This window comes from Acinonyx jubatus, chromosome D1 (genome assembly GCF_027475565.1).
Source record: "Acinonyx jubatus isolate Ajub_Pintada_27869175 chromosome D1, VMU_Ajub_asm_v1.0, whole genome shotgun sequence".
Lineage (NCBI taxonomy): Eukaryota > Metazoa > Chordata > Mammalia > Carnivora > Felidae > Acinonyx > Acinonyx jubatus.
This window is the reverse complement of record NC_069390.1, coordinates 101,818,825-101,961,710: the sequence shown is the minus strand read 5'-3', so window position 1 is coordinate 101,961,710 and position 142,886 is coordinate 101,818,825. Positions and strand designations below refer to the sequence as shown.

General features: G+C 49.8%; 2 protein-coding genes across 3 annotated transcripts; one reads left to right on the top strand and one right to left on the bottom strand.

Annotated features, from left to right (window-relative positions):
- Positions 1 to 2,007: 2,007 nt before the first annotated feature.
- Positions 2,008 to 18,224, top strand: ANKK1 (ankyrin repeat and kinase domain containing 1). 2 transcript variants are annotated; one of them, XM_015078628.3, is made up of 8 exons: positions 2,008 to 2,767; positions 8,086 to 8,380; positions 9,547 to 9,698; positions 9,915 to 9,964; positions 10,576 to 10,731; positions 11,423 to 11,541; positions 12,102 to 12,138; positions 13,302 to 18,224. In XM_015078628.3, exons 1-8 carry the CDS (start codon positions 2,586 to 2,588, stop codon positions 14,603 to 14,605), a joined length of 2,295 nt encoding a protein of 764 aa, XP_014934114.2. In that variant the 5' UTR covers positions 2,008 to 2,585; the 3' UTR covers positions 14,606 to 18,224. The 2 variants fall into 2 exon arrangements, with proteins under 2 accessions (XP_014934114.2, XP_026892332.1); XM_027036531.2 differs by lacking the exon at positions 10,576 to 10,731.
- A 3,732-nt stretch (positions 18,225 to 21,956) lies between these two features.
- Positions 21,957 to 108,368, bottom strand: DRD2 (dopamine receptor D2). Its single transcript, XM_053204096.1, has 8 exons — positions 107,716 to 108,368; positions 34,728 to 35,043; positions 30,452 to 30,561; positions 29,325 to 29,461; positions 27,920 to 28,110; positions 26,920 to 27,006; positions 25,051 to 25,378; positions 21,957 to 23,259 (listed from the first exon to the last, which is right to left on the bottom strand). Exons 1-8 carry the CDS (start codon positions 107,874 to 107,876, stop codon positions 23,066 to 23,068), a joined length of 1,524 nt encoding a protein of 507 aa, XP_053060071.1. The 5' UTR covers positions 107,877 to 108,368; the 3' UTR covers positions 21,957 to 23,065.
- Positions 108,369 to 142,886: the final 34,518 nt, after the last annotated feature.

Genomic DNA, 142,886 nt, shown 5'->3' with positions numbered 1-142,886 from the left:
CCCAGGGATTTCTGCACTCAGACCTCTAGAAAGAAAGAAGCAGCTTCCAGATCTCCTTTGCCCCTTTCCAACTCCCTAAGCATCAACCCACTTAATGAGGGATCTAGTTCTTTGCTTCTATGACCTTAGTCTCAGGAAAGTCCTCTCCCCTTATGACTTTGTGTTGGGCTTTCGTCCCGGCCCTTGTGAGCAAGATAAAGGGAGAGGCACAAGCCAGTCTAATGACTCCAGTTGCTATGAGTAGGTGCATATATTTATTTTGCCAGATTCTTCAGAAGTCTCAGGGTTGCTTGAACCCACAGCTTGGCAGCTTCTGGTTTCTTGCTCTCCCTGGGCCAGGGGGAATTTCCCTGACTGGTTCAGGCCATTTGACCCTGGTACTTCCTCCGGTGGCCTCAGCAGATGGTGTTGAAGGGCAGAAATGTGGGGCCGAGTCGACCTTTCTCAAGGCCAGCGGGCTTTTCACCCTCCCAATCTCCATTCTCATCCACCCAGAAGATCTCCCGACCTCCCTGACAATAATGTCCTCCATCACCCTCCAAGCTTCCCCGTGGGACATTCCTTCTTGTCATTCTTGTCAGGGGCACGCAGAGCTGCCCAAGAGGCAGTAAGTTCAGTTGTGCCCTGCCCTGCTCCAGCCAAAGCAAGTCACAAGCCTTCCTGTGACATCTTTGGGGTCCATGTCCTAATCAGGATGCAGATTCCATCCCATGCACACTCTTCCAGACCACAATTATATTCCCCAATGTCCCCCTGTATTCTTAAAGGGCTACCCTCCTACTCCTCCTGTGCCCACTGCTTCTCCTAGCCGACCTGGCTCTGAATGTCAACTTCCACTTAGTAGCTACATGGCCATTGACTACTTACTGTCTTCAAGCATAGTTTCTCCATCTGTAAGCAGGAAGACATTGCTCTCATAACCTTGTGGGTTATGTGGATTATCCTCTCCAAACGTTGTGGGCTCAAACAAGATCATACCTATGAAGTATGGACAGTAGGCAAAATTGATGCTGATCCTGGAACAAAGTTAATGCTCAATAGTGGCTATCATTGGTCTGTTTGACAGCTGTCCCTGGGCCCATCTCCTGTCCTTACCCTGCTTGCCAGAACTCAGTGTGGGTTTGCACAGAAACTGTTAATGCAAAGCTTCCTCTAGTGTCTCTACTCACCCATCACATCCCCACTGTTCCCTGGGAGTCTCATAGTGGTCGTGGGTGAGAGGCTTTACAGGTTTGGGCCAGAAGGAAAGCATTTCCTCCGTGGTAGGTGGGTTCCTTGAACTTGAGGTTGGTCACTCAGGGGGTTCCCTGTGGCCCAGCTGCAGGGGAGAAGTGACCTACCCTGCGATGTCCCATGACAGTTCCCCCAGAAGCACCTGCCCTGAGATGCCCCTGGAATGCACCTGCTTGTCTGTTCAAGCACTTATAATGTTCCCTGCTCTGTGGGTCTCTCAAGTGAGGGGACAACTCCATGGACAGAGGACTCAGAGGAACCGCCAGGCTCAGTCCCGGGAAGCTGTCCTGCCTCTTCGCTTGTATCCCCTAAACACGGACCAAGGTAACTCTGCCTACAGGGAAAGCGCCCCATCTTCCCAGCCAGCCAGGTTTGCCTCTGCGGGTGTATCTTCTCCCCTCCTTCCTCTGGTCTCTGCACTGAGCCCTGGGGCCAGATTTCTCCACAGCCCTGACACCACTCTGAGCTGGTCCCACCTCAGGGATGGGGCCGGGGTCATGCTCCAGCTGTTCCCTGAGCCTCACCCCTGGTCCCTGGCAACAAGCCACCCCAGTAGCTCGGCCAACGCATCCACCTCCCCATGGTCAACCCTAAATCAAATGCCAATCCCTCTGAAGGCGGGTGCGGAATACAGTGCCAGGAAGGGGAGCTCCCTGCAGACAGACACCCGCCCTCTCACCCCACTGTTCCTGCTGACCCCTCTTTGGTGACGTTTAGCACACCGTGACTGGTTGACAGACAAAACAAAAGAAAACAAAACCCAACAATAAAGGCTGCATGAAGCCAGTCAAGCCGAAAGACTCAGACCAGAAAAATCCCCACTACGACTTTTTTTCTCCATTCTTGCTGTGGAGGGGTGGGTTCCAGGTCCCCACACCCATCCGCAGAGACCCCTGGCACAGTTTTCAACCCTTCATAAATCCTTGGCACGGGTGAGCGAGAGTAAGTAAATCACCTCCCACTTAGGGCTGGGTAGAAATCAAGTGGGGCCCTCTTCCCTGGCTTCCCCAACACCTTCCTCCCCCGGCACCTCCCCCCAGCCCGATGAGGGAGCTGGGGTCCAAACGGAAGGCTGAGGCTGAGGAACGGTGCTGGGGTGGGGAGGGGCTGGCGGGGGGCGGGGTGTCCCCGGGGAGGGACCCTCTTCCCAGGCCCAGGCCCGTCGCCGCCTGGGGCCTCAGGGCTCGGCTTCGGGTGTCCCCGCCCTCGCAGGGCCGGACCGGCCCCTCCTGGCGCCGGCACCTCCCCATCCGTTCCCACCCCCGGGCCGGGCCGAGCGGCGGGAGGCCGGGCGCTGAGCCTCCTCGGTGCGGAGAGCGCGCGGCCTGGGGGGCCCGGCGGCCGCAGACCCCATGGCCGCGGGCGTGGAGCAGCGTCTGGGCAGCCTCGCCGTCTTCACCCGCGACGACTTCGAGGGCGACTGGCGCCGGGTGGCCAGCGGCGGCTTCGGCCAGGTGTTCCGGGTGCGGCACAGGCGCTGGAGGACGGAGTTTGCCGTCAAGTGTGCCCCCTGCCTCCAGCCCGAGGCCTCCAGGTACCTGCCGGCCCCGCCCCTCTTCTTAAAGGGGGTCAACGGAGGCCCCGCGGGCTCCCCAGGGAGGGGTGGTGGGGCTTGGGGCTGAGGCTCGCCGCCCTCTGCGTTTCTAAACTCTGCCCAGTGGCCTGAGCCACCCAGGCACAGCCACTTTGTTTCCATACCTGAACCGCGCCTGGACGGCCAAACCCATCTGTGGAATCCACAGAGGTCAAAGGTGAGCCACAACTGCCCTCCAAAGACACCTTTGTCCCCTCAGACCTCCCAAACTGGTGGGCCTCCTTCCTCCTGGGTGTCAGGGTGGGGATGACAACTCTTGATGGCCCTCTGCCATGCGTGGATCTACCCCCGAATTCTCCCAGCAGGCAGGGCTGGGCCTGCTGACAGTCAGTCCGTGGCACTTGGCCCAGGGATCGATGCTCAGTGACCCGTGGAGATGCACGCTCTCCCTTCCCCTGGCCGTCAGTGTGGCCTCTGCCCAGCCAGTGCAGGCAAGGAGGCGTGGGGACTGGACACGGCCCAGCCTTCTGGCCTGAGAGCCTGTCCAGGCCACTTGTTGGCGAGTCAGGCAGGGAAGGCGGCCGTCTCTGACCTTGCTTTTGTTTCTGGCTTCTCCTTGACTCATTGTGTGCACTGTGGCCACACCTGCACATGCCTCCTTTTTCTCCTTACTCCCTCTTTCTCCCTGCTTCCACCCCTCCCAGTCTCCTGCCCACCACATTTGCTTGGACTGGCTGTGTGCTGGTCCCCTGTGCAGCCATGAAGGAGATGCTTAGGATGTGAGGTCTGAGTGTGAGAATCCTGTTGTCCTCCCAAGGCTCCTGGGCCACCAGTTAGAAGGCCTGGGGAGGGGCATCTCCTAATTTGGATGTTGTGTTCTCTGTGGTCACCAGGCAAGCCCCCAAGACACATCCTCAGGTTGCACCCACTCAAGCCAGCCCCTTCTCTAATTCCTGGGCTTTCCACCTGCTTCGCGAATGTGGGCAAAGTGAGACAGCCCACAACTCGACCCTCTTCCTCCTTCAACACCCTCTTGCTGGCTTTGGAGCACAGTCAGATTTTTCTAGGGTGTGTCCACATCATCTACGGGCTTTGAAGTGAAGGGCAAAAGGAGAGAGATGGCATTCCTAAGACTGCGTTGTTAGGCATGGTCAATAACTTTCCCTTTCCAAGTTCTGGGAACTCTCTGGGGGAAAGGGCTAAGGGATTTAATGACGATTCATGCCTGCTGTGTGTGGAGTACTGTCCTAGGAGATTCATGTGGAGTCACTGGATACTTTTTACACCACTTCATTCATTCCTTCCCTTGACAAATGCTTCTTGCTCTCCTACTATGTGTCAGGCACTGTGCCAGACCCTGAGATAAAATGATGAGTGCAACAGATAGGGCCTTGTTCTCCTGGAGCTTAGAGCCTGGGGGGACAGAGACATTAACCAAATAACTCTATAGGTAGATGTAAGTGTGCTGTTGTGAGAAAAGCAACAAAGATTTATTCTTCTGTGAGAGCTTATTAGAAGAGTTTGGGATCAGAAAAGGCTTCCCTGAGGAAATTACAGTTGAATGAAAGAGTGAGGGATGAGTGTGAGTTAAGTAGTTGAAGAGGAAAAATCTTTCCAGGAAGAGGCAGCAGAATGTGCACAGGGCCTGTGGCAGGAGGGGCATAGCAAGTGAAGGTGGGGGGAAGGGCTGTTGTGGCTAGAGTTGAGAGAGAGGGAGCAGTGGAAAGCCACTGAAGGGTTTGCCGCCAGGTCGGGGGTGTGTGACAGAAAGGACCTAATAAAATTTGCAGTATGGAGAATGGATTGGAGGAGTAGAGTGGATGCTGGTCCAGTTAGTTGTCACCATTCAGGCAAGAGGCGACTGGAGACCAGCCCTGTGCATAGTGACAGAGGGAAAGACAGGCGTGGATTATGCAGTATTTAGGTAGTAAACATCCACTTGACTTGGTGCTGGGTTGTGTATGGGAGGCAGGATGGGGAAGAGGAATGTCAAGGCTAATCTGATGTCTGGCTTGCCCAGAGGAACAAAAGGTCCAGTAGATGTCTGGTCCCTGAGAGCTGAGTCTGTGTCTGCTCACTGCTCTATCCCCAGAGCCTGGTACGTGGCTGGTGTCTGTTGAATGAGGTTGACAATTAATAAAAGGAACATGAAAAGAGGCCCAGGTTTGCAGAAAAAATTCGTGAGTTCAGTTTTGTACAGGTTGAGTTTAAGGTGCCTTTAAACAGCCAAAAAGAATTGTCAAGTGGACTTCAGAGTGAAGGGCTGACCTAACAATATGAAAATTTGTGCGTCCTTCATTATGATAGGTTGTAACTGAAGCTGGGGCATGAATGATATTCATTCGCTCTAAGCACTAAGTGAGCAAAACAAAGTCCCTGCCCTCATGGAGTTTATAAACTAAGGAAGAAAGGAAACTAGGGGAAGATGGAAAATAAGTAAGTAAATAATACATAAACAAATAATTTTTTTCTATAGCACTTACAACCTCCTGATATTTTCTTGATTAAAATGCCTAAAGAGACTTGACTAATCTGAGCTCCCAAGAAAATATTTGATCTAAAAATATGAATTTGTGGGCTGTGTATGGAAGTGGAGGCATGAGGATTGCCGGAGTTGGAGTAGTATTGCTATTAGTTAATTACTTAATTAATTAATTCTTATTTATTTATTTTGAGAGAGAGAGAGAGAGAGCGCGCGCGCAAGCAGGGGAGGGGCAGAGTGAGAGAGAGAGGGAGAGAGAGAATCCCAAACAGGCTCCATGCCAATGCAGAGCTGGTCGCGGGGCTTGAACTCACAGACTGTGAGACCATGCCCTGAGCTGAAACCAGGAGTCAGTTGCTTATCTGAGTGGGCCCACCCAGGCGCCCGTGGATTGCTATTTAATATAGACTTGAAATCCTTATTCATTAGGTATCATTTGAGTAGAGATTTGAAGCAAAGAAGTAGCAAGCCATGTGGCTGTCTTAGAGCAGAGGGAATAGGAAGTGCAAAGGTCCTGAGGTGGGAACACACTTACATGGTGGAGGAGGAGCAAGAGGCCCTGATGGCAGAAACAGAAGTGGGGAGAGTCAGCAAGCTATGCCCGGGGGAGATCTTGCAAAACTTCCTAGGCCTTTGTGAGAACTTTGGCTTTCCTGTGAATGAGAAGAAAGCCAATGGAGGGTCTTGAGCATAGAGGTGACATGCTCTGACTGACATTTTATGAGTATTGCTCTGGCTTCTGGGTTGAGAGTGGCTGACAGAGGAAAAGAAAGAAGCAGGGAGGCCAATTAGGAGGCTTGGGCCAAGATGTCACTGGGTAGAGGTGGTGAGAAGGAGTCAGAATGTTGCTCTGTTTTGAGGGTAGAGCTGACAGGATGTGCTGAGGGGCTGGTCGTGGGAAGGGATGAAGAGGGGTAGAGGAGGAGGTCGGATCTCTGAGGGTGGGAGGCTGGAGGCCCCGTTCACTGAGGGGAAGGCAGAGGGAGCAGTGGGTGGCCCCGGGAGAACCAGGGTTCTGCTTCAGACACCCTGTGTCCTCTACCACAGGAGATCCCGAGGCTGGGAGACACAGTGTGGAGTGAGAAGTGAAGGTCGGAGACCGGATGGGGGAAGGGGGAGGGATCTGGGACAATGCTGGCACACGGCCAAGGAAGTGAATACTTCGAGAAAAAAAGAGGGAGAGACCTGGCTGGTAAACCGAGACCCGGAAACTCTGCACAGGCTGTAGCACTGGGCAGAGGTTGGGCTCAGACACCTTGGCATCAGCTGCTCAGAGAAGTATCAAGACCTGGGTCGCCTGGGTGACTCTGCTGGTTAAGCATCCGACTCTCGTTCTCAGCTCAGGTCTTGATCCCAGGGTTGTGAGTTCAAGCCCTGCTTCAAAAAAGAAGAATCGAGACCAGACGCCCAGCGACAGGGGCTGGTGGGGGATGAACCGCACACACAGCACACGTGGACTGTGTGTCTGGGCTGTCGGGGCAATTGTGCAAGCTGTTGTTCCCATTCCATAGTTAAGAAACTGAGGCCCAGAGAGTTTACTCGCTCAGGGTCATGCAGAGAATAAGCAGTAAAGCTGGGAGTTGAAACCAGTGCAGCGAGATCCCCGGATCCCTTGCTTGCTCCTTTCCACGACCAGTATCTCAGTTTCTGGGAACTCAAAAGGACAAGAGGAGACAGATGATAAGTACAGCAGAGGTGGAGGGGAGGTCTCTGGAACAGAGCAGAGGTGGAGGCGAGAACAGAGGAAACCTGGACCAGCCACCCTGTCCAGATGTGAGGAGGAGCAGGTAGGTTTCCTGGAGGGCAGCAGTCTCTGGCTGGCTTCCCGGGGCCGCCCTGCACGCACATTCCCAGCAGCCTCCGCCTGCAGTGCCCACGCGGCTTTGCAAATACTGGGCTTTTAAAAATGTCATTTCTCCCTAAGCCTCATCCCTGCAATCCCCAGACAATCCCCAACAATTTGCATAGTTACCACTCTGTGGGCGAAAGGAGGGAGAGGGTCCGGCAAATGCTTATTTTGTAAGGCCTTTCCCTTAAGTCTTGACTACCAGTTCGACAAAGACGTATTGTGCTTTGCGTGGCAATGTGCTGTGGGGGGGGAAGCAAGATGAATAATTGCAGTTCACCCATTAGCCGGAGTCCAGAGCAGCCAGTGCAGACCGCGCTTCAGGAGAATGGCTATGGGAGGAGGCACTGTGCGTGCATGCTAGCTGGAAAAGTGGATCACAAAGCACCCCACATGGTGTGATGGAGAGGCGGACAGGGCAGGGGGGGGAAGGGGCGAAAGGGAGGGAGAAAAGGAGAGAGACACCTTGAACATGTATATGTTAAAATATGAACAGAGGCCAACTCTGCAAGCTTGGATTACTGATGATTTAATTTTCTTCTTCCTAGTTCTCTGTATTCCCTTGATTTCCTGCGAGGATAAATATTATTTTCATAATCAAAATGGCAGCAAATGATATTTTGAAACAGAAGCATGAGGCGTGATGTTGTCCCTCCAGGGGCTTGTGACCTCCCGGGGGAGACAAACATCTAGACAAGTGGCAGAGTGACCGGCCGGCTTTTTGTGGCCGCCCCTGTAGAACGGACTTGCCCCTAAGCTTTCAGACTCCTTCGCTTTCCTGCCCCGTTGCGGCCGGCCATCTGGACCCCACTCTGTGCATCTCGCTAGGCATCCTTCTAGAACTCACCTTCCTCCTGCACTACCTTGCAAACTCCCGAGGCTTTTCCGGGTCTCCAGAGCCTGGCACTAAGCCTAGTTTGTTGCTCTGCTCGTTGCTCTTGGAATTAACGGGTCATCTCCTTGCATCCCTCACGCCCCGCGTGTCCGCAGCCACGATGTGGACTGCCTCGTTGAAGAAGCAGCCAAAATGGAGAAGATCAAGTTTCAGCATATCGTGTCCATCTACGGGGTATGCAGGCAGCCCCTGGGCATCGTGATGGAGTTCATGGCCAACGGCTCCCTGGAGAAGATGGTGCCCACACACAGCCTCTCCTGGCTGCTCAAGTTCCGCATCATCCATGAGACCAGTCTGGCCATGAACTTTCTCCACAGCCTTAAGCCACCTCTGCTCCACCTGGACCTCAAACCAGGCAACATCCTCCTGGACAGCAACATGCATGTCAAGGTAAAGGCCCCAGTCAACTTCCCTGCCCCCTTTTCGCTCCAGAGTCTCCCGCAGGTGAGCAAGATTATCTACCAGCTTGACCAGCCTGCCGAGAGTTTCAAGTGGCTCCATTCATGCACAAATACTGAAGGCAGGGATGACACCTAAAACGACGGATGAGCAGTAGAGTTTGGTGCATGGATCTGGGTATCAGGATGCCTGCAATAACCCTCTTTGGACCTCAGTCTTCTGTTTCTACTGTGGGTAGAATATTCCCTGTCCCTCCCATTCTTTGCTTTGGGTGGGGATGTATATAAATGAGATGATTCCCAAGAAAGGTTATGATGGCCTTCACTTCCTAAAATGTGCCACCCTCTTCTGCCCCAGGACCTTTGCACATTCTGTCCCTATTGCCAGGACCAGTGTTCCCCTCCTCCCTTCTTTATTTAGCAGGCCGTGCTCATCTTTCAGCCTTCTGCTTAAACATTACCTCCTCAAGTTTTCCCTGATGGATCCCAACAGGCCCCTGTTACTATATACCCTCATGGTACCTCTGTCTCTTCATAGTGCTAACCCCAATGGTACGTATATAGTCATTTGTGAAACTGTTTCATTAGTGACTATACCTCCCTATTTGAGTAAGGACTTAGAGGAGTAATAGGCGTGGGGGTCTCAGCTTTCTTATCTGCTGCCTGATCCTTAGTTCGCAGGCTGAGTGGTCAGTGAGTGGTCAGTTGGCATACGAATGGACCAGTGGATAGAATCCATGCTGGGGATAAATATACGTGGTGTATATACTTCCGGGCCCTTGGAAGTGGACGAACGGAAGCTTACCAAAGACGGCAGCTTTGTCCACAGTCCGTCTGGATCACAGCCACACCTACTAAGTACTTGCTGTGTGCCAGATACTGTCCTAAGTGATCTTGGCACAATTCTCCATCTAATGTTTGTCAGAGCACTGTCACTTAAGTGTCCTTGCCATTTCCAGTTCATAGATGAGGAAACTGAGGCTCTGAGAAGGTAAGGAACTTGTCTGAGGCCATCCAGGTCATACGTGGGAGAGGTGCCCAGGCTCTTGACCACTGCCCCGTCCTGGAAAGGGCAGGCTGCAGGAGGGGGAGAGATCAAGGCAGTTTTCTGGAGGCGAGGCTGTGGCTCCGTTATCCCTGCCTGTGGTTCGCCCCCAGATTTCGGACTTCGGCCTATCCAAGTGGATGGAACAGTCAACCCGGATGCAGTACATCGAGAGGTCAGCTCTGCGGGGCACCCTCAGCTACATCCCCCCTGAGATGTTCTTGGAAAGTAACAAGGCCCCAGGGCCCAAGTACGATGTGTACAGGTGAGAGGGGGCTGGGCTCACTCTGGGGGTGGGGGGTGGCTAACTGCTTATCACCACCCTGCCTGACCCATCCCCCCAGTCCCAAGGGCAGAATGACAGGGCAAGGGGGAGGAAGGATGGAGGGGCACTCTGGATGGGAGCATGTGGGACCCACCATGTAGGGCGACCACGGGTGTCTGAGAAAGTCACTGAGGGCACGCTTTGCCCTGTCTGCAGCTTCGGGATTGTTGTCTGGGAGCTCCTCACTCAGAAGAAGCCGTATTCAGGTAGCAGGCGGTGCCGGCACCCTCGGGTGGGGTCCTGGAAGGGGCTGGGAGAGGCCGAGGGCTCACAGGGGAGGGCAGGTGGCAGCTTGGTGTTGGGGAACCACGTGCTCTTTACAGATTCTCGCTCTTACCCTCCTACCTTCCTGCCCTACTTTCCAGAGCTCACGTAACAGTACAAAGAGGGCATACGTCAGCCCAGACCACGCTTCTGGCTCTAATTCCTTTGCTTCCAAAGTATTCTTTCCTGTCTCTCCTGCCCCCACAGCTGCCACCTAATGCCAGGTACATAGACTGTCAGGAAACCCAAGCAAACTCACAGAATGAAAAGCCAAAGCCTGTAACCAGGCCTCTGGACATCAGAGGCCTCTGGACATCAGAGGCCTGTCCCGTCTTGGCCTGGGAGGTGGCCACAGCTGGACCGGAGACCCAATAGCTCAAACTGGAACCTCAAGTTGGCCTGCAACCTAGCTGTTGACTCACAGTACATTTATGTTGCCCTTGCTGTGTGCACTACTCTGTGGGGATCCTGGGAGCCCCCCTGCCCCTGTACCCTGCCCAGCCACTCCAGGCCCACCTCCCGACCTGCACACAGCCTGGGCTTCCTCTCACAGGCTTCCACATGGTGACCATTGTCGTCCAAGTGGCCGCAGGCATGCGGCCCTCCCTGCAGTCTGTCTCTGATACATGGCCGAGCGAGGCCCAGCAGATGGTGAACCTGATGAGGCGCTGTTGGGATCAGGACCCCAAGAAGAGGCCCTCCTTTCCAGGTTCTTGTCCAGCCCAAACTGCTCGAGGGACTAGGGAACCGGGCAGGGCTGGAGCTTGAGGGGGCCAGGGCTGAGGCTGGAGGGGGCAGGAGAAGAGATGGCTGGAGCCTGGGCCACTCCTGAGGGCTGTGCTTGGCCCTAGGGCACAGTCTTTCTCACAGAGCCGGGAAGGAGGAGGGCAGCTGAGGATGGCGGCCCCGAGTCTCAGGGTGACCGTGCACCCCATGGGAGGTAGACTAGAAAACCCATGCTGGAGGGTCTGGGCCTCACTGTGCTGCTTCTGAGTTTCCCGGTTAGCCTGGTCCTTCCAGGGTACAGCATCCCCATTTGTAAAATGTTCCAGACCGTGAGATCACGGGCCTGGATGACCTGTGAGGATACCCAGCCCTTTAGCGACTGTGCAAACACACGCGTGTGTAACTGTGAACACCTTAGACATCACCGAGTCCTGCCCTCTTGTTTTATGGAAAAGGACAGCCCCTCAGAGGGTCAGTGACGTGACGTGCTAAATGTGGCCCCACGGAGCCTCCGCCGGGACCCAGCTTTCCTGCCTCCCGGTGCGCATGTGTGAATTTGCATGAGTCCAGGAATGGATGGCGGGGTGGGCACTGGGAATGTTAGGGTGTCTAAAATGGAGAAGGGACGGCTGGCCAGCCCATTGCTTTTTTTGTCTCTCTCCTTCATGGAGCAGAAATCACAGTTGAGACAGACATGCTGCTGTTCCTGCTGCAGAGTTCCGTGGCAGACCCGGAGAGTGAGGCCCTGGCCAGGAAGGTGTCGGGCAAGCTGTCTCTGCACCGGCCTGGGGACGTGAGTGCTGGGCGTGTCTCTGGCAGGTCCTGGGATGCGTGCGTGGGAGCAAATGGGGACTGAGACGCAGCCCACACTGCTGGCCACACCAGGCAGCCCACTTGGGGACAGATTTTCCTACTTTGCACAGTGGTGGCTGTAGCTCCGAGCCCCTGAGAAGGACATACGGTCTCTCGCGTGTGTGGGTTCATCCGAGCCCTGCCCGGACAGCCTCAGTGTCCTCACTCTGTTCTCCTGTGCCTTCCCTACCATGGGGACCAGCCAGGAGCTAGCAGGGAGCTCCTGGCCGAACCACGGGGCCAGCCACCCTGCACTCCATGTGGCCCAAGAGGAAGTCAAGACCCTGGACCAGGGTCTTTCTGGCAGGGTCTCCCCTGCTCAGGATGTTCATCAGGCTGTTGGTAGGAATGGCATAGGGGGGATTCCTAGGACAGAGTGGGATGGGAGTCCCCACGGGTGCTGGAGAGGGTCAGAGAGAGGGGAGGGGTGGAGGAGGGTACAGACCAGCACCACCCCACTCATCTCGTCTGCCCCCCTGTCTTCTGATTCCCTGTCTCCAGGTCAGCAAAGAGGTCAGCCAGGAGCTAACGGACAACGGTGAGTCCAGAGTACCACACTGGACCCAGAGAATTCACAGCGGAGAGGAAAGTGGAATCTCACTACAACCTATCCCCACCCCGCCTGCCCCCGCCCCTCCACCCCGATTGTCACAAATCAGGAGTTGGTGTGTCCCTTTCTTGGCACCCGGCTCCGTGTTCCAGAAATGCACTTGCCCCCAGGGCTTAGGCTATGCTTCCCTTCAGGTCTGTGTTCTTACAAAGCCAGACTCCTCCCTTCCTGGCTTGGAGGTAGAACATCGGTTTTCACTCCTGACTGCGTGTTAGAATTAGCTGGGGCAGGAAACCCTGATGCCTGGGCCACCTAGACTGATTAAATCAGAACTTCAGGTGTGGGGGCCGTGGGAAAGGATTTTTGTTACTGTTATTGTTGTTTGCTTGTTTGGGAAATTGTTGCTTTTCTAAAAGTTTTTTCTTTCTTTATTTTGAGAGAGAGAGAGAGAGACAGGGGCAGAGAGAGGGAGAGAGAGAGAATAAGAGGGGAGGGGTAGGGAGAGAGGGAGAGAGAATCCCAAGCAGGCTCTGCACTGTCAGCACGCAGCCCCACTCGGGGCTCAGTCCCTTGAACCGTGAGATCATGACCTAAGTTGAAATCAGGAGTCGGATGCTTAACCATCTGAGCCACCCGGGTGCCCCCAAAATTGTTGCTTTTAATCCTAACACATTCTGGGTGGAGCAGGAGGAAGCCTTAGTGGCTTCAGGAGGAGACCAGATCATAGAGCCTGTTTTCAACTTGCATTGACTTACTTTGTGCCAAGCCCTCCTCTGAAGGTTCTTACCCACGCATGTTGTCCCCACAATGGTAGTTTGTGTCCCCTTTACGGATCCGGATCTGGAGGCCCGAGGTGGCAGGGAATTGGCAAAAGTCAGGCGGTGCTAAGGGTGGTTTGCCCCCAGGCCTCCATGCCCTTCATGGAGAGGTTTGCCCCCAGGCCTCCCTCTGCCCCGTCCTCACAGGAAGGCCAGCCAGGGTCTGTTCGCTGGGATGAGGACGTCGCGTAGAGATCTGTGATAGCAGGAAAGACTGCCCTCCCTCCCGGAGTCTCTGTGCCTGGATGGCACTTCCAGGAGGTAGGGGGCTGCATGAGATGACCTCTGGACAGGTCAGAGGCCCATTTTTCAACCCTATCTTCCTCCCGGCAGACTGGGGAAACTACCTGAAGCGGGTCCTGTGGCTCTCGGACGGTGAGAACCCCGTCCCAAGCGGTGAGGAGCTGTGCACATATGAGAACAAAGTCTCCCCCCTCCACTTCCTGGTGGTGCAGGGCAGCGTGGAGCAGGTGAGGCTGCTGCTGGCCCACGAGGTCGACGTGGACTGCCAGACGGCCTGCGGCTACACGCCCCTCCTCATCGCCACCCAGGACCAGCAGCCCGAACTCTGCACCCTGCTCCTGGAGCACGGGGCCGATGCCAACCTGGCGGATGAAGACGGCTGGGCCCCCCTGCACTTCGCAGCCCAGAATGGAGACGACCGCACCGCCCGCCTGCTCCTGGACCACGGGGCCCACGTGGACGCCCAGGAGCACGAGGGCTGGACCCCGCTCCACCTGGCCGCACAGAACAACTTTGAAAATGTGGCACGGCTTCTGGTCTCCCGTCAGGCCGACCCCAACCTGCATGAGGCCGAGGGCAAGACCCCTCTCCACGTGGCCGCCTACTTTGGCCACGTCAGCCTGGTCAAGCTGCTGGCAGGCCAGGGGGCTGAGCTGGATGCTCAGCAGAGAAACCTGAGGACGCCGCTACACCTGGCGGTGGAGCGAGGCAAAGTGAGGGCCATCCAGCACCTGCTGAAGAGCGGGGCGGCTCCCGATGCCCTTGACCGGAGTGGCTACAGCCCACTGCACATGGCGGCCGCCAGGGGGAAGTACCTTATCTGCAAGATGCTGCTCAGGTACGGGGCCAGCCTCCAGCTGCCCACCCAGCAGGGCTGGACGCCCCTCCATCTAGCAGCCTACAAGGGCCACTTGGAGGTCATCCACCTGCTGGCTGAGAGCCATGCAGATCTGGGGGCTCCTGGGGGCATGAAGTGGACGCCCCTGCACCTGGCCGCCCGCCACGGGGAGGAGGGGGTGGTGTTAGCACTGCTGCAGTGCGGGGCTGACCCCAATGCCCCCGAGCAGTCGGGCTGGACACCCCTCCACCTGGCTGTCCAGCGGGGCTCCTTCCTGAGCGTCGTCAACCTCCTGGAGCACAACGCCAATGTCCATGCCCGCAACGAGGTGGGCTGGACTCCCGCCCACCTGGCCGCCCTCAAGGGCAATGTGGCCATCCTCAAAGTACTGGTGAAAGCCGGCGCCCAGCTGGACGTCCAGGACGGGGTGGGCTGCACGCCCCTGCAGCTGGCCCTCCGGAACCAAAAGCAGAACATCGCTGCCTTCCTGGAGGTCAAGGAGCCCTCACTGGCCGTCCTGGGCGGTGCTGAGCCTGGAGCCCAGTCAGAAATGTAGACAACGCGGGGCCTCCTTACCCGTGAGGAAGAAGGGTTGGTGGAGGTGAAGCTGGGCTTCTGGCATGGCCCCTTCCCTGTCCTTGCCACCTGCCCCTGGGGCCTTGAGAGGAAACAGGAGGCTGGTCTCCTCCCGGAGGGAAGGGAAGTACACTGGGGTCGTAGCTGGGAGTTGGCCCTGGCCACCTCTTCCTCCTCCCGAACCTGAACTCAAGCCCCCAAAGTGAATTCCCTCTTCCTTCCCCAGACTCCTGCCATCTTTTGCCACTTGCCCCTGAGCTCCCAGGGGCCCCTGCATCCTGGGAACCCTCTCTGACAGTGAAGGGACGCAAGAGAAGAGGGGCGTGCTCCCTCCTCGATAGTATCTGTGTACTTGGCCCCTGTCTCTGGCAAGACCAGGAGAGCCAGGCACGTGCTTCTCCAAAGAGGCTGTAGCTAAAAGCCGGGAGGAAATCTCTGCCTGCCCTTTACAGCCCCAGCCAGCCCCCTGTTGCCACACAGACCACACCTTCCTGGTGGCCCTGCTTCTGGCTCCTGGGTCTCCCACGTGGTCTCGGGGATGAAGAAGGGCAGCTCCAGCTGCCCAGGAGTGTGATACTCTGTGGGTCCCTGGCCTCCCCTACCTCCCCTTTGCCCTGTCTAGTTATATGGCCAGATTGCAAACCCTGAAGTCGATAGAGCTGGGGATCTGAGTCTCCCCTTTGGAGACGGGCTGACCCGTGGGGCCAGTAGCGTGCGTATGGGACGTGGTGTGTGTATAAGCTCACCCAGTGGGAGGAGGGAGGGGCCAGAAGTGTGGAGTTGGAGGAGGTGGTGATGGTGAGGGGTGGGTTATTGGGGCAGGGACTTCCCTCCCAGCCACAGCAGCTCAGATAACTGTCCCCTGTGACCATACCCTGGCCGCCCATGTGCTGGCCTGGCCTGCCCTACACATTGTGGGGCAGGTTTCGGGGCAGAGCGGGGGCTGCTCACACTACCCTTGTGTTGACTGGGCCCAGCCTCTGCTTCCTCTCTGGCTCTGCCGGGAATGGCCGGTCTCAGAAAGGTGGGGGGACTTGAGTGGGTAAGAATGGGTGCCCTAAAGTCCTATCCCACTCCTCTCCACCTCTCCGCACTGCTGGAGCAGTCCCTCCAATTTTGATTTAAGGATGTTTTGTAATTGTCAGAGAAAAGGAATCTTCTGCCCCAGCCACTGGCCAGCTCCAACCCCCAGCCCCTGGGCAGGCTCACCTCTGTGCGGGGCTGGGTGCATGCGGGGCCATCAGTCAGCAGCCTGCTGTCAGCGTAGGGTGAGAGGCAGAGCAGAGGAGACCTCTTGCCCCACATACCTGCTGGCAGTGTTGTGTCTCTGGGCTGTGGCGCCCACCTCCTGGGCCCTAGATGCTTCACCCCATCACGTCACAGCCCGTGGCCGCCACGGAGAGCCCTGAGAGTAGCACCGAGCTGGGATGTGCCCCAGAACAGTAGCTATAAATCAAACCTACGCATTAGAACCTCCTGGGTGAGGTGTGTGGGGGTAGAAGAGCTATTTAAACACTGGCCCTACCCGGTTAAACAAGAATCTCCTGGGTTAAGCTGGAGAGCAGCCAGGGCTGAGAACAAACACCAGGGGGTGTCTCATTTCTCCCTGTGCCCTCTCCTTAGCACCACCATGATGACAGTAATCCGCCGGCAGCCCCCTGGTGGTGGGCTTTTCTGGGCTAGTTGGAGGAGTGGGGACTCCTGAGGACTACCGTAGGCATCACTCGAATGTTCATCTTTCTCCTCCCTGCTCAGCCACCTGGTCCATTCTCCTTGTTCTTCCTGAGGTTGGGCCTTAGGCAAGACTTGTAGCTGAAAATGCCCCCTGGGAGTTCTGTCTTTCCAGAACATGCTAGAGCAGGAAGGGGGAAGGGGAGAGGACTCTATGCTGTTTGCCTTCCCTGTGCACTGAGGTCTGTCTGGCTCCCATGCTAGGATTCTGCATGAACCAGAGAAGGGTGGGGGGGCTACCTGTTCAAAGCCAGGTGAGCTCAGATCAATCCCTGGGAATGTCCAGGAGTGAGGCACAGAGGGACAGCAGTGTTGGGACTCTCCTGTTGGAAAGAACTTGAAAGATCCTGAAGAAAGAGAACAGATAATTGATGCCTTTGCATCTGCTGTCCTATAATGGCAGGGATTCCGTGGACATGCGGTCAGGACTACCCCTGGGAGTCACTGCATCTCACCAACCTGATGGTCCCGGGGTCCAGGCTGAGATTCTCAGACCCCTGCTTGGTCTACAACCTGCCTCCAGGAGATAACAGACGTAGCGGGTTCAGGCCACCTCTGGCCCACAGCCCTCGCATTGCCTACCGGCACCTGCTTGCTTTTCAAGTCAACCCAAGCCAGACACATCACACAGTGTCTATGGTGAGTCCCACTGCCACACAGCTGCCTTCTAGAGGTTTTCGTGGGATGTTTAGAATTGGATCTTAGTGAGGCCCTTGAAATTTCCGAGGAGAGAGTCTCCAGCTGGATTTCAAATCCTGTTTGGGGGAGTTTGGGGGGTGGCCAAGGATAGGAACTCCCTAGTTTCCTACTGGGCATCTCTACTTGGACGTCCTAGAGACCCCTTCAAGTCCCAAACTGGGACGTTCCCTCCTCTCCACGAGTCCGTTCTTCACTCTCTTCCCATGTCAGTTTTTGCCTGAACTTTTAACCTGGGAGTCCTTCTAGACTGGTGCTGTCCAGCAGCACGCCCTGGGAGGTGGGAAACCCGCATCTGCAACCGGTTGTTAGGATAGGTCTTTCCCCTCTGTGCTATTGAGCGCTTGAAATGTGGCCAGTGCAGCCGAGGGACCAAACGTTTGAGTTCAATAAACTTAAGTAGCTCCACATGTGCCTAATAGACAACACAGTCAATAATTTGGCCCCGTCCCTCATCCAGTCAGTTACCAAGCCAAGTGGGTCAATCAGGGAGGACTTTCCAGAAGACACATATGTGGGAGGACACAGCAGAGACGGGGCAGTGCCTAGATGAGGTGGTAGGAGCCGGGGCACCAGAGGCTGGGGAATGTGAACGAGCAAACAAGCTAGGGGTGCAGACAGCCCAAGAGCAGATGGGGTGGTGAGACCCTGACGCCCACCCTGATTCCGGAGCTTGGACCTTGGGGCAGCTGGGAGATGCTCTCCCTTTCTGAGCAGAAGAATAAAATCACAATGAACTGTGCATTCCAAAGACCCTTTGGCCGTGCATAGGGTTGGGGAAGGGACACTCTGGTGGGGGAAAACTGCTCTCATGGGACCAAGAGGACAGGCCTGCTCAGGAAAATCTGGGAGGTGTGCATGCGCTTTGCTCCTGCAAAGTCCCCCACCCCTCCCCATGCCCAGAGTGGTCCACCTCCCTCATTGCCTGACCTCTATCCTTCATTCACCTGCAGCATCTGACTTCCACTGCGCATCCAAGGCAGCAGGGAGGCTCTGGGTCTCAGGACAGAAGTCAGGGGTGGAGGCAAGGAAGCCACAAGCAAGTGCAGTGGCCGTGTGGCACTTCCTGTGGATCTGGAGCTGCCATAGCTCCAACCAGGAGTGAAAGGCCTCTCCAGATGCCTCCACATGGGGATTCCCCCCAGCAGCCCTGCTTTATTTGGCAAGTAGCAGAGCTGGGGTGGGAGAGGGGGTGGGAAGCTGTCCTTACCAGGTACCTCTTCTCCCTGCACCGCATAAACCCACAAAGCCAGGGTGGAAGCCACCTCTTCCGGAGATGGTCTGCTCTGTCCCCGCCAGCTTCCCACTCCCCTGGACTCTCCAGACCCAGGGCCAGGGGCACTGGGTTGGCAGCAGAGGACCCTCAGGGACATGCATGACAAGACTCTGACCTGCAGCCCCCCTAAAAACTACTTCCCTGGGGTGCCTGGGTGGTTCAGTCCATTACGTGGTTAAGCATCTGACTCTTGATTTCACCTCAGGTCATTATCTCACTGTCATGAGATTGAGCCCCACATTGGGTTCTGGGTTAAGTGTGGAGCTCGCATGGGATTCTCTTCCTCCCTCAAAATAAATAAATAAACATTAAAAAAAATAAAGATTTTAAGAAATAAATTAAATAGAAACTACTCCCCTGCCCTGCACATACACACACCTCCCACCCCCGCCCCACTTATTAGCTCTGCAGCCCAAAAGGCTACCAGGCTGTTCACAGGCACCGGAGGGCAACCTCCTAAAAGACAGGGGCCCAGATGCTTTTTCTTTCCCTCTCTCCCTACCTTTTTAAAAATCATCTCGGGGCGCCTGGGTGGCTTAGTAGGTTGAGCGTCCGACTTCGGCTCAGGTCATGATCTCGCAGCTCGTGGGTTCGAGCCCCGCATCGGGCTCTGTGCTGACAGCTCAGAGCCTGGAGCCTGCTTCCAATTCTGTGTCTCCCTCTCTCTCTGCCCACCCCCCCCCCCAACTCACACTCTGTCTCTCTCTCCTTCAGAAATAAATAAACATTAAAAAAAATTTTTTTTAATCATCCCACCACACTAGCTTCCTCCAGGTTTGCTCAGGGCTGGTCAGGAAACAGGCAGAATGGGCAGTGTCAGACATAAATTTGGAACCCTGAATTCAAAGGTCAGCCTGTCATCAAGGCAACGAGTCTCCTTAAGAGAGGCGGCCTAACAGGGGATCCCATGGATGGGGGCCCAGGGTTAGGAAGACAGGAGCACGTGGGGCAAAGCCCACACGGCCCCTGCATAGGATGGGGGCTAATGGCCACAAACATAGCCTGGGTCCTGGGGCCCAGGAGGGCAGGGAGGCAGTGGGGCACAGGGCTAGGCCAGGGAAGGGATCCCGGGCAGGTGGACATACTGCCCCCAAAGCGGGCTGGTCGTCAGTGTCCCTGATTGCAGATGACTGACTGCCCGTGTTCTGAGCCCACCAGGGAAGCAGGACAGACGGTCACTTCTTTCGAGGGCCTCTTGCCCCACCATTCAGGCAGTGCTCTATGCCCTCAGCCCTCCTACTCTCACCAGGGCTGCTGCACCCCACATCATTGCCATCTATGGGACCTGTGCCTCCACACCCAGCCAGGGCTCTGTCATGGGTGACACACAGCTTTAACAGCTGTTGTGTGATTGTGGGCCACAGACTCTGCAAGAACAGGGGTCACATCCACCTTTTTCCTGTTGCACACCTAGCACCTTGCTCAGGGCCTGGAGCACAATGGTTGCTCGAGAAAGATCCACGGAGGAAGTCACCGGCTGGGTGGATGGATGGATGGATGGATGGATGAAATGCAGTTTCTCTTGCACTACTGGTCTTCCCAGTTTCCATCTCCCCGGCCAGGGGCCACCTGGGACTCCTCCGGAACCCACTAGGGGAAGAGGAAGGGGAGAGGGCCCGAAACTTTGAAAACTTGCAGCCACACGGGGACATCTGAGGGAACATACATGCAAAGTGCCCGGCTGTGCCTGACCCGGTGCTGGGTTTTGGGGGTAGGGGGGCGGTCAGACTCCACCTGCTGTAAAGGCAGATAAATGACCCCTTGGTTGAAAGTCATGCTTCGGAGAAAGACAGTCATAGAGACAGAAGCCCAGGGAAGGCGGAGGAGAGAAATCAGAGCACTGCAGCAGTAGTCAGGGCCTCCTGGGAGAGGAGCAGAGCCTGGGCCGCCCCCTTCCACCTCACAGTTCTCTCGGGTCCCCACGCCCATTCCTCTGTCCCCGAAGAGTTGAGGGGGGAGGGGGCGGAGCCGGCCCTCCCCCTGCCCACTCCAGCTGTCAATCTGCTGTCTGGAAGAAAGACTTGAAGCTTCATGACAACTGTGGGCAACTTTCCTCTGCCCCGCCTCCCGCCCCTGCCTGCCCTCTTGCCCTCTCCTCCCATCAGCGCCCTTTCCAGACTGCTGGGAGCCTGGCTCCCCTCCCTCTCTAGCTACCTGCTGTCCCCTTTTCCTCCCTTCCTCCCTCCCTCCCTCCCTCCCTTCCTTCCTTCCTTCCTTCCTTCCTTCCTTCCTTCCTTCCTTCCTTCCTTCCTTCCCTTCTGCTCCCCTCCCTCCCTCCCTCCTTCCTTTCTTTCCTTCCTTCCTCCCTCCATCCCTCCCTGCCTTCCTTCCTTCTTTCCTTCCTTCCCTGTCTCCCTCCTTCCACCCTCTTTTACTCTCTCCTCTGTCATCTCTTCCAATTCCCACAGCTGAGAAACCTGTGTGACCTTATAGTTTCTAATGATGCAATGAGATTTGAAGCTTCCGTCCAGGGCAAGATCTTTCATAGGCTGAGTGTGCACTGTGTCTGTGTGCACACCTGTGTGTGCATCGGCAGCAGAGAAGTCTCTAGGGTCTCTAACCCCACTGAGGGTCTGACGCCTTCCCCAGGAGGTGGTCACTGGGTTACTGACACCCTCTGAGCTGGACTAGGGGCCCATTTTGCCAGCTTCTGGGACCTGGGTGCTCCCGGGTACAGGAGCCTCCCCTGGGGCTTAGCAGGTTCAGGGAAAAGATCAAAGTCCATAATTAAATGTTCGTTCAGGGCAAGTTAAGTGCTCCAAAGTTTGGTGCTAAAAATATTGTATTTAGCATGCAAATTATGCCCTGACAGCTCCCCGGAGCCTGAGCCCGTGGGAGCCGGCACCTTGTTTGTCATCATCGCTGTTATTCTCAAGGTAGTAAGAATATTCCTCCTTTGCCAGGTTGATTTATATTTCATTTCTTAAAGCCAAATTTCTGTTTTCAGGGCAATGCCAATTTGTGGCCCCAGAGACTTGGAGCTGTGACTGATCTGGAGGCCAAGAGGAGGGGGACCACCTAGGTCATGTCACACAGGCCCTCCCTGCCTCCCCAACCTGCTGCAGAGGAAGGGAGTCCTGATGTGAGCCAGAAGTCAGGGCAAGGGGCTGACACAGACACGGACACAGCTGGCAGCTCAAAGGGCACCTTTTCCATGGAGCCTTCTCTGTGTGGTGGGTCATAAGAGCTGAGGTCCTTCAGAGGTGCCAGGACCTGGAGAGGAGGAGGTGGGAAGTGGGGACAGCCTGGCCTTCCTACAGGAGGGATCAGGGGAGCCCTGGGTGTGCTCTGGGATTCCCACTGGGAACTTTGTCCCATCCCATCTTGGTTGACAGTTGAGGCTCAGGGCCAGCCAGCAGCAGGGCTGAGAGCATTCAGGTCTCCTGGGCTCAAGGGACGGGGAAGGGGAAAACACAGGCGCACATATCCTCTCCCCAGTCCTCCTGGAGCACCTCCTTTCCCCCCCACACCCCCCCCCCCTCCGGCGTCCACCCTGGTGGCTGTGGCCAGGGTCATCCCTTTGTGGGAGGGGGCTGCAGAAGGCTCCCCCAACTCTGATCCCAGCACAGACACCTGCTGCGGAGGACAAAGTTCAGTACCGGTTCCCTTCCACCCGAGGGGCCTCGCATATGACTCTTGTCAAAGTTTTATTAGTTTGGAGCATGTGTAGTGATGTTACAGAGTCTGGGACCCAGGGCCCCGCCCACAAACTGCAACCTCCCTCCTCCCTCAGGGCAGGGCCAGCCCAGGCTAAGTGGTATTCAGCAGCCCCCTCACCACGGGCTCCTCTAACGTGGAGAAAGTGGAAGGGGAAGGGGGCAGGAGAGAGGAGAGGCAAAAGGCAAAGGAGAGTGGTTTTGCGGCAGAGTGTGGCAGGAGGCAGTCCCCCAGAGAACCAACATCCACCCCGGACCCCGGATGCGGCCACAAGCCCACCTTCCCTGCCCTCTCACAGGTTGGCCCAACAGTTGCTAGAGAAGGGATGCACCGAGTCAGTTAGGAGGCAGCAGCATGGGCTTGGGGGACGTTCCGCTCCCCGCAGACCTTCCTGGGGCCTTTCAAGCCCAGGGTTCCTGCCCTCAGCAGGTGTGGAAATGACATGGGTTGCTGGAGGCACAGTGGGGTGGGTGGGGTGGGGTGGGAGCCACTGCTGTGGAAACAGAGGCTCCCATCGGGCAGGAAAGGGAGTGAATGAAGATTTTTGGCTTGGGCTTCTCTGGGGCTCACCCTGTGGTCTGGTATTTACATGGGTCTCCCAGGACTGAGTTTCCTGGGGCCTTGGCAAGAGCTCTGGCTTCCCAGGCATGGGCCTCGTGGGGTGGGAACCGTCCATCCCTCCACACTGCCCGCTCCAGCACAGGCCTACGAAGACCAGGCCAAACCCCACAGAAAGCACAGCCTCTGAGCCTTGCGCCTGTTCCTGGTGACCCCAGAAGCCCAGAGAAAGGTCAGAGAGGGCGGCTGTGTCTTTGGTGCCAAGGGGAGAGGGCCTAGAGGTGGGAGGGGGGGGGCTCTATGAGCCGCCCCTGAGCCAGGGGTCCAGCCCTTGGGCTGGCACCGTGCCTGGCTCCCCAGCACTACCCTGGCGGAGTGAGGGTGTGCGAGCTCTGAGGGGCGTGGAGTCAAGCTAGAGCCTGCCGGGGACAAAGAGAAGGCCGAGTCCGCCCTGCACCACCCCCATCCACGGCTCCCAGGAACGGAGACCCGGCTGGCCTGGGCAGGGAGGCAGGAAGCGGGTCAGCAATGCAGGATCTTCATGAAGGCCTTGCGGAACTCAATGTTGAAGGTCGTGTAGATGATGGGGTTCACGGCACTGTTGACATAGCCCAGCCACGTGAAGGCGCTGTACAGGACGGGCGGGATGTTGCAATCACAGTGTATATTCAGGATGTGGGTGATGAAGAAGGGCAGCCAGCAGATGATGAACACGCCTGGGGGAGAGGGCGGCAGTCAGGCAGGGAGAGGCTGGGCTGGGAAGGCCCGCACAAAGACAGACCCCGGCCCAGGAGCCCTGCAGGGGAGGCAGGAGGAGGGGGCAGGGGAGGCAGGGGAGTCAGGGGAGGCAGGAGGAGTCTCAGCCTCGGATTCTAGAGCTGTCTCTGACACCCGTTTGCAATGAAGGCCACTTTCCTTCCCTCGGCCTCATTTTCCTCACCTGTCAAATGGGTATAATAACACCTACCCCACAGGGAAGGATAGTGGGCTTGAAGACAAATCCACGAGGTTAACATTCTGACACAAGTCAGTAGAGACGGAGTCAGTACTCTACTTTCTGGTCATCTCTGAGAAACACATCTTCCTCAGCGACCGGAAGTGGAACATTTGGTCACTGCAGGTTGGGGATGCACCGTTTGGGCCCGAGGGACAAAAGGGAGAGCTAGATACCCATCTCACTTAGGCTCCTGGCATCCCTGTGAGGTGGACGGGAAACTGAGGCTCCCACAGACCCTGTGATGTACACAAGGCCACCCCGTTCATGAGGGATGAAGTCAAGACCCGCTGAGTTCCAGTCTATTGAGGTCTGTCCCACCAGTGGCCAGGCTCTCCCTATGCCTTCCCCCAGCCCTTGGGGGGTACCTCTTCCTAATTGCTGCTTTGGGACGCTCTGACCTAGACTAACCTCCCTCCCGCCTGCTTTGTCCATCTGACTCAGGACCTCGTGCTCTGGCAGGACTCTCGGCATGGTGGCATCATGAGCCCAGAATGCCCCACAAGCACCCCGGGAGTCCCCAGGACTGAAGAGAGACCCCACGGACCAGAGCAGAGGGCACAGCTACAACCCTCCTCTGTCACCCCCAGCCGCATGATCAAGGCTCTGTCCCTTAACCTGCGGTGACCCTGTGCGTACGTTCATAAAAGCAGGGTAGTAACTCTGGTCCCGCTCATGCCACAGGACTGGCCGGAGGTCAGAGGGGATGGTGGGTCTGGAAGGGTGCCCCGTGATAGCCTGGGTGCTGCAGGGAAGGCACAGTCACATTGGCCCCTCCTGTTCCCAACCAGCCACATCACATCACGTCCAGTCTTGTGTTTTGACTCGCCATCTGGGGTTTTCTAGGAAACTTTTATTTGAAAGCCTTGCCTGGCTGACAGAGCCATGCCCTCATTCAGATGGCTCCCCCCTCCAGCCCCCTTTCCTTGTTCACAGCTCTGGTCCCACAGGGTCTTGGTTGAGTTGAAGTGAATTGAATTTCCAGTTCCTCAACAATAGCAACATTACCCAAACCATACTGATAACACATCCCTGTGTATACTGCTTTGCACTTTACAAAATGCTTTCACCTTTGTGTACCATCTGGCCACCACAACAGCCCCGAGAAGCAATCTCCTGCTGAGGGGACTCCAGAGAGAGATGGTGACTGGCCCAGGACCATGATGCTCTGGAGGTCACCATGGTTGACTGGCCAAGCTCACTGACTCTGAAGTCAGACTCCCTGAGTTTAAATCATAGGTCTTCCTTGGGCATGTTATATACCCACTCCAGACCTCAGTTTCCCCATGAGTAAAAGGAGCATAATTATAGAATCTACCTAATGGGGTACATCAGTGGGAGTGGCCTGCACCTGAGAAAGTGCTGGTCCCCTGGCCCGCCAGCCATGGTTAGGAAGGGGATGGCAGGTAACAGGACCCATCCTGGTGGGCGGACCCATGGTGATGGTGATGGGTCCTTTCCTCGGTGATGGCTGGACAGAGCCGGGCTGCGGCCGTCGGCCAGCCTGACTCACCGAGAACAATGGCGAGCATCTGGGTGGCTTTCTTCTCCTTCTGCTGGGAGAGCTTCCTGCGGCTCATGGTCTTGAGAGAGGTCCGGGTTTTGCCATTGGGCATGGACTGGATCTCAAAGATCTTGGCAATCTTGGGGTGGTCTTTGGCATGCCCATTCTTCTCTGGTTTGGCAGGGCTGTCAGCCGTGCTGTGGAGGCCGTGGTGGGATGGGTCGGGGAGGGTCAGCTGGTGGTGGCTGGGCGGTATGGGGCTGTACCGGGTCCTCTCGGGGGGGCTGGTGCTGGACAGCATCTCCATCTCTAGTTCCTGGGCTCGGCGGGCAGCCTCCTGCACAGGGGCAGAGAACTCTGGGTAAAGCCAGGCCAGTTCACAGGCATTAGCCACGCAGCCTCACCTGGCCCCACCCGGCCCTGCCCTCTCCTCCTTTAGAGACTCCCGCAAACACCACAGGGTCACTCTGCCGAACACGGGGAGGTCGGGACGGTCTGGGCCCCAGGGCAGTCCCTGCCTGCGGGGTCATCCCCAGCACTTGGCCCCGAGCAATACTTATGCAGCCTCAATAACCCCACAACCATCTGTGAGGGCTTATTACCCCCAGCATTTCTCTCTTATTGACTGAGCAACACTTACTGAGTACCAGTGAGCGCCAGGCACCGAGCTGGCTGCTGGGAATACATTACTGGTTTGGCATCCAGTGCCTGCCTGCAGGAGCTCATGTTCTAACTGCATAGAGGGTACCCCTGTTCTTCCTGCTGGGCTGAATTGAGGGGCCACCAGGCAGACCCGAGATACCCCACCACATTCTCCTTGTAGACTGATCCCCGTGCCAAAGGGCTAATCCCAGGGCTCCCCCCAGTCTTTCCTGCCAAGCTGACCTGGCGGCCTTGGTGGGGATCCACTTATGGCCTCCCAGGTTCCCCAGACCGTGGAGTGTCAGCTTGAACTTCTCAAATACAGCCTTGCTCTGCACCCAGTGGTGGGGGGGGGGCGGGGGTGGTGGTGGTGATATAACTCAGCTGCTGCCCCCGTCCCAGTCCTGAATGCCCGTTTGGCACCCATCTCATAAAGGGAGTCCTACCCTTGCCGTGCAAGTGAACAGTGGGGACCCCGCTTCCTGTGCACACCTGACCTGAACTTCGTGTGCAGCTCTGGGTGGGTTCCCTGGCCCAGCTGGGGCTGCGGCACCTGCTGCTGGGACCCTGCTGCTACTTCCTCTGGGCAGAGCCTGGGGTCTGCTGTGCTTCCACGTCTCCAGGCTCTACTTTCGGGCTGCACTGCCCCACCAGCCCCAAGGCTGCTCTGCTCGCTCCCCTACTCACCCCCTCCACGCCCAGCCTCCAGCCCCAGAACCTGCCTGTAGTAAGGAAGCACATGCAAGAGGGAAGAGCAGCAGAGGCGTGGACTTCGGAGTCATGTGGGTTTGGGCTCAAATATGCGCTATCTCACTGTTTCGCCACGGGTGAGTTACCTACCCTCTCTGAGCCTCTGTTTCCTCTTTCATAAAGTTAAAATCAATAAGCTCAATAAGACTTACCTCTCAGGGTCGCTGTGAGGATTTGATGAGACAGTAGGAACACGGTGGGTGTTCAGTGAATGGTAACAGCCACTCTTCTTATTTGAATTATGTTATTACGGCCAAGTCCTCTCTCCCAACCATTTTCTTGCGCTAGGGGTGCCTATCTGTGCCTTGCAGAATCGAGCCGTCTTGCTGCATGCCTGCTTGTGAGGTGTGCATGGTGAGTCTGGCCTCAGAGGCAAAGTGGGGGAGCCTGGGATGTGCGCTGCCGGTGGGGTTTCTGAGAATCACGGCAGCTGGGTTTCCCTAGGGGTGGAAGGACCTGGCTCTGGTCCCTGACCTGAGCACTTACCACTCTCCTCCTGTTCACTGGGAAACTCCCATTGGACTTGATGATAACGGTGCAGAGTTTCATATCCTCGGGGTGAGTGCAGGTGCCCTGTGGAGTGAGCCAGTACACTGGTCATGACGGGCAGGCAGCTGGGGACAGACACCCGATGTGGGGTGGTCAGGCTGGGCACCGGGGCTCAGAGAAGGGCAGAGGAGGAATTGGTCCTGTGAGGGGAAAAGGTGGGCAGGACAAGGGACAAACGGGCCCTGACTTTAATGGGGTACCTGTTAAGGGTCTGGCACATGCTAGACATATTCATATCCCTCTCACATTGAATCCTCAAGACCACGCTGAGAGGCTGGCATTATGATTCCCATTTAACAGATGAGGAAACCGAGGCTCAGAGAAGTTAAGCAACCTGCCCAAGGTCACTCAGCAAAAAAGGTGGCAGTGCCAGGCCTTGAACCTGATGTGTCTAACTCCAAGATCCTTGTTCCTTCCAGGCCCACATACTGTCTTCCCATACAGGGAGGGCTGAGCAGAGGGGAGAATTCACAAGACATAAGGGGGAGGCAATGGAAGCAAGGTGGAGGAGAGGAGGAGGAAAGAGCGGGGAGGAAGGAGGAGGTGCACACAGAGGGGAGCACAGGGAGCATGGAAGGTAAAGGGGAGGGAGGGAAGCACAGAGGGAGGAAAGGCAGAGAGAGGGGCCACAGCAAGGAAGGACAAGTGATGGGAAAGGAAGGAGAGGAGAGGGTGCACTCAGACAAGGATCTCCAAGCAAAGACTTCTCCCAGATGGTGTCCACCACCTGCCCTGCCTCCATCCGGCTCCTGGAAATTCGGTCATCCCACGGAGGTCCATGCCTTCAGACTGTGCCCTGCCCAGGTCCAGGTCCGTGGAGCCCCCTCCAGCCTAAGCCCCGCCCCACTGCACTGCCCTGGGCCTCCACCTGCGCCTGGGCAAGCTCCCTTGATAATGGTGAGGTGTGGGCGTTGGAGGGGGTGGGGGATCTGGGGACCTTGAGCGGGGCCTTCAGGTTGGCCCTAAAAGCCCGGCTGCTGCGCTTCGTGTTGACCCGTTTGCGGCGCCTGCGGAGGACGATGTAGATCTTGATGTAGACCAGCAGGGTGACGATGAAGGGCACGTAGAAGGAGACGATGGAGGAGTACACCACGAACGCGGGGTTGGCGATTATGCACTCGTTCTGGTCTGGGGGGGGAAGGAGAGCCCAGAGGGGACGTCAGCATCCCACGGGGCCACAGCGCCACAAGAGACCTTTCCCTCCTCCGCCAGACTCCAGCAGCGAGGTCACAGAGAGTACGCCTAGGTGTCTAAGGCCACCCGGAAATGCTAGATGTAAATGAACGTGCACCGTAAACCAGAGATTTCAAATCACAACTGTGGGCAAAAAGCTAAGCTCTCATGGACTACTTCTGAGTTTTCCCATTAACATTCCCTCCTTATTTCATTATTAGTTTTATTGCCCGTGAACACATGAGTGGGGCCAGTGTGCTTGGAAAAAATAACAGAAGGAAATTATTGTCAAAGAGTAAACCCTTATTTTAACCCTTGCTGTATACATGGGGGTGGTCTACCACCTTTCAATTTTAGGGACAAGGTGACTTGGTCCTATTTGCTCAACCCTGTGTTCTGATGTGTTTCCAAGTTCCCTTCCTGGTCTAGAAGATGTCTGACTTCTATCTCAGGGCCTTTCCAGATTGATCTGAGCATATGCTCAGGGAATAAGCCTATTCCCCACGTCTTGGAATTCCTACAAGAGGTACTTTGCAAGGCTTCTTGGTGTCCTGCCCTGTAAGGGTCTCCAGAGGTGCACCTGCCTCACTGGAGCCTGCCTGATGAGAGAAAGCTCTCTGCCCACGCCGGCAGGCAGGCAGGCCAACACCTATTTCCTCTACGTCAGACACACAGGACAGGTGCAGAGGGCTAGCTTCTATTATTTCTACCTCTCCTGCTCCAGAGGACTCAGGTCTGTGCAGAGCTGGGCCAGCTTGGACTGCAGCCTCATTACCACAAACAGCATCACCGTGGGGTGGGGATGGCACCCCGTAGTCACCCCTTATGTGTGCACATGCACGCGCACACACACACACGCAAACACATGCAGTTGGTGGGGCTGTCTGGCCTGTTTCGGTTAAATAAACAAAGTTGAAAATGGCCAGACATCCTCCTGAATCATTACCCCCACTCCTCACGCAACCCCATTATGCCTCAAGCTACTGTTCCTCTCTGGCCCATCCAGGCACAACTGAGAGTCAGGCTTGGCCGGGGAGACCCAGCCTGGTCTCAGCCTAGGCTGGCAAACAGGTCATCCCCCTGAGTCTGCGCCAGGGGCTCAGTTCTCTCGGGGTCCCGTGCAGCGAAGGGGGGCAGCGGAACCCCAGGCAGACAGAGATAGGACTCACCTGTGTTGTTGAGTCCGAAGAGCAGTGGGCAGGAGATAGTAAAGGACAGGACCCAGACGATGGCGATCATGACAGTGACTCGGCGCTTGGAGCTGTAGCGGGTGTTGTAGAGCATGGGCATGGCCACGGCTGTGTACCTGCAAGGTCACGGGGCAGGGGACCCTGAGTCTGGGGTGCAGGCCCAGGAACTCATTCCACAGCAGGCACACACCAGAGACACCCCACACCTTGGGGAGTTCCAGTTGTCTGAAATTCTCTGAAGGCTGCCTGTCGACCCTAAATCACTCCTTTCTCCTGCCCCAGCTCAGACAGCAAGGGTAGTTGGTGATACTTTGGTGACTGACCGGCCACCATGTAATCCTGGGCCATATCTATAACTCCAGTGTCCCTACTTGGATTTTAAGGTTCTTGAGGGACCAGGGTCTGGGTCTTTGCACCTTTGAAACTGCACCCATGCTGTGCTCACAGAAAGTGGAAGCGTTTGTTGACGGATTGGTAGCCAGGCTCCTCGGAGAAAGAATTCAGCCCCATTCAGCAGAAAATAATAACGGTGGAAATCATTCGCCTCCTTGACCCAGCATTTCTCATATAGTAGCTCATTTCATCTTCCAAGAATCCTGCCAGGGGAGCCCAGCCAGGGGAGCCCACGTGGCCTGCGTGTGCAAATCAGTGAAAGGCTCCAAGGGTATAGTTTAACAAAGTGAGCACAACCCGGACCCCCTTGGCCGTGTGCCTGCCCTGTGCTGGACAGGAAATGCACAACCGGACATTGTGGCCCCCCCTGGACAGGGGTCATCATCCTTGATTTCTAGACGAGGTAGGGTTCTGAGAATGTGCACATTCTGCCCAAGGTCACTTAAGTAGGAAGCGATAGACCTAGGGCTGCCGTCAACATTGGGAACTTTCTCCTCTTTACCAGTCTCTGCTGGGTATCCTTGGTAGCATCTCCACCTGTACCATGGCCTCTCATGAGGTGGTCTGGACTCTCCCAGCCAGATCCACGTGCACCTATATGCATGTGCATGTACACATGTGCACACACACATGGACTCACAGGCACACAGCCTGCCTCTTCAGCCCGAAAGGCCAATGGCTTGGGTCCCTTCTCCCACCTTGGCTGGGCTCACCTGTCGATGCTGATGGCACATAGGTTCAGGATGCTTGCTGTGCACATCATGACGTCCAGAGTGACAAAGATGTCACAGTGAATCCTGCTGAATTTCCACTCGCCCACCACCTGGGGACAAAGCACCATAAGGGGGGACGGAAGAGGGACGATGAGCTCAGGCCGCATAGTTTGGCTCTCCTGGGGCAGACTGGGCCACAGGCCCAGAGGGCAGCTGTGGGGGTCTTGCGGGTCTCCAGTTGGGGCCCGGGAGAGAAGTGGGGCAGCAAAGGGAAGCCATGCCCCTGGCTGTCTGAGGCACTTGTCCCTGCTCCCCTCCCCTGCTAGACACATAGGGCCATTTTGTGCCAAAAACCGGACAGGAAGAATGATGACCAATTTACACCTAGTGCCTCAACTTTGAGCCTTCATCTATAAAACATCCGTGTGATCTACTTGCATCCCATTCTGCCAATGGAGAAATTGAGCCTCAGAAATGGGCAGTGACTTGCCCAAGGCCATTCCGCTCAGCTTCTGATCCTGCCCTGATCCCAGGTTTCTGGGGGAGCCAGGCAGCTCCTTCGGGACCAGCATGGTGTGTGGCCCAGTCGGGGCCCAGCGAGTGTCCGTTAAGGACAACGGTGAGGACCATGGCTCTGAGACAAAGAAGACAGTTCTGCTCTTTGTCGCACCTGGAGAATTCAGGACGGAAAACCTGGACTCAAGCTCTGGAAACACAAGAAGGGGGTGGGGAGGGGCGGCTGTACCCATACATCCTTGTATGATGGAACTGAGGAGGCCCGCTCCTGCAACCCTCTCCCCCTTACACACACAGACACACACGCACACACGCTCACTTTCCCGTACGCCCATGCACATCCATACCACCCATTTAAACGCACAGGCACACACACTCACGCAGCGAGCTGGCCCAGGCAAATTTGGAAGTGTGGAACACACTGACCCTGACCCTGAGACACATCCTAGGCCTCTACCAATAGGAGAAAAAGGAGCAGGAAAGCCCCTCTCCCAGGGCCTGGGGCAGGGCAGTTCCCATCCTTCTGTCATAGCACTGTCAGTCGTCAGGCTCATTGGAACATGCTCATTCCCAGTGCTGCCTCTTTTTTCTGCTCTCAGGCGTGAAACCAAATGCTGGCACCTAAGCTCGGTGACAGGAACTATAGCCACTGATGTTGGACGTGAAGAAACAGCAGCTGGTCCCAGAAGACAGGAAGGAAGCTGCCTTCTCTAGGCTCACGTGAGCCCACATCACAGCACAGGACTCCCCAAGTTGGCAGGTCAGGTCTGGATTGGGGGGTGAGGAGCTCCGGGTATAAATAGAGTCTACCTGTAGGGCACTGCTAGGAGGGTGCCAGACCCACCTGGTCCACCCTCCACCTTGAGGCCCGCCCTCCCCCCCCCCCCGCAGACAGGTACTTCAGAGCTGTTTCTATGTCCCTAGGGATCCGGGTCTGAGCTGCCAGGGCCCTCTTCCTCTCCCTCCTTCCCTCTCCCCTGCCTTCCATCTTTCCTACAGACACTTATGAGCAACTTACTATGGGCCAGACTCTGTCCTAGACTCTGGGGTACAGTGGTAAACAGTATTGGCATAGTCCTTGCCTTTAGGGAGCTCTCAATCCCTACCCCTAAAGGCCTGTCTGGAGCACAGAAGAAGGGAGGGCTTTCCTCCACAGGCCTGGGGGCAGCTGACTCAAAGACTCAAGAGAAATTTTTGGCAGCCATGTACATTGACGGGGGGTGCCTGGGTGGCTCAGTTGGTTGGGCGTCCGACTTCAGCTCAGGTCATGATCTCACAGCTCGTGAGTTCGAGCCCCATGTGGAGCTCTGTGCTGACAGCTCAGAGCCTGGAGCCTGCTTCTGCTTCTGCTTCTGTGTCTCTCTCTTTCTCTGCCCCTAACCCACTAGGATTCTGTCTCTGTCTCTCTCAAAAATAAATAAACATTAAAAAAATTTAAAAAAAAAAAAGAGTAAAGCACATCCAATCCAATCTAGCACGCTAGACACGTGCTGACATGGCAGGCTATGAGAGGCACTAGTATTGCTGGGAAGGGAACAGGGTGGAAAATTCTGGACAACAAGAGCATCTCTTAGAAAGGATAGAGTATATGGGTTGCAAGAACACTCTGACAGGATGTTGGGATAGGCTGAGACTCCCCTCGGGACAGTCTCTAAGAACAAAAAATGGCTGGGACAATAACCTGCAAGTTGAGCTCACTGTCCAGCTCTTGTTTTAAAGGGAAATAATGAGAAAGTTAGAGCACTACCCTCCATGATACTTTCTCCACCCTGCCCCCCAAACCACTGCGCTTCCCCCTTAAAATAATGGTGAACTGGTTATGTTGAAAGTATCTGTTCACAGGACTTACAGATTCTCAGAAACCCCCAGTACAGGCTGTGTACAGATGTGGCTCTATCCTAGAGTGTCGGGGGAGAGGCTGCAGATCTGGAAGCCCAAAAGCCTTGCGTGGAGCCGCGGGCAGAGCATGCTTCACTGTGGGTAGAGGGCGCCTTGCTGCCTGGGCATGGGGAGGGCCCTCGCTATGAGGACAGGTGCTGGATGGCTACCACCGTCACGTTCGTCTTCAGCGCCACTGTCACAGCTGATTTCTACATCTTGCTCACTACAGTGTGTGGTACCATTCTGAGCCCTTTGCATATATTAACTAACTCATTAGATGCTAAAGCAATGCCACGAGGTAGATACTGTGATTATCTCCTTTATATGGATAAAGAAAGTGAGGCACAGAGAGGTTCTTTGCTCTACCACTCGCCCCTCATTCTCCCCTGATGGTCTGAGGCCTGGGACCCTCCTTTGAGAGGGAGCAGGAAGGGAAGAGGCCTTAGGATTGAGAAGGGTTCCTCAGGGAGAGGCCCTCAGACAAGACGTGCTTGGACAGACTCACGGACGTGGGAGTCGTGGAGGAAGTGGACCCCTGGCCTGTGGCACCTGTAGATTTCATGTTATTTTGCTTGTTTCCTTCGGGGTTTTTCCTTCACATTCATTTTGGACGTCCCAGCCTGTTGGGGCTGTGCTACAGAAAACCAGGGGTGTGTGATCCTGTGAGCATGATGAGAAAGCCCAGGGAGCCCCCGGGTGCGGAGACCAGGAGAGGGGCCACGCTGGGCCAGCCTCCTCTCCCCCACCTCAGCTCCCTCTTCTGGGTGTCGCCTCGGCTCAAGCCTACAAAATGGCATGTTTTCCTTTAAAAGTGGAAGCCCTACCCTCCCAGCCAGGGACTTGCCTCCATAGCACAGGTGTATCCCCCCTATCTTGCCCAGGACGGGAAGGTAAGTGCCCAATGATCGCAGTGACCTTAGTGTTGGCTCTTTCCTGACTGGCTGGTCACTTCCCAGACTCCACCCCAGAATCTTAGGCCGAGAGAGGGGCAGGATCCAGGACGCAAGACCCTAGACCCTCCCACATCTGCCTGTTGGAAGTGGCTCCCCGGTTACTCCCCTTGCTGTGCGATCTGAGGACAGACAGCTTCTCAAACCTTCTGTTTCCTCTTCTGTAAACTGAGAAGAAAAGTATCAACTCCCAGGATTAGCATGACTGTTTGCTGAGTCTGTGTCTGCGAAATGCCTGGCGAGGTGCCTGGACCACGGCAGGGGCCGCCCACTCTCTATTCGGAAGTGCAGAGCTGGGCCCCATCCTGGGCCGAGCCCTGGGTGACCATGTGGTCCTTCCCGAGCCAAGGGGCTGTGGCCCAGCCCACAGAGGACCCTGCCTGGAGGTCCCAGACATTGGTGCTAGACCGAACTGGGAAGAGGGGAGGCATAAGGAGCACACAGAGTAGCAGCTCCCACTTTCGAAGTGACAAGAAAGAATGGGAAGCTTCGGGTCTGGATGCATGAACATCTCCCTTCCTTGAGGATCTTCCTCCATCACTCCCATTTGCAGCATGATCTAACCAACCAACCTGGGGCCAAGCCGAGTTCCAGCTGGGACCTGCCAGCTGCATGATGCTGGAGAAGTCACCGAATTTCTCTGACCACCTGGCTCACCATCTGTGAGATGGTGGTAGTCGTGGGGTGACCTCGCAGGGCTGGCCTGAGGGCTACACGGGAAAACGCCAGGGATAGAGGACTCGACCCTTAGTGAGCACTCTCCAACTGGCAGTTGGGACTGTGAAAGAGGCATTAAGCCCATTTCATAAGGGGAAAAACTGAGCCCGGAGTGGAAGGAGAGGCCAGGCCTGCTGAGAAGGCACCAGGCAATTCGTCAGGAAGTGCCTGGACTCCAGGCTCCCCTGCAGCGGAGGGGAGGGCAGACCTACCTCCAGGTAGACAACCCAGGGCATGACGAGCGTGGCCACCAGGAGGTCGGCCACGGCGAGGCTGACGATCAGGTAGTTGGTGGTGGTCTGCAGCGCCTTCTCGCGGGACACGGCCATGCAGACCAGCACGTTGCCGAAGACGATGACGAAGATGAGCAAGGTGAGAAGCGTGGCGTAGTAGTTGTAGTGAGGCTTTCCGGTCCTTCCTTCGGACCCGTTGAAGGGCCGGCTCCAGTTCTGGCTCTCCAGATCATCATCGTACCAGGACAGGTTCAGTGGATCCATCGGGGCAACGGGGCCACTGGGTGGCCAGGCTCTGGCCAGGAAAAACGGACACGGCGGGTGAGCAGGAGGACCTCCCAGAGCGTGCTGCCTCCCACGGAAAGCTCCGGAGCTACAGCCAACCACTGGCAGTTAGTAGAATTCTCCAGCCTCGGGGTTTCCAGTTCTGTATTTTAACGATTTTCTTAAAACGCTGGGGCCTGCTGCCACTCTTCTGCTTGCAAGTTCTTGCAGATGGCAAGACAAATGAGCAATTATAATTTTTTTAAAGAAAGTATAATAAAATAAATGAACTTGAAAAGAGCTGATCATTCGTTCATCTATTTATTCAACAAACACTTAGTAAGCACATCCCATGCACCACCTCCTGGAGACAAGTTAGTGAGGAGTTCCAGCTTCTAGGGGCACGAACAGGAATACACATTCATTCCTTCTTGATTCTATAAATATTTATTGAGCATTGTTCTATGTGGTGCTAGAAATATGGGCTGGAACGAAATATACATGGTTCTCCAGCTCACATTCTAAATTAAAAAAAATTTAATATTTGTTTTTGAGAGAGAGAGAGAGTCAGAGCATGAGTCGGGGAGCAGCAGAGAGAGAAAGGGAGACACAGAACCTAAAGCCCTTGCTCCAGGCTCCGGGCTGTCAGTACAAAGCCCGACACAGGGCTCGAACTCAAGAACCATGAGATCATAACCTGAGCCGAAGTCAGAAGCTTAACCGACTGAGCCACCCGGGCGCCCTTACCCAGCTCACATTCTAAAAGAAACAACAGCCCATGAATCAAGCACTTAAATCTATAAGCAGTGGGCACTAGGAAATGGAATGCAGGAGGACCACAAAAGCTAGTTTAAGCATTGAAATAAGACTTTCCAGAGGAAGTGGCTTTTGACAGACAACCCTAAGTCATTAGGTGAAGAGCTGCGAGCCCAGGGAAGTGTCTAGACAGAAGAAACAGCATAAGCAAATGACAGAGCGAGACAGCAGACACCCGGTGGAGGGCTGGAAGAGATTCATTCGGGGCAGCTGAAGCCCGTGAGCTGAACTGGGGAGGGTGCCAGAGCAAGATCCTAGAAGGCCTTCCAAGTCACGCTACATTTGAGCCTACGGGCAGTGGGAACCACGTGATCAGAGGCGCCTTCCGGCGAGAAGGTTCCAACCGCTGTTCAGAGGATGGAAGTGTGTGGCCAAGCAGGTGGCGGCACACCAGCTGGGAGGCTGTAGGAACCCGAGGAAGAGATGAGGAGTTTCTGCATTCCTGCCCTGAGAGCCTGAGAACTTCCTGAAGGAGGTGTCATCTGAGATGCGATCAAAGGAGGAACTAGCCAGGCCACAGAGTTTGGGAGACCCTGCAGCTAGAGAGAACACAACACGGTGCCAGACAACAAACAGTTCGGTTTGGCTAAAAATGTAGGGTGTGAAGCGGGGACAAAAGAAACCGGGGGGCCAGTCATGGGCCAGATTCTGTGTCATAAGACTGGGAGGCCCTGAGGGGTTGGGTGCAGAGGAAGGACCACGGGGTTTTTCGTAAAGTGGCTGCTGCAGCATAGGGAGGCCTTGGAGGAGGCCAGGCTCTGGCTGTCATTTGGGGAAGGGAGGGTGGTTGTCTGAATGAAGGTGGCAGGGATGAGGAAAGAAGTGTTCAGAATCAGCGGCTGACCTGTGCATCGGTATCCAGTGGATAGATGTGGGATGGGAGAGGGGCCGGGGCAAGCAGAGAGAGTAGGGGTAGAGGGAACAGCATTTCTGCCTTGGGCTTGGGGAGGCTGAGGAGCTGCTCACTGAGAGCAGGAAGCAGCGAGCCTGAGAGGCAGACTTGAGACGCATCAGGCATTGACGAGCTTGACAGCCTGTGTTTTGGTTGTGATTAGAACATAATGCACATATAATATAGCTGACTCTCCTGCTAACAAAAGTGTTCCTATTTTACACGATGGAATCAGGCTTATCAGTACCTCAAAGCACTCTGCCCCAGGTGCCACGACATCCAGTTGCTGGGCTACCCAAAGGGATTTGAAGCCTACTAGTTTATGCCACTTGGGATGGTGGTACCATGTCCAGATCAGGGAGGAGGACACGCCAGCCACAACAGGTCAGAAGGGACTTCAGAGAAGGGTCTGCCCCCCTCTACCCCCTCAACCTTATCTGACACATTTGCTCTGCCGGCCCCCAGCAGAGGAGTGTGGATGATGTCGCCACCACCCACCCCCCCCTCCCCACCCCAGCACCACCACACCAGCCTGGAGTCTCTGGGGAAGCCAAAATACCTAACTCCATGTAGGGTGACATGACATGACACCAGTGCAAAAATCTTCCAACTCAGAGGCGCCGAGGCCCTGTGTCACACTGACGCTGCCCTCTGCAAAGGCATCGGCCCCTCTTCCCATTTGGAGCACACCCCGGGACAGCTATATGCACATATCCATCAGGAACGGCAGCTGCTCCTGCCTCTTGTTTTCACACAAGATTGGGAGTCTGTTGAGCTTGTCAGGCATAAAGCAATGTGCCAAGCACTTTCGGGGGCCTGGAGATGTGGAGATCCACTCACTTCCCCCAGGGCTCCTGAAGGTTCTCTCTGCCCCACCTCTTACTTCCCTGGTCCCTCTCTGTAGGGCCAGTGGCCTCTGATGGAGACTGTACGGCTTCCCTTCTACCCCACCCCACCCCTTCTCTATACCCAACCAGACTTCTGTTTCTGTACAATCCTGTGCCTGCCTGTGATGTGGCTTCATATGCTTGTAGAGGATTTGATAGTTTTGTTTGATAGTTTTGTCCTCAAAACAACCTCCGAGGCCTGCAACTATTATCCCTCCTCGACAAATGAGAAAAGTCTTTGGAAAACTTCCCTTCCCCTCCCGCTGCTTGCCCAGACCTGACACGGCCTCCAAAGAAAGGCTAGCTCAGAATCTTCCTGCTTCCTGCTCTCTGCTGGACCGCTTTCCCTTGGGGGTTCCACAGCATCATTCCTGAGTTCTATTCTGGAACGCACCCTCTCTGTGTATCTGTTCCCACCCAACACCCCCAACTGGAGTGTAAGCATCTTAAGCATTGCACCACATCTTGGTCATGCCTCATCTTCGTGGAATAAACAAATAAAAGAGCATAGTCTCTTGTTCTCTGGGATCTGCAGGTCGTACGTTGGGTTGCTGAACTCAATCAAAGGCTCTGTGAGTCCAGCCGGGAAGAAAAGCCCTCCACCCTTGAGATATAGCTACAAAGAGAGGCCATCACATTAACAAGTGACAAAAGAGAGAGGCAACCCAAGAGGACCACGGGTGTTGCATGTTGGATCCCTAGAAATAAGACCCTGAGGAAGACACTGGCGTGCAGGGAATTTACCGGGGAATGTTCTCAGAATGGAGGCTTGCAGAGAAGGGAGGAGGCAGGGCTGAACTGGGGAGAAGCTGGGCTGCCTGGCAGTCACATCAAAGGTCTCAGGTGACCTCAGAGAGCCCTCAGGGAGCCTGCAGAGCTGTCTCTCTCATAATGTCCTAGGGCGTGGACTGTCCCAGGGAGAAGGTGTGACCTGGAGAGAGACATCTCTCTTCAAGTGAGCATCTGCTAAGAGGGTGGACCCAGATGGAACTGTCCATTGTCAGCAGGCCCAGTAGTTGGGGGAGTGAGTTGGTCGTGCACAGGTGCTGGGGCCCACTCTACCACCAGGCGCTGCAGTGGATGCTCAGAAATCACAGAGGATATGTACATGGGCCTGGCTGGGGTGCTCCTGGAGGGTTTCCTGGAGGGGGAAGACTTTCATTCAGGACTTAAAATCATGAGGACAAGTAAGATGGCAAACATGAGCATTTCCACTCAAGGCAGGGTCGGAGGTGAGCACTCATTCCTCTGTGTGCTGGTTACTCTGCAGGACAGGAGTGAGTCCCTTCACCTACAGCTGGGAAGGCTTCATGCATTTAATTTTCTAATCAAGCATTTATTCTATATCTTGTTTTTTTTGCTGAAACAAATGCATTACAGAAAGAATGGGAAAGCCTGGAAAATGCCTAGATGCCTGTAGACCCTATTAATATCTTGGAGCAGGATTTTCTTCCAACCCCCAGAGCCAGTTCCATCCCTGCCGTGTCCTCAGCACCCTTCCTGCCTGGGACCGACATCTCTCACAAGCAGGGGCTGTCTGAATCACTCTCACACCACACCAAGCAGAGCAGAAATTCAGACATCAGCAAATCTAGCCCTTTTGATGACGCACTCTACCATGAGAGATACTAGTAGAAGATAGGGCTGAGGACCAAAACACCTGGGTTCAAATCCCAACTCCACCTTTATTTGCTCCAAGGTCTCGGCCAGATTACGTGGCTTTCCTGAGCCTCAGTTTTCCCATCTGCAAACTGGGGATTAGCAATTACTGTTGTGAGGATTAAGTACAATGATACATGAGTGGCCTGCACAGGTAAACTCTCAAGGAATGTGAGCTTTAAAAATCAAACCAAGAGCAATCCCTATCAGAATAACACCAACATTCTTCACAGAGCTAGAACAAACAATCCTAAAATTGTATGGAACCAGAAAAGACCCCAAATAGCCAAAGCAGTCTTGAAAAAGAAAACTAAGCTGGAGGCATCACAATCCTGGACTTCAAGACATATTACAAAGCTGTAATCATCAAACAGTATGGTACTGGCACAAAAACACTCAGATCAATGGTACAGGATAGAGAACGCAATAATGGACCCACAAATATATGGCCAACTAATCTTTGACAAAAGCTGGAAAGAATATCCGATGGAATAAAGACAGTGTCTTCAGCAAGTGGTGCTGGGAAAACTCAACAACGACGTGCAGAAGAATGAACCTGGACCACTTTCTTACACCATTCACAAAAGTAGACTCAAAATGGATGAAAGACCTAAATGTGAGACAGGAAGCCATCAAAATCCTCAAGGAGAAAGCAGGAAAAAGCTCTTTGACCTTGGCCACAGCAACTTCTTATTCAACACATCTCCGGAGGCAAGGGAAACAAAAGCAAAATGAACTATTAGGACATCATCAAAATAAAAAGCTTCTGCACAGTGAAGGAAACAATGAGCAAAACTAAAAGGCAACCAACAGAGTGGGAGAAGATATTTGCAAATGACATATCAGATAAAGGGTTAGTATCCAAAATCTATAAAGAATTTATCAAACTCAACACCCAAAAAACAAATAATCCAGTGAAGAAATGGGCAAAAAGACACGAATAGACACTTCTCCAAAGAAGACATCCAGATGGCCAAACGACACATGAAAAAATGCTCCCATCATCAGGGAAGTACAAATCAAAACCACAATGAGATACCACCTCAAACCTGTCAGAATGGCTAACATTAACAACTCAGGCAACAACAAATGTTGGCGGGGATGTAGAGAGAGGATCTCTCTGGCACCGCTGGTGGAAATGCAAACTGGTACAGCCTCTCTGGAAAACAGTATGGAGGTTCCTCAAAAAATTGAAAATAGAACTACCCTATGACCCAGCAATTGCACTACTAGGTATTTATCCAAGGGATACAGGTATGCTGTTTTTAAGGGGCTTGTGCACCCCCATGTTTATAGCAGCACTATAGACAATAGCCAAAGTATGGAAAGAGCCCAAATGTCCATTGATGGATGAATGGATAAAGAAGATATGGTGTGTATACACACACACACACACACACACACACACACACACACACACACAATGGAGTATTACTTGACAATCAAAAAGAATGAAATCTTGCCATTTGAACTACGTGGATGGAACTGGAGGGTCTTTTGCTAAGTGAGATTCGTCAGTCAGAGAAAGACAAATATCATATGACTTGAATCATATGAGAAATTTAAGATGCAAAACAGATGAACACAAGGGAAGGGAAGCAAAAATAATATGAAAACAGGGAGGAGGACAAAATACAAGAGACTCTTAAATATAGAGAACAAACTGAGGGTTGCTGGAGGGGTCGTGGGAGGAGGGATGGGCTAAACGGGTAAGGGGCATTAAGGAATCTACTCCTGAAATCATTGCTGCACTATATGCTAACTAACTTGGATGTAAATTAAAAACAAATAAATTAAAAATTAACAATAATTAAAAATAAATCAAACCAACCAAAGGAATTAAAAGAAACAAGCACTCAGACAACGAGCCTGAGGCTCCTGGGGGTGAAGCAACCGTACTGTCCAAATGCAGCCCATTAGGGTCAGGGGATGCCCTGGGCTCCAGCTGTTACACAGTGCTGCCTCCTATGGCTCCTCCTTGCAAAGTGGGGGGTCTAGATGAAGGGAGAGGGGTTCCAAGGTGCAGCAAACAACCCCTGGAAGGGAGCAAAGGAAAATAAAGTCAAAGTATTCCTGAGCCACGGTTGCAGGACAAATCTGAGCAAGCCTTGGGATGACATAGCAGCTGGCCAGGAAGATCCAGGTCTCCCAGCCCACCTGCTATCGCCCATGATTCCAACTGCCATATTTCCTAGGCTCTAAGATAGAATTGAATGTAACATGCGCCATTGTTTTACGTACCACTAGGAAAGAAAAAAAATGCCACCAAACTGAAATACAGCTCTAAGACAGGGCCAACTGCAAAGTGCATGCTGAGATCAGAAACATTAAAATGTGTGTAAGCGAAGGTGGGAGGTGTGCATCTTAGCAAGGTTAAAATACAGGGTCCTCCTGGCATTTCTCTGCTGGCACATTCTCAGGATGCCTGCAGAAACCCGTCAGTCCCCAGGCAGCCTGCCTGCAGCAGCGCCAGCCCCATCCCTTCCCTTCTCCTTTTCCTTCTGCCAGGGCTCCAAGTGGTGTCCCAGAGGAAGGCACAAAGGGCCAGACTGTGGTCTTTCTCACTCCAGGGGCCCCCAGGGGGCACCTCAAATGCCTGCCCTTGCCCTGTGCTCAAGCCTCTCCATCCAAGTCAGAGTTTTTGCTTTTGTGGGGAGAAGAGGCTCCAGGTATTCTGGCCTGGTCCTGGCTCCAGAGAAGCCAGGTGAGGTCAGTGCCCACTCTGTGGCTCCCGGAGGTGGGAAATGCCAAGCTCAATATCAATTGGCACCTAGGATTTTCCAGGGTGGTCCAAATTTCTTGTTCTTCTTTAAAAAGGGGATGGGGATGCCTGGGTGGCTTAGTCCATTGAATGTCCAACTCTTACAGATATATATATATATATATATATATATAATTTTTTTAATATCTATTTATTTTTGAGAGAGAGAGAGAGAGAGAATGTGTGTGAGCGGGTGAGGGGCAGAGAGACAGGGAGACACAGAATCTGAAGCAGGTTCCAGGCTCCGAGCTGTCAGCATGGAGCCCGATGCAGAGCTCAAAATCACACACTGTGAGATCATGACCTGAGTGAAGTCAGGTGCTTAACCTACTGAGCCATCCAGGTGCCCCAAGTGTCCAACTCTTAATTTCGGCTCAGGTCATGATCCTGGGGTTGTAAGATCAAGCCCTATGCATTAGCTCTGCACTGAATGTGCTTAAGATTCTCTTTTTCTCTCTCTCTCTCTCTTTGCCCTTCTCCCCCATTCATGCTCTCTCTCTCTCAAAATTAAAATAAATAAAATAAAATAAAATAAAATAAATAAAAATAAAATAGGAGTGCCTGGGTGGCTCAGTCGGTTGAACATAGGACTTCAGCTCAGGTCATGATCTCACAGTTTGTGAGTTTGAGCCCCATGTTGGGCTCTGTCCTGACAGCTCACAGCCTGGAGCCTGCTTTGGATTCTGTGTGTGTGTGTGTGTGTGTGTGTGTGTGTGTCTGCCCCTCCCCAACTTGTGTTCTGTCTCTCTCTCTCAAAAGTAAATAAACAAGAAAAAACTTTTAATAAAAAAATAAATAAAACAAAATAAAATAATAAAAAGGGGATGGCTAAAGGTGAAACCCCAGGAAAATTATTCTTATAAGACTTTTCAGGTAAATAAGTTCCATATTATGTTTAAAACTTTCTGTTGTCAGAACAAGAATATCGATTTGGAGTCATGAAAATATGATCGCCTCGCTCACCAACCTCCATACGCTGCCTCCATCCTCCTCTGGGAGGCTCCTGCCTCATGTGTAAGATCTCCAAACCTGTCCCCAATCAAGGAGCATTTAGTGAGCACCAAATGCATACATGGTCACTGTCAATACTTAGCTACTTAGTCCTGTCTCCTGGAGCAGGGATGGATGACTTAACCCTACTGCTACGGACTGAGTTGTGTGCCTCTCAGATGCCTATGTGGACGCCATAACCCCCAAGGTGATGGTATTTGCAGATGGGGCCTTGGTGTTTGGAGATGGGGTCTAGAAACCATGAGGACAGGGTCCTTATCGGAAGAGACGCCCCAGGCTGCCCCTCCTCATGCCGTGTGAACACTCAGTGAGAAGGCAGCCATCTGTAAAGCCGGGAAGAGAGCTCTCACCAGAACCCAACCCAAGCTGGCATCTTGATCTCAGACTCCCAGGCTCCAGAACTATGAGAAAATTAATTTCTGCTGTTTAAACCCCCCAGTCTTCGGTACTTTGCTAAGGCAGCCTGAGCTGACAAAGACACCTGCAGAAGGAGAGGCTGCCACTCCCCCAGAGCGTCACCCTCATCTTCCCTGTGTGGCAAGGAGGGACGACCACAGCTCCCTGCCCTCCCCAGCAGATGCTGGCAGACGAGGCGCCCGTGTGCTCTGGGGCCTCCTAGGCTTTCTGTTCTCAGCTGCCCTGGTGTGTGGGAAAGAGGAGGGAGCCCGGAGCATGGGGGAGTCCACAGTGTGGGCGGCCCGCAGGCCTCGGGCCACGCCTGACCCACATCTGTCTCTAGCCCCCATTGCCCTGCCTCAGCTCAGAAGGGCAACGGTCTACTGGAAGATCTTCCAGATTCGCCCACCCTGGTGGTCAGTTCTCCTTAACATCCAGACTGCTGTGATGGTTACTGTCTTCAGAGCCTGTACAGCAGACCTTCCTAACGAGATATCTGGAGTGAATCGAGGTGTATGGGTTATCAGGGCAAGAGGACCATGAAGCGGTCATTTCCAGCCTCGAGGGCTCCGCCACTTACCCTTTGGGCTTTACATATGTTACCATTGTCTGTTTGTGCCTTCATTTGAAAATTAGCTAGCTGTCTGGTTGAGGAATGTAGTTAGAGCCCAGATAGCTGGGGCTGAGCTGGCCCAAGAGTCTGCCCCTGGCAGTCCACGGACTCCCACCATCTGCTGCACTGGGGCAGGGGAGTAGAGTAGAGGGTGGAGGCTGTGGAAGGGAGGCTCCACAGCTTGCAGATACAAACTGCTTCTCGCAAGTACGTTTTGGAAGAAGAAAACTGCTTTAAAATTCCACAGTTCAAGGCTGACCCCCCAAACTGACCTTTTGTCTGAGGAAAAACTTGGGGGCTTACAGTTGCCCTTGGTCCCCAGCCTGGTGGGGTAACCCGGGACCCTAGGGGCAAGCTGATTGGTCTGGGAGGAGAGGGGAGAGGGTTCTGTCCTCTCTCTAGATTGAGTCCTTTCACCAGCAAAGCCTGGGGGCTCTGGGCCCAGAAATGAGGCCTAAGGAAACTTTGGTGCAGAATAAACTCAAGCAACCCGGTTCCAGGGCGCTGCCTCCCCAGAAAGTTTGGCATTTGAAGGAGTCAAATTGTCTCATTAAAATTTAACAATCCCTTATCAGGCTCGATGGCGGGTGAGACACTGCTGTCTTAAACACATCATTTTCCCTCTTTTCTGAAACTTGAAGCATTTCAATGAAAAAGGAGGGGTGGGGGGGGGGTACTTTGCATTTGCATTTCAAAAGCAGCTTGCCTGAGCGACTGGAACTGGAGGGGAATTGGGAGTGAGTGGGGAAGGGGTTCCTCCTCCTCCAGATGCAGTTCCAGCCACCCCCTGCTCCTCTGCAGGAAGGTCCAGACCAAGACTTGGGGGTGGGCACGTCCCCTGGGCCTCCTGCAGCTCCTCCTACTCCAAAGGGAAACCACAACAGTCTTTAACTAATGCCCTCGCTTACTGGGCCCAGGAGGGCAGTCTCAGCAGGCGGCAGAGGAACCAGGGCCTTGGATTCCCAGGGCCCTAGGCCAGGCAGCCCCAAGGAGAGCCTTCTGGGCCCTGGCCTTCCATGGCCAGGCATGAGGAGGGAGGGCCAGCAAAGTTATGGATGCTGTCACCTCCAGGCAGGCCCAGATCCGAAGGGAGAGCTGGGTCTGGCTCAGCTGTCAAGAGTCATTCTCAAGGGAAGAAATGCCCATTGTTTTGCCCCATCCTCCCCTCCTGGGCCCAGGTAAGGTCCTGTACCTATAAATTCCTAGGGTTCAGGCCTGGGGCAGAGTACCTATTCCCTCCTGGACTCCCTCCACTGCTCAGGACCTGGGGGCAGCTGTAGGGGACCAGGTTTGGACAAAGTGACCTAGATTATCTGGGAAACCAGCCCTCCAGGGGCCTGAGAGGGTGAGTAGGCCACACACTGACACCACCCACTCTGTTCCCCCTCCAGATCTGGAAACTTCCCTAGTCCAACCCCAGAATTCTGCAGGGACAGTGAGGGAGCAAACCATGGGCCAAGCAGCCACTTGGCAATAGGGCTTAGATCTGTTCATCTGTGGAAAAAATTGCCCAGGTCTCCTTAGAAAGTGTGCAACAGCTTGGATGAATCTCTTCATTCTTGTTCTCTGGCTGTGTCTGGAATTGCCTCACAGGGGCCAGGTGGGGGCACAGTCCTAAGAATCATCAGTGGGAGTGAAGTCCCAGCAGCACCCAGGAACCTCCCCACTGCTCCCTAGAGCTGAACCTGGCCAGGCAGCCTGTTGCCTCCTACCTCACAGCAAAGAGAAGCTGGCCTCTGGTGCTCACTCAACTTCCCGTCACCAAGGCCACAAAGCCACCAGCAGCATAGGTACCACCTGCTCCCCGCTCCTGGCTTTCAGTGTCCCAACCCCTAACCAGGCCCAGTCCTTCCACAGAGGCTCAAGACCCCAGAGTCCCAGCCGACCCCCTCCTCCCCCTCCCCCTTCAGGACAATCCCTGCTCCAGGGAAGCGTCTCTGAGGCTCCAGCTCAGAGCCATCCTCTCGCGTACGACGCTCACAGCACACATGTTCCTTGGTGGCACTCATCACCGTATAATTAAGTCACTTATCTAATTATTTGTTTAATGTCTGTTCTTGCCAGCCTGTGAGCTCCACCAGTGTAAGGATCACACTTATCTTGTCTCTTCACGGTCTTCTCACTTTCCAGCATGGTGGCAGCCATACTGAGCACTCGGTAAATGTTTGAGAGGCATCCGTGGGATCTGGTACCTCACCCCAGTGTGAAGGAGCTGGTTTTTTCTAGTCCCTGATGGTTGCTTCTCCCCTGGATCCTTCTCGAGGAGTACCAGTAGCCTCCCCTAGACTCCTTCTCTGGCCCTTTGGGTCTGGGTCACGGCGGCAGCTGGCATGGGTTGCCCAGCTGGCTGGGGTCCGTTCAGGGAATCCTCCAGGTGTGCCATCACTGGGGCACACAGGGTTACAAGCCATTGAAAGAAAAAGACAATGCACGTGTGTAAAGGCAAGTGTAGGTGTGTGGGGAGGTGGGGAGATAATGCGAATTCTGTGGGAAGGGAGGCACACAGCTGGTGGGGTGACTTCTGGGCTCCCAGAAGGCCTGGCGGCAGGCGGGGCAGGGGTTTGCAGTGTCTATATTAGCACCCCACGGTGGGGGTGAAGTCCCAGCAGGCCAAGGTGACCGGAGCCATTTCTCACACAGCACTAACCAGAGGCCGTAAAACATCCCTAGGGAGCACGTTGCGTGTAGCTGAGATTCACAGCTCACCCAAGGAGCTGTAGGGGGGTCCCGGGGAGAGGCTGGAGCACACACAGCTCCTCAGCTGTGGGAAGGGGCCCCTTCGTGGGAACCTTCTCCAAAAGTAGAAAGAGACCAGCGCTGAGCACAACTGGGGCCTCCCTACCCCTCATGCTCTCATCCTGGACATCCACTCTGCATTTCTTCTTCCCAAGGTGGCCAGGTGCCCCAGGTCTGCCCAGGGGTCACTGGAAGTGTGGAATGCCCTGAGAGGCTGGGACAGAGGAGGACATCAGGGCTTTGAGACCTCTCCCAGGTTCACTCAGGGCTGGGCCCAGGGCCCCGAGGTCTATGGTAGGGTGAGGCAGGCAAAGGTCTGGAAAGACCCAGTGCATGCAGGAAGGGCTTCTACCTGACAGTCCCATCCCTGTGCATTTTGAAGGCTCCGTAAAAATGTCTCCTCAAAAACTGTCAAAGTGTCACAAATTAATTAACTGTTAGCTGGGAGTGACTCAGTGTGGGGAGGGGGTGGGGAGAGAACACTCCAATAATGCTAAGCGGGTGGTGGTGGTACTGTTCTCTGCGTGTGTGCGTGTCCTGCCTTTTGATTAAAAATCCTCGCAGCTCAACGCTGCGCCAGGGCCGGGGCGGATCACTGGGGCCGTGCACGTGCCAAGCAGAAAACTGGCAGGTGGGAAGCAGGGCAGAGGGCGTGGGGCCCGGGGCTCCCTCCCCGAGGTAGGGAACACAGTGTGGAGAACGAAGCCTCTAGAAATTGTTCAGATCTAAATTCAGAAGGGAGCCCACAGGCTGGCACTGTGTCTTTTTTTTTTTTTTTTCTCCCTTCTTTCTCTCTTCCTCCCTTTGCAAGTCCTCCCACCCCCGCCCCCAACACCAGAGGACACGAATTGGGAAGTTGAGCTTGCCCTGAGGGCTGGGTCACAGAGCCCAGGGGGCAGGTACGTGCTTAGCCAGACTCACCAGCAGGAGCCTGAGAGGAGGGAGGGCAGGTCTCAGACCAGCCTTCTTGACCTTTACTTTAATTTCAGGAAAGAATTGAGAAAACATGCTCTTGAAAGCCAAGAGGGAGACAAATCCTGGCCCTTATTGCTCTGGAAGAAGGAAAAACAGTCCTTGCTCTTTGGCAGAAAATTGCTTTGCTTTATGAAAAGACACCCCTGTTCATGAAAACAAAGAGTGGGTGCATCCCAATAGCAGCTGACCTCCACCATCACGCTGCTGGGAAGCCTGGGGAAGCCCCTCTCCCCGTGTGCCCCATCCTTCCACAGCAGGCTGGCCCTGGGGACGGTGGGGACACTTCTTTTCCACAAAGGAGAAAGGAGCCCTTTCCTAAATGGGGGGCGAAGGAGCGGGGGCAGCAAGATTTCACTTGCATAAATACCTACTTCGTGTCTGTACCTCAAAGGCAAATTGAAGGGATGCAATTAGCAAAATCCAGCTTGTGGAAAATGTGATAAAAGAAACTCGAAAGCCGGATCGGCCAATTATAATGTGGGGAACTTACGTGCATCCTGATTCAAAGAAACCAATTGTTAAAGATCCTTGACATTCAGGAGACAATTGAAAATTTGAAGAGTAGATGTGGACGCTATTCGGGAATTACTGCTAACACTTTCTAGGCGTGGCAGTAGCATTCTGCTTAGTTTTTGTAGAGTCCTTATCCTGTAGGGATACACACTGAAACATTCGCCGATGAAAGCGTATGATGTCCGCGATTGATGTGAAAAGAAGAGGGAATGACAAATGGAACAGCTATTATTCCATGCTAGTCGCTGTGTGAAGCGCTGTGCACGTTATCATTTCACTTCATCTGCACAACAGCCTATGAGATTCGATATTATTTCCGTGTCTCGGATGAAGAAACAGGCACAGAGAGGGTGAGTAACTGACCCAAGTTAACCCAAGTGGGTCATGAACACAGACTCCAGAACCCAGACTCTTCCTTCTGTGAGTTGAGTCTGGGGCAGCGTGGCCCTGAGAGTGGGAGGGTGGAGATCTTCAGCTCGAGATCCCGGATGCACCTATAGGACGAGGACCTTCATCTTAGCTGCACACAGGGTTCCTTCAAGGGCATGTCCAGGGTCGCACCCCAGCCGGCTGTCAGGTCTCAGACTGGCGTCTGCAGGGCCCCACACGAACCACTCACAGCCTGATAAACAGGGAGGTGGAGGTCCAGGCCACACGCAAGTTTCCTCAGAGTCTTGAGTGCCCTCAATCAATGACGTCTTCCAGAAAATGACACTCTGGGAGTGAGTCTCCAGGGCATCAGCCTGCTCAGTGAAGTGAGCCCTGAGGGGGACAGGACGTGCTAAACTCCAGGTAGAGCAGAGCAGTGTGGCCGAGAACAGGGGTCAGCTCAGGGGCTGCCTCTGGGTTCATGCCTTCAGGCCAGTCCAACTCCACCTCCTCTGGCTCCTCCCTTGTGTCTCCTTTCATTCCATGGGGTGTGGAGCCACCAACGGGGACAGCATCCTGCCCTGCTTGGACTCCTGGCATCTCACTCGGAGGAAGGGCACCATGGGCAAAGCCACAGAAAGGAGCAGAGAGGCACCTCCCTGCCACAGTGACAGGCTGCTGTCCCAGACAGAGGCCCTAACTTCCTCTCCCACACGACGGAAGTAGGCAGGAAGGACAGCCACAGCGGTGGGCACTGCCTACCCTTCCCCCATCCCATCCCCATTCCCACATTGGAGGCTTTTCCAAGCAGCAATGACCAGAATACAAGGAGGAATAGCTTCCTTCTCTCCCAGGATTAAAGAAAAGGAGCCAATGCAGCCTGCTATTTTTTTTTTAATCAGACAGGCAGACAAATCTGGCTTTCAGTCTGACCCCCCCAACACTTGCTAGCAGTGTGGCCTTGATAATGCAATCACTCTGAACCTTTGTCTTCTCACCTGCAAAATGGACGCAATGACTGCTGCCTCACTAGGGTGGCTAGGAAATTAATTAAGAAAATGCAAATGAAGGGGCCAGTAAGTGGTAGATGCTTAATAAATGGCAGCTAATATTATTAAGACTGCAGCCTTAGGCGGGGCGCTTCGGTGGCTCAGTTGGTTAAGCATCCGACTTCAGCCCAGGTCACCATCTCACGGCTCGTGAGTTTGAGCCCTGCATTGGGCCCTGTGCTGACAGCTCAGAGACGGGAGCCTGCTTTATATTCTGTGTCTCCCTCTCTCTCTGCCTCTACCCCACTCACTCTCTCTCTCTCTCTCTCTCTCAAAAATAATTAAACATTAAAAAAAATTTTTTTTTTAAATAGACTGCAGCAGTAGGATTCAGCTGCAGTTGCCAAAGAGGGAGGGCTGAGCTATGTGAAGGTCCAGACCACACACCGGGGCAGTGATGAGGGGCGCCAGGGGGAAAAGACCCCAATTTCTCTGTGGCCCCCGACACTCTGAAAATCTGGAGACTCCAGCCATACCCAGCATGAAGTTCCCACCCACCACCCCTGAGATAAAATGTCGGGGGTGCCTGGCAGGCAACTTTGGGTAAAGTCTTCTCAGCATGTGCCATGTGGATTTACAGCAACTTTGACCCTCCCCTCTGAACCTCTGAGAAGACAGTGCCTACTTGACCTTCCTGGTAAATTCTAAGGCTACAATAGCTACCAGATGCCTCTGTTCTCGCAGGCGGGGGTCGGCCAGCCTGCAATAAGGACTGGTAGACTGGAGAGCAACCATCAGCACTGCACCATCTCATCTAATCTGGCATTTGGAAGGATAATCTAGTTCCCTCCTATGAGTCACTTCTCTGATCCTCAATTTAATCACCAGCAATAATTTAATCACGAGGGCAGTCGTAGCTAATTTCAGCCAGTGGTGGAAGAACCAAATAAAATGATATGTTTCAAAGCGTCTTGCAAACTCTAGAGTCCTACAGAAATGTTAGTGTGTTATTATCACATCAGTGGAGACCTTTCCCTGGCCATCTGTAAATGGATCACACCTACAATCTCATTAAAAAGCCATGGTGGTTGGTACCATTTGATTGTTACTCGCAGGCGTTCTTGGTACTTACTTTGCTCTGTGTCTGCCCCATCTCTCTGATGTGTCCGTGAGGCCTGCTGGGAAGTTGTCTTAGTCCTGAGTATGTCCTTAGCCTCTACTGGGAAGCCTACCGGCCTGATCGGTGTTAAGGAGTGTCTGTGGTGCAGGTGGGCACCGAGAGCAGCAGTGAACGGCTCTAAACAGGGCGACACTACCTTCCCCGTGGGCTTATTTGAACGTTAAGTGAGATACATCAAGCATACCCTCTGGCCCAGAGGAGGCACTCAGTTGTTCTTATTCTCTTGCTGGCCAACCTGGAAAAATGTAGAGAATTGAATTTTACTCCTGTAAGGAACCTTAAATCTAATCTATTTCACAGAATAAAAAACTAAGAAAAGTGAAAAGACCCATGCAAATTCACAGGGCTAGTTCGCCAGTTCACCAAGATGGCCAAGACCCTCAAGGTCGCTAGACAGGCCCCCTGCTTTACGGGGCTCTCTGTCTGTTTTGTGGAACCTGCTCAACAAGGGCAGGTACTAGCTTCCCCCATCACCTGCAGCTGCATCTTCAAAGATAGGAAGTCAGCTGGAGGAGGAGAGTGATTCTAGGGGCCCTGAGGGTATCTCCTCTGAGTCTCACCTGAAGTCACCCAACTTATGTGCACACATCTCTCCCATCTGTGTCCTCAGCAGAGACGTACGTGTGCAATCTCCACTCAACCCTTCTCTCTCAACCTGTCCTTCTATGGGCTGCCTTCACAGCCCAACACCTGCTGTCCTCTGGATATCGGTGAGGCCATGCACACCGCGTGTTACCTAGGTGCTCACGGATGGTGCACGATGTGCAGGAGGCAGCCAAGCACCCGTTAGTTTTCTTTATGGGGCTGCTGCTTCCTGAAACAATGTTTTCGGGAGGCTTCCTGTCCCATTCTTCTCCAGGAATGTGGGGAAAGATCTGATCCTCTGGATTTGTGCCTCAGCAGCCTGACGGGGGCAGCGATGGAGACAACAGCAGAGGCAAGTGGCCCTAATTCAGTAGTGCTCCCCCCATCCCGAAGACGGCAGAGGGGGGCTGCTCAGCCAGAGGACTGATGGGTGAGCCTAGCACCTGCTCACCCCAGATGGTCTCTGGATAACTCTGACCCAGACACCCACCTGTGGAAGGAGGAATTGCCGTTGGGAACGAAGGGAATACCTCTGGCTGGAGCCGCCACCCTGGCTTCCAATCCTGAGAATTTCTGAGGCAGAACATAAACACTTCAGTCTTATCTTGGGACTCCTGGGACACAGATGAGCTAAGTTTTCTGAGCCCGTCATGGCAAACAACATAATGTCGCTAATCAAACTTCCTGTGCGCCCACCCAATTTGATAAATCAGCCTTTTGATGCACTAAGTGAAGATGAATTAGCAGTAATGAGGCTGTGACAGCTCCCGAGGCACAGGCTGACGGGAAGCTTTGATGACTGAGGCAGGAGGGTGGGGGGGGGGGGCGGGGGGGAGCTCTTCTCAAGGATCAGCTCGAGCTGCCAGGTTCGTGCAAATAACCCGCCGATGCCAAGGCACCTCGGCTTTCCCCCGCACATCGTGTGTTCTCACACACAGAGTCACCATCCAAGAAGTGTAAGCCAGTGTGTGTCTGAGAAACAGAGTTCGCTACCTTCCTACAAGGAGCCACATACCATAAGCCCCAAGCCAGTTAACAGCTTGGGGTGGGTCAGAACATGCAATCAATCCATTTTGTTGCATGGGGGAAAGGCAGGCTGGTGCAAATCCTCATTTGCAAGGCTGCCTGCTACTTAGCTGAAGTCCCCACTGGCCCAGCAACAAAGACTCAGCACTAGTTAGCTAATCCCTTCCATACCAGAAGTTGCAAACTGGCAGCCTATGGGCCACATTTAGCCTGCAAATAGGTTTCATTGGGCTCGTGGAGAGAGCATTATTGAAAAACTGTAGTCTACTGCCAGTATTTAAAATTTGGAGATTTTATAATAAAATAGGTCTCTAGCTTCTCTTTAAAAAAGAATCACAAGATTTTGGAAATACTGGGTTAGCATTCTTTCAAGGCAATAAAAGCCTGGGGTCAAGTAGAGGCAGTTCTCTTTACATGGGGCACACACTGATTGAAGAAGGCAGAGGCCCTCCCCAATCAGAGGAGAGCTCAGCTCACGGGGAAGGGGCTGTGTCTGTACTCCAAGAACGGAAGCTACATCTCCACCCTGTGCTTTCCCACACCCGAGGGCACCCCAAGTGCCCCAGCACGAACGGGGCAAAGCCCCAAGTCACTGGCAGAGGCCCCTGCCTCCTATCACTGTGTCCATCCCCAACCAGCTGGGGCACAGTGCCCTCAAGTTTGCCCCAGTCCCTGCCAATCCTTATAGCCCCACACTCAGCTAGTTTCAGTCCATTTATATTTACCTGCCAAGCCTCAGAATATATTTAAGTTTGAGTCACCTGTTTTATAACAGTTCCCAGGGTAACAAAGCTGCTTATATATTGCTGACCTACAAAGGCTGTGTCTGAAAGATGCTCCAGTGTCCTCTTACTTGATTCTCACCATCCAGGCTGGTGGTGGTGGGAAGATGGGCACTATCAAGGTTGGGGAGGCTTCTGGAGACACAGGTAACTTTTGAGCAAAGCAGAGTTCTTTCCTAACCCTTGCCAGCCCTGCCTGGAGACTTCAGCCCTCTCTATGGAGGCTCCTGTCCTACTGTTTCTGAAGCACAGCCTCCCTTGGGGTCTTTTCTGCCAGCTGATGTTTAAAGTGACAAAATAAAAACAAATCTCTCTCCCCAAAGGTTGCCTTTGCTCCAGCCTTTCTATGACTGATCTCCTAATTATATTTGTGGTCCAGGAAGTGCTAATCTCTTCAGCAACCATAGTGCACAACACAGGTTGAAACAAAACATCCCATAAAAAGCGAGGTCTGGAATTTTCTGCATGCACCAACCTGGTAGGCAGGGCTGCTGAGGATCTGGGAGAGGTGCCCTGCTGGTCTTGGCTGCCTTCCTTACTCTTCAGATGACAGACTCCCTGGGGAAGACCAGATCCCCACCCTCCTTCCTTATCTATGATTCTAACAATATGCCAGGATTTACTGGAATTGATGGAGGGGAGGCCCAAGGATCCTGTCCCATCCACAGTGGATGGAGATGACAGGAGACAGGTGGACCCCGCTGCCTCTGGTAACTTCAGCTCCCATTTCAGAGAACAACATCTTGATTTCTTTAAGAGAATGATGCTCAGTGGTCTCTGCTTCTTCCAAATTCCTTTCTTGCTTATGATCTCTGAGGCCACGTCCTCCAAGAAGTCTCCCATGATTTCCTCCAGGGAGACTTGCTTGTTTATCCCTCTTCAATCTCACAGCACACTATTTGTTCTTCTTGGTGCTTGTGGTGTGTCTGTCTCTTCCCCTCCCCTGCGCTCTTTTAGGGCAAGGTGTGTGTCTTACTCTTTTGCTCCTCCAGCAGCTAGTAGGAGCAAGTAGGATGAGTAGGAGCTCAACCAGTGGTACGTAGGAGGGAATGAAAGATCACACACTCTAAAGGCTCTCCAATGTCCCCCACTCTGGGGGACACTGAAGTAGTCATCACTGTCTAATCCTCTCCTCAGGAAGGGATGTTGCCGATGCCCATGGCACACAGCACACTCAGTCCAAGGAGCTGGGCTCTGCCTATCCTCCCGGCACACCCGGGAGCCACATGCCCACCAGGCAGTTAGATCTGTTCCCAAACCTGCTCGTGCTACCTCTTCTCATTGCCGTTCATCTGGCTCACCATTTCACAAACAACAACTATGAATACAAAACCAAAGTAGTGATTTCATACTAAGTGGAATGCACCGGGGAATTTTTTTTGCTAAAGACAAATCACTAGAAAAAAAAAATCCTCACTAGTTCTATGTGCATGAGATAACTCTAAAAATTCTGAAAATCTAGAAGTCTACATTTCTATTGTTTCACAGGTTAAATCTTTGCATTCAAAAGCAAAAGTGAAAATACTAGAAGTTGTGGATAAAACATTAAGGCAATACTTAGACAAATAAGAAGCAGCCAGACTCTAATCGGTGGATTCTACGCAGAGAAAAGACCCAAGATACACACAAACGTTTGGTAAATTTATGCATATGAATGTTCTAAAGAAATGAAACGTTCGAAGTATCACTGTTAAAATGAATCTTGTCTTTAATGGATTTCTTCAACTGGTCACCCACCCCTACCGGACAAGAGGGTCTCCACTGTATTGTCTGGTGAGTACCTTAGCTCTGTCTGCCTGTTTTTATTTTTTAATTTTTTTTAATGTTTATTTATTTTTGAGAAAGAGAGAGAGAGCACGAGCGGGGGAGGGACAGAGAGAGAGAGGAAGACACAGAATCCTAAGCAGGCTCCAGGTTCCGAGCTGTCAGCACAGAGCCTGACGCAGGGCTGGAACTCACGAACTGTGAGATCGTGACCTGAGCCAAAGTCGGATGCTTAACCAATGAAGCCACCCAGGTGCCCCTGTCTGTTTTTAGTCAGCCTACCAGGAGGGTTATATGGCCCCACCTTGGCCTTCCGTAAAGTGCTCGGCTGCCCTTTGCACTCCACGGGCCACCTGCAAATGGAGGCTCATGGGGATTGCTCCCTTATTAGCATGTTTGCTGAGCTCCTTTTATACACAGCGCCCATCAGGAACTGAGGACATGTTCCTGGGGACAGGCACTGGGTAAGCCCCTAGTTCTCGTGCAGTTGACCAGCTCCATCAAGCACCTGGCTCGACAACTGAGGCTCAGAGGCGAGCACAAGCTGGACAGTGGGAGTCAGAAAGAGGACATACTTTTGCAGAGGGGAGGTGACATGGCTAATGTGACACACGAAACAAGTTAACTGCCTCCCACTTTTGTAGCTGAATGGGATCTTTCATTGAATTCAGCAGAATTTTTGGCAAAAGCAAGGCTCTGGCAGTCTGGAGAAACATAAGAAAGTGGAAACATTTGAAGGCAAAGCTGTAGAACCCTGTGCTCCCACTCCGTCACAAATGTTTAAAACAGGGGTCACACATTCCCCAAATACCTGACCAGTAGCCTTCAAAAATCTCCAGGCCAAGAAAGGCAAGGAAGTACCTCAGAATGGAAGGGACTAAGGACACAGGATAACTAAATGCAACATGGAATCCTGGATTAGATCCTGGACCCAAAATGAAGGACATCAGTAGGAGAACTGGCAAAATGCAAATCAATCCTATTATTTAATTAATAGTATTGGAGCAATGTTACTTCCTGAGTGTTGATAGTTGTACTCTGGTTAGCTGAGATGTTAACATCAGGGGAAGCCAGGCAAAGGGCAGACAGGACTCTCTGAGCTAATTTAGCACATCTTCTGTAAGTTGAAAATGATCTCCAGGGAAATAGGCATCCCGTATGGTCAGGTGGGAGGCCCCTAGGGTACCCAGGTGTCTGTGCGAAGGGGCTGGGCCACGGCTCCCCTCTGCAGGCAAGGATGCTGGAACTCCTCCCAGGCGAAGAGGAGGCTCCCCTGGCCACTCACCCAGGGATGGAGCGTGATAGAGCATCAGGTATGTTTGAAGCTTCTGGTGCAAGGGGCAGGAGGCACCAGAGAAAGAGAGGCAGGTTAATATCTGCCCAGCGATTAGTGTTTACTTCTGGTATCCTAGTCACCCACTGTGTTCCTTAATTTGCATACCATCCCCATTCCTCTGAGGCCCAGAAAGGGGTCCAGCTAGTAGGTGGCGAAGCAGGACTCCAACCAAGGGCAGCCCTTCCCCAGAGCCAGCGCTGGATACCGAGGTGCTGCAAAAGCCAGCCATGGAGGCACCTCCAGAGGCCTGAGTCTGTGAGTTCCAGTGAGCTGCCCACTCTCCGGGTCCAGCAAGTTTTCCTCTGTGTCCAACCCACTCTCCACGGGGGTCTGCATGAGTCCTGCTGGGACACACAGACTCCGTTTCATGTGTGGGCAGCAAGTGCTGGGTCTTGGGCTCCACCCGCCCACTCGCCCCTTTCTAGGTGTCCCTGATGACAGATCCGACTGCAGACCCCAGAGCGGCTTCCTGAGCTGAAGGGCCCTGGATCCCACCCCTGTGTCTTCCCCTTCCTGTGCCAGAGAGAACTGCTCTCATTCACAGCCGCAGCAATGACAACGTCAGTCACAGTAATGGTATTGCTGTTTATTGACCGTTCGCTGCATACCGGATACTGTTGTGCACTTCACACACCTTTCTTCTAATTCTTAGAACAACCGTGAACGGTGAATATTACTAATGCTTGCACTGCAGATGGAACGGGTGAGGCTGAGGGCAGTTCATTACCCAGTGGGGCTGTGGCACAGCAGGCACGAGCCTGGCTGTGTCTACTCACGGAGCCACTCTTCCCCACGGGGCTGTGAGGCCCCCGCGTGCACGACACCCTTAGACGTTTGACCCATACCACTGCCCACATCACTGCCGAGCCTTGTGACGGCACAGTGACCCCACTTACAATGCAGGCAGATGCGGGTAGTTGTGAACACAGGAAGAATCCTAGCGCCTATCATGCAAATGCGTGCGGACATTGTGCTGCGTCTCCTGGAACAAAGGGCCGCCTGTTCCTGTAATTCCTGTAATTCTGCTGGAAAACCCCATGACCACATAGCTAGTCAATGGAGGATCTGGGGTTCGAACCCAGGCCTCTCTGGCTTTCCAAAGGCCTCGCTCTTTCTGCCACCCCCAAAGGCAGGTGCTGCTGGCCTCACCCACTGGTAATGCACAGTCTGGAGGAAGCCCTACTGAGATATGGAGTCGCACTTGCACCCTTCAGGAACCAGGTGTCTGTGGCAATGACAATGGCACTGTCACCAGAAGGAAGGCATTTTCTCTGTGTTTCCAAAGTAGAAGGGGTTTGCAGGGAACCATCCACATGTCCCCATCTGCCTGCCTGCCTGCTACTTGCAGACCAGCTGGCATCACAGAAGCCCTAAGTGGCCACCTCCACTCTCGACTGGAGCCTTGACTGGAGCAGGGCTGGGTCTGGCCCAAGAAACCGAGGTGCAAATGCTCAGCAAATACAGATCTGTGGAGGAGCCCCCAGGACACCCTGCCATATTCCAGAGCCCAAGGAAGTCCAAACCCTCCCAATTGTGCTCCACCCTCCAAAGATAGTAGGCCCCGCCCACCTGTGCCTGGGCCAAGGCTCAGGCTGAGGGTAAGGGACCCACCACCTTGCCCCTCCCTGTTCTGCTCCCCAGGGTCCCCACCACTGCCTCGCTGGCAATCCCACAGGCACTGTGATGCTGGGGTGGTTTTTTTTGTTTTTTGTTTTTTGTTTTTTGTTTTTAATCATGAAATCCCTTCCCATCCCTGTGCCCTCAGGTTCCCTATTGACTTCGTGATTTCTGGCACATCCCCATTGCACAGAGTGCCCGGCATGGGGGGATGGAAGCAGCTGTGAGAACAAGAGGGAGAAAACTTTACTGCTTTTCCATGCTTCCATTCCATCCTCTAAGAATTAAAGCAAAGCAAAGACAGCGTTGCCTGTTCCCAGCACTCAGAGCATGAGAGCCAGTCAGCCAGGGACCTCACCGTCCACCTTGCTTTCCAGCACGTGGGCTCCGGGCTCCGTGGGCAACAGGGATGAAGCAGAGCTCTGGGGTTGAGTGTGACCCACCACACAAGGGCCTGTAGGGAAGGAGCTCTGTCCCCAGCTCTGCCCGCATTCACAGCTGTGTAACCTCAAGCAAGTCACTTCCCACCTCTGGGCCTTGGTTTCCTTTCCTAATAAATACGTATGGCCGCCCTAGAGGACCACCAAGGCTTTGCCCTCCCCCGCCGGATGCTGTGATCTCCAGTTCTACCCATGCTGAGGGGCCAGTTGTGGAAGGAGTTTGCTTGGACAGCGCAGGGAGTCCTCCCCACGTCAAGCTGGGGACAATCATCTGCTATGGCTACTGCATGTTGAAGCAGTTGTCTATGGTCGAGATGATGGTAAGACCTCCCAGAAGGATCCTGAGGGGTCTCTGGAGGTGGAGCCTAGAGACAGAGAACATGCTCCAAGGACCTCCAGGCTGGGAAGACGTCGTTGCTCTGAGATGGAGCCCAGAGACACAGTTGTGGGTGAGTCACCAGGGATAACGAGCTTTGAGACAGGAACACTCAGATGTCTTCTGACACCCTTCCCAAGCCCTAATGAGACCAGTCGTGCACCCAGGCCCCGAGGGTAGCCCAGAGCCATGAGTAAGGGGTCTAGCTTCACCCTGGGGCAGCCCAGCCTTGGAGGCCACTGGCTAGTGACTGTGTTTCCCGCCCCGACCCCAGCTCAGAAGAGCTGGGGCTGGAAACCGTGCCCCACATGCTGCGGGAGCTCCCTGGCTGTTCTTGGAAATGCAGAGACTCCTGGCACCTCCTCAGCACTGCTCCCTTCTCTAATAAGCCCCGGAGTCCCTGCCACGACACCTTCCCCTCAGAAGGCACTGGTGTCTCTGTAATTGTAACGTGATGTCCCTTGCAGCAGTATTAATCACCCCTCCAGCACCAGCCCCAGCCAAGAGAGAAGGAACAGGGTGGGCAGGCAGAACCAGAGGGGCCTGGTGTTGCTAAATATCTCCACCCAAGGGCAAAGGCAAAGTTGCCTCTCCTGTGCCTTCCTCAAGCCCAGTCATGCTTCCTGGATATGCCTGGGTTTGGACTTCATTTGAGTTGTCCCTGAGTGAGGAGCATTGACCAGGGGCTGTAGCTCCCTTTGGCCACAACGGAGGAACTGTGCTGAGCTCGCCCTGTGTAAAGAGACAGGCCCACGGGCCCAGAGCCTGGATGGAGGAGACAGGGGGAAGCTGGAATCCAGGCTTCTCTCCTCCCCTTCCTAACCAATCTGCACCTGCTTTCCAAGCCCATCCCCCAAAGCCAGGGCTTGAGGCTCCTGTCATGGCCTTGCTCAGGATTCCTTCAACGACTTTCCTTAAGAATAAATCCTAGGCTCTTGCCCTTTACCTTTGACCTTCTTAAACCACGCCTGCTACTCTTCTACGGGGAGGCTACACTCTAGCTGGAGTTGATCTGTCCTGTGGACTTCCCCAGCTTCCCACCATATGTTATCATCCCTATTCCCTCATCTTTGAATGTCGCCATTTCTCCACCTGCCCTCATTTCCTGCTGTCCACATCCTACCAACCCTGCATGGGGCACAGTCTACCTCCCAAAAGAGGCTGTCCCTGACTGCATGAGCTTGTGGGCTCTCTTTCCTTGGCACTCCCACAGAGTCTGACAAGATGACATCCGTAACTCATTTTTATTATAGAGCAGGGAGTGTCGGAGATCCCTGGGGAAGGCAGACAGGTGAGACCAGAAGTTTTCAGCACTCACTGGGTGTGGGCATCTATGCTGTGCAAATAAGCTGGACACTGCAGGTGTCCCTCCAAGAGGAACAGATCACAGTGGGCCAAAGGTGGGTTTCAAAAGCATAATGTTTCTCCCACTGAACGCACATCCATAGTCAGTGCTCTGCAACACCGGCCGAATGAACAAACACTGTGCTAGCAGAGTGACATTGGGACATGGCATGGTTCCCACCAAGATGGTGTCTGCAGGGTGACCTAGGGGAAGGTTAGGTTGAGATTTTAAGCTGGAGGAGTAGCTGAAGAAAGCAGGACCAGCCTTAATATCTGGCAAGAGAATATACTAAGACAAGCCACATGAAGCTTCCAAACACGGAAGCCGGAGAGACCCAGAGAGAAGTGAAGTTACCTCACAGTCAGAGGGAGACGGCTGAGAGCCCAGGAAGGGATCTGGGGTCGGTGTTAGCGAGCAGAGGCACATCCCAGTGTGGGGAGAACCAGGTGTTCCCGGAGCTATGGCTTAGACTGTCACTGGCCCTGCTGGGTACACTCTTCACACTATGTGGTTAATGAATGGTTCACATTTCTATGTATGCATGTATCCCCAGCACCCGGGGGCACCCTCAATAAATGCAATGCTTATGGGTAATGGGGTGTCCGGGGCTGGTACACTGGGGAGAACGTGCCCCACTTAAGGGAGCCCCCCAGTCTATTGTTGCCAGTGCAGAATGTCCCAGAACTTCCAGTGTTTGAAAACAAGACTAAAATCTGAATTTTCACCTAAAGTCCCTTTATTTTAAAATGCAGGCAATCAATTCATCACTGTTTGAGCCCAAACACATCAGTGGGTCAGCCCCCGCTGGTGTCCTGCACTCACATCATCTAAGACACCAAGTGAAACAAACAGCCACGGTTCAAAGAGTTTTCAAAAGGCCTCCCAAGAGCCCTCTGACCAAGCGGGGTGGGGTTATTACTCCCCAGGCCCAGAGAGCTTTATCAATTTTCCCAAGGTCCCTCAGCTAGTTAGTAGTCAAGGAAGGATCAGAACTCATGTCTCAACACTTTCTCACAGGTTCTTTCCTCAAACCCCACAATGTCTCCGAGCCCTAATGGGCAGCGGAGTGAAAGGAGCAGTCAGAATAATGTGACACACAGACCTTGGCATCAGGTCACAGTGCCCCTAGAAGAGAAATAGACAGGCATCAACCAGATTGTTCCTTGATCTGTGCAAATGGAAGAGTTGTTCTAGGTAGGTGAACAGAAGTCTAACTTGAATCATCAAAATGGAGAGTCATGGGGCGCCTGGGTGGCTCAATCAGTTAAACATCTGACTCTTGACTTCGGCTCAGGTCATGATCTCACAGTTCATGAGTTTGATCTCTGTGTTGGGCTTGGCGCCTGCTTGGGATTCTCTGTCTCCCTCTCTCTCTCTGTGCTTCTGCTCATGGACTCGCTCTCTCTCTCAAAAATAAATTAAAAAAAAAAATTTTTAAATGGAGTCATAACCCCTCACTTAGTTCTAAGGCTTGAGTCAATTTACAGACCCAGATGCCTTGAAGGAAGGGGAGGCTGTGTCCCCTTGGGGAAGAACCTTGCTACACTGCCAACATTTTATACTGTTAATCTTTTCTCCCAGCCTTCCCCAAAGGGATCTACAGCCTTTTACCAGGGTGACTCTGCACTGAAGTAAGAGAAATAATCAGATTTTTCAGGGATTAGCAGACGTGGGCTCTGACCTGACACAGTTCCAGGGGCCCCATCACATTACTGTGGCCCCTATCAGGCCTAGCAGGGGCCTGTGGAAGTCAGATGACCAATGGGGTTTTGAGCTCACGTCCTTCTCATAAAGGGTCCGATGGGTCCCCCGAACCCCTCCTGTGGCTAATTCCCCAGCTCTGAAATGTGTAATTGGAGTAGATATACTCAGCACCTGGCAAAACCCCCACAGCACAGGACGAGCTGGATTCCTTTGAGCTATTAAGAAAATATATCCCAAACCTGGAAATAAGGCACAAAGCCATCTAAGGCTCAGCTGAGTCTCTAGGGGAGTGTATTTTATTTACTGTTTACTGTCCGTAAGGGAGCCAGCCCTGTGAGAGAGATGTCACAGGGAGAAAATTGAGAATACACAATGACTTCCATCCAGTAAGGAAGACAGTCCCAAACTTTACGACTTCATTGCCCTGTGAGACATGAATAAGCTTTGTATCTAGTTTAGCAATCATTCTAGCTGCTGTCTTCCTTCCACCGATAATCTACCCATTTCTCGCCTTTCTCTTTTGAACCTGGTTTTGTCATCCCACCAGTTCCCTCACTAATGACTTAAATAAATCTTTGACATGTCATGGTTTGAGAACGATGTTTTTAACCTTTCGAAAATTATTACCTTAACGGTGTACATGACTCAAAAAATAAACCCTCCCAGGAAAATTCAGCAGCGGGGGGAAGGGTCAAGAGGCTGAGTGAACTCTGCTGTCTCATTGCCTCTCCCCTCATCCAGCTCCCCGCCGGCCCAGCACACTTGGCTCCTGGCCAGCCTGCCTAGAGGAGAGTCTAGGTGCTTCCTCCTCTAATGGTGATTCACGGCTCCGGGCTTGGCTGCTTGTGGCTGCACCGCTGCCCTCAGTGTGCGAGGCAGCTGACTCCAGACTCTACATGGAAGATCAGCACTTTCCAAGTGATGGGAGGCATGACACCCCCTCTAGGAGTCAGAGAGGGAGACCAGAGGAAACGCTGATGCCCTCCGGGCAGCCCAGGGGCCAGTGGATCCTTTATGTGAATAACTTAACAAATATATAGGAGAAACAGGGGCTGCTGCCAGGTGTCTCTCCTCTGGTCTCCATGAGGTGAGGTGAGTTTGTCCAAAAGCCATCCCTTGCTGTCCGTGTGGGGGAGCAGGGGGCAGAGCCACTGGGGTGTGTGTGTGTGTGTGTGTGTGTGTGTGTGTGTGTGTGTTGGAAGACAAGATTGGGGGTGTGACATCTACTGATTCAGGTCAATCCTGGTTCCTCAAGGGATCAACTCAAGCCACACTTTTTCTGGAAGGTTCCCTCACCACTACATGGCATCCCAGCACCTGCCCTTTTCTGAACGAGCCTTTGCTGTGCATAGTACCACACAATATACCTTATAATGCTAGTTACTATACTAGGAATTAGAAGTCCTGGGTCTTCATTCTGACTCTGCATCCTGTTAGCTATGTGACTTTGGGCATCACTTAACCCCCACACCTCTCTCTCAGCTAGTTTTCTCACCTATAAGATATGAATAATAACTGCTTTCGCTACATTATGGACAGTGAGGATCAAGTCTCAGGTTTGTGTCCTGGCTCACACATACTATATCATCAATAGAACATATTCGGAAACCTACTTAACACCCATTCTCATTCTATTCCCATTTGAAATGGGGATGATGCTAATAACAGCATCTACCCTACTGGGTTGTTGCAAAAATTAAAAGAAACTGGCATAACAGAAGCACGCAATAAATGCTAACTTGTAACTGAATATGTCTTCAGCTATAGGAGTCTCCTCAAATGAGAAGTTTTGTAATTATGATGGACTATTATTATATTATTTTCTGAATATTTTAGGTGCGTTACTTTTGCCTCCTCAGATAGATTTCAAGCTCCTGAAATCATTTAACAAATATTTACTGAATACCTTCCAAGTGTTAGGCCACATGGATACCAAAATAAGTAAGACACAGTCATTATCTTCACAGAGATCACAGCGCAGTGGGAGAGACAGGTACAGAGGTGATTAAAATGTCACACGTTAGAATTAACAGCACATGAGAGGGTCACCCAACCAAGCTGGAGTCTCTAGAGGCAAGGCTAGGTCACACTCTCTAAAAAAAATCCCCTCCCTGGGGCACCTGGATGCCTCAGTCAGTTAAGCGTCTGGCTCTTGATTTTGGCTCAGGTCATGATCTCAAAGTTCATGAGTTCAAGGCCCTAGATGGGCTCTGTGCTAACAGTGTGGAGACTGCTTGGGAGTCTCTCCTCTCTCTGTCTGTCTCTCTCTCTCACTGCCCCTCCCCTGCTAGTATGCTCTCTCTCTCCCTCAAAATAAATAAATAAACTTAAAAAAAAAAATCCCCTCCCTGGATTCCCATGGAATCCGCCCCCCTCTTCCATACCTTTATACTCTGTTGCCAGGTCAGTGTTTTGTGTCTAATAGAATTTCAACATATATTCGTTCAATAAACATGGAGAATTGAGTAAACTTTCGTATTATCCAGATCACCTCGAGTCCCTTTGGTGCGGTGAGGAGAGGAAGGGAACTAATATTACCAGAGAACCTGACACATCCCCAATACTGGGCGGGTGGGACCACTGTGGGAAAACAGTATGGAGGTTCCTCAAAAAATTAAAAATAGAACTAGCATATGATCCAGCAGTCCTACTTTGGGTCTATATCCAGAAGAATTAAAAGCAGAGCTCAGAGGGGCGCCTGGGTGGGTCAGTCACTTGAGCATCTGACTCTTGACTTCGACTCAAGTCATGATCCCAGGGCCGTGGGATCGAGCCCCGCATTGGACTCCACACTGAGCATGGAGCCTGCTTGAGATTCTCTCTCTCTTCCCCTGCCCCTCTCCTCCCTTGCTCTCTCTCTCTCTCTCTAAAAATATAAAAATAAAAAGCAGATCTCAGAGATATTTGCATGCTCATATTCATAAGCAACATTATTCACAACAGCCAAGAGGTGAAAGCAGCTGAGGTGTCCATCAGGAGATGAGTGGATTTTTTTAAACATGACCTATAATTACAATGGAATATTACTCAGCCTCAAAAAGGCAGGAAGTTCTGACCCATGCTACAACGTGGATGAACCTTAAGTGAAATAAGCCAGCCACAAAACGAAACGCACTGTATGATTCACTTACATGAAGTATAACAAGTAGTCAAACTCATAGAAACAGGAAGTGGAACCGGAAATTTGCCAGGCGCTGGGGAAATGGGGAACCAGTGTGTAATCAGTACGGAGCTTCAGTGTTGCAAAATGAGAAAGTTCTGGAATGTGTTACACAGCAGTGTGAATATACTTCACATTACTGAACTGTACACTTAAAAATGGTTAAGATGCTAACTTTTATGTTATGTGTTTCTTACCACGATAAAAAAAAAAAAAAAGGAAAAGAAATTAATGGAAGTTCCAAATGGAATTCACCTTCCCCTTCTCAACAAAAGAATGAAACAGCAACAGGGCTCACCATGGACCTTCACGAGGATCACCTAAGAGGCCGCCACCTCCATAGCAGCCACTGGCTCAGAGGATGACCTCATGTGAACCAACCAGCTCTGGAGGTGAACATCATCTAAGATTCTTTCAAGAGGAAACTGAGACCCATAGCTAATTAGGACAGGAGGTAACTAGCTTTGTAAGAACTCTAAAAATGAATGCATTCATTTTTTCTAGTGTTTATTTATTTTTGAGAGAGAGAAAGAGGGAGAGAGCGTGAGCAGGGGAGGGACAGAGAGAGAGGGAGACACAGAATCCGAAGCAGGCTCCAGGCTCCGAGCTGTCAGCACAGTGCCCAACACAGGGCTCGAACTCATGAACCTCAAGATCATGACCTGAGCCTAAGTCCAACACGTAACCCACTGAGCCACCCAGGCGCCCCAGGTGAGATTTTATTAAAACAGTGAATTTGATATAGGATTGTTCCCCCCCCCCCCAACACCTGACCACCCCAACATATTTTTTAGGTTGAGGTACAGTTTAACTTGTTGAATGTTTCAGAGACGTTTCCAGTTAAAAAAATTTTTTTTAATGTTTATTTATTTTTGAAGGAGAGAGAGAGTGTGAGCAGGGGAGGGGCAGAGAGAGAGAGGGAGACACAGAATCCAAAGCAGGCTCCAGGCTCCGAGCTGTCAGCACGGTGCCCGACACGGGGCTCGAACTCATGAACCCCGAGATCATGACCTGAGCCCAAGTCAGAGGCTTGATGGACTGAGCCACCCAGCTACCCCGAATGCATTCATTTGAATGAACAAATACACACCTGTGCCTACCGTGTGCCCAGCACTTTGCCAGGCCCTGCGGGGTGATGTGAGGAGGACACGCACCCTCCTGAGAAGCTTCTATGTGAGCGGGAGAGGCAGGCAGCAACAGGGGGCTGTGGAAAGAAGAGACAGAGCTGCTTCTGCTTCCTGACTGTGCCACTTGCTTGGCCCACTCCCTCCACCTCTGTGAGGCTCGGCCACCACGTCGGAGAAGTGGAGATGGTGTGTCTTCCCCCCATGGGTCTGGGTGATTGAAGGACGTGTGCCGGCCACAGTGGGTTGCTTTATTCGATCAGCATTCATTTGATCATCAAAAGCTACCGGGCAACAGAAAGAAGGGGAGTTCTCGGCAGTAAAAACAATGACCCTGGTCTCGGTGGACTGGGAGTTTCTGTATATTTCTAGGCAGGAGGCTTGAGGATTAATCTACAGGACTGATGGCATTTCTGCTTCTACCGAGTTGCCCCGTGCACACAGTAGAGCCTACCTGCCTCCGCCAGCTGTGGCTTCCCTGGCTCCAAGGCCTCCAGCCCCTTCTCGAGACTCAGTAAGCGGGTCCTCAAGGCTGCTCGGCCCACCCCCCAACTCCTCACCACCACCCGCAGAACCGGGATCACAACAACAGGGTGCCTTCCCCCAGTCAAAAGCTCCATTTGCATCTTAATGAAAAGGGGGAAGAGGGAAGCTAGGGGTGTTGACTAGGAATGAAATCACCCTGTAAGTCTTGGATTTTTGTCTGCTTTCTGCAGCCTCTGCCAGATCCCCCTCTGAGCTCAGTCTGCACTATAAAAGCCAAACCTCGGAAACACCTAATTTGGGAATTATGTGCTGGCCCTGCAGCAGCTTTCCAGGCTGCTGGTTTGAGGCTGCTCCTGGTCCCTCTGAAGGTAGCAGTTCCAAACTGCTGATAGGCTTAGTCACCTTGGTCCCGCTCATTAGAGCCAGCGCCAATTACTGCCCAGCCCTGGAAGCTGAACCCAACAGCAGCCTCTTGTTCTGGGCGCTGCTCACTGGGGCGTGCGGGCCAGAGCCAGCTTTGGCTGGGGAGTGGCACCCAAGCTGCGAGCCCTCCTATGCCCAGTAGTGGCAGCGGTGGCTGGTAGTGAGGAAGGCAGGACCGCCTAACAGGGATCAAAAGGGCAGAGCAAGACTTTCTTAGCTCCCCTTGGGACTCCTGGCTGGGTGGTGATACAGCCCAGCACTGCAATTAGAAAAACAACCGCTTGAAGCCAAGGCTCAGCTAGTTAAATGGTGTTGAACCTGAGTATTTAGCAATCTTTGTACATAAACACACAAATCCCTGTGAAACACACGCAGAGTATTATTTCTTACATTATAAAATGATTTTCCAGGCCTTCGATTTTGATATATGCTTCCCTCACCAATTCCCTTATTCCACATCTTGATCTCCTTCCCGAGTCTGTAATCTCAGGCCCATCGCTTCTCGGCCTTTTGGCTAAGATCAAGTGTAATCTCAGGCCCACGCGGGTGACACAGAATGCCAGGTGTAGGCCTCCAAATATCACCAGGAAAAAAAATGAGGAAAAGGTTGTGTTTACTGCTTCTCGGTGTTCATTAATACGGAAACATGGCCCTTTATGGGTTTTGATGGAGATGCCACAGGGATCACCCTTGCACTGGCATGCAGCTTTACAGTTCCCTTCAAAAGTGCCAGCCAAATTAACGCACTAATTTGAAAGGACATGTATAAGTTATGATCTGCAAAAAAAAAAAAAAAAAAGTGCTGGTCCATCACAACCTGTGTTGTGTTTTACACCACCACAAACAAGCACTGATGATCTGTATGTGTGTGTGTGTATGTCCACGTGCATCTGAATTAGCATTAACTGAAAGCCCATTATTGTACATAGCACAGGAGACCATATATAGAGTCTCCAATTTTCCCAAGTGCCAAATTTTTGGCATATACGTATTCCTTCATTTGTACATTCACTCCACAGATGTCCAGGGTCTCCTGGGTACTTAACCACCTCAGACAGGAAGATGCCCTAATTGACCTCTCATGCTGGGGACACGGATGGGGTGGGGTGGGAGGAGAAAAAGAGGAAGTCATCAGCACACACTGTGGCATGCACTGTGTTAAAAGACAATAGGTCCCAAAAGAGTCACTTATGCTAAGCCCCATGTCATAAAATCTAGACTCAACTACAGTTTTGTCTTCTCCCAGAAATAGACTCTGAAAGCACTCAATCAGGTACCACCTCATTAGCACTAGCGAGGTATCTGCCTGATAGACCCTTGCCATCCCTACAGGCAAGTGACCTTGCCACAACCGATCTGCTCTTTGCTAGTAGAAGGTCCTTGTCTAGCCCCCTCCGCCTATAGAAGTCTTTTATTTTTGTACAGCTCCTTAAAGCCCCTTTTGTCTGCTGGATGGGACGCTGCCCCATTCATGAATCCCTGAATGAAGCCGATAAGATCTTTAAAATATACTCAGTTGAACTTTGTCTCCTAACACCTGTGATGAAAGGGAAGAAGGTAAATCCGGCCTGGAGGAGAGTTTCACGAGGCTCAGAGGCAGCGAGGGGGTAGTTTTACCAGACACATCTGGGCTCAAATATCAGCTTCCGTTCTTACCACCTGTGTGGCCCTGCGTACATTTACCTAACCTCTCTGATCCTCAGTGTTCTCGTCTGTAAAATGCGAATAATAAATAATTCCTACCTTTTATGGCTGTCACAAGCATTAAAGATGATACATGTGAGGCCCTAGGTGCTGCCAGTATTTTTAAATGGTAGGTATTTATTCACTTGAGTAAATGGATTACTGCAAGAATGCATCTCATTGTAAAGTGTTTGAAAGCAACCTGTGTGACTGTCAAAAGAAGTTCTGAGTGAAGGAGTTAGACAGGCAGTTGGTACTCGTGGTCTGTCCACACTAGAAGGGGTTTCATCCAACCCAACCCCATATATTTTTTTAAGTTTATTTATTTATTTTGAGAGAGGGAGACAGAGAGAGCATGGGGGAGGCGCAGAGAGACAGGGAGACAGAGGATCCCAAGCAGGCTCTGCACTGTCAGCTCAGAACCCGACGCAGGGCTTGAACTCAAGAACCACGAGATCATGACCTGAGGCTTGAAAGAAGGACTCACAGGAGCCTGACTACAGTTTGGTCAAGCCTAATGGGAGGCCTAGGGATAAGTGACTTCTCCTGCCCTCTGGCTCCTATCTCTAGAATACGGGGTTGGGTTAGGGGCACCTGGGTGGCTCAGTTGATTAAGCATCTGACTCTAGATCTCAGCCTCAGGTCATGACCTCGTCCTGGGGCCTGTCTTGGAGCTGCCTTGCCCAGTTTGAGGAGGAATTCTGCGGAGTCATAAAGAATCACCCGCCCTTGACACCTGATCCTGTGGTTTGCCCTCAGCAAGAATCCCATTAAGTGGATTTAACAAGAACCCCCCATCCTTGATGTCTCCTCTTGTAATTTTCCATCCACTGACCCCTCATCCTGCTCATGGGTTATAAACCCCCAGCTGTCTTTGCACCCTCAGAGATGACACAGATCTCTCTTCCCCACTGGGATAGTCTATCACAACAGTCATGAACGAAGTCTTCTTTACTGTTGTAACAAATGGCAAAATAATGTTTTTCCTTCACAGAGTGATGGTACTGAGACTAGAACTTAGGACTCCTGACTCTCTCGGCCCCTCTAAAGGCCTGTGTGGGTCTAGTTTAATAAGGGGAAGAAAAAAAAAAAAGCCCAGAAAATTGTCAGGTAGCCAAATCTCCAAGAAGTCCAAGGAGCAGTTGCCATGGTCTGGCAAAAGTACATGGGATTCTGGCTCAGCCTTTTATTTCTTGGCTTTTTTGTGTCCATTCTACTTGGTCTTCCTGGGTCTCTGTATCTGGTGGACCGACACTCAAAGACTCTGCTCACAGGCAGCTCAAACTAACCATCTTCATTCAGGAATGTTGTGATAGACTATCCCAACGGAGGAGAGAGATCCTCTCAACTGTGAGCGTGCAAAGACAGATCATTATTCCGGCTCATCTGAAGCAGCTGGTGCTATTTGCTGAGAACCCTGCCACACCCAGCTGGCACTGGTGCCTCCCCCCCACCCTACCCCCCAAGGCTGAGTCAGATCTCCCACCACCTGAGTGGGAGGAGAGAGGTCCTCTGTCTGCTGTCTAATGAAACAGGAAGGAGAGCACTGAGGGGACATCCATCTGGGTGGGATTCTCCAGGCCATGGAGTACCTGGGCTCTGCCCCGAGCTGGGCTGTCTGTGGTTTCCACCTAAGGAGACGGCCAAGCTGCCAGCCTCCAGTAGCCCCCTGAAGACAGATATTCCAAGGTCAGAGCTCCTGGCTCCTTCTCCAAATGAAAGAATGTCTAGGGACCTGCATCCCTGGCCCCTCCTCACTGCCAGCCTTTGGTGGGAGCACTCTCCCCAGCCTTTCAGAGCTCTGCTTCTCAGAAGAGGCATGTGTGGAGGGCCACGTGTGTTCCTGTCCTTCCCCTTGTCCCCTCTCCCCCACCAGGACCATGGACTCCTGGGGCTATGACATCACCATGGAGACAGACATGCCCTGGAGGGCGGACAAAAGCCAGACAAGCTGGGAGGCACTGGCATGCGAGGTGCCCAAGGAGCTGGAGCAGGCCCCAAGCCAAACCCTACATTGAGTTCCAAAGCTAGGCTGAGAGCAGATCCTTGGAAATCCTCTGTACTTCCTTCCCTGACCCCCACCCAACCTGTCACAGTGCAGGGGTTCACTTTTCTCTCAGGGCTTACATAATTGCTGAGCGACTAGTGGGGATCAGATCATTACAGACCAACACCCACACTGGAAAGCCCAGAAGGGCAGGCTCAGGTGTCTCAGTCCCACTGGAAGATGGTAAAGCAGTTCCTGACGTTGTCACACTGGCTTCTATGGAAGGAAGGTGAGTTCACCACAAGAAGGTGAATCTGCAAGGCTCCAGGTTCCGTATTTGCAGACCTGTAATCTTTACGAAGGGCTCAGAAAGTTCCCTAGCACCATTATCATCTCCATGTCCTTAAGGACTGGCCAGCTGGGCAAATCCAGTGATGGGGTTCCCTGGGATGCTCTGGCTTGTAATGCAGAGCAGGTCTCCACTAGGCTCTGTGAGACCCCAGCTCTTCTCCTTCTCTGCAGGGAGCTCCCTCCCTCCCTCCCCCCCCCCCAGCAAAGCTGGACTCAGGGGCTCCATCTCCACCCATCAGGAAGCTTCTGGGGACACACCCTGTGCATGGTGATGTCCTGGCCAGACACAGGATGCTGACTTTATTCCTACTCACATGGGACCCCCATAGCGGACGGGAATGTAATGACTAAAGAACACCATTTTGTGGGAGGTACACTGAGCGAGAGAAGACTTGGATTTTGGTCCTGCTCTGCCCCGAAGAAACCTTGAAGAAAGTACTTGGCCTCCTGGAGTCTCTGTATTCTCACTTGTGAAATGAGAGCATTAGCACATAGGAGGCATTTAATAAATGCTCGAGGGACGAATGTTGAGTGAACAACTCCAAATCCCTGAGCTCCTTACGACCATACATGGCACTTTGTTGTTTCTATCTTATTTTATTCATTTTATTATTTATTTTTTCTTTTTTTAGAGAGAGAGGGCACAAACAAGAGAGAGGGACAGAGAGACAGAGAGAGAAAGAATCTTAAGCAGGCTTCATGCCCAGCGCAGCCCCAACATGGGGTTCAATCTCACAACTCTGGGATCATGACCTGAGCTGAAATTAAGAGTCAGATGCTTAACTGACTGAGCCACCCAGGTGCCCCTATACGACGCACCTTGTATTCGCACCCAGCCACCTCCTTCTGTGGCCTGAGCCCAAGGCTGCAGGCCTCCCCTTTCTAGAACCCTGAAGCGGCCCCCTTCCTCCCTTCTCTTCCTCCAAACTCCCCTTACCTTCCCCCTTACTACCCATGGTGCCAGGAGGCCAGCGAATCCCAGTTAATCCTGAAATCCCAGTCATACTAATTGCTTTCTTTCTTGTCCTTACTTGCCTTCTAACTCAGGAGATGAGGCTTCAGTTAGGCAGCTGTTCCAACAGCAGGTGACTGGAAGGGAAATGGTCTTGGCCTAGAAGAGGCAAAGAATGTCTCCATGGACCCACGGGTCAGGAGGCTCCCCATAGCAAGCTGGACAGTGTCCCCCCAAATCCACATCCACCCAGTGCTCCAGAATCTGACCTAATTTGGAAACAGGGTCTTCGCAAAGGTAACTAATTAAGGATCTCGATGGAATTATATCAGAATGGGGGGGCCCTAAATCCAAAAGCTTGTGTCCTTACAAGAAGAGGCAAGGACACAGAGAGACACGGGGAGACAAGGATGATGTGAAGACAAGAGGAAGGGATTGGAATTCTGCTTCCATAAGCCAAAACACCAGGAATACTAGAAGCTGGAAGAGGCCAGGAAGAGCCAAGAGCCTTCACAGGGAGCATGGCCCTGCCGGCATCTTGATCTGGGACTTCCAGGCTCCAGGACTATGAAAGAATAAATCTCTGTTGTTTGGGACACCCAGTTTGTGGTACTTTGTTACTGAGGAAATGAATGCATTCTTCAGGCCCCCCTGGGCTCCACGATGTTTAAGGCACACGGCTGTGAGCTCTCTCGCCACCTTCCACCACCCTCTGGAGACCTTCTCCATGCCCTGGGGCTCAGGGAACCCACACAGGCTTACAGCCATCGTCCACCACATGCGTTTCTTATCACATTTGGGAGCCAAGCAAAAGTCCTTAGAAAGAAAAGCTGTGGACATTTGGCTTCTCCAGGCTGTCCGCCTGGTTTTCCTCCAGTTCCTGCGGGATGTGATGTGAGCAAATCTCAGCTTGCTCTGCAAGAGGACAGTATTCGTTCGTTCATGCATGCGTGCATCCACACATGCAACCTGTATTTCCTGACGGCTTACCACCTGCCAAGCACCTGCTCAGTGCGGAGCACGGACACTACCCCTTCTCCAGCCCCTCCCTGCTGCCCAGTCTAAGATCTGGCTGATGACAAAGGAGCCATCGGTCCACCCTATTCTGTTATTTTTAATGACAATAACATAGCATTCAAAAAGCTTTTGCATGTCATTTGATACACTGAGAACCCACCTGCCTACAATCTGTTTCTCCATGAGAAACGGGAACATTAATGGATCTGCAGCCCCATCCCTCAAAGCTGTGAGCCCCTCAAAATATATAAGTACCAACTCAGTCCCATTTTACAATTCATTTATCTGTTTTTCTCAGGCAACGGAGTAGAGCTGAGTACTAAGGGCCACCAAATCAGCCATTTGGGACCCAGAAATGAGAGGAAAGGACAAGGGACGAAAAGCAGAAGACATCATCTCTGGCTACGGCGCAGGGCACTGGCTTGCTATGGCAGGCAATCGGCTGGGTCATTGGCAGACCCAGGGTCTGGTTTGGTCTGCTGCTAAGCAACCATCAGACTCTGATTGCACTGCTTACCTCTCTGGGCACAGTTTTCTCCTCCACACACCAAGAGTTAGTCTGGGTCCCTAATGTTCTTTACATTTACAGCCTTGGCATGCTGGGATCTCTCCAGTCCATGTCAATTGCTGGAGAAACTGTCTAGCCTGAGTAATAATACAGGGGATTTCAAGGATGAGCAGAAGACAGTGCGTCTCCTGCCTTATTACTGTGTGTAGGTGGAGGGGCAGGAGATTCCCCTGATCACAGTCCCACTATGTTCAATGGGCTGGTACCTAAGCCTGGAGAGGTAAGGACTTCGCTGCCCCCTTCAAGGAATTTACCATCTAACGGGGAAACAGATCAGTAAACAGACAATTATAAACATTACAATATGGTGTAATAAACTTTACACTTCCTGCTATGGAAATATAGAGGGGTCCCTAGCTCAGGCTGATGGGACACTCTAGGGGGGAAACCATGGAAGGCTCCCTGGAAGAAGTGATGCCTGCACTCAGTTTTAAAGATTGACTAGCAGTTAGCATTTAAGGTCAAGGGCTGGAGCATTCAGGCAGAGAAAACATGCTCAAAGGCTGGATAGGGTATAGTGAGCACAGAGGAACAGATGTCAACAGATCCATTTTCTTTTCTCTTCCTCCTAACCGCCACCTTTTTCATCTCTTATCCACAGCTTAACACCTACTCACCACCCTCTGTTCTCCTTTCTTCTCCTCTTTCTCTTCCATTCTCTGAAGATGAGGAGAGGAATGTCATCTAGTGAGTTCAGAGCTAGTGAGGTAACAGAAGAGAATACCAGTGTGATGATACGGGAAAGGTGGTTCTGTGTCAGCCTCCACGGAGAGCATAGCCCCTCCCTGTCTCCTTAGCCCCCCTCTGCCCTGCTGTGAAGACCCTGCTCCTTTAAGGTACATGCCAGCCACCTATAACCCCTCCACCTGTCTCTGTCAGGGCCATCCATGGATGGATGGAATTCTGGCCACTTCCCTACTTCACGAAGACTCTGGCACCTAGCTCCCCATCCTGCACTCCAGCCCCAGTCCTGACATTAACCTGGGTAGAATCAGCTTCTGGCACTTTGGCCTCTCAGCTCCGTGATGCCCGCATCCCCAAGTACACCCACCACTTCAATCACCCGTTCCCCTGATTGCATCCTGGTCTTTCTCCTCACCCAGGACTGCTCTGTTCCTCTTTCTAATCAGAAACTGAGTTATCTCCCTCTGTGACCCAGCTTGTGCACTCAATTCCTCCAACTATGCCAGTTCTCTGACCTCATCAACACCACCAATTCGCTGATTCTAATCCCTCCTGCCCCTACCCCCCCCCCCCCCCCCCCCCCGCGCCATATCCACCTCCAGTCTGTACTTCCTTTTCCACCTGGCTCAGATTTCTGTCCCAATACTCAGATATTTTACCAATATCCTTAACTGCCTTGCTTCATTGTCTTTAAATCATCCTTGGCTACTCCCTTCCCCTCATCCTCCATAGCCCATTAATCACCAAGTTCTGTTAAAATTTAAATAACTTTGCAAACCACTCCTGTCTTTGTCTCCACTGCCCCACCTTGGCTTTCAGCACTGCTGTCCTGGACAGCCAAAAACTCTGGTAGCTACCTTTCTTTGTTTCTTCATTTCTTTCTTTGTTTCTTCTTTTTTAGTTTATTTATTTTGAGAGAGAGAGAGAGAGAGAGAGAGCGAGCGCGCGGGCACACGCATGCGCACAAGTGGGGGAGGGGCAGAGAAACAGAGAATCCCAAGCAGGGCTTGATGCAGGGCTCAAACTCACAAACTGTGAGGTCATAACCTGAGCTGACTGAGCCACCCAGGCACCCCAGTTACCCTTCTTTCAATCTTGCTTCTGTAGCATCAGCGGCAGGGGGAGGGGGCGGGATGCAACCTCCGATTTTTTTTTTTTAATGTAAATGAATCAATTGTGTTATTCTCCAACTTAAAGGCAACCTTTCACAATGGCTTCTTCATCCCCTCAGGACAGAGTCTTCACGAGGCTTCAGAGTTCAGTCTGGTCTCTGCAATGCCTCTGGCATCACCCTGTACTGTCCTCAGCTCAAACTCCAACTCTTTAGCCATAGTTTCTTTGGGTTCCTTGACTACTGCATGCTCTAACTTGAAGTCCGTGACCACAGAGTGTGACCGAAGGGGCCCTGGGGCTCTGTGCCATTCTCCCTTGTTACATGATACTGAGGGTTCTTCCAAAAATAACATTCCAGGAGTCAGGTCCCAGCTTGTCTGATTTCTTGCAATGATGTCCTTCCTCCTTCCAGAAGAGAGAAGATGAAATTTGGAGCACGAACTGGAAAGGATCCTGTGGACACTTCAATGCCTCCTACTTATTATAATGAGAATGAAGTGAATGTTTATTGAGAGCTTACCACGTGTCAAGTACCAGGCTAAGCACTTTATATGCGTGATTTATTTACTTCCCACAAACCCTATGAAGTGCCATTGTCACCCCTATTTCATGGAAGAAAAACCTGAATCTCAAAGGGGTTATAGTAACTTGATTGAGGTCACAGAGTTGGTTACCAGCAGAACACAGATCTGAGCCTGTATCATTCTGGTTTCGAAGTTTAACCTCTGAATCACTTCATTATACTGAATAGCTAGACGGGCAGGCGGTGGGTATCTCACGTTTTACACGTGAATTGGGGAAATGTATGTTCAAACCATTACTGCTTTTGAAGGGTCTCAGGTAATTAAACTAAGGACCAACCTTGTCCCCAAACTCGAAATCTCAGCGTCAAAGCAAACCGTCCAGAGCTCCAAAGACAGAGCTCAACAACTGTTCCATTCCGCTTGTTTTCAGGTCTCTGGGCAGACCTGGACCAACATATGTGTCATGTTTCCTTGACAGCTCGCCCAGTACCTTTTTCTCTGTGTGTGTGTCTGACTGAAGCAGGTTCCGACCGGTCAATAACCCCCTACTTCCGTGCCCCGCGACAACTCTGAACAATTTCCAGCCAGAGCATAAAGTACTCATGGCTGAAGATAATCAGAGAATGCAGGTTGAGGACGAAAGAGAGAAGGTATGAAGCATCTTGCTGACCCGTTAACACTGCCAAACACTCTTGCTGGGCTCCCAGTAAGTGCGGCCCTGGAAGTAGGCCATCTCTTACCCTCTCACTCATACCACGATTTAAGTAAGTGGCTACCAAGGGCTCAGCATCCCTTTGGGTTATAACAGGTTCTGGAGAAGCAGGAGGCAGACCCCTGCTTCAAGGAGCTCTCAGGCTAGTGGGGAAGACATGAAATGCACAATCAAGGGGCGCCCGGGTGGCTCAGTCAGTTGAGCGTATGACTTCAGCTCAGATCATCATTTCACGGTTCATGAGTTCGAACCCCAAGTTGGGCTCTGTGCTGACAGCTCAGGGCCTGGAGCCTGCTTCGGATTGTGTCTCCCTCTCTCTCTGCCCCTCCCCTGCTCATGCTTTGTCTCTCTCTGTCCCTCAAAAAATAAATAATAAAAAGAAATTAAAAAAAGAAATGCACAATGGAACAATTAGCATTAAGCATTCGGACAGCAACATAAGAACAGAGCACAAGAGTTTTCCGAAGGCGGTAACTCCACTATTTCCTAACTCTGTGAACCTGAGTACGTTTTGCTTAGCCTCTCTGAGCCTCAGGCGCCACATCTACAAAATTGAGATTGTAACAGCTACTTCAGTAGCTTGTTGTAAGGATCAGTAGGGATAGGGTGTGAGAAAGTGATTTACAAATACAAGAGATTACTATTGCCTCATGGGCTTTGAAAATTAAAAAGGAGTTCCAAATGCAAAGTATTACCATTGCTCCATAGGGGACAAGACAACTATTAAAAGGGCTTTAAAATGCACGCAGACTGTATGAATCCCTGCCTTGAATGCTCGTCCCTCTGGTGTCTGCAAAATGCACTCCCCCACATTCTTTTTTTTTTTAATTTTTTTTTTCAACGTTTATTTATTTATTTGGGACAGAGAGAGACAGAGTATGAACGGGGGAGGGGCAGAGAGAGAGGGAGACACAGAATCGGAAACAGGCTCCAGGCTCCGAGCCATCAGCCCAGAGCCTGACGCGGGGCTCGAACTCATGGACCGTGAGATCGTGACCTGGCTGAAGTCAGACGCTTAACCGACTGCGCCACCCAGGCGCCCCATCCCCCCCCCCCCCACATTCTTTAAGTCTTCCCTCAAGTATCACATTCACCGTGACATCCATCCTGATCACCCTATTTGGCCATGCAAACTTCCCTCTCCTCCAGACCCTTAACACGCCATATACCAGAGCCCTAATCAATTTATTTTTCTTTTCTCAAGTACTTATTGCCTTCTAACACACTCACTCATTTATTTTTTATATTTAGTGTGTATCATTTTTCTCCTCACACTAGAATATAAGTTCCAGGAGTGCAGGGATCTTTTTTCATTTTTTTTTTCATTAATGTATTTGCAACCAAGATGAGTGCCTAGTACACAGTAAGTGCTCAGTAATTTTGGTTCAGTGACAGAATGAAAAGTTGAAATCCATGTGGAATGGCAGCCACAGCAGAAGACATTCAGGAAAGAGTGAGTACAGGAAGACAAAACAGAAATCGACAGCTTGGTCTGGTAAGACGAGGGCTGAGAGGCCCATGACTGTATTGTGTGAACCACGAGGACTTTGAAATCTCAGAACAAAACCAGAGGTGCTCCTTGAAGGTCACTAGGGGCCGTTTGAGTCCCATACAAGAATTCATCTTATATGTGGATAGTGAAGGGAGTCCTGTGTCACTGCGGAAGAAAATTGTGAATAACTTCACAGAGAATAATTTCATTGTGTTATTAGCTTTCTACTATTATATAATAAATCATCCCCAAACTTGGCAACCTAACACAACAAAAACTGATTATCTGAATGAGTTTCTGTGGGTCAGGAATTCAGGCAGCTCTGTTCAGTGGTTCTGGCTCAGATCTCTCAGAAGGTTGCAATTAAGACCTTGGAAGTGGCCACAGTTATTTGAAGGCTTATCTGGGGAGAAAAGATCTACTTTCAAGATGGCTCATTCACATGGCTCTTGGTAGGAGACCTCAGGTCCTTGCCATGCAGAACATTCCATAGGGCTACTGGAGTGTCCTCATGACATGGCAGATAGTTTTCCCCAGGATGAGTGATCCAAGAAAGAATAAGGTAGAAGTCATAATACCTATTATGACACATTCTCACAAGTCACAATCTGCCATTTAGGCATTATCCTATTAGTATACAGGTCTTCCCTATTTAATGTAGACGGAGATTACATAAGAACATGAATACCAGAAAACAGGGAGTATTGAGGGTCATCTTGGAGGTTGACCACCATGGAATGTAACTAAGGAAGGATCCAGAATGTATGGAGGACTGCACAAATCTATGGAAAGCATTCATCACCTCCTACCACCTCCCTCTAGCTCACCAAAGAAGACTGTCCAGAAGGCAGACTTTGTGCCATCAGTCATCCAGAGCAATCCAGGCCTTCAGTTATATACACTCCCCAAGGAAAGACGTGTATGGAAATATCATTGTTTCTTTAGGGGGCCTGACATCCTCTGCTTGGGACCCCAGATGCTAGTTCCTGCTTGTCAATACAATTCTCATATTGTTCCTGCCATAAATGAACATAAGAGCTGAGGAAGCTCAGAGTCCAAGAAGGAATGACTCCATGACCTGAGGAAGATGGCCAGGGAATGGAACACCCATGATGTCCTTGAAATCCTCTACCTGCCCTAAATAGTAAGCCTTTTTAATTGGCCAGAAATAGATGCATCAATTAGGAAAGACTCCTCTCCTGTGAAGGATTCACAGAAAAGGAAAAGAGCCAAAGAAAGGGAGTAACTTTCAGGATCAGAGAGTCCTAGGGCCAGAAGCTATTGAGTTACATCCCTTTCTCAGGCAGGACCATCCTTCATCCAAAACGTGGGTGACATCTGCCTCTGCCATTAATGACCCTCAAAAGATGGACACCATGTATTTGTGGTAGCTTTGAGGATCTTAATGTGAGGTTCTTTGGGCTTCTCAACCAAGGGTAGAAGAAAGAAAAGTCTCCGTGTTCTTGTGCACCAGTATTTTCTCCTTATTTTTGATTTTCTATAATAAGTGGCCTTTGCCAGAGTGCACCATCCAACGTCACAGTACCAATCAAGAAGGCTCCAACCAAGTATAAACTGATGGGCGCCAGAGGGGAGGTGGGTGGAGGGATGGACAGAATGGGTGAAGGGGAGTGGGAGGCACAGGCTTCCAGTAATGGAACAAATCAGTTGTGGGGACAAAAGGTACAGCACAGGCAATATGGTCAGTGGTATTGTAACAGTGTTGTCTGAAGACAGGTGACAGCTGCACTTGTGGCGAGTGCAGCATAACATATGGACCAGTGAGTGCAGCTCCTCTTGCTCAAGATGAGTAAAAACTTCTGGCAGGGGAGAGCCAGTGATTGTGGGGCAGGTAAGTGGAGAGTGTAAGAAAGAAACATAGGCTTGAATTTTGTGAAAGCTTTACAAATATGCTTAATTTCAGAGATGTAAAACCAGGTGCTCAGTGAGTGCAAAAGGAAAGCAGCTGAAAATGCCCCCCCCAGTTCCTTTTTTAATTTTTAATTTTCTTATTTAAAAAACTTCTTTTAATGTTTATTTTATTTTTGAGAGGGTGGGGGGGCATGAGTGGGGAAGGGCAAAGAGAGAGGGAGAGACAGAATCTGAAGCAGGGTCCAGGCTCTGAGCTGTCAGCACAGAGCCTGATGTGGGGTTTGAACCCACGAACTGCAAGATCATGACCTGAACTGAAGTTGGAGGCTGCATCAACTGAGCCACCCAGGTGCCACTCTCCCCTTCCAGTTCCTTAATAATTACAATAACACTTATTACAATTAACGTTTATGGAGCGCTGTGCTTACTTTTGCCAGGGACTCTTCCCAATGTCTTATATCTACTGCCATAAGTAATCACAGCAACGCAACCATCTCAGCATGAACATCCCCACGTACAGATGAGAACCCCAGCTGACAGCAGTCAGCCAACTTGCCTAAGGTAACACAGCTAGTAAGTATTGCAGTCGGAATCCAAATTCTGGCAATCTCGCTCCAGAGCCCACAGGCTTAACCATGCTGTGTTTTAAGGGCTTAAGTAAGGGACCAAATGCTAAGCGGCATTCATAAAATTCATGGTGAGGTTCACCTACACAGGCTAGAAGTCTTCTAGCTTATTGGGAGGTGATCCCCATTATCTGGTCATTTCAGTAGAGCCTGGAGTGCTGTTGAATCTTAGGAATTCCACGGTAGCAGGCAGCATGTAAAAGTTCCTTTGTTTTGTCGGGGAAGAAACCAATGTGCAGACTAACTGCCCTGCCCAGGAACACCCAGGCCTCTTCGGCCTCTGTCCAGCAGAAGAGCACCGAGCAGTTAGTCCTTATGACAGCGCTCATGAGTTAATCCCGCATCTGTGTAGGACCCCAGGCCATCCCACTCCTCCCCACTTGTCCTAAACTCAAGCTTAGTCTTGGAGATGTGACAAGTTTTCATCCCATATGGTGAGAAAACAACACCAAAGGCCAAAGGGAGGCAGCAGCCTGAGTTGTATCCTCTGGCAACAGTTTGGTGTGCCTCAAACAGATGAGCAATGATGGCATCCCAGTTTCAGCCTAGCTTCTCCAGGGAAGCCAGGCCTTCCATGAGTCCACACCTTCTCCTGCCCTCCCTTGAGTGAGAAGGCTCTGGTGTCTCTCCCTTTTTCTGCCCCTGCCCCCTCTCCTCTGCTCCCATTGCTTGCTGAGATTCATTCCCAGTGTACCTGACCCAAAGGAGCAAGACCCAGGCATAGAACAACTTCTTGGACGGTCCTCAACTTTAAAAATCCCAAGAACTTATTCCATCCACTCTTCTCCCTCTGCAACCTCCTCTTTTCCTGGTCTCCAATGCAAAGCTTGCTGTCACTTCAGTTTATCAAAGAAAGTGCCTTCTTAGACCTATTTCCCCTTCCTTATTCTGTATGCCAATGACCATAGGTCAGAGAGGGTGATTACTTTAGCATCAAACAGTCTGGCCTTGAATCTCCACCCTGCACATTATTAGCCCTGTGATCTTGTGCAAGCAACTTATCTCTCTAAGCCCACGCTTCTTCCTCCATAAAAAGGGGGATCATAACAGTGGCCAGAGTTGTTGCAAGATGAAGAGAAGAAATAAAAAACACATGTCAAATGCTCAGCACAGTACCTTGCACACAGCAAGTGCACAATAAACGTTAGCCATTAGGCTGATTGGGCCAGCAACGGAGGGATTGGCGAACAGGACCACTGGTCAAAAGCAGCCCTTTTAAGGACGCTTGTGAGTAAGCCACTTTCCCAGACCAAGGGTTCCCGGGGAATTGCTAGTGATGCTGCTGCCTGGGGTAACAGGAAGGAGAGAAGGCAATTATACAGCGTGTAACAAAAATAATTTCATTTCTAATGCCTTTCCCCTGCTGAGCCACTTAGAATCCAAACAATGACAACAAGGCAGGGGTGGAAATGAGAAGGGCAGGCACGTTTTGAAGGAGCCTGGTGACAAATGGATGGGCCCCAGGACTCATTTTGACTCCCAGACATCTGCAGGGGCGTGTCCTTGGGGCTGTGGCTGCTGTTCTGTGCCGACCTACAGCGCCCTGGAAGGCCCGTCTGCCCAGGCTGGCTATGGGCCTATTGATGGACCCCTGGGGGCTGAGTCTGCCTGGATTCACTTATCATTCTCTGTCTGGGAACAGGCTGACATCACTCAGAGTGCTCCAGGGAAAGACAGGGGTCCTCCCCCCTTCCCCTACCCATCACTGTAGACAGCAAAGAATTCCCCTGTCTCCTCCCGGAAAACATGAAAACCCCTGCAGGTGCCATGAGATTACAACAAATTGGGCAAACCACAGTAAGCTGATGTCTAATACATACGTATTTAACATCAGCCTTTTCTGGGGGTCCCCGAAGAGTTTACTTCTTCTCGGTTTCCATCCCTGTACACCTCTCCACACTCTCTCAGATGCCCCTGCAGCCTCCAGGCCTCTGAATTTGGGACATTGCAGCACCATGGCCTCTTCCACCCAGGGGAGGGGGGAGTCCCCAGGTCCCAGTGCGTCATCTCTGGCTCCTCCCTGTACACTGGAGCCAGAGCCAGCAAGAGCCTCTGCTCCTCTGCAGAGAAACATTCCCATGTCTCCTAGGCAGAGAGGAGGCTGCACCCTCCCGGGGGGGCATCCCAGCTGCCAAGGGTGTTGGTTTAACCCATTTATCAGATTGAGGTGAAAAGGACAAGAAGAGGGGAAATGTACAGTCCAGAAGGGCAAGTTGTGCTCCTTTCTTTGGACCCAAATGGGAACAAACCAAGTGGTGAATCTTGTAGTTTTACTCCTCCACCCACATGCACTGACACTATAATCAAGCTATTTTCCACACCTATGCATTTAAATAATATGATTCTATTGTTTAAAAAAAATAAGAAAGAAATCTTCAATGACAATGGTGGTAGGGACAGTTGAGAGGCAGGGATGTATTCATGTTGGATTCTAGCACTATTAGAGTAATTTAAAAGGCTGCAGATAATATCACCCAGAGCTGGCAAATCAGCAAACTGCAAACCCTTGGTGGTTCCATGTAGTATCCTGGAGAGCTGGAGATGCTGGAGCTTGTACAGAACCCCAGAGCCAAATCTTGGAGTCCTCTCAGGGTCATGAGAGTCCCTACTGGGGGTGAGAGAGGGGAATGAGGTGCTGGGATTCAGCTGAGAGAGAAGCTATATACACGGAAGGGTACCTGCCGAGGATCCGAACCACATTGTGCCATCTCCTGCTGCCTGTGGCTTCCAAGCATCTCCTAGATGCAGGATGCTCTCCTGCTAAGCAAGGCTCCTAGCAGAATGGAGAAGTTTGGTTACCAAGCCCAGTCCTGGTGGCTTGGAACTAGAAAGCTTATGCCACTCCTTCTGGGAGCACTTTGGTAATTGGAGACAGCCCACCATAGTTCTGGACTAAGAGAAAAGCTACCCTGTTTAGGGGTCAAGAGCAGCCAGGATGACCTCTGAGGAGCCCAAATAACCTAAGGGTTTAAAGTCCTGGTAACTATGTCCTTGCAGAAATCGGACTGAGTAGGCAGCCATGCTAAGATATTTTCAAGACCTCAAATCTCAGGTTACTGTGACAACCCGACTCTGGGAGATATGGCTTGGGATTCTGACATTATAAAACCTCAGTGTTGATTCTCCCCTCCTTTACCAGTGGCTAAAACACCTTCACTGCTGGAGATTCATAGGAAGGGAGAAATGGGATTTGGCAGGTCAGAAAATATGAGTCAGTAGAAGGGGCAGCATTGGCCCAAGGAAGTCTCATTATCCTTAACCCCCACCCCACCCCACCCCACCCCACACAAACTGTGTTATTTTCACAGCCATGCTACTTCCTCGACACCAATATTTGACTTTCACTTGCAGGGAAGATGAAGACAGCTCTTTCCAGGCCAAGTCCACATGACTTTCCCCTTACACATGTTTACCCACAGAACAGGGACGTCAGACCAGTCTAGCTTCATCAATCCCAGGTGAATATGAGGCCAAAAAAATTTTTTTATGAGATTATGAGTTCCCTTTGTTTCCCCTGGTAGGAGGAGGAACAGAGGGTTCCTCTCAGTTCAAATTCCCCTACATCATTGCATGTTCTAGACAGAAATAATCCAACCTTTCAGGTGAAGGTAGAAAATGGACTAGCCCACAAGCATCTCTACTGGCCTTATTCACCCCTACAAGCCTGCTAGCTTATAGAGCACAAGAACCAAATCAATAGAGCCAATATGTCACTGCCAGCAGGGCACGAGTGGCTACCAGCCTTGGGGAACATGACGTGCTACTAAGCTGAACTAATCACTCCTTGGCATTTCAGGAGCAGTTGGGTTAGCAGACCACAGCACATGCATAATGAAAGACAATAATTCCTCCAGAAGGGGAGAGTAAGAACAACATAATGAGTTGGCCCTTAGAAGAGGGCAGTTACTATTTATACAGGTCAACCTAAAGCCATATCAGTGATTTTTAGAGGCCAAAAATCTGTTTTAGAAAGAAAAACCCGGAGGATTTGGCAGAGAGGAGATTGGGCTGCATCCTTCATTTCAGCAAAAGGATTGAATCTGGGGGATGGACCCTCCATCAGCAGTGTCACCCATGAAGAATTTAACATGATAAACTGAAGAAGGCAGAGAGGTCAAAGACCTAATCATGCTCCCTCTAGCCAAAGAAGTATGAACTTTTACGAGAGATGATTTATTAACCTGCGTACATATGAATCACCCAGAAATATTGTTAAAATATACATTCTTGGGTCTCAGCTTGAGATTCTCATTCAGCAGCCCTTCAGAGAAGAACAAAAAAAAAAATCCATTTTTAACTAGGTTTCCAGGTGATTCAGAGGCAGGGAGTTCATTAAAACAGAACAACCATTGGAGAAATGCTGCCCCAGACCTCTACAACAAATCAGAATCTCCCATTTTCCAAGCACCCTTCATCCCCAGGGTGTGCAAAGAAGGTAGAAGGAACTCAAAGTGTTCTCCAAGAGACTAAGGCTGGGGTTATCATGGCTCTGATCTATGTGTAACCCTCTCAGATATCTTCCCTACCCAATGTCTGATTTCAGAGGTGGCATCCTTTCCACTCACCCCCCTCAGATATGCCAGGAATCTTGAACACTAAGCAAAGAAGTCAAAGGCAGGGGGCTGGGACCCAGAAAACCAGCCCACTAGTTCTCTTGCAATTGGTCACATTCACCAAGGCCTCTCTCTCTCTCTGCCCACCCTCATCAAACACAGCACCAACAGAGAGAAACATGAGAAGAATGATTTCTTTTTCAAGTGGTCCTAATGCTGCAGGATGAATCAGGGGTAAGCAGAATATTTGCATGGTGGGGGGTGGGGGGGGGGAAGGGTAAGAATCACTGATCACCTAGTTCCTGGGAAAGAGTGAGGATTAATCTGAAAGGTTTACATCCTGGTCAAAATCCAGAAATGATTGGATCTGCAGAAAGAACTGGAGAGAGATCCACTAAGTGCCTTGTACCTCACCAACTTCGGGAGCCCCCAGCACATAAAGTAGTGGGGTGCCAGGTGGGGAAACTTCACTCGCCCAAACAGCTTCCCTGTGGCTGAGAGCAAGGGCCTGTCCCTACGGAGCTGCGGTGCTGTGACTTGCATCCATGGCGAAGCCTGTTGTGTAGACGCACACGCACCCTCTTACCTCTGCTCTTCAAGAGGAACCACTCACAGGCTGCCCGCGCAGACAGCGTTGGGGACCTGCTCTGTCTGGCTCTTAGAGCTGCCTCTTGTCTCCGCACACAGCTCTGTCGAGGTTCTTGGTCCATTCCAGAGTCGAACAGTCACCCTCCACTACTGCCCCAACCGTCACCCCCATTCCCAGGTCGAGATGATTCTGAAAGCTCAGCCTCCCTCCTTGACTGGATCTCAAACGGAAAGATGGCGAAGAACGTAAATTCAGAACCAAGGACAGCGGCACAACCGGTGGTGGGAGAAGAGGGGCAGAACCGGCCTTGGCTTCTGTCCTTAGAAACTGAAAAGTCTCAGGTCGCGCAAATCCAGACTTGCCAAGAATACCCTTCTCTCTCCCTGGAGGTCAGAAACTCTGGCCGCGCGCCCTGGGGTCCCGGACTTGGATGCGGGGCAGAAAGTGCCGTCCCGAGATCGTCGGGAGCCGGCCGCCCTGCGAAGCTCCGGCTCGACAAGGGTGGCTCACCGCGCTCCGCGGGAGGCTGCCCCCGCACCGCCCGCTAATGACAGGAGCGAGGATTCCCGCCCGGGCCGTGCACGGGATGCCGAGAGGGAGTCAGAGGGGATGACAGCCGCTGTGTTCCTGTCCCCCCTGGGCTAGCAGCCCGATGGAGAGTCGGTGGAGAGCCTGCCCGCAGTCGGGTCGGTCCCAGGCAGACGGCGCCAGAGTGGCCTGACAAACTTCTACTCCCAGTCGCGCCGCCCTCCGAGCTCCCCCTTCCTCTCCCTGCGACCCGCCTCGGCCCCCGGCCGCCCGTCTCTCCAGCGTGCGCGCGCTTACCTTCAAGCCATAGGGCGCCGGGGGGCAGAGACGGCGCCGGCTGCTCGAGGCTTCCGGCTCCCGCCGCATCCAAGCGCGGCCGCCCCTCCGGCAGCCGTCCGGGCCGCCGCTCTCCTCGGCGGGTCCCTGGCTCCCGGCCCCGCCGCGCCGTTCAGAGCCCCGGCGGGCAGCCGCTTGGCCGGCTCCGGCCCGCGGGGAGCAGTGGACCGGCCGCGGCGGGGCAGGGCGGGGCCGGGCGCGGGCGGGCGTGCAGCACAGGGACAAGGCGTGGAGGCGGCGCGGTGCGCGCGGGAGGCGGCCGGTTCCGGCACTGAGACTGGACAGCTTCACGGCGCGGGAGCACCGGAGCGCGGGAGGGAGGCGGGGGGCGGGGCCGCCCTGGCCCACGGGGCGCCCCTGGGCCCCGCCCCTGGGCCAGGCCCCGCCCCGCCACTCTGCGCGCGGGTGTGCGGACTCAGTGCGACCCAGCCGTTTGCCAGGCTCCGTGTCAGATTCCAGGGTCTCCAAGAGAAATCAAACCTGGCCCCTGTTGTCACATCCTGCCAGTGCAGTGGAGACCTCTAGGAAACACCTGTAACATAGCATAGCACTACAGCACCGGTGGCTTAAGCAGGTGCGTGGAGCACAAACAAGGGAGACTTCATGGGGACTGGCACTGAAGAAGCAATACCCGTTCCAGCCAGGGAGAAGGCCACACAGCACGCCACAGGAGGAACAGCATGGGTACAGAACTGACTGTGCATAGCATAGAGTCCATTGCTGCTGGAGCCAAGCCACTCTGGGCACACAAAGATTAAGTCTGTATGCCTCCAGTGACCCACATGATCGCAGAAGGACCTAAGCACTCATCTAACCCCCCCCCCCCACCCCCACCTACATCGCTCTAGGAGGAACTGAGTGAGGCTCAATGAATTGGAGTGCCCTTGCAGATTCCACCACAGAGAACCAGGGCTGGGCCAGTCCCCCACCTGAGAGGTGCACACCAGCACGTTTCTCAAATACAGCCATCTCTGGAGGTAACTGGGGAAGGGGAGAGGCTATAAGTGGGTGCATGGCACCTCCTCCCCTGCTCCCTGCCTTTGGCATTGGCACTACCTTGCGCATCTGGTCTGGCCCCCATTCCTTTACAGTCTTCATAGGGAGATAGTCTAGCCATCAGGAATCCCCACATTTTGCTATATTTGCTTTTAAAGCAACGAGACATTGCAGATATTGTTGAAATCTCAGTGTTCCCCCTGGTCTACCCCTAGGCCATTCTTTCCAAGGTTTAATCCACTTAAGGAAGGACTTGGTGCCTTCCAGCTCAGCACCTCTATTGGTCCAGGGATAGAGCCGCCCAGTGCATAGCCACCCCTCTCCTGACTAGTCAGGGGACCTAGACTGGTGTCCTGCCTCTGTCACATACCAGTTGTGTGACTTTGGCTATGTAGTTTGCTATCTCTGAGCCTCAGTTTCTCCATCTTTAAATTGGGGCTACGAATACCGTTCTCTGTGGGCAGCATTGAGGATAATAGATGAGGAAGTATGAGACAAACTGTAATATGGATACCCCCTGGCTGTTCTGCGGTGGGGAGGATAGCCTCGCTCACTCAGGAGGCAGAAGGGGAGCAACATGAGCACCACGGGGAGCACCAACCCAAGGGCCCCGTAGCGCTGTGCTGCCACTTTTACCCCAATCTTGCATGGCTGAGTGGATTTCATGCTGGCTGTGAGTGACACGGATGGATCTTTTAGTTTTCAATTAGCAAACGGCTCGCTCTTTAAACAAGCGGCACAGCAAACAGATGCACTGAGTGATTTATGACAGCGAACATCTGCGGCCAAGCGGCAGGCAGCTTACTGTGGGCCCCTGCCTCCCAGGCTGCCAGGGCCCTCTGGAGGTCATCGTGAGCCTCCCCTGCCTCCGGGCAGAACTGTACCCGGCCCAAGTAGGCCAGGCAGGGTGGCCCTTTTCCTTAAAGCTTTCCTGGAAAGGGGAACACAAGAGCCTTTTTGACTCTCCCATCTATATGTCCCAGAGCCTCAGAGTCAGGAAGTTCTTTTTGATGTGCTACGTAAACCTTTATTTGTACCTCTTTATTGTTGAAAGTGGTAAGCAAATGGTTACTAACGGGTGTTAGGGGAGAAGATGGTGGTGGTTTTGTTGGCCCACCGTAATGAGGAAACAAAGGACCCAGCCGACAGAGAATGAGGAAAATCTAGAACTTTCTCCTGTGCCCCAAGAGCTACCTCTCAGGTAGAGAATGAGGCATGGCTAGAACTTAGAAGGAGAGTCCCTTACCGGTCTCTGTGAAACTCTGATGTACCCACAGACTGTCACAGCCCCTCTTCTGAAAACTATTGCACAGAAAATAAAGGAAATGCCGTCATGGGACTGGGAGGGGGGAAGGGGGTCAGGAGCAAAGCAGAATTGGAGTCACATGGGACTTCGCTCAGGTCCAAACACCCAAACCTTGGGAACGTTGTGTGTATCTCTGAGCTTCAGGGTCCTCAGCTGTAAAATGGGGATAGAGATCTGTATTGCAGGGTTATCATAAAGTTTAAGTAGGAATAACAACCAATTCACACTGGGGCTTGATACATTTTCCCATTTTCTCCTCTTACAGAAAACTTCAGCTAGAGAAGCACTGGAGGAAATGCAGACACCCAGTGTTCCAATTCTAGATTTCTTAACCTATTTCACAGATGAAAACTGAGCCCTGTTTCAAGTTCCTATAATTTTTTCTTCTCTCATCCTCCCCTCTTTGGTCATGTAGATCCTAGTCCATTTGCAAATGACTCTGAGGACAATAAGGTGGCAGTCCTCTGGGTCAGGGGGTGTGGGGCAAAAAGAAAATAAACACATCCTTTTTATACTTTATTATTTCTCTCGAAGTGCTGAAAGCCTTAGAGAGGTGCAGAAGTCTTGGTCACTGATATTGGTGAGAGAGCCATAGTCCCATATCAGTGTGATCTAGTGAAGGGAGGTCAGGGTATCTGAGGAAGGGGTGAAGAAGGAGACAATCCTTTTATTTTCTTTATAATTTTATTTATTTATTTATTTATTTATTTATTCATTCATTCATTCATTCATTCATTGAGAGATAGAGAGATAGAGCACAAGCAGAGAGGAGTAGAGAGAGAAACAGAGAGAGAGAGAAACAGAGAGAGAGAGAGAGAGAGAGAGAGAATCCCAAGCAGGTTCCACACTCAGTGCGGAACTTGATCCCATGGGGCTTGATCCCATGACCCTGGGATGGTGACCTGAGCTGAAGTCAAGACCCAGACACTTAACTGACTGAGCCACCCAGGCACCCCAGGAGATGACCCTTTTAAAAAGACAAGGGTTCAGGGTACTCTCTCTGACCATGGCAGGAGAGCAGAGGGAATTACTCAAGAGTGTTGACATCTGTGTGCGTATTCACCCTCAGAGGATGATCTCCTCACTTGAAGACTGTACGGGGCTTTTCCACATCCACGTAAAATGGACGCTCATAGATATTCCTTGCCTCCTCCTATTTTGGAGCAGTAAAGAATACAGGTGCAACCCTGTTTAAGAAAGCCTATTCTATATGGGGCACCCAAGTGGCTCAGTCAGTTAAGTGGCCAACTTTGGCTCGGGTCATGATCTCATGGTTCATGAGTTCGAGCCCCATGTCGGGCTCTGGGTTAACAGCCTAGGACCTGGGGCCTGCTTCAGATTCTGTGTCTCCCTCACTCTCTGCCCCTACCCCCGCTGGGTTTCTGTCTCACTCACTCTGAATCTCAAAAGTAAATAAACATTAAAAAATAATTTAAAAAAAAGAAAGCCTATTGTATAATTCTTCAGAATTACAAAACAGATAAATTAGAGTGTAAATATCCACCTTCTAAATGTATTTAATTGCTTGATGGGAAGAGGTCATAAATACACACTTATTCGTACACCCATATTCATCATAGCATTATTCACAGGGGGCAAAAGATACAGCAACCCAAATGTCCACTGAATGGGGAATTGGATAACGAAAACGTGGCCTGGACTTACAAGCCTGGCTACAAAGTGCAGGTTTTCAGCACTTGGAGAGAAAAAGGTGGAAAAAGTGTGTGTTGATTCTCTTTTTGCCCCACCCCTCCTCTGACTCAGGAGGATTGGCACCTCATTGTTCTCAGAGGCACTGCAAATGGAGTAAGAACAACCCTGGCACAGGCTACAAGAACATGAAACTTGAGGGCATTAGACTAAGTAAAACAACCCAGTCCACTTATATAAGGTTCCTAAAGAAGTCAGAGTGGAAAGGTGGTTGCCAGGGGCTGGAAGGAAAGGTGAATAGGGAGTTTGTGTTTAAGAAGTAGAGAATTTCAGATTGGGGAGGTGAAACAGTTCTGTGGATGGATGCTTGCACAACAATGGATGCACGTAATGTCACTGACCTACACACACTACACTACACAAGGATTAAGATGGTCAATTATGTGATGTATATTTTACTACAATACAAAATCTAGAAACCTTGTGTTTCGGTAGCTACTGCAGTTGCTATATGTGTGAAAACAAAATCAAACGTCTTGGAAATTACCAGGTAGATTGGTGGGAAAGTGATGGAACTTAGGAAACAATCCATCCATGTGTCACTTCTGAAGTTGTATAGGGGTAACACGATCAGTATTGCCTCCGATTTCTTCAGCCTTGTCTGTAGATATTTCTCATCAGCAGTCTCATTTACCTTCCAATAACCTTGTGATGTTGAGAATATCATTAATTTTGGAGAGCCCCCAGAGAGTGTCATTAAAGCCTCTTCCCTTCCAGAAGATGGGAGCAGACAATGAAATCAGGATGATAGTTTTCCAGTAGTTTGCAAATGCAAGGGCCATGCTACCGCTCAGGTTTTGAGTGGAGTTGTGCAGTCCAGAGAAAGCTCTGGATAGTGAAGAAAAACTCAATCCAAGCTTTCTGCGTTGAGAGTGAGCAAATCAGGAGCCGAGGTATTTTTAGTCTCTAAGCCAACCAGCAGCATCTGGGACTCTCTTGCTCACAGCCCACTCCTCTGCATATGTTCGCTGTGGCTGAGGACTGTACCCAGCTGCTCGTGCCCTCCCTGCTCCTGATACAGTTAGGGTACCAGGCGGGGAGCGCGGATGTAAGAAACAAACAACTCAGGCCGTTTCAGCAGAAAAGGAGTTCATCGAAAATACTATAATAGCTCACAGAATCACGGGGGAGATGAGAGAACCAGGCGTGTAAAGCAGGTGGGAACAAAAGAGCTAGATGCTGTTAGGTCTTTAGCTGAAATCAAGCCCACACAGCAGTACAGTGAGAACTCTGTTATTGCAGGTAAACACAGGGCACCAGATGGCATAGCCACCACTACGGGCCTCAGACACCGGCATCCCCCTGGCACTCTGTTACACTGCTTCTGGAAACTGAAAGTTGTGGCAGCTTGTGCAGCCTCTAGAATGGATGCTCCACTCACTCTCCCTGCTTCTCTGAGTCACCAGCTCTTGAGTCAAAATCTGAGGCATCTGCTTGTCACTGAGCTGACCAAGAACCACACAATGAGAGTGTGTGGTTGAAGAGTTCTCTGGCTTAGGAAAGGGCAAAGCCTTGCAGAGCCAAAAGGCAATAATCCCCACATCCCAGATGTGAAGGAAAAAAGAAATCAGAGTCCTGTCCATCCCACGTTCTGAATGCCACCCAAATCTGTCCACTTGCTGCCACCATTCTGATCCAGGTCACCATCATCATCTCAGGCAGATTATGACCAAAGCCTTTTCCCGGCCTCCCACCTTCAGCCCATTTTTCACAATGCACAAAGATGCTGTTTCTAACACATAGATCTGATTGTATCACTCCTGCTTAAGACCCCTCAAAGCCTTCCCGTCATCTCTGAGATGAATTCTAATTCTGTTAGAGTGGATTAGAAGTCTGCCATATCTGTCCCTTGCCTCTGTCCAGCCTCATCTCTGCTAGCATCCCCTCTGAAGTCTATGAGCAATGAATGAATAAATGAGTTTTGGAGAGGGTCACAGAGATTATCTGCTTCAGAGTTTCCCAAATGTCAGTCCTTGAATTGGATACCATAGAAAACACCTGGGAAACAGAAAAATATAGATTTGATCTACTAGGTCAGAACTCAGGAGGCAGGGGTTAGGGTTCTGTATTTCTAAACCGCCAACCAGTAGTTCTGAGCACCAGCTGGGTGGCGAGGCACTCATCTAATCAATACCCCTCATTTTACATACGTGGGAGCCGAGGCCCAGAGAGGTTAAATACTAACGATACAGCAAGCAAGTTTGCTGTTGTAATGGAACAAGACTTTGAACACAGTTAACCTGACACATTAAGTGTTATATATATCATTATTGTGCCGCGTGATAATTAGGCATAAATAGTGAGTAAGTTTTTCAGAGGGAGGACTATTATTACAGTGATAGAAACCAAGTATTTGGGGGCCCACCTGGGGGGAGGGAAAGGGGCTATTGGGAAAGACTGGGGTGCCTCTCTGAGGTCTCATAGAGGGTCCCCAATTCTGTCACCTGGGCTCTGGCAGATCTGATGGCAGGTGGATCTGCCCAAAGATTTGGAAAGCCAGGGGAGAGCTGGGTTGCTGGGAAGCGATTCAAGGCAAGCCCTTAGATAAGGCTGGAGAAAGATGAAATGGCCCCTTCCCCTTCTTCCAGAGAAAGAGGCATCACGGGAAGAGGGAAGAGAAACAACCATAGACCTCAGTCCTTCGGCTGCAGGACCAAACTGAGGGATGGATTTGAAGAAACCCCTTTCGCTGCTTACTTTCAAGCAGAGGCATCTTCCTCACACATTGGAATTGCCCATTAGACACACATTCCACATTCATGTCCAAGGCCATGACCACACTGCTCCCTGACCCACAGACCTGCGCTGCCCCCTCACCGCTCTTTCCAGGCCCAGCTCAACTATCTGTGTTCTGGTCTGTCACCCAACTCTCTCTTTCTCTGCCTCTGTCTCTGTGCTCTGTCTCCCTCCTGGTAACTGCCCCCTCCCTTGGCACCTTCAGTCCCTCCAAGTGGTAATGGAGTCCCATTATCACTAGTTCTGAGAGGCTGCATTATCCTCCCTGGTTTCTCTAGCCCCACCTCCATTTTTGTAACAGTCTCCTTTCCTAAACTCTTCTCAAATTAACCCATTCGAGTGTGTAGCCTGTCTCCTGCTGAGACTCAGCCTGGAGGAGCACCCAAAGTACAAATCCAGGTTTCAGGGCAGGGGCTGTGGAGAGCAAGATGGGACAGGTGAACCCAGTCATAGTTAGGAGTGAGAACCAAGGGCAGACCCCTCCGCCCCCTGCCCCGCCAGAGGACCAAACAACGCTACACGGGTTGGAGTGCTCAGGACATGAAAAAGCAGTTCAAACTGATTCAAGTGGATAGCTTCAATGCAGTGGAGGAATTTGGCTCCATTTTTGGCTATCCACCATCTAATCCTGCTCCCCCTTTAAGAGAATCTCCCATGTGACCACCAACCAACCGTGGGTCTCACTCCTAGGCTGAAGGAGGGGTCTTTCCTCTCCCCATCCCCTGGCAGGCAGGGCATGAGTATGTGACCAGGACGCTCTCATCTCAACATTGCCCCTGGGGCTGTGACTTCACAGTGTAAGATCTCTAGGAGTCCTTCATGGGGTGACTGGTGTGCCCTGCAGTGGCTGTTTGGGTGCCTTGGTCAGACAGCTCCTGCTAAAAGACACTTGTGTCTCCTTTCTGTCACTGAAGCTGCCTTGGTGACCACTCATCTTCTCAGTTTAGTCTTTGTTCTGGGAGCCCCCCATTCTTCTCCACTCAGTTCCTCACTAGCCAGGATCTGTTTGTTTCTGTTGCCCACAACTAAAGACCCTGACACATAACTGGCCTAGAGCCCCATAAAAGGCCTCAGAGGGGATGGCCTGAGCTGTGGTGAGGTTGGCCTCAAAAGGGGTCTGCAGGTTCCAACACCAGCCCCAGATAATCCACAGCCTAAGGTACTGTACCTTCTGGCTCATGCCAGTGTCTCCACCTAGTTACTTTCTCTGGTTGCATTAACTTCCCAAGCCAAGGGTACAGCATTGCAATAACCAGCTATCCAGCCCTCTCAGACTTCACAGAGACTTTGTGGGAACTGGATGGGCACACTGGAGGCATGGAACCATTCTGGTTTAGCTTGAGCACTGCTTGGTGACCAGAGTGTGGCAATCTGGACAGAAATTAGATCCAGACCAGTTGCACAGTTGAAAGGCAGTATAACCCAATGTGGAGGGAAGAAGCTTCCTGCCTCCCTAAAGGCTCTAGGATATTATTTATATGAGGGACAGTCTCCTTCTGCCAATGTACAAAGTGAAATTTGGTAAGATGCCATCCAGTGGTACCCAGTCTCCCTATCTAGACACCTAGATACAAATAAAGACTGGAGTGGACCTCAGCTGACTAGTGCTGTCTGAGACTTCCTGGCCTTAGGGCTTTACCTCCCTTTGCTCTCCATACATGGGGCCATTGGATGCCCACTGTTAGACTCAGCTCCCACCACCAGTCCTCAGGAACCATCCCTACTGACATAGGAGAGAGGAGCAAAGTCTCAAGATGGAGCACTACTCAGTGTCCAGGCCTTGCCCTTTGGGAGTTTCCAGTATGGACAAAGAGGACACAGACCAGATGCATAGTTATACCGTCACAGGCTGCCTTCAATGGGAAACTATTCATCTCATAGTGGGACAACTCAGGGCAGCCAATACATGAGGTCACCTGACTTAAAAAGTTCTTTCTCACCTGAGACCATTAGATGCACTAGAGAAATTAGATTGTCTCTATTAGGAATTTAGACTAGGACATGGTCTAGAGAGAATTTTTCAGTTGGCAGTGCAGGCAGAAACTGATGCAGAGGGAGACTGGGAGAGGCAAGGACCACAAGCAACCGTGAGTAAGTGACATCTATGAGTGAACTAAATTATAAGTAAGCCAAAGATAAGAGTAGAGTGAGGGGGTTGGTCCACAGCCTGAGAAGCAGATAAACACAAAGAAGCAGACATGCAGGATCCAAAACCCTGGAGTTGCTTGGGTTTGACCCAGTCTTGTAATTCTCGGCTCCACAAAATCCAGCATGACTTTAGCTGCTGCTCTTCATGCAAGGCCTGGTTGTTACACCCTCCTTGGTATCCATGAGGCTTGGATATGTGGTTGAGATTTCTAATTGCTTTATTTCTATGTTCTTTATAACGCTCCTTCCCTCAACCCAAACACACATGTACACCCTGACTTGAAGTGGCCCAAGAAAGCCTCCAATCCTTTCCATCAGAAGAGCCTCACACACTCACCCTAAACTGGGACCTAGTTCTGAACCACGGTTTCCTTCTTTCTGGTGCTCTGGGCTGGGATCCTTGCCTTGCCAACCTCTCCCTCTGGAGGTTCTAGACCTCTTCCACCTTCATCAACTCAAGGTCTGACCTGGAGGAGGTAAAGGAGATACCAAGACACTGAGACTCAAGAGGGACATATAGCACTCTACTTAAATCTGACAGGAGACTGAAATTAAAGGCAGGAGAAGCCCTTGGAGTCTACCACTGTTTCCCTAATCACCTCCCCTCCACACCCTTGAGGCACCCCCTTCTCTGGCTTCTCCAACTCCATGACTTTCTCCTAATCTCCCCTCAGATGGTCATCACCCTCAGGACTCTTGGCATCCAGGCCACTCAACGCCCACTACCTTCCTTTTCAGCATGGACAGCCCCCTCTCTCCTCTGATCAATACAGAGTAAGTTGATATTTTGCAACTTAAAAAAACTAGAAGAAAACCAAACACAGCCCAAATGGAAAATAATGAAAAGGCCAAGCAAGACACATCCTGTTTGTCTAGCACACATGCTTCATCCCAGGGTTACTGAAGCCTCACCTCAGGCCACCTTGGCTGGTATAGGTTTGGATAGGATCTAGGCTGGGCCTGGCCCAGGGGCTCTCAGTCGCCTCCAGGATTGGCTTCTTCGCCTCTGAATCCCATCGGGTCTCTCCACACCTGACTGGGCTGCCCTTCCACATATCTGTCACTTGTTACCTTGCCCCTAGACCTTGAGATTCTTCATGTGTTCCCTGGGATCCAGGCTAGTGTGTCACTGTCTTTCTCCACCAGGGAGTTTTCTAAGGCTTTAAGTATCCACCTTTGCCCCTGATCCAAGTCTAAATGTGTCAATCACCACTTGTGAAAGAAGGAAGCAAACTCTTCCCTGGGGCCTTGCCCCACTACAGACATGGCAGTTCACACACTGACGTTTCATTTGATCTTCACAACCCTCAGATTTCACAGATGGTGAAATGGGCTCTGGAATTGCTGGAATAGAGAGAACCAGGATTCAAAGCTGGGTCCCTCAAAACCCATGCTCAGTGCTTTGTCACTCATGTTTTCACGGAGCATCTATGCCAAGGGTGGCAAAGAAACTCCATCTCACCTACCACTTGGGATTGATTTAGTGGCTGCCTGGAGTGCTATGGAGAAGGAAGACGATGAGGCCACATCTGCACTCCATGGGAGAGAGTATCATGATAAATCAGAGAGGTCTGGCATGGAGAGAACTGGAGAGAGCGACAGGCAGTATATGTGCTGTGGAGCTGTGGCCTTTGGTCCAGGCCATTTTTGTGGCAGGTGCCCCTGTAGCCAGAACCTCTCTGCCACGTGAAGGAGCACGCCTCTTCTTGGGGATCCAAGTCTCAGCTTTGCTCCTGACCAGCCACGTGACCTTAGGCAAGTCACTGCACCTCTTTGAGCTCCAGTTGCTTCATCAGTAAAATATAGCTGAGCATTATGCTTACCTCCAAGGGGTCAGGAAGTATGAATTAGCATAATGCATACAGAGCCCCTGGTACAATGCCTTACACACAATAAGCACCCAACAAATAGTAGTAGTTGTGGAAGTTGTTACTGTTGTTGGCCGTGATGCTCTCAAGACCTACTGCTCACACTGGTGCACACACCGGCCAAGGTAAAAAGCGCCCAGTTTGCTCAAAGTCTTAGAAAACTCCCAGTTGGCCCATATTCTCCTTCAAGTGCCATTGGATCTGTGGCAGTCAGTACTGGGTCTGTGTTTACTGTGAAGTCCCATTCCTCTCTGGTCTACTGTTAGATATTTCAAATCCTCCCCATGGGCTCCCCCTTGTTAATGTGATTACATGTCCTGATTGTTTTCATTAAGTGCCTTTTCATAGACAGGCTGGTAAATACTTGATAAAACATGGAAGCTAATTATCATCTTAATTGGAGATGACCTGGTGAAGAAAATGTGTAATTTAATCATCAAGGTAGGCCCTGTAAAGGTTAATGAGAAATCAAAACCCATAGCCAAAAGTTTTGGCATTGCTGGGCAGAGAATTTCCAAACTTTGGGAGCAACAGGGGTCAGTTTGCTGCGGCACAGAAGGCTATGGACCCTTTCCCTCGCTTGGAGCAGAAGATTAGAGCCATTGCCCTTTCTAATAGAGGAGAAGATGTCTTATGAATCCACTATTGGCTTCTTTGTTTGTTTGACATTTATTCATTTTATTAAGCATTTCTCTTTGTTTTTAATTTTTTTAACGTTCTATTTATTTTTCAGAGGCAGAGAGAGAAAGAGCATGAGTGGGGGAGGGGCACAGAGAGAGGGAGACACAGAATCCGAAGCAGGCTCTAGGCTCCAACCTGTCAGCACAGAGCCAGACGTGGGGCTCGAACCCATGAACTGTGAGATCATGACCGGAGCTGAAGTCAGACGCTTAACTGACTGAGTCCCCCAGACACCCCTATTAAACATTTCTTAAGGGCCTTGTGCTTTTCTAATGAGTTAGGGCTGCTCATCCTCCAGGGACATCTATTGTTTTTCCCACACAATGAGAGTCCTAGGAACAAATTCTCTTGGCTTTGGATGCCCTCTTTTCAGAACATGTGGCACCTTCTTTCCCCAGCAGACAGAAAGACATGCCTCACTTCCATGCTGTCTTTGCCCTTGGTGGGTCTCCCCTCTCCCCTACCTTGGGCTCCCTCTGCAGCAAAGTCATCCCCATAGTTTCCTGTAGAAGCTACCATGGTAAACAAACTTTCCTGTTCCCTCAGACTTGTCATCCAAATGGCTCTTCTCTTTCCTACTTAACCGACTGAGCCACCCAGGCGCCCCTTCTCTTTCCTACTTAACAGAAACTTGGCTCTTTCCCCCAAATGCTGCTTTCTCTGCAGGCTCCTCCATTTGGAATTGTTGTTTCTTCCACAACCCAGAAATGTCTCTGTCTGGAGCTGGGAATGGCATTCTCCATGCTCCCAGACACTGCCTGTCATCTGGGAGCCCATGTCCCCATGCCATTGTCCTCCTGTCTTCTCCAGGACCCTGAGACATCCTGCCTCACAGTTGCTTCTGTCTCTAGTTTTCCTGTGACATTGGGTGCTCTCATCACCTGCCTCCCGGAGCTTGGATGGCTCAGCTATAGCTGGTGTCGGTCACCTCCTCTCAACCACAGCCTTCACTGCCACAGCCTGGGCTGGTCAGCAGCTTGCACGGCTCCACTGTGCAAACATTCACTCAGACTTGGCCTTCTCATCTCTGCACCTGTGCCCCTTCCCAGCTTTGGCTCCATCAGCACCTCTTGCTGCCAGCACTCACCCTCTCAGCCTCCACTTTCTTGTCACCTTTCACAATCTAGCCTGCACTGTGCACTATGGATAGACTGTTTATACCTGCCCTATTGATGGCAAGATCGAGGGTGCCATGTGGACTTTGGACAGTGGACTGTGGGCAGAAGTGATAACATGCCTGTTCTGAGGCAAGGCTTCGAGAGATCATGCGTGTCCCCACCCCGTCCCCCACCTCTGCCTCTGCCAGCACCAGGAGGAGAACGTGCTCTGGCCGGCTCATGGCCCAAGGAGGATGGGAAGAACATGGAGTGGACCCGAATATGCAGACCTACAACGGGATGCAGACACGAGTGAGTCAAACAAATGCTTATTCTCACCATAAGCCACGGAGAGTGGGGGTTGTTCATTATGCAGCATGATTGCAGCAATACTTGACTAAATCAATCTCCTGTATCTTAATCTCCTTCCTTCCGGATCTTTCCATCAGTGTTTAAACACGCTTAAGTCTCTCCCATCTAACAAAACAAACCCTCAATCTCCTGTGTCCTCTTCTAGCGATTGCCCTTCTAGGCTCTACTCTTCTCGAGTAAGATTCCCTAAGGAAGTGTCTCTCGCTACTGTTTCCAGGACGCATGCCTTGTTCTTGCTTTGTACTATTGTTCCTACTATAGTCTGGCTTCTTCCCATGACCTCCCTGAATCCCTCTTCCAGGGTTGCCGTGTTTCCAACCCTTACTCAGCACTTATCCTGTGCTCTGGCTGGACATGGTGGATGTAAGTATGAAAAGGTGGGGATGGGCTCTGTCGGCCTCATGAAGCTTATGGTCTAGGGGCATATGGACTGGAAACCAGACAATTACAACCCAGTGTGATGAAAGTGGTTGGGGCACAGAGGGTGCACGTTGAGGGCACAAAACCCAGAGTTGGAGGTCAGGAAAGTGTCCCTGGAGGAGGTGACATCCAATTCGAGACATAAAGAATGGCAAAACTCAGTGAGGTAAAGGAGGGAAGAAAGTTTCAACTAATTGGAAAAAACATGGTATGTTTAATGACACAAATCCCATCAAATCACTGCCTTCCTTAAAGCCTTCAAAAGGTCCCCGTTGCATCCATCAAACTGTAGGAGGTCAGGTTCCTGCTCATCATTTTAATCGCCACCAGGCTTGTAGTGGGAATTTGATAAATATTTGGTAACGCAAAAGAATTAACTTACAGAATAGAAAAGAATTAACAAGACACTCACAGGTGAAACATGAGAAGCACAAAGCAGAATGTTATTTGCTAAGTTCCGTGGAAGATTATTATTGATAATTGAGTGTTATAATAAAACTAGCATTTGGGTAATGTCTAATTTAATGTCAACGGCACGCTTGGCTCTTCATAACTGTTTGTTGAATACATGTAGTGCTTGGTAATTTAAGGGACTTGAATTATAATATTTTGTAATCCTTACAACATCTCACTGAAAAAAAATTAATTTCTTAAAGGTTAAGTAAATTTTCCGAGATCACTTAACTAGGAAGTGGTGAAGTCACGACTGGATCCTACGGTTCCCATGGGCAGTACCTGAAGTCCGTATACATGTTATAAAGTCTGTACACATGTTCCCCTGTGCCAAGGGGACACCTGAACTGTGCTGTGACAGATCTGGAGCATCTGGATAGACCACAAGTGGTATAGAGAAGAAATTCTTGGTGAAAGGGCCAACCCGAACAAGGCAATGGAACGGAGACAGCAGGCTGCATTCAAGGGACAGAAAGCAAAGGGTCTACTTTAGACGGAGGGGCCGCATGGCTGGGGAATAATTTCTTCATGCTTTCAACATGGAGACTAGGATTTTCCTGGCACTCAATGTTTTCAGCTTACATATAAGTGATTTTGTCTTATAACTTTCACTTCTTTACCACGCTAGCAGTTCCCGCACACAGATAAACTATAGGAGGAACTACAATTGAGCAAAAAGAGAAGAAGGAAATTCACCTACAATCCCAGTAACTGTTAATACACATGTTTCACAGAATCTTTGTATAATTTTTAAAATAAAAATAAGACCATATTACACATACTATACAAAATTTATATCCTTATTTTTTTTTATGTTTGCTTATTTTTAGAGAGAGAAGGAAAGAGAGAGAGAGAAAGAGAGAGAGAGAGAGAGAGAGAGAGAGAGCTGGGGGAAGGGCAGAGAGAGAGGGAGAGATAAATCCCAAGCAGGCTCCACACTGTCAGTGCAGAGCCTGATGCGGGGCTCAAACTCATGAACCTCGAGATCATGACCTGAGCTGAAACCAAGAGTTAGATGCTTAACTGACTGAGCCACCAACATGCCCCATCCTCATTTTATTGGACAATATAAACATCTTTTCATGCCAATAAGTATTCCTCCACACCCCCTTTTATAGCCGTGCAGTGTTTTTATGATACTGGTGTCGCCGGGACGCTATTGTTTGACATCCGAGCTTCAGATCTCGGATCTCATAATCGTAGCTGGTGCTTTGGTGAGTCTGTGTCATCACCCTGCATTATGTCCTTAGAGTCCCTCGCCTCCCTTTCCAGCCTCCCGGGCTCATCATCCCCTCGTTCCTGTTTCTCTTCTGGCCAAACTGAACTTTTTGGGTTTTCAGCACCCCTGCTCTCTCTGCCTCTTGCACGTTCTTACTCCCTAGAAGATTTTTCCTCCACCTGCAAGCCCTCGCCTCACTAATCCCTGTTCATCTTTCAGGCATCATTTCTTCAGATGAACTTCCTCCAACACCCCGCCATCCCCATCACCACCACGGATTGGGTTGGCTGTCCCTCTTGTGGTGGACACTGCCACTGTCTTCCCTCGGCTAGAGCAGGAGCCAGACTTGTTTTCTAGCTCTCCCTTTCACCAAGTTGTAATGTCTGTGAGGGAGGGGATCCAGTCTGTCTTGCTCAACATACCTGGAACAGCACCCCGCTCATTACTGGTGTCCATAAAAGGTTACTGAACAATAAGTAAATATATCCCTAAGAATAAAATGGCTGGGCCAGAAGTATGCTCTTTTCAAGGCTTATGACACCTATTGCCAAACTTCCCCTTCAAAAGACCTTCCCATTTTACCTTGACTTCATAGGTTATGTGTGTGCATTTCCTCGTGCCCTGGACAGCCTTGACAAAAGTTCTGAGAATAATTTCCCTGCACAGGGCTTAATTCAGGGAGCACTGACTGGAATGATGTGCAGTGGGTTACTGAAGAGTCTCAACTCAGTGGGGTATAAACACGAAAGTTAATTTTTTCCAGTCACTGCTTTCTGCTGTGTACTGTCGAATCCCTTTTCCCCATCACTTAATGATATTTTGGGCATAAAGTGAATGTTCTGTCACTTTCAGTTATTAAAAAATTCAGTCTAGTCGTTTAAAACCATTCAAAGCCCTTCCTCCCCCGCCCCCTAAACTCTAGGCAGGCTGTGGCTCTAGGGACCCCAAGGTGGAATGAATGGAGTGAGAGTCTTCCTTCACCTCTGCTCCTCTCCTCCCTCTTTTGGGTCCAGGGTTCTTGGCTTTAAGGGCAGGAAGGGGGCATGGGGAGGCAGGAGGCATCTCAGCATGGCCGAGGGCTGGTAGTGGTGAGAAGCTATCTCCCATCTTGGCCTGGTTCTGGTCCCATGTGAGGCTAGTGGACCTACTGAAGCTGTGGTCTCCATGTGGAAGATGGGTGGGGGTTTGGATTAATGCTGGGTCTCCTCTCATACAAGGACCCACTTGGAGAGGAAGTACCCCTTCAGTTGGGACTATAGCCTTCAACTCTTTCTGGATCAAGGCTCTCCTCACTTGTTATGACAATCATCTGGGCAGCCCACAGCTCCTGACCCTCCTCATTCTATGCTCCTTCAGGTGTAGCCACAGGAAATACCGTGGACTTCCTCTGTATTCTCCAAGGGCTGAGTGAAAGCGGGAGGGGGTTCCTCTGGCCCCTCTACACCCCCTTCCCCTTCTGTAGTCCCTCTACACCCCCTTCTCCTTCTGCTAGCATGGACCACCTCCACGGGCCTCTTACAAAAATCTCTAGCCCAGGAGTCACCAATGGCTCTGTGATAACATGTCTTCCAATGGGGACACAAGGGAATTGCCTGTCACCATGAACACTGGAAGGCTGGCAGCTGTGACGCCACCCCTCTACATTCCCTGGTCCTCTCCCTGTGTAAACAAGAGTGCAGGAACAGGTCTCAGGAACAGGGGTGGGTTGAAGGTATCAGGCTGTTTCCTAAACCTCTGATTGCTGACCACATTGTCATATTGCATTGGCTCTGCTCCTGGACAGCCCTCTTTAATTCCAAAGAGGTTCCTCAGTGCCTCTTGTCCACTGCTTTGGTTTGGACCTTAGCCACAATTCTGGGACACCAGACAAATCTCCCTCATCATCTTGTTGCAGATGTACCAGTCATGGTCCTCAACAGTATTTTTATAATAATTGCAGAACCAGATTAAACATGGCTATTTCTTTTACAAGCACTAGATAAAAGCTGAGGGCAAGACAAAACAATTTGGAATTAAAGGGAAAACAGCCATGTAAAGCAAGAGAGACAGAGTCCAGAGCCCTGTGATGTGGGAGTGGGGGAGGGCAAAGGGTGGACAATGAGGAGACTAGGCGCTCTTGTGCCTCCAGGGGCCTTTCGGGTCAGGGGACCTCTCTGTCCAGTCTAGTCTGTTGTCAGGGGCAATCAGACATCTCCTGCAAAAAAGAGAGTTGGAAAGAAAGGGGCCCCAGTGAAACCCCTCTCGTCCTGCCTCAGTCCTCCAAATGCAAATGTCACATCCAATAGAACTGATGCTCTGGCTGAAGCCCCTCCCGCCCCACTGGTACTGGCCATAATAATCCACATGGCCACTTCCCGGGAGCCTGAGCCATTAGAGGCTGACTGGGTAAGTGCAGAGGTGGCCATGGGATGGGAGAGGTGTGCCAAAGATTGTTTCCAGTCCCTGGCATACATGAGAGGAGGAAGCTTGGGCAGGGTTTCAATGAATCAGTCACAGCAAGAAGGGCCCTCTTCTCTCCAAGATTCCTGGCATGGTCTGTGGAAATAAGATCCTCAATACTGCAATTACAGTCAGAGTGTTGGGAGCCTTGAGATTCATTAATCTTGACCTCAGCATCGATTTCTTATTTAGTAATTAGCTTACCAGAGCCCCTGATGGCATAATCGCTCCATTTACATAATTAAGACATACATCTTGAACCTGGATAGTAGCCAGGATACTGAGGACACTGGACACTAAGGGCAGCAGGCGCTTGACAGTTTGTAGCCCCAGTTCCACACCCTCACCCGCTGATTCCATTTGCCTCCATGCCTTCGACGGGCTGAGAACTTCTCCTTAAAAACATTTTTTTGAAGGCTTATGCCAAGGAGATCAATCCACTTAAATTAGGCTTACAGAGAGGCTATAATGGTTTTAAAATATGCCCACAATTTCTTTGACACTTGTTCCTTCAGGAGGTGGAGTCTAATTCCCTTTCTCTTCAGTGTGGGCCAGAATCAATCAGTGACCTGCTTCTAAAGAATAGACTGTGGCAGGGGCGCCTGGGTGGCGCAGTCGGTTAAGCGTCCGACTTCAGCCAGGTCATGATCTCGCGGTCCGTGAGTTCGAGCCCCGCGTCAGGCTCTGGGCTGATGGCTCGGAGCCTGGAGCCTGTTTCCGATTCTGCCCTCTCTCTCTGCCCCTCCCCCATTCATGCTCTGTCTCTCTCTGTCCCAAAAAAAAAAAAAGAATAGACTGTGGCAGATGGTGTGTGATTTCTAAAGCCAGTTCAAAATGCATTGCTGCTTCCTTCTCTGTCTGTCTGTCTCTCTCTCATTGCTCATTCTGGGGAACTCAGCTGCCATGTTGTGACAATATTCAAGCAGTCTGTGGTGAATCCACAATGGGGGGAGAAACTGAGGTCTTCTACCAAGCACTGGCACCAACTTGTTGGCCATATGAGTGCACCATCTTGGAAGTGGATCCTTCACACTCAGAACAAGCCTTCAGATGCACAGCCCAGACTAACATCTTGATGACCATCTCCTGAGAGATCCCAAGTCAGGACCACCGAACTAAGCCATTCCCAAATTTCTGACTCACAGAAACTGTGAGGATAATAAGTGTTTATAATTATTTTTAGCCATCAAGTCTTAGGGTAATTTGCTACCCACAATAAATAACTAACACTGAGGGCATTTCTGTCTCCAATGCTACTTCTTCAGGAGAGGATCTGATAGCAAACCAAACACAGCTAAAACTGTTCATACTTTGTGGTCCAGCAATTCCTCTTATAAGAGTGTATCTTATAAAAATACACATCTTTGCAAAAGACTTGTAGAAACGTGTTCACTGCAGCATCCCTTGTAATAGTGAAAACTGAAAGCAATTGACATTTCCATCAATAGAATTGAATTAAATAAATTATGAAGAAAAGCTAAATAATTCTAAGTAAGAATTAAAGAAACTGAATTAGTAGAAGAATTCGACATGCAAAACCCCCATTCCAGATGGTTTATCAGTTAGTTGACCAACAATTTATGGAAGAAACACTTGAATCTTTTTAAAATCACAAGGAATAATAAAAAAAAAAATGAACACTTCCCAACTCGCATATAATCTTGATATCCAAACCTGACAGAAATATTAAAAGAAAGGAGCATCATAAACAAATTTCACTCCTGAACACAGATGCAAACATTTCCCAAAAAATTTAGACACCAAATTCAACAATTTATAGAAAGATATATATCATGAAAAAGTAGGGTTTAACGCAAAAACACAAGGCTGATTCAACCTTCAAAAAATCATTCACAAAAATTCATCATGCATTTGGGACAGAGCAAAGCTTAATAAATTACAAAACATGGGGTGCCTGGATGGCTCAGTGGTTGAGCATCTGACTTCGGCTCAGGTTATGATCTCACGGTTGGTGAGTTTAAGCCTGACATTGAGCTCTGTGCTGACAGCTCAGAGCCTGGAGCCTGCTTTGGATTCTGTGTCCCCCTCTCTCTCTGCCCCTCCCCAGCTCACACTATCTCTCTTTCTCTCTCTCTTTCTCTCTTTCTCGATCTCACTGTCTCTCTCAAAAATAAATATTTTTAAAAATTTAAAAATTACAAAACATAAGGCTTGTAATAGGCTATATTCTCTGACCAGAATCTTTAAAAATCCAAAAATCAACAATAAACGATAGCCTCCTTCCCAAATAAAACCCTAATAGCAGTAACACCTAACTGAAAGTAAAGTATGTGTTTATAATTTCAGATACAGTCATTAGTTTCTTAAATAATGACTACATTTAAATTATAAATGGGAAATAATCAAAAAGAAAATACTACGTATCAAAATGTATCCAGCATAGCTAAATCTACTTACAGAAATTTTAACGGTCTTAAGTTTCCCCTTTTACTATTAATGAAATTGGAAATAAATTAGGTTAAGTATTCAACTTAAAAAATTGGATATAACAAATAAACCAAAAGAGGTTAGAAAAATTAATAACAATGCATGTTTAAATTAATGAAACAGAGAACAGCAAAAAAAAATTAGAAGAGTAAACGAAGCCAAAAGGCTGGGTTTTTTTTTTTTTTTAAAGTTTCTTTATTTTGAGAGAGAGTGTGTGCAAGCAGGGGAGGGGCAGAGAGAGGAGAGAGAGAGAATCCAAGCAGGCTCTGCGCTGTCATCCCAGAGCCCAACACGGGGCTCATATTCACAAACTATGAGATCATGACCTGAGCCAGCTCAAGAGGCAGATACTTAACTGACTGAGCCACCCAGGCGCCCCTGGGGTTTTTAGGGGGAAAAAATCATGAAATAAAATAATTGCTGCATCATTCATTAAGGACAAAACAGAAAAAGTAAATGTACACAATACTAGGGAAAAAAGGATATAAGTGACCACAGATACACAATATATACAGTAAGTTGATATTATGTGCAACATAGCTGAAACTCTAAAGGAAGTGGATGATTTTTCTAGTCAAATAATAACCCCAAAACTGGCCCAAAGAGAGAAAGGAAATCTGAACAGACAATAATTGTGTAACAAATTGGAAAAACAACTAAAGATGTACCATTAAAAACAATTCCAGATCCAGATGTGTTTACAGGCAAGTTCTATCTAACATTTAAAACCTGATCATTTCTATGTTATTTTAAATATTCCAGACCATTGAAAAAGTGGAAATTTTCTAACTGATTTTAGAACCAATAAAGCTAGTTGAACTTCATACCAAAGTATGACATTAAAATATTGACTAATCTCACTTATAAAGAAAGACATAGGGGGAGGAGCGAAGATGGCAGAACAGCATGGAAGTTCTTGTCTCGTGTCCATAAAATACAGCCAGACCAACACTAAACCATCCTGCACACCTAGAAAACTGACTTGAGGATTGACACAACAATCTGCACAACCTGAAACACAGAACCCAGCAGGTACGTGGCGCGGAGAGGTGAACTGGGGGAGACAGAAGCCACGGAGGGCAGGGAGCCGCTTTGCTTGCTGAGGTAGTGTGAGAAAAGCACCTTCCCCCAAAAGCAGCTGGAGAGAAAGTGAAAAAGTGGAAACAGCTGCCAAAAAGGGAGAAAGGAGAGGGTCTGAATTCCATGAAGACCCTATAAACGGGGGAAACGCAGAGTCTGAAATGGCGCAGCTCCATACCTGGTGGTGCTCTGGTGAGAAGGGCGAATCCCCAGGAGCAGAGTGAAGTCCGGGGTCTTCAGGCCACATGGGGAAAGCTGGTTTCCCTGCTCGGAGGACGTCGGGTAGAGGCTGTGTGCCCGCAGGCAAAGGCCCCAGTGGACCCGGGAGAACAACCACATTTGCTGGTGCTGAAACAAGGTTGTCGGGACTGAAGCCTGGTGCCAGGTGTGTGTTGTGATTTTCCATAATCCCTGAAATGCTGCTGCTACACAATCGCGTCAACTTTTTCTGGGGCAGGCTGGCACCCGACTGCAGTCTCTGGGCAGCAGCAGCAGCAGCAGCATGGTCCCGCGAAAGTTCCTGGGTGAGGTCGGCACCTGGCCAGTGTTGATTGAGACCCTCCAGCAGAGCGGCAGAACGGGTCAAAGCCGCAGTCCCTCAGAAGTGAGGGGTCGGGACACACAGCCGCATCTGACATAAAACTCAGTAAGGATGGGCCGCCTGGCAACCTGATGGCTTGGTCACGGACAGTGTAAAAGCAGGCAGTGGAAGAAAGCTGGAGACCTAGGACGGGTGCGTGATTGCTGGTCGAGGAGAGCACAGAGTTTCCATACTGGAGGCTGGGGAGCTGGGTGACACCATTTTCGCACCTCCCGCGCATGCGCATACACACCTACAAGCACCACAACGATCCACCCCAGTATACTAAGCAGCGCCATCTAGTGGAGCACAGAGCCATTACACTAAGCCCCGCCCAACTGAGCAACCTTACTCTCCAGGAACACCACAGATCTCTCCACCTGCTTAGTTTACGGACTATAAAATTCTTCACAGTTTGACTTCTAGGGGAAAACTATGTAATTTCAATTGTATTTCAGTCTGTTCGTTGGTCCATCTATTCAATTTTCTTTTTTTTCTTTCTTTTCTTTTTCTTGAATAAAGAGAAAAAAATTATTTTTATTTTTAATTTTTATTAAAAATATTTTCCTTTAGGGGCGCCTGGGTGGCTCAGTCAGTTAAGCGGCTGACTTCAGCTCAGGTCATGATCTCGCGGTCCGTGAGTTCGAGCCCCACGTGGGGCTCTGTGCTGACAGCTCAGAGCCTGGAGCCTGTTTCAGATTCTGTGTCTCCCTCTCTCTGACCCTCCCCTGTTCATGCTCTGCCTCTCTCTGTCTCAAAAATAAATAAATGTTAAAAAATGCATATATTTTTCCTTTATTTTTTCTACTATATGTTTTCTTTTTTGTAAACTTTTCAAATTCTATTTTACTTCCGTCATTCTATTTTATTGTATACATTTCACAAATTTTCAAATGTTTTCCTTTCTTTTTCTTCTTTTTCTTTTTTTTCTTCCCTTTTTTCTGTAATCTATCAAGCTCATTTCTGTAACCAGACATAAACACACCTAGGAGCTAGCATCATTTACTTGATTTGTGTGTGTGTGTGTGTGTGTGCGTGTGTTGTTTTTAATTTTTTAACTTGAAACTTTTTTTTCCTTATTAATTCCTTTTCTTCCTTCAAAATGATGAAATGAAGGAATTCACCCTAAAAGAAAGAGCAGGAGAAAACAACAGCCAGGGACTTAACACAGATACAAACAAGATGTTTGAACCACAATTTAGAATCACGATAATAAGAATACTAGTTGAGGTCAAAAATAGATTAGAATCCCTCTCTGCAGAGATAAAAGAAGTAAAAGCTAGTCAGGATGAAATAAAAAATGTTATAACTGGGTTGCAATCTCAAATAGCTGCCATGGTGGCAAGGATGGATGAGGAAGAACAGAGAATCTGCAATATAGAGGACAAACTTATGGAGAATAATGAAGCAGAAAAAAAGAGGGAGACTAGGGCAAAAGAGCACTATTTACGAGTTAGAGAAACCAGTGACCTGTTAAAAAGGAAGAATATCAGAATCATAGGGGTCCCAGAAGAGGAAGACAGAGAAAAAGGAGTAGAAGGGTTATGTGAGCAAATCATACCAGAAAACTTTCCTAACCTGGGAAAGACACAGACCTCAAAATCCAGGAAGCACAGATGATTCCCATAAGATTCAACAAACACTGACCATCAACAAGGCATATCATAGTCAAATCCACAAAATATTCAGGCAAAGAAAGAATCATGAAAGCAGCAAGGGAAATTAACCTACAAGGGAAGACAGATCAGGTTTGCAGCAGACCTATCCACAGAAACATGGCAGGCCAGAAAGAAGTGGCAGGACATATTCAATGTGCTGAATCTGAAAAATCTGCAACCAAGAATTCGTTATCCAGCAGGGCTGTCATTCAAAATAGAAGGAGAGATTAAAAGTTTCCCAGACAAACAAAAATTAAAGGAGTTTGTGACCACTAAACCAGACCTGCAAGAAATCTTAAGGGGGACTCTCTGAGGGGGACAAAAGATGGGGAAAAAAGTAGAAAAGACTAGAAAGGACCAGAGAACACCACCAGAATCTCGAAATCTACAAGAAACATAATGGCAATAAACTCATATCTGTAAGTACTCACTCTAAACATCAATGGACTAAATGCTCCAACCAAAAGACATAGGGTAACAGAATGGATAAGAAAACAAGATCCATCTATATGCTGTTTACAAGAGACCCAATTTAGACCTAAAGACACCTTCAGATTCAAAGTAAGGATGGAGAACCATCTATCTTGCTAATGGTCACCAAAAGAAAGCTGGAGTAGCCATACATATATCAGATAATCTAGACTTTAAAATAAAGTCTGTAACAAGAGATGAAGAAGGGCATTATATCATAATTAAGGGGTCTATCCACCAAGAATACCTAACAATTGTAAACATCTATGTTCCAAATGTGAGAGCACCTAAAATATAAATCAATTAATCACAAACATAAAGAAACTCATTGATAATAATACCATAATAGTAGGAGACTTCAACTCCCCACTTACAGCAATGCAATGGTCATCTAAACAGAAAATCAACAAGGAAACAACGGCTTTGAATAACACACTGGACCAGATGGACTTAACAGATATATTCAGAACATTTCATCCTAAGGCAACAGATATACATTTTTTGCCAATGCACATGGAACGTTCTCCAGAATAGATCACATACTGGGGCAGCCCTCAACAAGTACAAAAAGATCAAGATCATACCATGTATATTTTCAGACCACAACACCATGAAACTCGAAATCAACCACAAGAAAAAATTTGGAAAGGTAGCAAACACCTGGAGACTAAAGAGCATCCTAGTAAAGAATGAATGGACTAACCAAGAAGTTAAAGAGGAAATTAAAAAGTACATGGAAGCCAATGAAAATGATAACACCACAGTCCAAAACCTCTAGGACACAGCAAAGGTAGTCATAAGAGGGAAGTAAACAGCAATCCAGGTCTTCCTATAGAAGGAAGAAAAGTCTCAGATATACAACCTAACCTTAAACCTTAAAGAGCTGGAAAAAGAACAGCAAATAAAATGCAAAACCAGCAGAAGACAGGAAATAATAAAGATTAGAGCAGAAATCAATGCTATTGTAACCAAAAAAACCCAGTAGAACAGATCAATGAAACCAGAAGCTGGATCTTTGAAAGAATTAACAAAATTGATAAACCACTAGCCAGTTTGATCAAAAAGAAAAAGTAAAATACCCAAATACATAAAATCAAGAATGAAAGAGGAGACATCAGAACCAACACAGCAGAAACACAAACAATAATAAGAGAATATTATGAGCAATTATATGCCAACAAAATGGGCAATCTGGAAGTAAAGGAATAATTCCTAGAAACATATACACTACCAAAACCAAAACAGGAAGAAATAGAGAATTTGAACAGACCCATAACAGTAAAGAAATCAAATTTGTAATCAAAAATCTCCTAAAAAAACAAGAGTCTGGGGCCAGATGGCTTTCCAGGGAATTCTACCAAACATTTAAGGAAGAGTTGACACCTATTCTCTTGAAGATGTACCAAGAAATAGAAATGGAAGGAAAACTTCCAAACTCTTTCTACAAAGCCAGAATTACCTTGATTCCAAAACCAAAGACCCAACTAAAAAGGAGAACTATAGACCAACTTCCCTGATGAACATGGATGCAAAAATCCTCAACAAGATATTAGCCAACAGGACCCAACAATATGTTAAAACAATTATTCACCACGAGCAAGTGGGATTTATAGCTGGGATGCAGGGCTGGTTCAATATCCACAAAACAATCAATGTGATTCATCACATCAATAAAAGAAAGGACAAGAACCACATGATCCTCTCAAGAGATGTAGAGAAAGCATTTGACAAAATACAGCATCCTTTCTTGATAAAAACTCTTAAGAAAGTAGGGATAGAAGGATCATACCTTGAGATCATAAAAGCTATCCATATATGAAAGACCCAACGATAATATCATCCTCAATGGGGAAAAACTTAGAGCTTTCCCCCTAAGGTCAGGAACAAGACAGGGATGTCCACTCTCGCCACTGTTATTCAACACAGTACTGGAAGTCTTAGCCTCAGCAATCAGACAGCACAAAGAAATAAAAGGCATCCAAATTGGCCAGAAGGAGGTCAAACTTTCACTCTTCACAGATGACATGATACTCTATTTGGAAAACCAAAAAGATTCCACCAAAAAACTGCTACAACTGATAGGAGGTAACTGCAGGGGCTGTGGGAGGGAGGATGGGCTAAATGGGTAAGGGGAATTAAGAAATCTATTCCTGAAATCATTGTTGCACTATATGCTATCTTGGATGTAAATTTTAAAAAATTAAAAATAAATTAAAAAAAGAAAGACATAAAAGTTATAAATGCAACAATAGCAAATAAAACTACTCACTGGTATAAAAAGACTCAGTACATCACAGTCCTCAGTAGGACTATTCCAGGAATATGAACACAGGTTCGACATCTAGAAATCTATTAATGTTTAGATTCAATTAATCAGAAGAGAAAAACCAAGTGGTTGTGACAACAGATTCTGAAAAACATGTGATATTTACATCTATTCCTAATTAAATTGATAATAAGGAATAAAGAAATACAATCATAGTTAAATGAATAATTTCCTAAAAGCAACACCAAACTAGGAGTTATCTTTTGGAGCTGGGGAAGGAGGGGACACAGGAGGAGAGAAGACACAGAGCAAATAAAATTGGTCACATTGTAGTTCTTTTTTTTTTTTAATATGAAATTTATTGTCAAATTGGTTTCCATACAACACCCAGTGTTCATCCCAACAGGTGCCCTTCTCAATGCCCATCACCCACTTTCCCCTACCTCCCACCCCCCATCAACCCTCAGTTTATTCTCAGTTTTTAAGAGTCTCCTATGGTTTGCTTCCTTCCCTCTCTGTAACTTTTTTCCCCTTCCCCTCTCCCATGGTCTCCTGTTAAGTTTCTCAGGATCCACGTAAGAGTGAAAACATACAGTATCTGTCTTTCCCTGTAGGACTTATTTCACTTAGCATAACACTCTCCAGTTCCATCCACGTTGCTACAAAGGGCCATATTTCATTCTTTCTCATTGCCAAGTAGTATTCAATTGTATATATAAACCACAACTTCTTTATCCATTCATCAGTTGATGGACATTTAGGCTCTTTCCATAATTTGGCTATTGTTGAAAGTGCTGCTGTAAACATTGGGGTACAAGTGCCCCTATGCATCAGCATTCCTGTATCCCTTGGGTAAATTCCTAGCAGTGCTATTGCTTGGTCATAGGGTAGATCTATTTTTAATTTTTTGAGGAAACTCCATACTGTTTTCCAGAGTGGCCACACCAGTTTGCATTCCCACCAACAGTGCAAGAAGGTTCCTATTTCTCTACATCCTCTCCAGCATCTATAGTCTCCTGATTTGTTCATTTTAGCCACTCTGCCTGGCACTTCACAAATGGTGCTGGGAGAACTGGACAGCAACATGCAGAAGAATGAAACTAGACCACTTTCTTACACCATTCACAAAAATAAATTCAAAATGGATAAAGGACCTGGATGTGAGACAGGAAACCATCAAAACCCTAGAGGAGAAAGCAGGAAAAAACCTCTCTGACCTCAGCCACAGCAATTTCTTACTTGACACATCTCCAAAGGCAAGGGAATTAAAAGCAAAAATGAACTATTGGGACCTCATGAAGATAAAAAGCTTCTGCACTGCAAAGGAAGCAATCAACAAAACTAAAAGGCAACCGATGGAATGGGAAAAGGTATTTGCAAATGACATATTGGACAAAGGGCTAGTATCCAAAATCTATAAAGAACTCACCAAACTCCACACCTGAAAAACAAATAATCCAGTGAAGAAATGGGCAGAAGACATGAATAGACACTTCTCTAAGGAAGACATCCAGATGGCCAACAGGCACATGAAAAGATGCTCAACGTCACTCCTCATCAGGGAAATACAAATCAAAACCACTTTGTAGGTTTTTTTTTAATTTTTTTTAATGTTTATTTATTTTTGAGACAGAGAGAGACAGAGCATGAGCAGGGAAGGGGCAGAGAGAGAGGGAGACACAGAATGTGAAGCAGGCTCTAGGCTCTGAGCTATCAGCACAGAACCCGACGCGGGGCTCGAACTCACGAACTATGAGATCATGACCTGAGCCGAAGTCAAACGCTTAACCGACTGAGCCACCCAGGCGCCCCAAAACCACTTTGTAGTTCTTAAGTAGTTGGTGGGTTCACAGGTATTCATTTTATTATAATGCTTTATTATTTGCATATATGTCATACATTTTATGTATTGTTTTCTACATAAAAAGAATATCTAAAACAATAGTGAACTTTATGCTAAACTGAAATTCTAAGCTATTTCCATGAAACTCAGGAACAAGGCAAGGCTATGATCAACATTATTAAATATTATTTGGGAGAATTAGCTAATGCCCCCCCCCATTAAATAACCCACATAAATATTAGAAGAGACACAACTTGTTTGAAATCGCAGTGCTTTTATAGCTAAAAGGCCCAAGGGACTCCATTTTTAAAAAATAAAAAAAACTTCTTTAACTGATAACTTGTTATGATGACTAGATATAAGATAATAAGAAAAATACATAAAAATCACTTTCTCTTCTTTGTACTCAACAAAATCAGTGAGAAACAGAAATGAAAAAAAAGACCCATTCCCAAAAGGGGCAAAAACTGTAAAATATTGGGGAATAAGATTATAAGAGGAACACAGAACCCTTAGAAGAAAATACTAAAAACACAATAGTCATATAGGGACACAGAAAAAGATGGGCCATTTAGCTATATAAATTTTTTCTTTTTAGTTTATGACAAAGACACCATAAGAGAAATGAAAAGAAATAGTATACAATAATATTTAGGATGATATATTATAGAGTTAATATCCTTAATATACAGAGAGGTCTTACAAACTGATGCAGTAGACCAACAGCACAATAGGAGAATGAGCAAATGACAGAAACTGGTAATTTACAGAAGGGAAAATCCAAAGGACCAATGAACTTTCAATCTCATTAGGTAATGGGAACTCAAGTTAAAGATTGGCAAAATATAGATTAAAGAATATCGATTTTCAAAAATAACCTGACTCAAATCTCAAATTACTAGTTGTATCACCTTAAGCCTTTCTGTGCCTAAGTCTCTTCATTTTTAAAATGAGAGTGAAAATCACAGCTTCCCACGATTGTTGTGAGAAAGAAAAGAGCATTTAGAAAAATAAAGCTGGGAATGGTGTCTTGAACAAAACAGGCAGCCCATAATGTTAGCTCTTGTTATTACTAATATAACAACTGAGGAAGTGGAGTGATGGGCATTTAATCCATTACTGGTGGGGCTGTAAATTTCTGCCAGCATTTTAGAAAGTCAACTGGCAATATATATTTAAAAATTAAAATATACTCATGTGGGTAGGGAAGGCAGGGAAAGGGGCATGAGGGAACTTTCTGGAATGGTGGTAATGTTCTACATCTTGTAGAAGTTTGGGTTACACTAGGGTTTACATTTGTCAAAACTCCCTATGTACACTTAAGATTTGAGCATTTTGGGGTGCCTGGGTGGCTCAGTTGGTTAAGCATCTGACTCTAGGTTTCAGCTCAGGTCATGATCTTGTGGCTTCATGGGTTCAAGCCCCACACTGAGCTCTATGCTGGCAGCACGGAGCCTGCTTGGGATTCTCTCTCTCTCTCTCTCTCTCTCTCTCTCTCTCTCTCTCTCATTGCCTCCCTCCCTCCCTTCCTCCTCCACATGCATCTGTGTCTCTCAAAATAAATAAATTTTTAAAAGATTTGAACATTTTATTATATGTAAATTTTGTATTAAAAATATAAAATATATAGAATTCTACTCTATGATATGCTCGCTGAAGAATTTAGGGGAATACATACTGGTGTCTGAAATGTACTTTGAAATGTATCAGAATATAAGTTGGTGCTAGGGGTTGAATTGTGTCCCACCAACATTTTTAGGTTAAAGTTCTAACCGTCAGTACCTCAGAAGTGACTTTGTCTGGAGACAGAGTCTTTACGGAAATAATCAAGTTAAAATGAGGTCATCAGAATGGGCCCTGATCCAATATAACTGACGTCCTATTAAAAAAAAGGAGATTTGGACACAGGGACAGACATGCATTGAGAGAAGATGGTATCAAGAGACACAGAGAGAAGACGGCCATCTGCAAGCCAAAGAGAGAGGTCTGGAACAGATTCTTCCCTCAGAGAAACCATTACCACTAACACCTTGACTATAGATTCCTAGGCTCCAGAACAGTGAGACACTAAACTCTTATCTGTTGAAGCCACCCAGTGTGTGATACTTGTTATAGATACCCTGGGAAGCTGATGCTGCTGGATTGATGGACGGTTGGAGTTTGGATAGACAGGAATGTAGTAAAACAAATACAGTACAAGTATTAATGAGGGGAAGACTCCAGATGCCAAGTTCACTGTAAAGTTCTTTCAACTTGGTTGTATGCTTGAAACTTTTCAAACGTTGGGAAGGAAGGAGAGCATTTCAAAAATGTTTTCTTAGAACAGAGAACAGTCAATTCCATCACAAAGAGTATCTCCATTCCTAGGAGTTCCGTGACTAGGTAATCCCACAGAAAGGATCACATAGCTTCAGATGAAGCAATCATCCGAGTAACAATGGCATTTAGACCACACACACACACACACACCACAGCCCTACATGTGGGCTTGGAAATTCTATGTTGGAGATTCTCTTTTACAAAGCACCAACATATCAGTATGTATTTGCTTATTTCACTCCTGTTTGTAGTGACGAAGAACCTGGAAATGGCCTGACTGCCCCTCAGTAGGGGATGGTTGGCACAGTGGTGGTTTGTCTGTGGAATCTATGGTGCTGTTATTTGAATGAGGTAAACCTATATTATTTTCTCCCACTTCCACTCTTAGCCTCTGCCCTGTATTGTGCTTCAACAAAACCTATATTATGCAGAGTATTTTTGCTTTTATAAAAAAGACATAGTTTTTGTTGTTGTTTTTAATGAAAGAGGTCATCCCTCTGCTGAGAGTGTCACTATGGACAGGCCACCTCATCCTCTAGGCACGTTCCTGCACCTTTAGCCATTTAGGAGAGGGAAGGTGGGCACCCAGGCCTGGCTGAGGCTGCTTACCCTCAGGTTGGATGGTCGAAGCAAGGAAGCACCCAACAGTCAGCCCAGAAAGGTAAGTCGAGGGAAAGAAATGGGCTCATCAGTTCCTCCTGACAGCTGAAAACAGTAAGAGTAGAAACTGAGCTGGGGTTCAGGTCTGGTGAAGAAACTGGGGCTTGTTCATTGAAAATCCACATCTTGGGGTGCCTGGGTGGCGCAGTCGGTTGAGCGTCCGACTTCAGCCAGGTCACGATCTCGCGGTCCATGAGTTCGAGCCCCGCGTCGGGCTCTGGGCTGATGGCTCAGAGCCTGGAGCCTGTTTCCGATTCTGTGTCTCCCTCTCTCTCTGCCCCTCCCCCGTTCATGCTCTGTCTCTCTCTGTCCCAAAAATAAATAAACGTTGAAAAAAAAAATTAAAAAAAAAAAAAGAAAATCCACATCTTAGGGGACCAGCAGAACAAGAAACAGTGGGTGGGTAAACAAGAGGGAAGATTCTAGAACCAGCATAGTCTGAGTTTGGAAATTCTGGCTGTCCCACTCCCTGTGAGGCTGGGCAGATGCCTTTTCCTATTTTGTCTTTTGTAAAATCAGGTTTAATGAGAAGAGTAAATGCAATGGTGTATATGAAACACGTACCATAGATGCTCAGGACACTGTCATTATTACCTCTCTGTACGCACCCAATCATCGCAGGTGCACGGTTGTGGTGACCACTGCTGTCATGCCTACAGTATTTCCCTAGTCTTTTCTGGAAATAGACAAAGGGAGAAACTTGCTTCTGCCAACCTTGCTCTCTGCTCCATGACTCTGGAAGCTCCTTCTGGTTCCTCTGCATGCAGCTGAGGAATAAAGCCCTTAGCTCAGATGGCAGGAAGCCAGGGAAAGAACACATCACAACCGTGTCCCCGTAATAACTGGTCTTGATTCCCCGACGCAAATGGCTCGTGGGTACACTGTGCCAATGAAGACATCAGGATTTGAGGATCAAGTTTAGGTATCTGGTCCAGGGCTAGGTTCTTATTGTAGTGTGTGCATGAGAGAGAGAGAGAGAAACAGACAAGGACATAAAGAGGGAAAGAAGGCTGGCTTGTTTCACAGAGTGAGGAAGCAGGCAAAATCATACTATTCAAAATGTTACTTCTGAAAATCAGAAAGTGATAACTCTCATGTGCATGCAGATCAGCCTTGGAGATACTTAGATACAACGTGCTCTGCTCTGAGAAGCCGGGTGGCTGCTGAGTCGCCTGCCTCTACTGCAGAGGCTGAGTCTGGCTGGGTGGGTGAGGCAGCCCAGGGCACACCAGCGGATAGAAGATTGGAGAACCTGTGACTCAGAGGTGTTTTGTGCATCGCCTTATACTGGATGAGCTACTCCTGGCCCTCCAAGACAGAAAGCAAGCCTCCTGTGCCTTGAAGCCCCTGGACATCCCTCCCCTACCGCTCACCACCCTGTGGCAATCTCAGTGGCAATTTTACTGCTTTGCTAAACGCTTTCCTTGATCGAAGCAGGACACAGGAAGTCACGCTTCTTTGAAGAAACCACTCCTCACAGGACTGTGGACCATCTTTCCTGTCCTCCATAAAAATGTCTCAATCTCAGGGGGCTTGTAACAACTCTGCCCTAATCGTGAGCCAGCCTGTGCCTCGTTCCCGGTCTCCCACCACCCTTCAACACCGCAAAGATGACAGAGGAAGGGACAGACAGCTTCTGCTGCAGGATTGGAGTTTGGAGGGTGCCTCCCGTCACTCGTACTGGGAGCTCGGACTCTCCTGGCATCCACATCAGCTCTGGTTTTCAATGTCACTGGCTTCCTGAGCACCCTACTCTGGCCTGTCACCCACCTTTCTTTCACAGTCCTGTGTTCCTTTGTCTATCCCCTTCAGCTCTGTGTTAATGCCTCAGTGACCCTGGTGGGTGGTCATTGGGAACAACTGTCTTCTGGAAGGTTGGCCAGTCTCTGTAGGCTTGGCCACTTCCCTCCCATTACCTGAAGCTGGAAGCTGAAATTAGTCTGGTTTTATCTCCCTTGGCGAAATCACTGCTCCCTGGCTCTGCAATTCAAGGCTGCTGCCTTGGGTTGGCCCTTCCCATTATGTCTATTGCATAACAAGTGCCTTTGTTCCTGGCTGAGTGTGACATTACTCAAATGTGACAATGCTCCCTTTGTTCTCCTCCTCCCAGGGCCTCAGCGACAGCGGCTCCACACCACACCACCGTGAAAACCAAATCAGCAGAAGCCTGCTGGAAATTGATGCGTGATGCCTGAGAAACTTGCTCCGGATGCTAAGAGATGCCCATTACTGGCACCTTCCCTTGACTGTCTCAGAATTGCTTGAGGGCCCTGTTGCTTTGTCAGCCACGCCAGTAATGAGCCGGTAAACCTCACTAACCTTGGCCAATTGCACGGTCACGTCTGGACTCACGTAAGTTTTCCTGGAGATTTCCAAGCAAGGCAGTCATTCAAGAGCTCATCGAGCCTATCCTCCAGCTTCCAGGGTAACCAGACCACCTGTCCACTGTCCAAGAAAAAAGGGCATCCATTATCCCTTCAACCCTCATAAGACCCCCTGTGAAGGAGGTGTTCCATTCCCATTTTACAGATGAAAACAGTGAGCCTTGGGGGGATACAAGGCTAGGAAGTAGTGGCACTTGTCAGGAACTGAGGGTTTGCTTCACTCCCCAGACTGGCCCTGCAGACTTAGAGAAACAAGTTCAAGGTCCTCTTCCCCTCCCCTGCTTCTCAGCTACGCCTAACAAAGTGGAACAGGACTTGAAAGGGGAACCTTTGCCCCAAAGACAACTGGAGACCCAAGTCTCATCTCTGTGAAGCAGCTTCCTTGTAGAGTGAGGGTGGCAGGGGCTGGGGCGGCAAGTGAGCATGACCGAGCTGAGTTAGCACATCCTCCAACTTTGGTGCGAGCACAGTCTCCGTGAGCCAGGGCTTTCCTCTCGCCATCCCGGTGTGGGGGAAGGAGATGAGGGGCACACGTGAGACACAAACTCTCAGGTCTCTAGGTCAAGTCGCAGCCACCCCAATGAAGTCATCCAGACAGAGAGGCGGCCAGGCTGAGAAACCCAGAATTTCAGGCAGACGATTTCAGGGCTCCCTTGATGAAGGTCTCCAGATTTGCATCCCGACCCTGCCTCCCTCTGTTAGGTGAGGTTCCCTGAGATCGAGGAACTGGAGGACAGGGGATACCCTCCCCGCCTTTGACTCCCAGCCCTATAGGGTGGCTCATCACCAACAGAAACTTATTTCTCACAGTTCTGGAGGCTATGAGTCCAACACCAGGGTATCGGTATGGTCTCACTCTGCCAAGAGCTCCCTTCTGGGTTGCAGATGGCTGACTCCCCGTGTCCTCACAGGGCAGAGAGAGAGGGAAGCAAGTTCTCTGTGATTCTTACAGAGGGCACTAATCCCATTCATGAGGGCCCCACCCCATGACCTCATCTAATCCTAATTACCTCCCAAAGGCCCCACCTCCCTTCATCTCACTGGGTGACAGAGTTTCAACATGTACATTTTGTGAGGATACAAATGTTCAGTCCATAACAGGCTGGAAGGTTTTCCTTTCCTTTTTGGTTATGAAAGCAAGAGCCACTCTCATAGCAGGTCTCTTGTTGCAGGTGGAGAGGGAAGCCCATCTGAAAAGCATCGGAGGCAATGCCTCTGACCTTTCCGGATACCCTCTGCCCCTCCCACCCACCAAAGTGCGGTTCCGTCCTGTGGCTTGGGAAAAGCACAAAACCAGGTCGACCAGGGCTCCCAGGACTTGGGTGAGAGCAGGCAGGGGTGGCGGGGAGGAGGAGGCCGGGGCAGGGCGAGGGATGGGAGAGAGGAAGAAGGTGAGAAAGAGGAAGTGGACAGAGTGGGGGAGAAAGAGCAAAATGGACAGAGAGGAGAGGGAGGACTAATAAAGCAAGGACATGACAGAGAAGGGCAGAGAGAGGACACCCAGTGCCTCTTGCTCTATGGACCGCATTGATTGCAGAGCCAGAGCGTGTGAGATTCTGGCCCACTGCTCACTCAGACCCGGCTGACAATGGTTTTCCTGCCGGTGATCCAGCCTGAACAGCAGAAAACAGAAGCTGTTCTAATAGTGATGATAACACTAGTAAATAAAACAGCTAATGTTGAGAGCAATTAGGGTTGAAAGAAAATCTCGCTGCACTGAGAAAAGCCATTCCATTGTCCTCTTGACTTCACTTGGTGTCTAGTGGACGGATGTTCAATGCCTTAGAAAAAGCGGGGTTCTTTGGGGTTTTTTTATTTATTCATTTTAGAGGTGGGGGAGTGCATGAGTGGGGGAGGAGGCAGCAAGAAACAGAGAGAGAGAGAGAGAGAGAGAGAGAGAGAATCTTAAGCAGGCTCCACACTCAGCATGGAGCCCGATGCAGGGCTCGATCCCATGACCCTGGGATCATGACCTGAGCCAAAATCAAGAGTTGGACATTCAACCGACTTGTAGCAGGATTCTCGCACACCGAGAGTTGTGACACCCAGGCTTTTCTTTCCAGGAAGCAACCTTATTCCTGCTGGCACCGGTCCGTTGGGCTCGTACCCGAAGAACTGAGCTCCGAATGCCACATGGAGTAGTTTTCTATATATTTTTTACTTCTTTGTCTCCTATGTACGGTAACGCACAAACATGCAGTCTGATTAAGTGGTCTCATGTTACAAGGTCGTGAGGAATGTTGTCACGTACGTATAGCCAGGTTGCCTTGAGGGCTTTTATTTTTCCTTAGGGAGGGGATCTTACCACAGACTGAGCCACCCAGGTGCCCCAGAAAAATTGTTTGTGAGCTGGAAAGAAACTTGGGTGTCACTGAGGCTTTAGACACCCTCATTTTACAGATAAGTCTGAGAGAAATTAAGTGATTTTTTTTTTCAACACCACTAGGTGAGTAAAGAACAGAATCTGACTCTGGGGAGTCTGGACTTCCGATCTGAGAGGTGGCTTCACAGGGCTGAGAGTCGGGGTGGGGGTCTGGGGCCTGACAGCCTTGAGTTACAGGCCCAGCAGGAGAGACTTTTTCTTTTAGAGTCTCCTCTCTAGAAAGGGTTTTGAGAACTGTTGTAATGGATAAATAGGATCATCTCTCCCCTGAGTGTAGCAGGATTCCGTGGTAGCTTCCCCTTGTGGTGCTGGGGACAAGGACCGCGTTAGCCCAAGAGCCCAAGAAGCTCAGAGAGCCTGGCTCTCACTGTGAGGGAGAGTGCTTTCTCAAGGATTCTACCCCACACAACAGGGACTTGACATCTGTGCCCACACTATGTGGAGCTGTGACCGTGTTTCCTTTCCCTGCCTTACCACAGATACACGCGCCTTCCTCCGCCATTTAGGCCTGCGCCATCCAACAAGGCAGCCACCAGATGTCACAGCTATTTGCCTTTAAATTCACCCACATGAGGGGCACCTGAGTGGCTCAGTTAAGTGTCAGACTCTTGATTTAGGCTCAGGTTATGATCTCACGGTGTGTGAGTTTGAGCCCTGCATCAGGCTCTGCGCTGACAGCACGGAGCCTGCTTGGGATTCTCTCTTTCTCTCTCTGCCCCTTCCCCGTTCACAATCTCACTCACTCTCTCTCTCTCTCTCTCTCTCTCTCTCTCTCTCTCAAAATAAAATAAATGAGCATTTAAAAATAAATCAGTAAATTCATTCACGTGAAACAAAACGTAAGATCCAGTTCCCTGTCTGTCACATTTCAAGCGTGACCTGCAAGCCAGTGTCTGCCTTATTAGAACGCACAGTATAGAACGTGTCCATCATTGCAGAAAATATCACCAGACGCTGATAGTTTTAGATGCTATAGATAGTTTCGTTGTTTTTTGTATGCTGTTCTGTTTCTACTAATCCTTCTAAATTGCTGTAAGCCTAGCCGTTGGCAGTTTGCAGCTCCCTGGGCACCTAGACGGTATCACTTCGCATCCGTCACTGGCGGCTGAGGGCCCTGCAGGCAGAGAGGGCGCTGTGCCCCCTTCTGGAGCAGCAGGCCAGACGAAACAGGTGACTTCACACTGCCTGCCCTAGCTCATTGCTGGTCTCTTTCCTCTCCACCATCCCTGACTTTCTCTGTCACTCCCCAGTGTCCCTGGCGATTGCAGCTTAAACACTTTCAAGGGCTACTGAGGCTCCAAAGTCCTGCTGAATTGAGCCGAGCACAGAGAATTTATCGCCAGACTCTGAATCGGCTCATTCCCGCCTGCCTTCCTCGTTTCCCCTTCCTTACCGTGACCTCGATTTCCAATCCAATATATGTGCTAACAATAAGGCAGCAACCGTGACACCCTGTGATTGGAATCCAAAGAGAAAAGGCCAGATTCCTGCTCCCCAGCCATCGTTGGCTTCTCCTAGAGAGAGGAGAAGGAGGCACAGGAAGGAGGAAAGCACTACTTGCTTCCCCAGCAAGTGGGGTTTATTTTGCCAGTCAAGTGAAAGGAAACAGGATGATACCCATCAATTTCCTAAACCATAGAGAATGCTCATCTGTCTTTCCTTCTTTGGTTTTTTTTTTTGTCCCAACTAAAACTCTTCCTATTAGCTCAGATGTCTCATTCATTCATTCACCGATTCATTCACTCTCTCGTTTTTCATAACCAGAGCTGCACATCAGAATCACCGACCTTTTACAAAGCACACAAACCCAAATGATGGGCAGGCAAGCTGCACCTGAGTTTGTAAAGGGCGGGGGTGGAGAGACATGGAGCCTGGGAGGGGTGTTGGGCCAGGGGCTCATATGTTTTGCAAAAGATTAAAGTTATTCTACTGTTTGATCATGGGTAGGAAGCCCTGCAGTCATCCATTCCTTCATCATTCCTTCCTCTATTCATTCAACAAACATTCCTTGAATGCCAAGGACTGTGTTAGGTGAAGGGGAGATGATGGAGCTTATGCAGAGCTGCTTAGGATTGGCTGCACCTTAGAGACACCTGAGAACTTTTGACATTCCTGACGCCCAGGCTGTGCACCCTTGGGGCAGGGACACAGGCTGGCATTTGTTAAGTATTACGGGTAATTCCAATATGGTGGCTTAGGGTGAAAGAGAGAAAGCATGGGTCGGGGAGGATGGGGGTTCTCACTTTGCCGTGTTGGGGGGCACGGGTCAACAAAGCTGCACTGTAGATGGACACAGTGACAGCATACGTGCTAGCCAGCTCAACGTCTCCAGTATCCCTCATCAGACAGTGACCAGGGCAAAGAAGATGGGCAGGGCTGACCCAGGGCAGAATTCAAAGGACACAGGTCTCGGCGCTGTCCTCAAGAAAGAAGAAGCCTATCACAGCCCCTCGAGTTGGTCAGACCACAAACTAGAACTTGCAATGGACTTGTCCCATTAACAACATGAAACCTGATCTGAAGCAAGATAATCTGTGCTCGGGGAGACGCCACCATTGCTGGGGAGGATGGCCGTGGGGAGGGCCAGGGAAAAACATCTCTCATCTCATTCTACTATTTTTACTCCTTTGTCAACAGTTTTGCCCATGTTTTTTGTCAACGTTTCTGAGCACCTCCCAAGAGTCAGGCACTCCGTCAGACAGTGAGGATCTGCTCCCAACCCTCAGTGAGTGCATTGTCTCAGGCAGGGCACAGACTTGGTCTGTTTCTTTATCCAAAATGGAGAGCATAATGGAGGGAAATCTCTGACATTCCAAAAGCTCTAACGTCATTTGCTTCTATGACACTCTGATGAGGAGTTAAAATGGGAACGTGTTCTTTGCCTCCTAAGCTGATTTTTTGAGTGGCTGGTGAATAATGCATATACTTTTGCGGTGTTATGAGTCTGGCCCAACTGTCGTCCACTTCTGGAAATCAAAGCAAATCCCAATCACATGTCTACAAGTAGGAGCTGAGCTCTGATGAGGGATGTGCATTCTGCAGAGTCTGGCACATGGCAAGACCCCAGTCTATTCTCTTTCACTCCTCAGGGCTCCCTGACTCCAGTCTGCCCCATCTCAAAAGCAATGTAGTGCAAGAACCTCTACTCAGGCTTGCCTATGCATTTCTACTTAGGGAGTTGTTTGTTTGTCTATGTGGCTGTGATTGTTCCGAGCCCAAAGTCCAGCCAGTGTCCTTTTGCCTAGCAGCCTTTAGGGATGGCCCCTATTCCAGAAAGTCACATCAGGCCAGTGCTTCTTACAGTAGGAAAAGGGACTTCCAAAGTTGAGGGAGGAGGTTAGAAGGGCTCATGTTCTGTTCTGCCTGGAACCAATTCCCTTCTGTTTTGTTGTATAGTTTTAACACTGCAAAAGAAAGGCTATGCTGTATGTAAGGAAAGGCAGGAATTTTGCAATTAAGAAAGAGTTGACTACTTTATAATTAAGCTGGGCCGAATGAAGTTGGTGACATTTTTCCATTTTCTACCTACAGAAGCAGAAATATCATGTATTTTACCCTGTAAATAAATTAAACCTCATTATGCCTGAGTTTGTTCATCTGTAAAATGGGGGCAGAGCTACTTACTTGGCAGGATTGCTGTGAAGCTAACCATGCCTACACAGTACCTGAACACACTCCTTTTATGTAAAACCTGAAACCCAGCATCTACTAAGTGCCAGGCCACTGGCCCAAAAATTGCAGCTGTCATTATGGTAATGAGCTGTTTGACAGCCATCTGGTCGCCCTTCCTTGTGGGAGTCCCAGCCCCCGAAGGGCCCACATCATGCCAACAATGGGGTGGCCTGGAGCCACACAGACCCAGAGTAGGTCTGAGCACCGCCCTTTTCCATCTGTGGGGCCTGAGCAAGTCAGGCCTTCTAAGACCACCGGCTCTCCCTCTGGTGAAAGTGGGGCTCACTCTTCCTCCAAAGCTGGTTTGGAGGATTAAATGATTACATTTACAAAGTGCCTGGCCAAAGTAGATTCCAAATAAGGGGCCTAAGGTCATAAGGGATACAGGGTGAGGCTGCTGAAGGGATGGGGAGGGGGGCCAAGGGGTCAGGGGAGTGGGGAAAACTGGAAGGTAGGCTGAACCCAGAAGCTTCCCCACTCACACTCTGAGACATCACCTTGGAGAGAGATTTCTGGTTGTCAGGAACCTGAGGGAAGGACCCCCTCCCACTAGAAACTGTCCTGGAAAGTGAGTGAGAGAGAGAGAGAGAGAGAGAGAGAGAGAGAGAGAGAGAGCCTGAGAGAAACAATTACCATAGCCATTGGCAGGCAGATGCCGGATGCAGTTAAGACCCGGTGCCTTAATTGGGGATTAGAGGCTGAACTTTACCGACGCACTGCCTCGGTGGCTTTGTTAATAGCTGGAAAATTCTCCATGCAGGTGCAGTGACCTTTTGTGAAGTGACCCAGAGGCTGGCTGGGCCCCAAGGAGCATCCTGCCCCCAGCCAGACACTGTGGCGACCTCTCCACCTGCCTCTCTCTTTCCTGGCACAAGTCTGGTCTTGCCCTTTCCCACCTCCTGCAGCGCTGACCCAGAGGGACACAGAAGGTGGAAAGACTTACTAAGGACCTGTGCCTATTCATATGGTGCCACTTGATGAGGCTGGACAGTCCTGGTGTCCCCATGTTTCTTTCCTTCCCATGGGCCATTTGGTCATCATTAGACTTAATGAAACCATTTTAAAACTCAAAACCTGAAAGTTCTCTTTAAAATGCAGGTAATAATAACCTGTCTGCCCAGTTTCAAGTGATGCAGGTGTAAAGTCCCTTAACACATCGTCTTCTTTGATTCCCTAATGACCCTGTAGGTGGGAAGGACAGGAGATGCTCTTCATAGATCCAGAGACAGAACTAGGGTGTGAAGGATGGGCAGCCCCAGAGTCGAGACCAGGTTCAGGTCTTCTGATGCTCAGTCCTTTCCCACAGCGCCCTGTGGATGAGTTCCAGGTGGAACAGAGCGGCTGAAAGCCAGAGAGCTGGTTGTGTTGGGAGAGAGCAGGTACAACTGATCAGGAGGGGAAGGCTACCGCTCTTTTCTCCACTTGGCCTTACTCATGGGCCACAAATCTCACAGTCAAAGGACGTTTAGGACAGAAGACGTGGGAGAAGAAAGTAAGCCTGAGAGAATATTCAGGAAACAAGAGTCAGAGCTCAGGGCCTACCAGGAAAAGCAGATGGTCCTGCTCTGAAGCCCTTCGACCGTCGACCACTGCTCCCCACCCGCTGGGCATGGCCAATCTCAGGAGCTGCACAAGGTGACCTCAGTAAGGCCTTCTTGACGGGGCCTCCAGAATGTTTACCTCTGACCTGGCAACACTTCCTCTAATCCTCCCGGTTCTGGGAGCAGATTAACCAACCAGCCACCATCAGGGGTTGAGACATACTTTGCTGACATGCCTGGAAGTGGGATGATTCCCCTTCCGATTCGTGGAGCTCACAGCCTAAATGGGGAGCCGGGACAGACAGACATCAAAAGATGAGGAGTGATAACAAGATAATCTTCAATTTATCTGTGACTTTACCTAATTTGAAAGCACCTCATTACTAGGTATTACAACCTCCTTTATATTTGTCTGTATGTAAAAGCATTTAGCCACGTGCTCTGGAAAGCATAAACATGAAGCTATTGTCCGTATTATTATCATTATTATTTGGGTTATTTTCTACTGGACTATAAGCTACTGGACAGTGAAGCTGTATTTTTTTTTTTTTTTTTTTTGGCCTCTGCACCCAGTCCTGTGTATTTTGAGCTAAATACAGAATGAATGTTTGTAAATGTTCAGTGAAGGAAGGTCATTTAAATTTCATGAAAAGTCTGTGGAGGGATTTTCTTTCCTTTAAAGATAAGGAATCTGAGACACAGGTAGGGAAAGCAACAGAGCTGGGGCTAGAAGATAGTCTATGCAGAGTATAAAAGGAGGACATGAGGGGCGCCTGGGTGGCTCAGTTGGTTGAGCGTCCGACTCCGGCTCAGGTCATGATGTCACAGTTTGTGAGTTCGAGCCCCACATCAGGCTCTGCGCTGACAGCTCAGAATCTGGAGGCTGCTTTGGATTCTGTGTCTCCCTCTCTTTCTCTGCCCCTCTCCCACTCATGCTCTCTCTCTCAAAAATAAATAAACATTTTAAAAATAAATAAATATTAAAAAAATAAAAGGAGGACATGCGAATTCTGCAAGAAAGGTGGTCAGGGAAGGCTTCGTGTAAGAGGCGCGACTTTTATAGGCTTTTTCAAAATGAGCATCAGAGAGGCATACAAGGAACAGGAACCAATAAAGTGGAACCTCAAGAGAAAAATCCTGCAGAAGGAAGGATTCCTGCACTGCAGGAAACAAGAGTCCGGCACTGCAGGATTCAGAGCACAAGAGATCCAACCCAGCAGGCTAGCCCAGGATCAAGGCTGAGAGAGCCTTGAATGTTAGACTGAAGGTTGAGGTCTTATCCTAAAGCCCATTAGGGCTGGGGCACCACCTGGACTGCCTTCCACCAAAAGACACCAGCTCTGGGCCTACATCCATTCACTGTGGGGGCTGTGCGATGGCCACTAGTACCAGACCCTGAAAGAATGGGAGTGCCCCCCCACCCCCCCATCCTCGTCCCCGACCCCGCACAGCACAGGGCCATCTGCAGGGCAGCATGATTCATTCATTAGCACCAGGAAGAGAAGATGAGCAATCTGCCTCAGCACCTAATGAGAAAGATTGGAGCCTACGAGGTGCATGCTTATTACTGAGGGTGCCACATTAATTATGGACTCTGAAAGAGAAGGGGGGGCCGCTGGGAGCCTGAGCTGGGCAACATCCATGCAGAGTATGGTGCATGTTACTCTGGGTCCAGCGTCCAGGCCTCACACTCAGCCCCCTGAGGAATGTTCACTCAGCTCTGTGTTCATTCATTTGCTCAGCAAATATTTCTCAAATACCGACTGTGTGCAAGGGACCTAAGGCCTGAAGGTCTGGGCCCTGGAGGGACCCCAGAAACTGGGGGCTGTTGGAGACAGATGCACAATCAGATACTTGGAATAAAATCTGCTGGAATAGACTCACCCAAAGCATGGGGTCCTAACCTAGTCTGGGGGTGACTTGGATGGGCAGGAGTTATCTGGGACTCCTTGTAAGTCATGTAAGGGACTGGCTCTTTAACTTTCCAGCAAGGGGAACCACTGAAAGGATCAAGAAGGAGAGGCATGTGGTCAGATCTGCTCCGTCTCTCCCCACGACAGCAGCCCCGACTGCCTCCTGCCTCGTCTTGGGGCCTTCTCTCTCTTCTCCTTCAACCAGCCTGTCCTGGGCTCCCACCCCACAGGAATATACTGCACGGACCACGTGCTTACTTTGTTCCCCAACCTGACTCCAAAGGACTGCTGAGACTCCCTCTGGCCTAGGGGGGAGGCCAGCTGTTCCAGAACAAGAGCCACGGCGGGTCCTCAGATCAGAGCTCTCATAAGGCCTAGTGTTGGGGCTACAGCACCTCAGAGATCACGTGGTTGGGGCCATGGAACACTGAAAGATCTAAGCCCCTGTCACTCTGATGCACCACTGTGTGCCCAGTGTTGAGCACAGGGCCTGGAGGAATTGTGAGTGAATGAATGAATGAATGAATGAATGTTTGGATCTCAGCTCAGTCATTTTCCAGCTCTGTGACTCTGCAAGGGTCACGTCACCATCTGAGTCTCTCCTTCCATCTCTGTAAAACACTGATTATAAGGTGCCCTGCATACAACTTGCTAAGATGATGAAATGTGGTGGCTCTGAGTCCAGTACAAGGCCTGACACTCAGGCAATACTGGGAAAATACGGCCCTGAATGTCTAAGTTCTTGTAGGACTGCATCTAAAGTAGACAATTAGACCACCTTGCGAGGCAATGAGCCTTTCCACAGGTATGGCCTCCCAGGATGGTCATTTTTGAGACACTTACTTCTGCTGAAATTGAGATTTAGGGAAACGTAGTGATTCGGCACAAGTCAAACTTCTGGTCTCTGATCTATTCTTCTGTGACCCCCATCATTCAAGAACATTCAGCACATATTCATTGTGCACCCCCAGATGCCAGGCACACCCAGTGTTCCCTCCTCTACACCCCAAACACCCATCCTTGGGGACCATCTTATGCTCTCTCCCCCCTCACAGGCTAGGAAAAGTGCACTGCTTGGTGACAGGTACAAGGTCACTGGACTGAGAATGGTGAAGTGGCCTCAGGGCCTGGTTTCCAACCCCCAGTCTGGGCTCCTGACTTATATAACTCCTTCTTCTCACTAAGCCCAGCAGTATGCTCCCAAGGACCTGAGGACAGCAATGATTACATTGCCTAGGCATATGGGGAGTGGAAGTGAGAAGGGAGGGAGGGATGAAGGGAGGGGGTACAGAGTACAGAAGAGGACCAGAGCTTGTTAAGACTCTATTGTCCCCCAGGCAGCAGAGGTAATTTAGCAGTGTCCTCCGGGAACATTCCAGGAGGTCTGAGTGAGGTGGAAGAAAGTCCAGGAATGATCTGGGGACGAAGATCCTCCAGATGGGTCTTCTAGGGTCAGCCCCAGGATCCGGGTCTGCTCCTGGGTATGCTGGGTCTGCCTCTACCTCTATCCATCCTTGGGTTCCAGAGGGACTGTGTGAATAGGTGGGAGGCAGAGGAATGGAAGCAGGAGGGGGAGGGAGAGAGGGGAGGAAAAATAGTTATGTTGTCAAATCTCATTTTGCAGTATAGCCTCAGGGGCAAACTGCGTGTGTGTGTGTGTGTGTGTGTGTGAGAGAGAGTGAGAGAGAGAGAGAGAGAGAGAGAGAGAGAGACTTCTCCAGGGAAAAGGAACTAATAGGATGTGTATATATATATATATATATATATATATATATATATATATGTGTGTGTATATATATATATATGTATGTGTATATATACGTATATGTTATATATATGTATGTGTATATATACGTATATGTTATATATATATGTATGTGTATATATACGTATATGTTATATATATATATATATATATATATGTATATATATATATATATATATATATATATATAAATAAAGATTTATTATAGGGAATAGTTCGCATAATGATGGAAGTTACCAAATCCAAAATCTGCAGGGTGGGCCGGCAGGCTGGAGCCCTGGCAGAGCTGGTGCTGTAATTCAGATCTGAAAGCTGTCTGCTGTAGAACCAGGAAGAGCCAATGTTGGCGATGAAACCCAAAGGCAGTCTGCTGGAGGATTCTCTCTTACTCGTGGGACACTGGTCTTTTTGTTCTATTCAGGCCTTCAACTGATTGGATGTGGCCCACCCAGTAAAACAGGGCAATCTGCTTTACTCAAAACCCACTGATTTAAATGTCAATATCACCCAAACATACCTTCACAGAAACACCCCAAATAATGTTTAACTAAATATCTTGGGCACCCCATGACCAAGCCAAGTTGACACGCAAAAGTTACCATATCACAGAGCGTGTGTGTGTGTGTGTGTGTGTGTGTGTGTGCGTGGTGCTTGGGGGAGGGGTTAAGGGCATAGTGTCCCCTGCACCCACACCAGCTCCTGGCATCAGGAAAAGTCCCTGCCATGGCACTTAGTTGTGAGAAACCATGTCTCAGCCAGAAGTCCCCGGAGCAATCCTGGCAGGATCATGCTTAGGCCTGTGACTGTGAGTGTGTTCCCATCTCAGTGTGGCACTTTGTGTCTCCCAGTGGAGGCTCCTGCATGTGGGAAGTGTGTGTCACACTGCGACTGGGTCTGGGGTCAGGGGGGTGGATGTGTCCCCCAGTGACAGATAGCACATGGCTCTCTCAACCTGGCCAGGAAAAGGGAGCACCTATCTGTTCCTCGTGTCCATGCTGCCTGCCCCTTCCCCAGAGCTAATGACACATTGCTGTCCAGAAAGGCTTTCCCGTTATCCTGAGGTGCAGGGCTGTCTTTGCAAGATCACAGAAGTGCTGAGTGGGAGCGGCTGACCCGAAGCACTCGGCACCAGGGTGACAGGTCATCGATCGGGGCCCCCCCTGTCTAGAGATGCGAGTGGTATACTTTCGTCAAACCAAGAAACATCACAGGGAACAGAGAGCTGGGCGAGCCCTGGCATCTTAGGGAGCTCCTAATTACTCAATGAGAAGTGCCACGGATGGGTCCTTTTACCCAAACTGTGCCACCTCTGCCACTCTTAGGGCCCATTTCCTGTGTTCCTGTCTCCGCAGAAACGGGCAATGGCTGACTTTCCCAAGGCCTCGCCCTTCTCCCTTGTTGGGTGGCGCCTCCATCACCACAAGCACATCTCTGGCTCTGGCTACCATGTTCCCCCTGATCCACTTGCCCGTCCTGTGCTGGTTTTATTTCTACAGCTTTGGATTAGTCTTGATTTATGGGCAAGCAGGGCTCCTTTCTTTCCTCTCTCTTCTTTCTCAAAATTGTTCTCGTTGTTTGTGCCCTTGAATCTATTGTGTGACTTTTAGAATCCGTTTTTCAGATTTCTGAAACATTCTACTGGGAGTGCGATTAAAATTGCATTGTTATAAAGGTTCATCGGGGAGAAAAGGTAGTTTTACAGTGCTTTGAAGTCACGAATACGGTCCATGTCTCCAATGGTTTGTTTTAATACAATTTTCTCCAAAAAGGTCCTGTATTTTTCTGGTCAGGTTTACGGGTTTGGGTTCCCCCAGAAAGCAGCCTCTGAGCCAAGGGCTCAAGCATCAACAGTTTATTGGAAGGTACAAGAAACACAGAGAGGAGTGATACAAAGGAGAAAAGCAGCCGATGGATGGTATGTTAATAAACCAGCTTCCCCACAGGTGACTCGAGCCCCGTCCTGCAGGAAAAATCTGGATCACCGTGCATAGACATGCCTCAGAATTACCCCAGCCAATGGAAGGGGGCCCTTCACTCAGTGATTAAGGACTGCCTTCAGGGAGAATATTCCCAAACATTTTCTCAGCCCTACCACTAAGAGGCAAGAGCTGGAATTAAAAAGAAATAGTGACGGTAGCCCAAATGATATGAACACAGGGTCTGGGAGCTTGTAGGAAAGATCCTCTCTCTCTAGGTGGGAAAATCAGGGCAATGTGTGGAAACCAGAAGCAATTCAATCGGGATAAGAGCTTTCTGTCTAATCAAGCTGCCGTCTGAGGATATGGAGACCACCACACTGGCAGTTTTCAAGCAGAGACCGGACAGTATGCCAAGGATGTGATTCCATCATTGACAAGAAGCCCAGACTGGGACCACAATTCTTAACCTTTTTCTGCAGAGATCCCTATGGTGATGCTATTAATCTGAGCTACTCATGCTAGTACAATGCCCATCTCTTTCTTTTTCAGCCAAGGAGGCTAACAGAATTCAATTAAGTTATCAACCGTAACTTCAGATCCACTATCGTTTACGTTCTTTATGAAATAAATCATTTGCAATTTTTAATACTTGGTTGTTTGTCCCCAACTGTGTGCAGCACAGACCCCAAGTCCTGGCAACACATCAGATGTCCTGGCCCCCTGGTTGGGAACTTCATGGCCAGATGGCCCCTGAGGGCACATCCGATGTCACCAGCTCCAGTGCAGACAGACACAGGAGGTGGGGGAGCTATGTATGGGACCTGGCTCCCCAGTCCTGAGGGCTCCCCTTCCTCTCTTGGCAAATTGCTTGATGTGTTTGGCAGTGTAATATTCTTCCATTAATTATTTGAGCCTGAACAATCCTACAGGGGATCTCGGCTGGATCCTCTGTATAGAATCGCTGCCAGAACATGGCTTCCAAGTGCTGATTTTAATTTGGGAAACTGGGGCTGACTGATGGGTCCAGGAAGGGAACTGAACAATTTCCTGTAAGGAGTGGCAGTGAACTCCCAGAGCTCTCAAAATTACTGGCTGCTTCTCTTTCCTCCTAACTCCACTAGTAAGTGCCTGTGTGTGTTCGGAGAGTGGGGAGTAATCAATCAGAGGGCAGGCTGATGGGGAGAGCTGCCCCACCCACCTCCACCCACAGACCGGGGCATGGGAGTGGCGAGCCTCAGCCAGCCCTCTTAGACACACTTGTGGTTCCTGATCAAATGCAATCTACTGCTTCTAAAAAAAATGTCCATATCCCAACTGTTGCTTTTGCATATAAAGAACTCCCCGGAGAAGAGGTGGGATAGATGATAGGGGGGTGTCAGAGCAGATATTACCTTATTCCCCAAGGTCTCTGCAGATAAACTTCTTTTCTTCACTTTGGGACAGACATGGTGTGGTTGATTCAATTCAATAAACATAGATAGAGCCTCTACTATGCAGAAGCAGCCATTGTCTAAGACACTAGGATGAACTATCCTCAAAGACACGACAGTTTAAAGAGAGAAACAGGCAAGTAAAATATAATATATAAGTGCTAGTTCAGTGTGATGTGTGAATATAGCAATCTTTCCTTCCTTCCTTCCTATAATATTTATGTAGCGTCTATCTTATCCACTTGCCAAGAACACAGTGCCATACATAACAAATAAAGTCTTTGCTCTCATGCTAGGGGCGAAGACAGACAACTAACAAACAAAAACATCTATAAAATAACTTGTTATGAACACAAGTAAATTGGTTAGAGGGTAACTGGTGGTGTTATTTTATATAGGGTGACCAGGGACAACCCCTCTGAGCAGATGACTTTTAAGCAGAGACCCAAGTAACGTGAGGGAACAAATAATGGAAAATAAGGGGAAAGAGAGTTTTAAGCCTAGAAAAGAGTAAGAGCAAAGGAACAAATGCAGAATCTTTCAAAATAAGGGGCTAAGTGGAAGATCCAAAGGAAGTTCAAGGTCAGGGCAGGAGAGAATGGAGAAAAGTCAAGGAAGGCTGGACTCTGAAGAAAGCATCAGAGGGCGAGGCCCGGCAGGGGCTGGGAATGGAGCTGGTTTGGAAAAAGTCCACCTGCAGGGAAAAGCCATTCAATTCAGGGCACTGCGAGGGTTCTTCCTGGGAGCTCGTGCTTCAGACCAAAGGCTGGTAGGATGGTTTGTGAGGCAGAATGTTCAAGAAGAGAGAGAGCTCGTGGCTGGAAACCAGGGGGCTCATTTGCTGGGACATTCCCTTCCTGTTCAACCATTGGCTGTTCCATCTGTAAACACAAGATGCACACTCTGGCTCCCCTCTTTGCGAAATTTGTTGAAAGTCACGGAGTCCTTGCCAGGAACAGAGAGGATTCTGGGTTGTCATCCGGTTCCCTACTTCCTGCCCCTGTGGGTGGTTGTCAGGAGCTGAGGGCCTGCTTGTGAGTGAGAGTGTTCTCACCCTCCCCTGGTCTCCCATCTCCGTAAGCCGGAAGACTCAGACCTCTCTGACACCTGGCAGGGCTTCTGGAAGCCATTCCCCTGTTTCCAGTCGGGCCACCCTGACTGCGACCCCCTCCCCAGCAACACACCTGTGATGATCATAGTATCGGCCAGGTCAACTTCCAGGGTGACCAGAGGCTGGCACTCCTTCCTTCTCCTCGAGGAAATCACCTCCACGCAACAAGGCATATGTGATGCAGGAACACAAACTTAGCCTTCATGAAGCAGAAGAGACCACGGGAATGTCACCCTGATTGTGAGAATCCAGCAGGAAAAGGGGAGAGGGGAAGCCTCAGCAATGGAGCTCACTGCTGTTCTTTACAGAAGAAAAACTTGCAAAATACATTTCCAAAAGGTGACATGTGAAACCTAAACTCTACGATTTCAAAAGCAGGAACAGAGTATCCGGGGCGGTGCCAAGAGAGTCTCTGGACCCAATTCCATGAAGCAGAGAAGGTGGGACACGGGCCAGTGTCACAGAGACAAGTCACATATGTGAGAAATGGTCCATCTCAGTGACAGTGGCGAGGAGAGACGCTTTGCCCTATGAATTACCACATAAATGCCTACCTTCCCCAGCTGCATTGAGGCAAAGCCCACACCACTCACGCACAAAACCCTGAGTCCTAAGGAAAAATTCTGGTGACCGGAAATGCGGTCCAGCCAGCCCCACACGCATACCAACAGCTGGTTCAGGGAAAAACTCCCACCTTCCAAAGCAAGTATTTGAAAAGGAACCAGCACAGGGTCCATACCAAAAATGCAAGAGAAAGGGAAGAAAGAAAGAGGAAAAACAAATAGATGAAGAAGAATCAACAGGGAAAATGTTTTCACCGAGCCAAATAAATTGTGACTAAGTATTTCACATGATTTTTTAAAAAGAAAGTAATGAGGCAATTATCTCAGTGAACCCAAGGCATTGAACAAAGATATGAAAGAAATGACTACCTATTATCTAAAGAAATAGAAGACTGATGTATTATATAGAGAATTAATAGATACTGTCGAAAGAAACAGGGGATTAAGCATATTATATAAAGTTATGGTTACAATGGTAACTACCAGAAAAATATAGACTTTCTAAGTTACACAAAGTGGGGGATAGGGTGCATAGTCTGCAGAGAGAAAGTTTCATAAAGAAAAAAATTAGAAAGCAGAATGTAAAAATAACATTAGAACTAAGACCAAACATATAGTCATATAAATCCATAGCAATGAGCTAAATGTATTTATTAGAAAAAACTTCAGGGGCACCTGGGTGGCTCAGTTGGTTGAGCGTCTGACTTCGGCTCAGGTCATGATCTCACAGTTCGTGAGTTCGAGCTCCGTGTCGGGCTCTGTGCTGACAGCTCAGAGCCTGGAGGCTGCTTCAGATTCTGTGTGTGTGTGTGTGTGTGTGTGTGTGTGTGTGTGTGTGTGTCTGCCCCTCCCCCACTCATGTGCGTGGGCATGTGTGTGTGCGCGCTCTTTCTCTCTCTCAAAAATAAATAAATAAAAACTTCTAAAAAAAATAAAAAATAAAAGCCACACTTAGAACAAAAGGATCTAGGGGCACCTGGGTTGCTCAGCTGGTTAAGCGTCTGACTTCAGCTCAGGTCATGATCCCTCAGTTTGTGAGTTTGAGCCCCACATTGGGCTCTATGCTGACAGCTCAGAGACTGGAGCCTGCTTCAGATTCTGTGTCACCTTCTCTCTGCCCCTCCTCTGCTTGTGCCCCTCCTCTGCTTGTGCTTTCTCTCTCCCTCTCAAAAATATAAATAAACATTAAAAAATTAAAAAATTAAAAATGTATGTATTTCCAACTCCATATCCTCAACATAGAGAAAATATCTTCACTCAAAATGCATCCAAAGTAAAAAGTACAAAATTCATTCTCTGGTCATACTGTACTAAAACCAGAAATGAATAATAAAACCAAACTAAAAAAAATCTCACCTCTGGAAAAATAAACATTGAAGTCTTTTTAAAACAACTCTTAAGGGGTGCCTGGGTGGCTCAGTCAGTTAAGTCTCTGACTTGGGCTCAGGTCACGATCTCACGGTTTGTGAGTTCAAGCCCTGAGTCAGGCTCTGTGCTGACAGCTCAGGGTCTGCTACGTATCCTCTGCTTCACTGTCTCTCTGCCCCTATCCTGCTCGTGCTCTGTCTCTCAAAAATCAAATAAACATTAAAAAAAAGAACTCTTCAGTAAAAAAAGAAATTCAAATAAATATGACAGAATATCTTGGGGCGCCTGGGTGGCGCAGTCGGTTAAGCGTCCGACTTCAGCCAGGTCACGATCGCGCGGTCCGTGAGTTCGAGCCCCGCGTCAGGCTCTGGGCTGATGGCTCAGAGCCTGGAGCCTGTTTTCGATTCTGTGTCGCCCTCTCTCTCTGCCCCTCCCCCGTTCATGCTCTGTCTCTCTCTGTCCTAGGAATAAATAAAAGTTGAAAAAAAAATATGACAATATCTAGAACATGAAAATTAAGGCGATATATAGAAGTCCTACTAGATACAGCTAAAGCAATATCAATGGGGAAACTTATTTCATTCAATAGTATTAGTAATCAAGGTGATAGAAAATAAATCAAGTAAACATTCAATTCTAGAAGCTATAAAAATAATAAAACAACCTTTAGGAAAGCAGAAGGGAGGATTTAATAGCTGAGAGCAGAAATAAATATATTAATTTAAAAAGGAAAATGTTAGAATAAATCTGAGAGCTGGCTTTAGAAGCATAAATAAGTAAGTAAGTAATCTAATTAATAAAAAAAAGGAAAGCAAAAGTCTAGCAAATAAGGCATATGGAGTGGAGGAGGGGGGAACTATGTGTATAAAGGAAATTAAACCAGTACTTTACTCAATTCTATGTAAATACGTTTGAAAATTTCAAGGGAATGAACAATTGCATAAGTCATGTAATAATCTGAATTGATTCTATAAAAGATAGGAAATTTAAACAGACTAATTATGAACGAGCAAATAGAAAAGGCTAGCAAACTTTTTCATAAAACTACTGGGCCAGAAATTTTTATAAGGTGAGTTTTTAAGCCTATTATTAAAAGAAGAAAAAGAAAAAGAGTGATTCCTTAAAATTTCTAGAAAGAAAGAAAGAAAGAAAGAAAGAAAGAAAGAAAGAAAGAAGAAAGAGAGAAAGAGGAAGGAAGGAAGGAAGGAAGGAAGGAAGGAAGGAAGGAAGGAAGGAAGGAAGGAAGGAAAAAAGGAGGACGAAATTCTACCAGGGGCACCTGGATGGCTCAGTCTGTTAAGTGTCGGACTTTAGCTAAGTGTCTGACCTTGGCTCAGGTCATGATCTCACAGTTTGTGAATTTGAGCCGCACGTCAGGCTCTGTGCTGACAGCTCAGAGCCTGGAGCCTGCTTCCGATTCTGTGTCTCCCTCTCTCTCTGCCTCTCTCTCTCTCTGTTTCTATCTATCTATCTCTGTTTGTCTCTCTGTCTCCCTGTGTCTCTCTCCCCCACTTGCCCTCTCTCATTCTCCCTCATTAACAAACAATGAACCAACCAATAAAACAAGAATACATGAATGCAATAAAATACAATGCAATAAAATACATCTTTCTGAACCTGGGTTTAATGCGGAAACATCAGAAGCATATCCATTAATGGTAGGAATGCAGAAAAGATGCACATTCTTTTGAATGTGAGTTCAAGCCCCGCGTCGGGCTCTGTGCTGACAGCTCAGAGGAAGGAGGCTGCTTCAGATTCTGTGTGTGTGTGTGTGTGTGTGTGTTTAGACATTGGAAAGGAGAAGGCAAAATTTTCACTATTGTCATATGGGAAGGTCCAACCATCTAATGGGGAATAAAAACACCAAATAAACCATCATGAGCAGTAAGAGAACTCACTAAGCTGGCGTGTACAAAACTCATATACAGAGCTTTCACAGAAGCAAACAACAATCTGAAGGCTGAAGAGAAGATAAGACTCCATTTACAACAGCAAAAAATACACATATGGATAAAGATGAAATACCAAGATGTGCAAGGCTGGTGTGAAGAAAACTAAAAAACACAAAAGAAGGCTTGAACGAATGACGAGGCATGCTATGGTCTTGGCAACATTCAAGATTATAAAAATGTAAATTCTCCTCAATCTATGAATTCAAATTGATGTAAAAAGTACTGTCCAGCTGTTTTGAAGTTCATGCGGGAAAATGAACAAAAAACACAGGATACTATGAAAAAAAAATAGCAATGAGATGGCCCTAATCTTTATATTCAAATACATTATAAAGCTACAAAAATGAAAGCATTGTGATATGGTATATGAATATTCTGACAGATCGTTGGAATAGTATAGAAAGACCAGAAATAAACCCAAATCAGTTGGGGAATTAATACATTATGAAGGAGGCATCTCAAGTCAGAAAAGATAAATGTTTTTTTTTTTAATGATGCTGGGAAAATACGATGGAAACCACCCCAAAGACATTCAATTGTATTCATACAGCACCTACATAAGAAGAAATTCCAAATGAGTAACAGTTTTATTTTTTTAATGTTTATTTATTTTTGGGACAGTGAGTGAGCAGGGAGAGGGGCAGAGAAAGAAAGAGGGGACAAAGGATCTGAAGCGGGCTCTGTGCTGAGAGCAGAAAGCCCCATGCAGGGTTCGAACTCGCGAACCATGAGATTACCCGAGCCGAAGTAAGGGCTTGGGCTCAAACTGACTGAGCTATCCAAGCGCTTCCAAATGAGTAACAGTTTTAAATGCAAAACTGAGGGGCACCTGGGTGGTTCAGTCGGTTTGGGCGTCTGACTCTTGATTTTGGCTCAGGTCGTGATCTTGAGGTGGTTGAATCGAGCCCCATGTCCAGCTCCCCGCTGGGCGTGCAGCTTGCTTCAGATTCTCTTTTTCTCCCTCTGCCCCTCCCCTACTTGCACTCCACTCTCTCTCTCAAAAATAATTAAATAAAAAATAAATGCAAAACGGATGCCTTAGTGATGCCAGAAGAAAACATGATAGAACTTCTTTATCGTGTCAGAGTATGAATGAACTAAAAATGACGCAGATATCAAAAGCCATGTAAGAAAAACTAAAAAATTCATTAACAAATGTTTTTAGAGACCGGCCTAGCAAAAACCTCCACACGTGAGATAAAAAGACAAAGTAAGAATTGAAAAAATATTTGCAAGTCATACTACAACTCCTTTAGTAAATGAAGGCCCACAAATCAATGAGAAAAAAAAAAACACCCTAAGAACACAATAGGAAAATGAACAGAATTATTTGGAACAGTTTGCTGAAAGGGAAATGTTAATGGGTTTTAGGCATAGGGGAAAAAGAGTGCTTAACTGCACAGCAGTAAGAGAAGTGAAAAATAAAACTATGCAGAAGTACCATTTGCTGCCCATCACATTGGCAAATACCAAAATGCTAGCTATCGCTGAATTACTCTCTTAGACCTTATCCCAGTTTACAGTCTCTCCAATGACGCATTTCCGAACATGTTCACCAGACTCACACAGTGTTGGTAGAAGTGTGAATTAGTGTAACTTCTGTGGAGCTTAGCAATAGCTAACAAAATTAAAAACACATGAACTCTTTTGACCCAGAAATTCTACTTCCAGAAATTTATCTTTAGCTGTACTCCAGCGTGAGTGAAATAATGCTTGTAACATTACAAACACTGTAACAGTAAAAGCCTGCACATTAGGAAAAGACTAAAGAAAGTGCCTTTACACTAATGAAAAATTATAGCCACAAAGTGGGGGTAGAAGTGAAATATAGTGTTAGAAAGTATTATCTCCACTTGTATAATAATAAGACAGAGAGTACAGGTGTTTTCTTGGACATACATAAACTGTCTTAAAAGAATGCCTGAGAAACCAGTAACATTTGTCACTGCCAGAGAGAATACCTACCTACTTAGAGGACAGTGGCAAAAAGAAACAGACTTTTCTTTATGCAAATAATTTTAAATGTTCTGAATTTTGAAACACTCGAAGGCTGTACCTATTCCATAAACAGACCAAAACTGTTAGTAATTCTTCCACTTGGATTTATTGAGTGCTTTCTATGTTCAGTGCCCTTTGAAGATGTTGCAAGCCTGATTCCCATATTACCCTTACAATAACCTTATAAAGTATCCTTCTTTCCAGAGATGAGGAGACCAAGGCATAGAGAGTTTAGATGGCTTACCTAACATCACAGAGCTCGAAAGCACCCAGCACCTGAGCCAGGATAGAACCCCAGTATTTCTACTAGAGAAACTCAGAAGCCCCAGCTGTTTGCCACTGAGGTACACATTCTGTCTGGACCACATTTATTTGTGGAATGCCTACAAAGTGGATGGTGTATTAATACAGATCAACCTTGTCCTTTCCAAGAAGTGCCTTCTATCCAGGCACCCAAACTCCAAAGCAATTCCTCTGGTCGGTGCTATACTTTCTGCACCCCCTGTAGACAGGTGCATGAATGGGGCTGGGGCAGCACGAGACAGTATTATCCTTATCTCTTCCTCTTTCGCCCTCCTATTCCCCCTGCACCAAATCTCACATTTGTGACTTCCTAAGCACCTCTCCCATGTCTCCCCCTGGTCCTCATTCCAACTGCCTTGGATCCTTTCAGGCTGCCATCAAATCATAACTATGTTTTGGCACAGTCTCCTTATTCAGTGGCTAGTGGCCAGAATGATGTTTTCCCCGTTGTATTATTTTCTACACAAGTAAACATGTTTTACCACCGAAAATTTTAAATGCATTTATGCACAAAGAAGATGTCTTTCTAACGCTCTCCCTTGGTCTCAAAGGATTAGGGCATGACAGACGAGCCTTCAGGTTCTAGGTTTTCTTTGCTCATCTCTTCCTTCTAGACACGTGGAACAAGGAACTACCTCTCATTTTCGGGTGGTGTCAAAACATTTCTTCTCTCTGGGCCTTGCCACACTCTATCTCCTGTGTTTGGAATCCCTAAACTGCAAATCCACCCAGTCAACTGCCATTATTGCCCCAAAACTCAGCTCCAGTGTTCCTTCCCCAGGGAAGCCTTCTTTGCCCCCCAAGTCTGACTCAAATTTCTCTCCTCTTTGACCCTGGAGGATCCAAGGCAACACTCAGCCCAGGTACAGGTCACACACACGATAGCATTATCTGCCTGTCTGTCTGTAGCCAGTGATCCGTGGGCTCCTTGAGAGCAGGGTTGGTGTCTTGGCCATCTTGGTATGTTTGCTCACGGTCTGCACAGTGCCTGGTACTGGCTGGAGTGACTTACTACTTATTGAATAACTGACTGAAATATGTTAAAGCTACATGTACCTCCCAGGACTGCTCTTATTTTCTAGACTTTGCCTCCTCAAGTCCCCACTGCGCCACAACTCCTGAGGGTTACCCCCTGGTACAGTCCCCTCCCACAGTGATGCCGGACTTGGTCATGTGACTTGCTTCGGCCAGTGGGATTTTAGCAAGCATGATGCAACCAGAAGCTGGATTAGTGCTTGTACACTGGGGCT

Coding starts and splice junctions, on each gene's coding strand:
- ANKK1 (XM_015078628.3), top strand. CDS start 2,586: ATGGCCGCGGGCGTGGAGCAGCGTCTGGGCAGCCTCGCCGTCTTCACC. Junction 9,965..10,575: donor TCAGAAGAAGCCGTATTCAG/GTAGCAGGCGGT, acceptor TTCCTCTCACAG/GCTTCCACATGGTGACCATT. Junction 11,542..12,101: donor CTCTGCACCGGCCTGGGGAC/GTGAGTGCTGGG, acceptor CCCTGTCTCCAG/GTCAGCAAAGAGGTCAGCCA.
- DRD2 (XM_053204096.1), bottom strand. CDS start 107,876: ATGTGGTTGTTCTCCCGGGTCCACTGGGGCCTTTGCCTGCGGGCACAC. Junction 25,379..26,919: donor CAGTGAACAGGAGGAGAGTG/GTAAGTGCTCAG, acceptor GCCCCTGTGCAG/GAGGCTGCCCGCCGAGCCCA. Junction 23,260..25,050: donor GATGCTCGCCATTGTTCTCG/GTGAGTCAGGCT, acceptor CCTCTCCCCCAG/GCGTGTTCATCATCTGCTGG.